Here is a 142,747-nt window from a genome sequence, read left to right on the forward strand (position 1 = left end):
CTGGATGAAATGCAGCACAGGGTTTTTTTCTTTATTGGTTGCTCAAAATGTATATCTTGCCTGGACCGTGAATAGGATTAAAGAACCACCAGTGTTCTGTTTACTTCCAGCTCAGGGAGCTGAGCTGGTTTATTTATTTATTTAGCATCTTTTAGGTTTGCCACATCTTGAATGGAGGACATCAGTGGGTTTCCCTTTTTTTGGGGGGGGGGGGAGAAGGGATTGACATAACTGGTGATTTTTCAGGCTGTTTGAAGTTTACAAAACCAGTTTGGGAAGCAACTCCTTCTCTCCCCTCACCCACCCCAGCTCTCTCATCTGCCTTGGATTAAAACAGCTGCGCAGGCAGACTGAAGCCAAATGTATTAAATGCATCTTTCAATAATATTTTTAACATATCACCATCAATGTGTGCAAACAAAAGAGATGGGTTTCAGTTGCATTTCTGGAATTGTGGAGTTGGAAGGGACCCCAGTGGCCATCTAGTCCAACGCCCCGTCATACAGGAATCACAACTAAACAATCCCTGACAGATGGCCATCTAAGGCCTGTTGAAATTTATGATCCAAAATTGGTCATGTTTAGCAACTTCAGTGGGTCTGTTCTGAATAGGACTGGCATTGAATAAGCACTCTTTGTTGTTGTTTAGTCATGTCTGACTCTTCATGACCCCATGGACCAGAGCACGCCAGGCACTCTTGTCTTCCACTGCCTCCCGCAGTTTGGTCTAACTCATGCTGGTAGCTTTGGGAACACTGTCCAACCATCTCGTCCTCTATCGTCCCCTTCTCCTTGTGCCCTCCATCTTTCCCAACATCAGGGTCTTTTCCAGGGAGTCTTCTCTTCTCATGAGGTGGCCAAAAGTAGTGGAGCCGCAGCTTCAGGATATGTCCTTCCAGGGCTGATTTCCTACTCAGGGCTGATTTCCTTAAGAATGGATAGGTTTGATCTTGCAGTCCATGGGACTTAGGAGCTTGAAATCTAAAGTTTGACACCAAGGAGAAGCCAAGCCATCGCAGCTGCCTGTGGGAGGGAGTTCCACGGTTTAACTATGTGAAGAAAGACTTTCTTTTATCTGTCCTGAATCTTCAAGTGTTCAGCTTCAATTGGCTGTCCACAACTTCTAGGAGAGAGGGAGAAAAACCTTTCCGTTTCTCCATGCCACGTATAGTTTTATTCTCGTGTCGCCTCTCACTCGCCTTTGCTCTAAAAAGTCTTGAACGATGCAACTTTCTGCCTTCCAAAGACCGGGGGACACTGTGCACACAGATCGTTGTTCTAAGTTAAGCACCTGTCTTCAAAACATAAGTGATGCACTTTCAGCTTATGCTTGGGGGCCTAATAGAGACAAACTGCCCAAACAGACGGTCTGGCCCTAAATGTCGGGTTCCATGCCCTTTCCCTGCAGATGCCACAGGGCAGAACTCTCTGAGCTAGCAGACCTGGAAGCCATCCAAGGAAAACTGGAGCACGGGGATATCATTGCTGCTCAACCCTTCAAGTCAGGAATGGGTGTGGTCAGCATGCCTTTAAAAAAAAAGTTGTGGTTATTAAGTTTTAAAAAAACAACATGCAAACAAGACAAACAGTAACAAGACAACTTAGCTGGGATTCCTTCATTGCAGGGGGTTGGACTGGATGAACCTTTGGGTCCCATTCCAATGATATTATGACCTGATGCAGCGTATTACTGCAGTTGGGATAAAACAAGCAGAAGCTGCAGCACACTCTTGCAGGCATCATAATAGAATAGATTCAGGGCGGGGGCATCGCTAAGGTTGCTTCGCCATGCAGAGACATGTGTCAGGGGCCATGCAGCATCCAATTTATATACAGTGGTCCCTCGGGTTAAATACGCTTCAGGTTACAGATGCTTCAGGTTACAGACTCCGCTAACCCAGAAATAGTACCTCGGGTTAAGAACTGTACCTCAGGATGAGAACAGAAATCATGCAGCGGCAGCAGGAGGCCCCATTCGCTAAAGTGGTACCTCAGGTTAAGAACAGTTTCAGGTTAAGAATGGACCTCCAGAACAAATTAAGTTCTTAACCCGAGGTACCACTGTATATATAATTCATATAAATGGAGGTCATACAACACCAAAATGGTCTCATTTGGTAACCCGTCTTAGAATCCTGGGAGAAAACCCTGTTTCAGTAGTTGAGGCAAACGAAAGGATCTATTTTTAAAAGGCCCCTGATTTTTTTGCGGGGGGGGGGTAGCCTCAGAGGTTTTTGACTCCTATACTTGGCATGCCCAGTCTTTTAGGCTCAGTGCTTCCTGCCTTTTGCCCCCACCCACCCCAGCCAAAAAATAAAATCCAAGCTCCTGACTGGGTGGGGACACAGTGCATTTGACAAATCTCCACCCTCCCATAGTTCTGTCCTCCATCTTTGACACCTCCCCTTCCCACCAAACCTGTCCTCAGCTTTTTATCTCTGGCAAACTCTGAGCGTGACAAAGAGTTTGTTGGCAAACGGCAATTGGGGGTATTTATAGGCACTTGTTGGTTGCTTGTCTCCCCCTTTTTTTTAAGGAATGTTAAGAGCCAAACCAATCTGGGGGCTTTGTTGCCCACAAGGAGGAGGATTCATGCAACACGTTGGCGATTAATATGCACAGAACAATAATTATACATACTTTATCAACCTTCTGAGAAAACGACAAAACATTAAACAAAGCCACAAAGTCTTGCGAACCAGACATTATAAGTTTATTTTAGGCTGGGTAGTTCGCAAGTCTTTGTGGCTTTGTTTAATGTTTTGTCGTTTTCTCGGAAGGTTGATAAAGTATGTATAATTATTGTTCTGTGCATATTAATCGCCAACGTGTTGCATGAGTCACACTACTATCAGCAGCACAGGTTGCATTTTTCTAGCACCAGGAGGAAGATGGCTGACTCATTTTCACCAAATTCAGGGGAACCTTCTTGCTGGAAGATTCCAGACGCAGAGAAAGGAAAGTGCTTCTTTACACAGCTGATAGTTGAACTGTGGAACTCCCTCCCACAGAAGGCAGTGATGACCAGCAACCTGGGTGGCTTTAGAAGAGAAGTTGACAAATTCCTGGAGGAGAAGGCTAGCCCATGACAGCTGTGCTCGGCCTCCACAGCTGGAGGCAGCAATGTTCCAAATCCCAGTTGCTGGAAACCACAGGAGGGGAAAGGGGTCTTGTGCTCGAATCCTGCATGCGAGCTTCCCATGGGGGCATCTGGTTGGCCACTGTGAGAACAGGATGCTGGGCTCATTGGGCCACTGGCCTGATCCAGCAGGGCTCTTCTTCTTTTTTAATAATAATATTCTTTTTTCCATATAGGAAGTCGCATTTGCTACTCAACAATTATATTCCAGTTCAACAAAACTAATGGCTTCCCATTCACCTGACGTCAATGTTTATAACTCAGGTCACATACAATTGCTTTTTAAGGTTCCATCTTATCTAATTTCACCCTCTCTAGCGTGCCTCTTAATACATTCTGCTATTTTCTTATACTTCAAACCCCGCTGCGATCTTCGCATATGGGAAATAACTTTCTTTCACAGCCTAGAAAGGGTTTCCAGTCTTCTTTAAAAGATTCGGAGTTTGTGTCTTTTATCAGTGCTGTCAATTTTTGCCATCGCTGCATATTCCAAGATCCTCCTTGCCGGGGATACTAGACAGCAAAATCCCAAAGGAAGCTTCAGCAGTATTTATGTAGGGGACTACAGCGGCCAGGATTCTCTGTGCACAGAAATGGAAGAAAGACTGGCTGATGAAAATCTAGGAATATGCAGCAGGAGTCTTCTTACGTTGTCCTAAGGATGCAGGAGATTTTTTAAATAATAATAATAATAATAATAATAATAATAATAATAATAATAATAATTTATTATTTATACCCCGCCCATCTGGCTGGGCCTCCCCAGCCACTCTGGGCGGCTTCCATAGAAACCAAAAATACAGTAAAATATCACACGTTAAAAACTTCCCTGAACAGGGCTGCCTTAAGATGTCTTCTGAATGTCAGGTAGTTGTTTATCGCTTTGACATCTGCTGGAAGGGCGTTCCACAGGGAGGGTGCCACTACCGAGAAGGCCCTCTGTCTGGTTCCCTGTAGCTTTGCTTCTCGCAATGAGGGAACCGCCAGAAGGCCCTCGGCGCTGGACCTCAGCGTCCGGGCAGAATGATGGGGGTGGAGACGCTCCTTCAGGTATACTGGACCGAGGCCGTTTAGGGCTTTAAAGGTCAGCACCAACACTTTGAATTGGCTCGGAAACGTACTGGGAGCCAATGTAGGTCTTTCAAGACCGGTGTTATATGGTGAAATGTTTCTGCTTTTTCAAGAGGTGAGCTGGCCTGGACCTGCATAAACCTCCAGCTGTGTTTGGGGTCGGCTTGTCACTCTTCCTGGGTGACTGGCTTGCTGTTGGTGAGCAAAGGCCACCTTTGGGCTCCCTGTTTGTGTCTATCCCAATCAAAGCACCAGGCAGGCGTGCTAATCTTCCGCCTTTGCCTCTGCACCGCTGTTGCTGAGGGACCTTCTGCATCGCCTGCCGGGCGCTTAAGCAAGAGATGAGCTGCTTAGAGCAAATTAAACATTAATGCTGTGTCTCTGACTCCCTTGTGCACCAAACCCCATTGATGTCGCGCAAAGTGCCAAGCAGATGCGTTCCAACCCCCTCCTGGGGAATGCTCTGCATCAGCCACATAGGGTTGGGAGGGGGGCTTTTCCAGGAGACAAAGGGGTCAAAGTTGAGAACACCCCAAAGGGTCTGGGGAGGGAGGACCTGGCAAGAAGTTCTTCTCCACAAGCTCCAAGGACACTAAGAGCGCCTGTTGCTCTAGAGGGGAAGGAGAAAGTTCATTCATTTCACATTTTAATGCAAGCCTACCTCATTTGCACATCCAGGAAAACAGGCATGGCAAGCCAAAACGCAGGTATCCTTTGAAATTCTAACTTCTCTGAATTTTGCAACGCGGTTCTCCAAGCAAAAAAAGTGTGCACCAACTGCATATATTAGGGGGCAATGTGCATAAATGCAAATGTATATTATAATAGGGGGAAATGCTTGTGAAAAAAATATATATCAAAAGCACTAGCTAAAATGCTAGTGAAACAGACAGAGGTGACATGATGGAAGTGAATAAAATTATTAAATGGTATGGAGAAAATACGACAGTGGAAAGCTTTTCTTTCTTTCTCATAGCGCTAGAATGAGGATGTTGAATGAAGCTGAACGTTGAAGGATTCAAGGCAGACTAAAGCAAGGACTACTACTCACAGCACTGTTAAACTGTGGAACTCACTCCCACAGGATGTCCACCAATTTGGCTTTTTTTTTCATACAATTTTTTATTAGCAATTTCAACATAACAAAGTATCAAAACATACCATGTTCCTTATTTTCCCCCCTTTTCCCACCCCCCATCAAACCCTCCCCCCTCCCCCAGAGACTTCCCTCAGCTCCTCTCTCTGATTTCTCAGCACATATTATTATAAAATTATACATTATCTATCTACCATGTTATCAACCAACAAATTTGTGTATGTATATTCAAAACCTGCCAAGGAGTTCAGTTCATTCTGTTGTCTTTTTAGATAATTTGTTAAAAGCTCCCATTCTTCCTTAAAGTCACAGTTGCCCTTGTCCTGCAGTTTGTATGTCAATTTAGCCAACTCTGCGTAGCTCATCAATTTTTCTTGCCACTCTCCTTTCGCTGGGATTTCCTCGTTCTTCCATCCTTGTGCTATCAAGACTCCTGCTGCTGTTGTAGCATACCACCAACTTAGACAAGTTCATGGAGGATCAAGTTATGAATGGCTACCAGCTACAACTGCTATGTTCTACTTCCACTGCGGGACATAGTAAGCGTTGGAAACACCAGCTGATGGGATTTCTGAGTGAGGAATGTCTTTTTCAAACTGCTCTTACGCTTGAGTCCTGCTTGCGGGCTTCTTCCCTTTGGGGCATGTGGTTGGCCCCTGTGAGAACAGGGTACATGGGCCACTGGCCTGATCCAGCAGCCTCTTCTCTATGCCCATAGGCTTCATGTTCCATTTTGTTCACTAGAATGTTTCTGCTTTTACTCATGGACACGAATTCAAAGTGGCTTGCAGTTCGCACTACAGAGGAGCAGGGCCTTGCAGAGCCAGGCAGAGGCCCGGGCCAGGTAGATAATGTAGCCCCCCCTTTTTTTTTACCCTGGGGATAACTGAAGTCTTATAAATAGGTAAGCATAGAAATAATTTTCACAAAAGTTATGCTGACAAATAATTTTATTTCAAGGCTTGAACTATATCTGCATATAAAGACAAAATGGAAAATATAGATACACGATTGTGAATATGCTGACCGAGGCCCCCTTTGGAATCGGAGGCCCTGGCCAAGTGGCCCATATGCCCCCCCCCCCGGTCTGGGCCTGCAGAGGAGAAGCCCTCCGAACAACCAAAATCAATTCTGTACTTTAATCACCTACAAAGGAAAGCGAATTGAGCGTAAAAACGGGAATCTGAAGCCCCACAATAAAGAGCTTTTGCTGGGCATAAAGTGTCTCAGCAGCTGCCCTGAGGGGCTTCAAGGTTCCTTGCTTTGGTGGTGGTCCATGGCCTGGCAAAGGGCCATAGCTCAGTGGCAGAGCATCTGCCTTGCAAGCAGAAGGTTGCAGGTTCAATCCCAACGGCGTCTCTAACAGAGACGGATTTAGGGCATCTCTACTGGTTCCCCTGCACAGCATGCAGAAGCTGTGCCTTCCTACCTCCTTCCCAAACAAAGCCTAGATAGTGCTTGCCCAGCTTTGGAAAGCAAGAAGGGGAACTCCAGGACCTTTCCAGAGGTTTTGGCATGAAGGGGCTTTGGGTTGGGGCCGCATCCGATTTTGGATTTGCACAGGGCGCCATATTGCCATGGTCCTCTGCTGTCTCCAGGTCAGGTTGGGAAAGATTCCCTGAATTTAAAACCCTGGAGAGCTGTTGCCAGTCAGTATGGAGAATACTGAGCTAGATGGACCGAGGGTCTGGCTCTGTATAAGGCAGCTTCCTAGGTTCCTAATCACCAGGACTAAAATCTTAACTTTCTTTTGGGAGAAAGGGCCATAGCTCAGGAACAGGGCCTTGCAAGCGGAAGGCAACAGGTTCAATTCCCCGGCAGCATCTCCAGGTAGGGTTGGGAGAGACTGCTGCCTGGAATCCTGGAGAGCTGCTGCTGCCAGTCAGTGTAGACAATACTGGGCTAGATGGACCAACAGTTTGACTTGGTATAAGGCAGCTTTCTCTGGTCCTAGGAAGGAGATTCCCCTCCAGCTCGGGTGCCTGCTGAATATCAGGCCAGGACAAAACAAAACGCCTCTGCCGATCCCCCCACCCATGGAGGAATGACAAGAGGGAGAAGTGGGGAGGGGGAGAGGCTATTTCAGGGTCGCTCTGCATCCAAACTGCTGGCCTGTGCCATTTTTGGAAGCTGAATCAAACTGCTGACTGGGCAGGAGCCGGCAGCCCTCGCCTCAGCAACCAGGCAGCCATGCAGCAGCAGCTCTCAGAGAGGAGAAGAGGGCCAGCAGGCAGGTCTGCAAAGCATCTGGGCATCTGGGACACGACAGGAAGGGGCTGCTCCGGAGGATGGGAGGTAAGGGGGCACCGGGGGCCTGGGGGTTGGAGAAGCACCACAGGCCTCTCCCAGGACTCATATGGAGGGGATGGGGGAAACCCAGCCAGAGTCCGTGTCACCAGTGCATGAGAGACAGTGTGGTGCAGTGGTTAGAGTGTCAGGCTAGAACCTGGGAGGGACCAAGGTTTGAATCCCCACTCAGCCATGAAGCTCACTGGGTGTGATCTGGGCAGGCCAGCCACGGCCTCGCTCAGCCTAACCTACCTCGCAGGGCTGTTGTTGTGGGGATTAAATAATGAGGGAGAGAGAAACATGTACATCCCCTTGAGCTCCTTGGAGAATAAGGAGGGATATAAATGCAGGGGGGGGGGGGAATAACTAGCTGTCCAGGGCAGCTGTTTACCAGCTCCATCTGGTACACAGGCTGAGACCCTACCTGCCCGCAGACTGTCTCGCCAGAGTGGTGCATGCTCTGGTTATCTCCCGCTTGGACTACTGCAATGCGCTCTACATGGGGCTACCTTTGAAGGTGACCCGGAAACTACAACTAATCCAAAATGTGGCAGCTAGACTGGTGACAGGGAGCGGCCACCGAGACCATATAACACCGGTCTTAAAAGACCTACACTGGCTCCCAGTATGTTTCCGAGCACAATTCAAAGTGTTGGTGCTGACTTTTAAAGCCCTAAATGGCCTCAGCTCAGTATACCTGAAGGAGCGTCTCCACCCCCATCGTTCAGCCCAAACACTGAGGTCCAGCGCCGAGGGCCTTCTGGCGGTTCCCTCAAAGCAAGAAGTGAGGTAACCAGGGAACCAGACAGAGGGCCTTCTTGGTAGTGGTGCCCGCCCTGTGGAATGCCCTCCCACCAGATGTCAAAGAGAAGAACAACTACCAAACTTTTAGAAGACATCTAAAGGCAGCCCTGTTTAGGGAAGCTTTTAAGGTTTAATAGGTTATTGTAATTTAGTGTTTTGTTGGAAGCCGCCCAGAGTGGCTGGGGAAACCCAGCCAGATGGGCGGGGTATAAATAATAAATTATTATTATATTATTATTATAACTCGGAAAAAGCCTCCACCTGGAGAGAGAGCTGAGACCCTCCCTCAGCATGATGTTCCCCTGCTTCTTTGATCCTTCCCTCTGCATAGGTAGCAAACCTCCTTAGAGTTATTTATTAAATTTATATGCATCCCCTCATCAAGAGACCACAGGAAGAAGGCAGAAATTCTGGAAGGGAGGTGTGCAAAAAGGTTCACCCCACCCTCGCATATCTGGGGGATGAGATATGGATCTTCAACCTGTCAGCTGGTTTGAAACCAGGGCCCTGCGCTGTCATTTAGGGCTGTTGCTAGGGATTTGCAAGACTCAGGCCTGGCGGGGGGTGGGACATGCCCACCAGGCCTGTTTACATAACATATGCCTATGCTGATTTCTATGTACAGATGCAAATTTCAGCCAACTTCCAGAAGAGGTGGGGAGACCCCAAACTGTGGCTCTTAGTGCTGGGGATTATTCAGAGAAGCATATTTTTGAGCTATGAGGTGTCAGCCAGGTTCTCTGGGGCCAACACCCTGTATGCGGATTGGACAGCCACAAATTAAGATGTGGGGTGGGTCGCTAGGGGGTCTTACCAGCCCTGCACTTCATAGCATCTACAGCTTCCTTGACAGCATTTTTTTCCTCAAAAAAAAAAAAAAGATGATTTAAAATTCAGGGAAGAAAGGAGCAAGTGATGGGGCGGCGGCAGAGACACCTGCTGGGGGTGTTTGGGCCTGCTGAACCCCTCCCCAGCCATGCACCCCTGTTGGCACAATGGCACAAACGGGAGAGTGGACAGGGGTGCAAATGGAGCTCGGCACCAGCTCAGAATTGTTGTACACAACACCTGAGTTGTGCAAGTGGTTGCTTTAGAACCACAGAATGGCCGAGTTGCAAGGGTCAGCTGGTCCAACCCCTGCACCCACCCACCCGCAAAAGTGGTTGCACCACGGGGGGGGGGGGATGAAGCAATGGGCAGCTGCACTTCCTGCTTGAAAGAGCCAGACCAGCGTTTGAAGTTAATGCAGTCCTGCAAAGCCCCCAAGACTCCACTCTCTTTGGGGTGGGAAGGGAATGTGCTGCGCAACGGCGCCACCTGGAGGGCGCCTGGGTGGCGACACGGTCCCAGAGCTAGGATTGCAAACAGGGAAAGAGCCGGAGTCTATGGCAATGCGCGGGGCATTTTTAACAGAAAGGTGGCATAATAATTTAAGAAAGAATAATGAATGGCAAGGGCACAGGGGAGATTTGTTAGGCTTTGAAGCGGGCACCCCCTTGCCATTACTGCCCATGGGTCAGCCCCAGGCTCTCTCTCTCCATCACCTCGAGGACCAAACTAGGAACACAGGAAGCTGCCTTATTCCTGTTGGTCCACCTATTTGTCCTTGCCAAGTTTGTTTGTTATTTATTACATTCAGGGCCGGCCCACCCATGAGGCAAGCTGCAGGATTCACCAGGGTAGCAGATTCTGATGTCAATCGATCTTCCCTCCTTGTTCCACATGCAGATCTTCCCTCACCCCTTCCTCCCTGCCAGGGAGGGTGTGTGTGTGCCATTTTGGGATCCGCCTCAGGTGCCAAAATGTCTTGGGCTGCCCCTGATTACATTTATATTCCACCTGTTATTCCAAGGAGCTCAAGGTGGTGCATATGTTTCTCCAACTCCCCATTTTATCCCCATAACAACCCTGTGAGGTAGGTTAGGCTGAGTGTGAGTGACTGACCCAAGGGTCACCCAGGGAGCTTCCTGGCTGAATGGGCATTCAAATCCTGGTCGCCCAGGTCCTAGTTCAACACTCTAACCATTACACTACACTGGTGAAATGTTGGTGGTGTACATTTGACAGCAAGAAGAAACCGAGCCTTTGGTGTCATCGGCCTGGCCCTGTGGAACTCTCTGCCACTGGAGATTCAGCAGGTGCACTTTCTGCGTCTACTTTTAGGCACCTGCTGAAATGTTTTCTATTCCATCAGGCTTAGGCAAGCAGGCAATGGAGAATACATCTCTCCATAAGCGTTAGCCGGTTTCTGATTTAAACTTTGTTATATCTAAATTGAAAATCCTGCACGGATCTCCTTGGGAAACCAGTTTCAAGCAGCTTCTGAGAGGCCCCCCATGGCTGTTACGGGGCAGGATCGGTCCAGGCCAGCCTGGTCTGGCACAACCGAGTCTAGCTGACGTGCAATGAACTCAGCTGGTGACTGTGATGCTTTGCCTCGGGGTAAATGATTGATCTGGCCTCCCGCTTATGACTTTTCTCCCAGGCACAGGACAGGTAGAGTCTGTTTCTGGGTGAACTTGGAGGGGGTCACTCTAGGGACACACACAAAAAACCACAAGATCACTGAATATGGATTAGAAGCTCCTCAGGCCCTTACCCTGGGCACATACAGAGTAGGGGCTTCAGTACCTTGCAGAATTCCTTATTCTTCCCCACAAAGGAGAAGGTTGTGTGCAAGAGCCTGTTTGCTAGCCTATATTTCTTATTCGGATTGCAGAATTTGAATTTTTCCTGACATAATCTTGGTATGTAATGTAATGGAGACCACAAGCTGTCCACCCCCCAAGAGTAAAGTTGAGCCCTGTAGGGTGACCCCAAATTCTCAGCAGCTGAGATTGAAACAGCAAAGATGTCAAGTCATTAATCCCTCCTAAAGAGAAAGATTTTATTTATTTATTTATTTGGCTATGAGAAAATCAACTCACAACCGAACTGGGTGCTGGGGTTCCAGTCTCACATTTGCAAAAGCATCTTGTTTATTGATTTCAAAACATTTGCCTATCATGGGATTGTAATAAAACCTCTAAGTGCTTTACAAAACAAAAAACACCCCAGACTTTAAAAGTGTCAAGGAAAGACAGTTCAAAACAAGCATTTATAAAGTTTCAAAAGATCATTAAAATCAACGGCAAACAGAAAGATCGAAATGCATGCCTGCATTCTCCATGTATAAACAGGGTTTGCTAAATGAAAATGTTTTTAGCAGGCACTGAAAAGAGTACAGTAAAAGCACCTGCCTGGTGTCAAGAGGCAGGGAGTTCCAAAGGCTAGGTGCTGCTACACTAAAAGAACAATTCCTTGCAGGTGTGCTATATGCCTGAGAGCATCTCCCTCTTGAAGAGTGAGCATACTCAGCATGCTGGCTGACGGGTGGTGCGGCTGGCAGATATAACAACAACAGCCTACCCTGCGATGTTTTCATTTCCCCTCATGACTAGCTGCACAAAGCAGTCCAGAACCAAGGTTCAAATAATCCTGAGCATTGTCACCATCAGTGCAGGGGTCCATTGCTCTGACTGTTGCAGGGCATGTGGGGAGGGAGAAGTGGCCCCCACCTGAGCTGGGCCTAATAAGACGCCACCACCACCCGGCTTTGTTTTGTGACGTATGATGCCCCCCGCTGTGGCTGCCTCTAATTGCTTCCTGTGGATTTGTCTTGAGTCCTGCTGATCCAAACAGCCTCAGGTGTTTTGCTTTAATTGAACCATCCTGAAATCCTGCACAGGTTGCAGAAGTCTACGAGCCACCCTTTGCACCCCACATGGGCTTAGACGAACAAAGTGGCTGGCTTGCCAGGAGACGGACCAGGAAGACAGCCTGTAATTGGCAGCACCTGATCTCTTGCTTTGGTGAAGGAGGAGGGATCTGAAGGGAGATGCAGAGGGGAGAGAAATATCTACCCCTGGATTTCTCCAAAGTAGATGGCTGGGATCTCAAATGGACTGAGACTTCTACCCACCCACCACAGCTGATGCCTCCCTAGCCATGCTTCCACAGAAGCAATTACCACTCTCAAGTGCATTCCCTAATAGAATCATGGAATTGTAGAGTTGGAAGGGATATCAAGGGTCATCTAGCACAGCCCCCTTGGCAAAGCAGGAATCTCAGCTCAAGAATCCCTGACAGATGGCCACCCGACATCTGCTTTAAAAAGTGCTGCACCAACAAGCACAAAACAACCCCTCTGCAGCACCACAAATCCAGCTTAACGGTGTATCGTTGGAAAATGTTGATCACTTCTATCTGGGCAGCTATCTTTCCACAAGGGCTGACGTTGATGCCGAAATCCACTGGTCGCGCTCCCCTAAATCTGCCTATGGTGGGGCAGGACGAGGGGGGGTCTGTCCACATTCTCTTTTCTACACCACTCTTTGGGGTGCAGCAACAGTAGCAGCCACAGCAAAGGACTCCCTTTGCAGCTGGATACTGTTGTGAGGTGAGCAGTGATTTCTGGCATCATATGGGGGGAGATATTTTCCAGCCCGAGCTGCCTACTGAGGGCCGCACTCCAGTGATGTCTGGAGCCAGAAGCAAGAGGTGCGACTCATAACTTTGTTCAACTAAAAAGTCAGAGGTTTCCAGTGCATACACAACTCTCCATCTTCTTCTTTTTTATTGTAATTAATAAATATTTATTAATTTCATTAAATAATACAAGAATGTCAAAAAAAGAAATAAAACACAAATTTCAAATATATGCATATTAACATAATTATTTACATATTGCAAAACAATGTTTAGAAAAAAAGAAAAGAAGAGAAGAAAAAAAGAAAAGTTAGAAAACAGAAAAATATTTACCATAAACAATAATTTCAAATTTGTACTTACACACAAGTATGTATTACCATGTTACAAAATACAAATCTTGATTTAAATATTTTAAAAGACTTCCACCACCTACACCACACGTCTTTTATACCTAGTTCGCCTTAACCTCTGTTCTTCATATCCTTCCTATAAGTTTTTCCCTAATCTATTACTTTATATTCTTTAAATTCTTCACAAAGTTAGTCTAAACACAACCAAATTTTTGTAGTTGAGCCCTGGTTATGCAAATATTCATTTAAACATTCCCTCCATCTTCAGTTCAGGCAGGGCAGAGGCATGAGTACAAAAAGGCCTGGGTGTACCCTGGGAAGAGTCCTGGGGGCCAGGTAAAGAGGTTTGGAGGGCCACAGTCAGCTCCCATTCCTGAGCTTTCCCACCTCAGTTGTAAAGGGTTCTGCTGCTATCTTAAGCCCGGTTACTTGGGAGTAAGCCTCATTCAGTTCAATCAGACTTGCATCTGAGAAGACATGGTTGGATTAATGCCCCCGTTTCTGTTTGCGACGAGTGAGGTGGGAGGATCCTTGAAATACTTTTAGGTAGCTCTGACTTTTAAAAAAAAAAACAACCATAACCAGGAGCAAGCCCTCTGCTTTTTTAGCTTAGCATGAGACATGCCATCTCCCCACTTCTTGTGAGGCCAAACCAACTAGTTTTCAGCTCTGAACTGGAAAGACTTGCTTTCGCTTGTTTACGCCCTGAATGCAAGTCCTACCGCTGCAAGCTTTGGCTAATTTGCTGGCCTGGGGACTCTTTAACTGAAGGAGCATTTGGGGTGGGGAAACCCCAGCACGCTTAAAAAAAAAAACAACCAACCCAAAAGGCTGTCTCTTTCCTTTAATTGCAAATGCAACCAGAGGAAAGGAGTGGCTTCTGGAAAGAGCTGGTCACATTCTTCAACCTGTGGAGATGGCCTAGCCGCTGTCAAGCCTCCCTCCTCTGTCTAAGCTAAGAGGTGGGGACTGACTTTCCTTTCCATCCCACAAGAGCATCCCTGTGAAGCTGGAAACCAGAGAAGGAGCAGCAGTAGCAGCAGCAACAACAGAAGCAGCATTGCCTCTCTCTCTCCATGCCTTTGACGGAGCTTGGCTGGCAGAGGTAAGTACTGGACTCTTAAATTTCTAAACTGGGATTATGACCTCCCAAGCACACGAAAGCTCATACCAATAACAAACTTAGTTGGTCTCTAAGGTGCTACTGGAAGGAATTTTTTTTATTTTGTTCCGACTATGGCAGACCAACATGGCTACCTACCTGTAACTAGAACTAGGACTCACAGACATCTCAGTAAGCTGAGTGTTGGAAGATTCAGGGCAGATAAAAGGAAGGACTTCTTCACGCAGCGGATAGTTAAACTATGGAACTCTCTCCCACTGGAGGCAGTGATGGTTACCAGCCTAGATGGCTTTACAAGAGGACTGGACAAATTCATAGAGCCAAAGGGCTATTGATGGCTTCTAGCCATGATGGCTGTGCTCTGCGTTCACCACCAAGCCAGATTTGAGATTGTAAGCTCCTTGGGAGCAGAGACCTGTGCTCCGGTATCGTTTAAAGTGGCAGGCATGTTGTTGGTCCTCTATAAACAATCAAGGATAAGGGAGGCGAAACAGGAAAGAGCTTGTGACAGACTGTTTGGGGGGAGAGAAGAAAGAGGCTCAGCAACAGCAGACAAGAAAAAGAGACAGAGGAGAATAAAAAGGAGAAGAGCCTCAGCATCAGTACCGCTGTCCCTCACCTGGTGCCCTGTTTTTTGGGGGGCTGATGGGAATTGTAGTCCTAAACATCCACAGGGTACCAGGTTGTTGAAGGCAGCTCCAGAGTCTCTCAAAACCCTGCTGCGAGTCATCTTAGAATCATCGAATTGTGGAGGTGGAAGGGGCCCAAGGGTCATCTAGTCCAACCCCCTGCAGTGGTGATAAGGGCAGGTTCAGACATGCAGGCCGCCGTTTGATGATGGCTCGACCCTAAGTATGTGAACTGACTCCACTGAATGGCTCTATTGAGCCTGAGAATGTTCTTGGCGGTGGTGGATTCTTAAATCACGTAAGTCGCCCTAAGCGGACAGTCCTCAGGGGACAAGCGTGAAGGTGTGAACCAACCCTGAGTCCCTTGGGTGTCCAGAACAGAGGCTGAGGGTCCAGCCTGTGGCTCGCTTTTTCTGGCTAGTGGAAATACAGTTCCTCATTCTCATGCTAATCATTGGTGTTGCCTGGACAAAGAGGACAGGAACAAAAGTAACTTTTTATTTTATTTTTGGAAAAAGTTTCAGTCTGCTGTGCTTTAATTGGGCTGTCCGTCTTGTTTTCACTGCATGTTAATTTCGTGCTGTTCTTGTTTTGCAACTTGCGGAATGGTTAAAAAATAAATATTGAGCTGCCTTTTTGCAGCTTCTGTAAATTTCCACTTGCTTAGACTAGCCTGGCCAGTTGCTGCAGTATCTGAAGGCTGGTCAGGGAGTTCTGTTCTGTTGAGCCATGCCCCTTCCCCCCAAATCATGTAAAAGGGGTCAGGGGCAAAGCCATCCTTCTGCCACAATACATAGGCATTTGCTCTTAGGTTCCAGTTGGAAGACTAGGGTAAAATAGCTCCCTCTCCAAAGAGAGCTGCTGGTGGTGTAGTGGTTAGAGCACCAGACTAGGACCTGGGAGACTCAGGTTCAAATCCCCACCCGGCCATGATTCTCACTAGGTGATCTTGGGGCAGTCACCTACTTTCAGGCAAACCTACCTCAGAGGGTTGTTGTGGGGGTTAAATGGAGACTAGGAGCTTGGAGACCTGGGTTCAAATCCCCCACTTGGCCATGAAGTTCCCTGGGTGACCTTTGCAGCTGGTCACTACATCTCAGCCTCGCCTACCTCACAGGGCTGTTGTGAGGATTAAATGGGGAGGAAGAGACCTATGTATATCACCTTGGAGGTAAGATGCAATACAGTGGTACCTCATGTTAAGTACTTAATTCGTTCTTGAGGTCCATACTTAACCTGAAACTGTTCTTAACCTGAAGCACCACTTTAGCTAATTGGGCCTCCTGCTGCCACCGCGCTGCTGGAGCACAATTTCTGTTCTCATCCTGAAGCAAAGTTCTTAACCTGAAGCACTATTTCTGGGTTAGCGGAGGCTGTAACCTGAAGCGTATGTAACCTGAAGCGTATGTAACCTGAGGTACCACTGTATACAAAAAGTGCATTCCTTTTTCCCAAGAAGAGATACCCATGTTTTTACTACATGTTTTTAGGATGCCATTCTTGATAGAACTGATCTGTTGTTCTGTAATCCTTGCAATTCCTGGGGGTCTGGATGATGACCCTTTGGGTCCCTCTCAGCTCTACAGTTCTATGATACTATGATTGACAGTTTCTTGGGGAAATCACTTAAGGTCAAACCTAGGCAAGGACCTTTTTTAAGGTTTTGCAAACTCTTGCAGTTGACTGGCAGAAAGTTCTGATGCAACCAGAATCCTCTGAGTCTACTAAGACTTGGTTAATCCAGGAAGGAACAAACTGTTTATGGGGCAGCCGAGAGCAACTCATCTCTGGCCTGTTGTTTTCCTGGCTCCTTCTGCCTGTTGAATAATATACCCGAGAGAGAGGATGTTGCTAAATAACCTGCATTATGAAAATGGGGTTTGACTGTATAACTTGGCAGAAGAGACAGCAGTTTCGAGCAACGCAAGCTGGCTAGGAAAGTATGTCTCCATAAAGCAGCCTTCCCCAAACAGGTGCCCTCCAGATGTTTTGGATTTGCAACGCCATCAGTCCCAGTCAGCTGATGGAGCTGCAGTTCAAAACATCTGGAAGGCACCAGGTTTGTTTGTTGCTTCCGAGCATGGATGGAGGAAGAAATTCACAACAGTTTTCCTTGTACAGCAACCTTTCTGAAACAATGCGTGGACCAAAACACAGCCATCCTTGGAAAGTCACACTTCTCCGAATTTTGCAATGTGGTTTTCCAGCCAAGCCATGTGAGCAGAAGAGTACATCTCCAAGGATAATGTGTGCATAAAAATGCATGTATTCTACGTGGGCAGCATCATTGGGAAATGGTGATAGGCCTCCAAGAATACATAGCAGATTATGGGATGATATCTTCGTACAAAACCCGAAATGGCATAAAAGTGAAATGTCATTCAACAGACATTTGGTGCTTCCGCTGGGGGGGGGGCGGGCAGGATTGTTGAATATTGATCTTTGCTTCTCGTATAAATAAGTGAAAACAATAAAATATTTGAGGGGGGGATGCATATATCTCATAAAGATAGCATACCTGAATGCAATATATGTAGGGAAATTGCTTTGCCAAAATGTGGAGATTAGGAGACAGTCATAGGGAAATTCTGGTGCATTTACAAGAGGGCTTAAGAAAAATTCGCAGACTGGTGTGGAAAGAAGAGAACTCAGCTTGAGATTGCAAAAACTGAGAAACTGGAGTGGACAGCTTTACCTGGAGGGGCTTAACCATAGCAATGCCAGCGGCAGGCCGCGAGGTATACATAATTCTGTCCTTGAACCACCTCGAAGCAGCCGCACCCTGGGAAGTTGCCCCAGAGCTCTTCCTGGTTTCTTTCTTTCCTCCCTGCCCTTCCTCTCTCCTGCCACTCAGCGAGGCATTTGCAACCATCAATGTTTAAACTCCTTAACCAGACTCTCTGCACACTGCTGCTGGAGGGGGACCATCTCAGGGAGTCTTGCCAGGAGCGACTCAGATCGCCTAGGAGTACAGTGTTTTCAGCGGCGTTTGGGAGCCCATCTGGTGACTTGCAGCATAACTCAAGAGAAGATCTAAGGGGCTGCTGGATTTGCAGAGCTGGATTTGCACAGCATCGTCAAGTAAGACATTAACCTGGTGGATTTGGGCAGGTGCCTGTCAGTGGCCGCGATCGGCTGCTCCTTGCTACCTTTCAGGCAGGCCTCAGAAACATTCCTGTTTCCGACTGTGTTTAATTGAGGGGGGTAGACTAAGGCTGTGTACGCGTTGCCAGCTTAAAATGCCACGAGGTTGTTCTTTTTCCTAATAAAATTGTGAAACTGGAAGGGACTCAAAGGTGCATCTAGTCCAACCCTGCCCCTGTGAGGGTGGTAAGGATGTTACCTATTATTGTCAGCCTTATTGATATATCCCATAAAATCACAGACTGTAGAAATGTAGAGTTGGGATAATAATGATAACAATAATTTATTATTTATACTCCACCCATCTGGCTGGGTTTCCCCAGCCACTCTGGGTGGCTCCCAGCAGAATATTATTATTAATAATAAGAAAGTGATGAAACATCAAACATTAAAAACTGCCTTCAGATGTCTTCTAAAAATCAGACAGTTGTTTATTTCCTTGACATCTGATGGGAGGGTGCTCCACAGGGCGGGCGCCACTACCAAGAAGGCCCTCTGCCTGGTTCCCTGCAATCTCACTTCTCACAGTGAGGGAACCACCAGAAGGCCCTTGGATCTGGACCTCAGTGTCCAGACTGAATGATGAGGGTGAAGACACTTCTTCAGGTATACTGGGACCCCGAGGGTCATTTAGCCCAACACCCTGAAAAGCACATTTTTGCAAATAAATTCCACCTCAATATAATGCATTCCTCTGTTCCCCTCCCCCATTATATGCATTTTTCTGCACGCTTTACCCAAGCAAGTATATGGTTGCATATATAGGGAGAACTATGCTACAAAATCTGGAGAGCCGTAAATTTTGAAGGAGTGCGGGGTTTCTATTCTGATATCATTTTGCAAATCAGGGAACTTTGCCTTTAAGTGCAAACTGAATCAAATCCCTACCGGCAGTCAACCTAAATGATGTTCTTCTGCACCAGCCTCTTTGGAATCACAGGGAGTTGTGTGAGATTGCGGCTGTTTTTTCCCTGCTTTGCAAACCATTTTGAGCAGCCTCCCCCACCTTGGCACAGCTGTTTGGCGTTGGTGGGAGTGCAGCTGCCCTTGCTGGAGCTGATGGGGGTCCAGAACATCTGGAAGGGCACCAGGTTGGGGAAGGCTGCCTTTGAGGGTGTGCACAGCAGGGTTTGGTCTGAGGCTGGTTCTCTGCTTGAACAATCTCATCTTTGGTGCCACATGGGGGAAGTCGTAAAAAGTTACTCATTAACATCTCCATTATTTACCCAGAATGCTGAACCTCCTTGCAGGTGCATAACATTCTCCTTTGGGTGGGTGGGGAGGATGGATGCCTGAACCCTTGCTTTATCCTTGCGGGGAAGGCAGGCAGGCAGGCAGGCAAGCGATCCTGTGTCCTGAATGACCTGGCGGAAATATTTAGCATCAGAAAGGGTGGGGAAGGCAGTGTGCTTCAGCCGTCGGGTGGGGCTTTGTGTTGCTGTGTGTTTTGTAAGATTCACACACTCTCTTGGATACAGGGCGTACGCTGGCATGTTGAGATAAGCCGGGAGGGGGGACCTGCACGGTCACCAAGCCAAACATGAACACAGTGGCCTGCAGGGATGTCTCTTGCCAGACGCAGCAGGGAAGGTATGTAGCTGTGCCAGACAGGAGCTCCTGCAATTTAGCAGGGAAGGGGACAGGAGCCCATCACGGTGCAAAGAGCCAGACTTTTGCCAGAGTCGGGGTGGGGCAGTAAATTTAAGGAACGGTGGTGGCTTTGCTCCAGACCTCGGTTGCCTGGCCAGGAAAGGAGTTAAGCCAAGAAAGGAGTTAATTTATTTCATGAAATTTTTACATCGCTGGATTGTTAAAAAAAAAAAAGCAAACTAAAATAGAAAAAAAAGATAAAGCAAGACAGTATCCACAAGAAAAATTAACATTAAGGGTTTAAAACTTTCAGAAAGTTAAAATAACAATAGGCTGAAAACGTTGTATGAGCTAAACAAGAACGTTTTTAGCAGGTATTGAAGAGAGGACTGATATCAATAGGCAGGGAGTTCTGAAGTCTAGGTGACGCCACATTTCAGTTGCAGTCTCCTGTTGGTGTGATGGGGGGTTGTCTCACTCCTTATACAGGTGTCCCACCCCCTTACGTGCGATTGATTCATGTGCGACTGTGTATATGCAGGGTGCCGGGAAATAGATAGATAATTTAATTCAAACCTGGGAATGGCCGGAGAGAGCTGGAGAGTCCTCATGGCTTGCAAGGAGACCCTTCCTAGAGCCTGAAGAGGACATCAGTGAGGGCGGAGGAAGCCCCGAAGTGACCTGAGGTGCAGCAGAGCTTTGTTTAGGCTGCTCAGCTTCCCCGCCTAATAGCTGATATCTGGGGTAGCACAGCAGCATTGGCTGCTTTCCCACGCATCCTCCAGCCTCCTGCCGGCACCAGAGCTCTAATTCTAGTTATGGATATTTTTGGATACAGTATTTTTGCTTACGGATTGGAGAGAGATCGGCAGAGAGGGTGTTCTCCATTTCCGCGATTTCTGCTTATGTGCGTGGGGGTCCAGAATGCAATCCCCACATAAGTGGGGGGATGCTTGTATTATCCATCTGATCGCTTCGCTCTGCGGAAGAGAGTCTCTTAAAAGGGACTATCTCACCGGGAAACCGTGTCTGTGGTGGCTCCTCACAGAGCTCTAGCCCAATGGTTGCCATTAATTTGATTTGAACTGATTTTATAATGAACTGATTTTAGAATGCTGTATTATTTTACTTTTGTTAGCCGCTCTGAGGAGCCCTCTGGGGAGGGCGATATATAAATAAATTATTATTATTATTATTATTATTATTATTATTATTATTATTATGGGACTCCCTCTTGGTGTATATTCAACAGAGTCCATTTTTAATGTCCTTTTTGCACCTGGTAAAGATGTTCCCCTTTCAATGAACCATTTAAGTGCATTTTTTAAATAAAGAAAACCCTCTCTCTGTATCTGTATTGGTCTTAAAATTGTTATATATAAAATCATTTCAACAGTCCAAGTTCACAGTGTTGCTATTAGTATATCAGCCCTGAGCAACTTTGGACCAGTTTACCTATGAAATCACCTTACACCCACTTGACCACTAGTGGAACTAGCTCTGTTACACGTGCTATATAATACCTGTTCCGCATTTGTAAGAACTTAGTATTTGCTGCAGCACCTCCCTGCCTGTTGATATCAGGTTAGTCATCACTGTCCTGCTAAAATCGCTTTTGTTCAGACAAGCTGACCCAGATGCTTAGAAAGTCAATGTGAGTTTTAATCTGTTTTTAGTCTAACTTATTGAAACTCTTCAGTTTCTTAGAGATAATTTTATTGTGTCTTTTTCACAAACCGCTTTTAGGATTTATTTCTCTTTTCTTTATTTTACAATCAAGCAGTGTATAACTTGTACGAAATACAATCATACCTTGGAAGTCGAATGGAATCTGTTCCAGAAGTCCGTTCGACTTCCAAAATGTTCGGAAGCCGAAGTGCAGCTTCTGATTGGCTGCAGGAATCTCCTGCAGCCAATCGGAAGCTGACAAAGCTTCCGGCGGACGTTCGGCTTTCAAAAATAGTTTGCAAACTGGAACAGACACTTCCAGGTTTGCGGCATTCGGGAGCCGAAACGTTCAAGAACTAAGCTTTTTGAAATCCAAGGTACGACTGTAATAAAATGAAGAGAACATGTTCTTATCATGCAATTGCTTTGAGGTGGGTGTTTTTTTTAGGAAGCAATTGTTATATTAAATTAATATTAATGCTGACCTACTTTCCTGGCTTGAAGTGGGATTGAGATGCACCTTGAACTTGGCTGCCAAAATACTGGCATCTGCTCAGGCTACTCAGGAAATTCTTGACTGGCCACACTTACAAGAAGAGAGGTAGGGTAAATGGGTGCAGGCAGCCATTATAGAAAATGGGGGTGGGAGGAAGTGGGTTAAAAGAAATAAAAGAGGTGAAGGATAATAGCAGGCTGAGAAAAGGTGTGGCCAAGTTATGCATTTTGTGGATTCTTTCTGCAGTGAATCAACACCTCCCTTTTTAAATAGTCCGCTTCTGCAAGGAATTTCTCATTGCCTAGGGAGAGTTCAATGCAGACTTCAAGGCCTCATCCTGGCTGCGTTTTGGTCACTGCATGTGAGAGAGAAGAGCGACTTGTATTGCCTCTTAGCATCCTGGGGTAGTAGCTTGCCAGGCAGTGAGCTAGAACAAGAGGAATCTATTTCTACAGCAAATCGCAGCTCATGTGCTACAGAAATTCAGGGTAGGTAAGAAGGCTGAGCTAGGTTTCCACTTATGGAAATTTTGGGCAGGCAAGAAGAAGAGACGGGGGGGGGTATTTTCCACATGCTTTTTACAGCTAGTTCTTGGGAGTCACCATCCAGCCCTCAACATACAGCTTTGATGCCATCTTCTTCTTTAAAAATGGGCTTCCTCTTGAGTTGATCCCAGCCAATCAGGAATCCTGTTGGGAATGGAATGCTACAAAGCCAGCACAGAGCAAGAGCAGTTCTTCCTGCCCTTATTCTGAACAGCCTTTTTTACCCAGTTTTTCTGGCTCTTCTCTAAAAATCAATCTAAGGAGAGGTGGGTGGGAAACACATTTTTCACCGGCTGTTTTGATTTGATTGTTTCTACATCTTGTGCACCCGGCAGTGCTTCCATTCTGCCGCAGTTCATCTTCTACCAAAAAGACTACATTAATCTGTCTGCTGCGGCGAAATTATGTAACTTCAGCTCCCTTTTCTATTTTTGTCGGAATTCTCTGACATCTGCGCTGTGACTGAGGGCACGTATTTGTATCTCTAAAGAGGCATGGCTCAGTAATGTCAGGATATATAGCCCCATCTGAACGCCTCCCACAACATGGTGTGAGGTGAGAAGTGAAAAAAGATTGGTTTGAGAAAGGGTGTTTTATTGTTTTCCTTTGTAAATAAGGACTCGGGATTTCCAGGCTCTCACAATCCTGATCGCCTCATTTTGGAGAGGTTATACAGTGAAGGCTTGACATCAATAGGCAGGGAGTTCCAAAGTGTAGGTGACGCCACACTACAAGTTTAAGTTCTTACAGCTGTGGGAATGGGTATTAGGTGGCACCCATAAAAGTGCCAGTTGCACAGATTGAATCGGCAACCAGTGCAGTTCTCTAAGAACCACATAGAACTGGCAATGCCTCTTCTGAGATAATATAAAAATTTGCTGTGATCTGACCTTACTCTGCACTTGGTACGCTATAGCCTGTGTCTGTAACTGGATTCTGTTAAGTAGGTTGACTTGAAGTTCATAAAAAAAATATTGTACAGTGGTACCTCGGGTTAAGTACTTAATTCGTTCTGGAGGTTCGTACTTAACCTGAAACTGTTCTTAACCTGAAGCACCACTTTAGCTAATGGAGCCTCCTGCTGCCACCGCGCCGCCGGAGCACAATTTCTGTTCTCATCCTGAAGCAAAGTTCTTAACCTGAAGCATTATTTCTGGGCTAGCAGAGTCTGTAACCTGAAGCGTATGTAACCTGAAGCGTATGTAACCCGAGGTACCACTGTACATACAAATGGAATTCTGTGACATGAGAGCATGTGTTTGCATCTTCTGTGTAAAGCCATGCCTTCAGATTGTGAGTGTTCATGGAGCTCCACTCCCTGAATCTAAGCCTGAGGAGAAGCTGCCATGTTTGTAAAGGGTCAAAATATTGAATCCAGAAATTCTCTGGGAGCCTCTGGGGCTGCGTGCAGATCGTGTTTGGTATACATGGCAATGTGATGGTTGGGGAGAGCTACCCAGTAGCTTGAACCCCCTCCTTAAGTAGTGGGGCTGCTGCCACTTGAGTTTTCTGCCTGGGGCAATGACTTCTTGGGGGGCACCAATCCTAACCCTCATGGGTTCCTGTACACTTGCTGAGGCCCATCTCTCGATCATTTTCATTCCTATATCAACCCTCGTGTGCTGTCTCTTTCCTTAAAAAACGCCCCCAGGTATTCGTGGCAAGTCTGAACGGAGGCGCCGATGAAGACTTAATCCAACCTGCCTGTCTCTCAGGCGGGAAAGTTCTTCCCAGAGGAAAACTCTTCGCCCAGATCAGCTCGTGACCATGAACACCATCCTGAGTTTGAAGCTTCCCCGGCTGCTCAACACTGACCAGGTTCCCAAAGTGAGTAAAGGGGGTCGTTGCAACATGGGTCTTGTGCAAGGCGAATGCCACCCTGGGTAAGGCAGTGTGGCATAATAGTATGACTAAGGAATGCAGGTGGCACTGTGGGTTAAACCACAGAGCCTAGGGATTGCCGATCAGAAGGTCGGCGGTTCAAATCCCCGCGACGGGGTGAGCTCCCGTTGCTCGGTCCCTGCTCCTGCCAACCTAGCAGTTCGAAAGCACGTCAAAGTGCAAGTAGATAAATAGGAACCCTTCAGTGGTAAATAGGAACCCTTCAGAAGGTAAACGGCGCTTCCGTGCGCTGCTCTGGTTCGCCAGAAGCAGCTTAGTCATGCTGGCTACATGACCCGGAAGCTGTACACTGGCTCCCTCGGCCAATAAAGCGAGATGAGTGCCACAACCCCAGAGTTGGCCACAACTGGACCTAATGGTCAGGGGTCCATTTACCTTTAGGACCTGGGTGACCAGGGTTCGAAACCCCTCGCTCGGCCCTGAAGTTTGCTGGGTGTGACCTCGGGCCAATCACTGCCAGTCTAACTATTATTATGATAGTTTTTTATTAGCATTGACTGTGGTAAGTAATAATTATAATGTTATTATTTGTACACTGCCCATCTGACCGTGTTGCCCAAGCCGCCTACATCACAGGGTTGTTGTGGAGATTAAATGACAAGGGGAAGAACGATGTGTGCCGCTTCAAGCTGCTTGGAGGAAAGGCGGGATGCAAATGAAACAACAACGAAACAACAACAACAACTTTATTTATATGCCATCCACCTGACTGGGTTGCCCCAGCCACTCTGGGTGGCTTCCAGCAAAGTATAAAACTGCAGTAAAACTTCAAACATTAAAAACTTTCCTATAGAGGGCTGCCTTCAGATGTCTTCTAAAAGTCAGAGAGTTGTCTATATTATTGGTTTTATTTAGAGCATATTCTTCCCACCCTTCCAGGAATTCTGGGAACTGTAGTCTGTTTGGAGTGCTGGGGATTGAAGCTTTGTGAGGGGTGAACTACAGTTCCCACAATACTTGGAGGTGGGAATATGCTCTAAATGTAGGATGGGGTGTAGCTATAATTTTCATGTTGACTGGCCGCATGGTATGAAACCAGGATGGTCTCAATTATCTTCCCTCTTGCATCATCTTCTTTAAAGAGGGCAAAGCTCCCAGATGGGGCTTGGAGGAGGCGACCAGCACACCACTAGCAGAGGCAGAGGTGCCCCAACCATGGGGCAAAGCAAAGCAACTGCTACTGGTGCTGGAGAGGAGTGGTGGCAGGCCCCAACACCAGACTGTCCTTTCTAAGCCCCCTGGCCACCCCCCTCTGAAATATACTCAGAGTCGAGAGTGGATTTCATGCTCTTTATTCAGCTCATAATGGTGAGAAGGAATGGAAGTTCCCTCAGAATGTCTGCTTTATATACATTATTTACACAATGGGCCCCATGTGATTGGCTAATTCTGCGATTCACTTGTAGGCCAATCAGGTTGCGGATTCACTTCCACCTGGAGCTGGATTGAGTGGCTCCTGTGGACCAATCACACTGCTGCATTCTGGACCCTATTGTTCTAGGACCAATCAGACTGCTCCATTCTGAATCCTATTGTTCTAGGACCAATCAGACTTCTGCCTTTTGGATCCTATTCAACTCAGTACATAACACCCTCTGAGGGCAGGTGTATGTTTGCTCCCTGCATCCCTCCACCTCCCCAACCGGTCTGCTGCCCCCAGGTGTGCTGGAGGATGCTCTTAGCATCTCTAGTATTTGAGTGAGCTTCATCTGACAGTCTGCTTGGCTTCTGTGTGTGGAATGGTGGGGGGCGGGAAGGTTTGCACCATTTTGTCCTTCAAACCAGGCTGCAAAATATTTGCCCATTTATTTCATCGAATTTATACACCGCTTGATTCTTAAAAAAACAACAACCAACAACCTCAAAGCTGTTTACAAAAAAAAGATAAAGCAATACAATTGTCACCAGGAAGAATTAATGACAAGAATTTAAAACTTTCAAACAGTTAAAATAACAATATGCTAAAAACAGATTTTAAAAGTGCATCAACTTCCTCAAAACCCGGACAGACATGTCTAAACAATAATGTTTTTAGCAGGTGGTGAAAAGAATACAATGGTGTCAGTAGTCAAGGGAGTTTCAAAGTGTGGGTGCTGCCTCACTGAAATAACTCGTTCTTACAAATGTGGAACGGGTATGATGTAGCACCTGTGAAATGCCAATTCTGTCACCCCAAGTGGTTCTGTGGGCTCCTATGGGGCAAGGCAACCTCAACAGTCTTGTGCCAGTCGTGAGAGGAGGGGCACCCTCTGACCATGTTTGAACACATGCTATGCCCACTGAAGTTCACAGCCCTCACTTGAAGGAAGTGGGACGGCAGGAAGACTGGGCTGGACCTCTGCCCAAGAACCTGCCCCAAATACTGCCAGAGCAGACCTCTAAGTGTCCCTTTTTCCAGGGGCAGCCCCAGATTTACAGAAGCCATCCCAGTTTCTGTTTTGATCCCTGCATGTCCTGCTTTTTCCTTAGGCTGCCCCTATTTTCATCGGAAAAACATTGGAGGGTATGGAGTTATGCGACCCCTGAGCCAAGGAGATAAGTAACTATACAGTGGTGCCTTGGTTCTCAAACTCAATCCATGCCACGAATCTGTTTGACTCAAAAGCCAAGGTGCGGCTTCTGATTGGCTGCAGGTGCTTCCTGTGCTCAAGCGGAAGCTGCGGAAGCCATGTTGGACGTTCGGCTTCCTAAAAGCGTTCGCAAACCAGAACACTTACTTCTGGGTTTGCAGTGTTTGGGAGCCAATCTGTTCAACAACTAAGCCGTTCAGGAACCAAGGTACCACTGTACAACCTTTAGAAGACATCCGAAGGCAGCCCTGTATAGGGAAGATTTTTTAAAATGTTTAATGTTTTATTGTGTTTTTATATATGTTGGAAGTCACCCAGAGTGTCTGGGGCAGCCCAGTCAGATGGGTGCAGTATAAATAATACATTTATTTCTTTATTTATTTAGGGTGTCCCTTGTTTCATCAGAGAAATGTTGGCACATATGCCAGAGCAGGCTGTTCCAGGGCAGAAGGAAACCCTGGTTTGGACATAGGAAGCTGCTTTACATGGAATCAGATCATTGGGTCTATTTGGCTCAACATTGTCTGCACTGACTGGCAGCAGCTCTCCAGTGTTCCAGGCAGGAGTCTCCCCCAGCCCTACCTGGAGCTGCTGAGGATTGGGGCCCTTCTGCACGTGAGGCAGATGCTCCATGACTGAGATACAGCTCTTCCCGTGACTCTGCGTGAACATTAAGTTCCATGAGCCAGTAACTCTTGGAAGAATTTCAACCTCCCAGGATATTTGGAGGCAAACATGAAAGTCACCGCAGTCTACCCAAGCAAGTTTCAGCATGAAGCGAAGTTGGCACTGTAGGCCTTAGGTCCCAGCTAATCCCGGGAGTGGCTTGCTTGTGACAGAAAAGATATCTTGAGGTGTTGGTCTAGCTAGCCTATTGAACTTGCTTTGCTTATTCATTGGTGGCTGCTAGGCAGGAGAGGGTCACACCCATACAGACTAAATTCAGCATTCTCCATTTCTGTTCTGCAGAGTACTAGCTGCCACTCAGATTTGCATTTGGCGTGGCTTTCTGAACAACGCCTTTCTTTTTCTGAGGGTCTCATGAGGGCATATAGCATGCCTACAGACCTGGGTGGCTCCTTCGTAACTGAACGTAGGGTCTGGAGAGGAATGGACACATCTGTCCTTTTCAATTTTAAGTTGATATTATCCCATTTTTGAATGATGATGATGATGATACTATAATTCATTTATACCCCGCCCATCTGACTGAGTTGCTTCCAAAACATAAAAACATGATAAAACATCAAACATTACTAGCAACAATCTGATCCAACATAAAAGTCACTATAGCTTTAAAATAAACAACTTATATCAATCAAAGCAACATTCAACAATCCATCAGAATCTAATAGTAAACAGTAAAATTAAACGTCAGCAAATAATAATTAAACAGTTCAACCACAGTAAAGAATTACCAAGCTATAATCAATAAAAGTAACAGCAAATCACAATGCATAAAATACCACAAAACATACAAAACCATGTAAAAGGATCAAACTGAGAAACAAAAAGGCACAACTTATAAAACTATTTTTTTAAATATCCCTGAACTCTCTTCCCAGCTGCTGCTGCTGCTGCTGCTCTTAAAGTCATAGTCTGGGTGTTATGTACTGAAGTTCTCACCCTGGGCCAGCAGGGGGATACTGTAGATAGTTATGCAAATGAAGGATCAAAAGTGACATTCAGTGATTGGATAGTTTGTATGCAAATGAAGGATCGAAAGTGACGTTCAGTGATTGGATAGTTTTAGAAAATGGCAACAGTTACATTGTTCTGGAGCTCTATATAAGCAGGCTGACTGAGCTCCTCAGTTCAGTTCTGTTCCACCTTACAATAAAGAGCTGCTTTGGAAGAATCGCTGTGTCGTCTGCTATGTCTACCCACAACTTAACACTGGGAAAGGCTAGATGGGGCAAGGCAGAGGGAATGCCATTGCCTGATGAGGAACAGAAAGTCTCTCTCCCCTCACAAGTTGACAAACTTGTGGAAAATAGTGCAGATTTTTGCATGTATTTCCCCTGATCCAATGCATTTTTTTCAAAGTCATTTTCACTAATGTACACATTTTTGGTAAGCACTTTTCCTCTAATACTTGCTGTTTAAAATATTTTAATGGCTTGTGGACTACATTGCCACATCTGGATAGCTTGAGACTTTGGAGGAAAGCTACATTTTGGTTCAGGAAGTACAGATGAGTAGATTGCGATTAAAAATGTGAGCCCAGCAAATGCCACCCAACTGCATGTGACCCACAAAATGTTATGCTGCGAACAAAGTGCCAGCCTTTTCATGTGCCAGGAGACTCTTTGCTGTGTTTTCTTCAACAGAACTAAAGGAATCCCTCTCAGGGATTAAGTGCCCCCCCTCCCGAAATCTACAACACTTACCTGTGAATACAACTACAGTCTTAATGAGCCTTCACTGAGTCCAGCAAAAAAGAAAGAACTTTTATTATAAGTTGTGTTCATAATTGTGGTGGTGGAGACATCTGGTGGACATTTCCAAAGCAAAAACACAGCAGCCAGCGTGAAACATCTGGCTCTTTACATCAGTGGTTTCCAAAGAGGGTGGTACCCCCCCAGCAGATGCTAGAATTCCCCTGGGGGGGGGGTTGTGCTAAGAGGCAAGGGGGCAACAGGGAGGCACTGGAGGTGTAAATGACAATCAGATTTCAAAAAGCTGGTATGACTGGATCAAGTTTATTTTGTTGAAATTAAACTAGTTTTAACTGAGTTTTGAAAAAAATGTGCAATGAATTGTTACTGTTTTGACTTTTATTGTGTTATTATCTGCCTTGAAGGGTTATGCAAACCACTATACTGAAGAGTGGTTTTTGTGGAGAAGGGTAGGAGTACAGTTTATGGAACCGGGGGTGGGGGGTGGCGGCCCTCAAAAAGTTTGGGAGCCACAGATCAACACTGCTCTGTTCACTCTGCATCTAGGGCACTGGTTACACATAGTAAGCAGCAATCTGGATCTATTCTGTTGTTTCTTACGAAATACTGCATTTTCATGTGTTTCTACCCAAACCAGCTATGATCCAAATTGAGACAAAGGATTCCCTGGCTGCGTCTTAAGTTGGGAATGGGTGCACAGTCCTAGTTTATATTCTTTAAAAGCTTTTAACCAGCATTCAAGAACCCATGAAAGTTTCAAAATTACGATAATCTCCAGAGGTCCTGTTTGCAAAGCAGGCATCACAGTGCCTTTGTCGTTGTTGCTGGAGCTCCCTAGCCTTCTTCTCCAGCTTAGGACTATCGAGGCTGGCTGTGAACTATGCAAGTTGTAGCAAATTTGGTTCATCTCCAGTTTGTTGGCTGTCCTCCTGCAGGTTTTCCGAGAGAAGGGCATTCTTTTTGGGTACCGTCACCCGAGAAGTTCCGCAACAGATTGCATTGTCAGCCTTTTCCAAATGACAAATGAAACTGTGAATATTTGGACACATTTTCTGCCTGCCTGGTATGTGATGATCTGTCTGTGCATTTGAAATATATAAAAGAAGGAGCTGTGTTCCTTGACAATGGCCTCAAAGGAGCTGTGGGCTTTTGATTTAAGGGGTGGGACGCGGGTGGTGCTGTGGGTTAAACCACAGAGCCTAGGACTTGCCGATCAGAAGGTTGGCGGTTTGAATCCCCGTGACGGGGTGAGCTCCCATTGCTTGGTCCCTGCTCCTACCAACATAGCAGTTCGAAAGCACGTCAAATCTTCTTAAGGTAAACTACAAGACTGTTGCCACTAACTGATTGGCTTTTCTGCTTTCTAGGTACTTCCTATGGAAGCTTTTGGCCTTAGTCTACGCCTTGGATGTCTGGAGGGACTCATACACCTGGCCTTTTCTGGCTTACATGGTCACCTGCTGCATCTACCCGCTGACGTCCAGCATCGCTCACACGTTCAGCACCATGTCCAGCCGGGCCAGGCACATCTGCTACTTCTTTGATTACGGTGCCCTCGCCCTGTACAGCTTAGGTGAGGGTGCAAGCCAATGTATCGGAGCCTTGACTTGAGGTGTGTTCCTTTTGCAGCAGGAAGATTATTGCATTTTTCCTAACGCGCAAACCGCAGCGTTTTGCTGCCAAGAAAATGTGTCGTTCCCCGCAGAGGGCACCACAGCTCTGGCTCCGAGTGCTGTGGGGAATGTGGTTGCCTGAGCATCATAGGAACAGAGGAAGCGACCTTGTAAGGAATGAAAGCAATTTGGGCTTGTCCACACTTGGAAAGCACAGGGCCGAATGGTTTTCTTTTCGCCCCGCTCCTTCCTCAGGGAAAAGCCATTCTTTGGTGCTAAGTCAGAGCAAACATCAATCTGGACAAAACCCAAATTGCTGTTTGCTTCAATTGAGCTCCAAAGAGTGGTTTTTCCTGGAGGAAAGCAGCAGGACAAGAGGAAGTGAGGGCAAGCCCTTAGCCCATCTAGCTAAGGACTGTACACTGACTGGCAGCAGCTCTCTAAGGTTTCAAGCTGGGGTCTCTCCTAGAAATGCTGGCAGGAATTGAGCCTGGGACTTTTTAGGTTGTGAGTGGTCCCATTTTGGTTAGAAAATGATTGTCATGCGCCACACAAGTTTAGCATTGGGGGGAAGCGGTGTGGTGTCCGTGGAAATGCAGGTTGTCTGATAGAGTTGTGGGGTCTGCTTTATCCCTTTAGGTTCTGCCATTGCATATTCTGCCTACGTTTTCCCCGAAGAATGGATCGGCAGCACATTCCACCATTACTACGTCTCCACTGCTGTGCTCAACACAGTCGTGGGCACAAGCCTGTCCTGCTATTCCAGGTATTGACGGCTTCCTCTCTGCAATGGGAATGCAGCTCGGAATGTGCCATCCTGGGTTGGGGAGAATAATATTTATTCTGGAACTGAGTCAATTACACTAGAAAGCAGCCCCCCCAATGAAAATATATTTATTTTCTATTTCAATAGCACTATAAATATCAGACCACAATTCCGATCAGCCCCCGCCAGCAACCTTTGCCAACCTGGTGCCCTCCAGATGGCATTGGCCTCCCATCATCCCTGACCGGCTGGAGCTGAAGGGAGCTGGAGACCAACATCTGGAGGTGTCATGTTAGCTAACCCTTACCTAGATGGTGATTTCCTGAGTAACACATGGAAATAAATATAGGGCCCCCACCTCAAGGGATTTTATGATATGTGAGTAGTGAGGGAGGATGGTACCTGAATAAATTCAACACTCTGGGCTGGACTTGATGCTGCCTCTCCTTGGATCCACCTCAGGGGAATGACAATAAGCCTCTCGCCACATCGTCTAGTGTGCCCACCACATCTCTGATGTGCCTGGTTGAGGGTGATGAAGTAGCATTCAAACACAGGGAGGGAGGGAGATCTTGGCCTGTCAGAGGTGGTGAGCATACTGAGTCGGGTGATGCTTTGTTAAGATCGGATCAGGGAGAAGCACTGATATATACTCATTTTCAAAGCGATGAGGCTGATTTGCAGGTGGTTGGAATAGATCAGCCTTTCTCAACCTTGGGTCCCCAGATGTTTTTGGCCTACAACTCCCACCATCCCTGACCACTGGTCCTGTGAGCTAGGGATCATGGGAGTTGTAGGCCAAAAGCATCGGGGGACCCAAGGTTGAGAACCACTGGAATAGATGATGCGTTGGGTCCCTTGCAACTCTCCAATTCTATTATTTTAATTAGGGGGAATGTACCTTTTCTTAAAGAAAAAAGTCAATACTTGTGGACATTGTCTGCATAATCAGAACATTAAAGCCAACTAGATGGCTTTAAAAGGGGATTAGACCCATTCATGCATGGGGTGCCAATTTGGATAAAATATTGGGGGGGGGGAGGAGAGAGGTAAGCCCCACCCTGCATAATTGATCACATTACATGGTGTACACACCCCATTTGAATGGCAATGTTAATCAACTTTTTGAGGGCCTGGTCCTTTCAAATATTTTATTTGGGGTGGGGCACGAAGGGACCTGAGCCTGTAGAAGTTGGCTCCTATGTTCATGGAGGAGAAAGCTGTTGATGGCTATTAGCTGCAATAACTATGCCTCCACAGTTGGAGGCAGCAATGCTTCTGAATACCAGTTGCTGGAAACCGCAGGAGGGGAGAGAGCTATTGTGCTCAGATCCTGCCACTGGGCTTCCCACTACAGCATCTGGTTGGCCACTGTGAGAACAGGATGCTGGACAAGGTGGGTCATTGGCCGGATCTGGCAGACTCTCCTTATATTCTTATTCAAAGCACTGAGTTAGGCTAGACTGGCAATAAGATACATGCCATTTATACAAGCATGTCCAAGTATTTATTTCTGCATCCAAGCATTTTTCTCATGCGAACTTACTGTGTGTAACCAACAGGCTCGGCCTTCCCTATTTCCATTATAAGAGTGGCGGCATAGAAAGGTAACATGGGCCCCTCTCAATTGAGGTGTGGATTGGAAAGCAGGCAGGAGACACTAACAACCAAAACAGTGATTCCACCTAATTGACGACACTTGGTGGCTAATAGTCAATATGTCACCCATGTCAATATGGACTCTGAATTGGGAACAAATCAGTCTTCTTCCAATACTAACCCAGGTGCCTAATCAGTGATCACAGCGGTGGTGGTGATAGCTAATATCAGCAGCTGGTTAAAGGTGCAAAGGGATAATAAGACATTGATAATGATACATTTCTGAAGGCTTCCTTTTAGTCCAAGGGTCAGCTGGCTTTGCTACATCCTCTTGGCATGTACTTTTCATTTCAATTTTCACTTTCTTTGCCCACATCCTGCTGGTGACGCTCTGTCCCGTGTTTTCCATGCATTCTGCCAAACAGATGACCTAAATCAGGATGAAGAAGCCTTGGACTGATGGTTCAAAATTCAGGCTTCATAAAGCAAGTTCCAAGCTTCCATTATAGAGAACAGTGAAGTGAGAATTTTTCTTAGGCTACATGACTTTTGGCCCACCCTCAGTGAGGGGTGGTTTGGATACATCCTGTAATGTAACATGTTTGGGCAATTCATCAGTTGGGAAACTGCTCACAGGTTCTGTGAGTGGATGAAGTGGATGTAGGGTTCTTGCGCAATAAACCCACATTTTCTTTTTTTAAAAAACAACCATAATTTTTTTTGGCTAAGAAAAGTGACAGGAGATCACACTAGAAAGTGTGGTATAACGGCAACATCATATAACTTCCGTGCAATCAGATCAGAATTAACGTTAGATTAACAGTGTTGTTGTATAACCTCCACAGAAATTTTATACAAAAGAAATCTGGGCGGCGGCTCAACAAACAGGTCATCTGTAAGAGCTCAGTGTAAAATGAAAACAACCAACCGCGCCCACCAATAATTAAAATTATTTATTTGAGTTCCAAGTATTTTCTTTGGCCTCTTGTGCTTTGATTCTTCCCTTTTTTATAAGCTTGAATCAGTTGAGTTGAACTAAGGTTTCCTAACCACCTGAGCAGAAAAAGTCATTGGGGCTGTGCACAGTATGGATTGGTCTCTGCCTAGGCAATGTGGGCATAGCTTTAGCATTTTGGTGCCAAGGCAATGCCATTCTGGCCCCAAAGCATGCAGGTCTTGATGGGATACACATCTAAGTATAAGTAAATTGCAGAAATTCCCTCTGTGTCATGTGAGGATGTGGAAAGCTTTGATAAGAATGGGAGACAAAGCCAAGACCCATGCCTTATACACTCTGTGTTCTGCAAACCAGACCTATGCACTGTGCTCGTTCATATATATGTTTTCAAAATGTATTCAGGTTCAATGAAATGGAGCAGCCAAAGTTCAGCAAATCAATTCGCACATTCGCCTTTGCTCATCCTTACGTGTTCGACAGCATCCCTCTCTTCTACAGGGTATGTATGGCTTTAAGAATACTTTCCCTCAGTCTGCTGTGTTTTTATACATAACATAATGCATGGCTGCTGAAGGGTGGTTCTAGGCTCCCACCCTTTCCTGCGAATAAGGGGGCTTCCTCATTATTTCCCATTTAATCTGAATTTGTCCTTTCCATGGAGAATCTGATCAGAAAACAAGTTAAGAAGCACACATACAGAAACAGTAAATCCAGATTAAAAGAATAAAAATATGGGGTGACCTTTCAGAGAGAACGATATTATGTGGGTGCTGAGAACGACTTCCATGCATTAACAGTCAGCACTAAATCCACAATAAGCTGCTGTGCCCCAATCCCTATTAAATTCAGTGGGGTTTACATTGTGAGTAGACAAATATAGATTTCTGATTATGCTGGAACTTCTAGACTTTCCTAAAGTGTCTGGAGGGAGGGCACCATGCTGGTCCAAACATAATTGGGCTAAACAAGGAGCTTATATTGACCTTCCACAACTTTGTGTTCACCGGATATTTTGCACTAGAATTCCCATCAGCCCCTGCACCTTATGGCTCTAATGGCAGGGACTGAAGAGAGCTGTAGTCCAAAGAGCCTGGAGGAAATCAGGTTGAGGAAGATTATCTTATGCTTTCCTTTCTATGCCACAGCTGTACTTATGTGCTGCAAGAAGTTGCACGGAGAGCGTAATTCCAATCCACCTCAAGCACACTGTCTTTGCCTGCCTCACCTGTTTCCTTTTTGCGACACACCTGCCGGAGCGGCTGGCCCCTGGAGTCTTTGACTACATAGGTGAGGACAACAAGGGGCTGCTCTCCCCCTTGCAGGCCCTGCTGAAATGAATGGGGTGGGTGGATTCCAGCAGATATTGGCAACTGATAACATAAAGGTGGCTGTTTTAATCAGCTGTTGTGGCCACAACTGAGAAAGGGAATAACAGCTGCAAGGTATTGAGAGCTGCCCTGTTGGAGGAGGGCAACTTGTTCTGTATTCAGAGAAACAAAGGAACCACTTCAAAGTCATTAGGATGCTTGGTTTATAATCTCCCATCCATGGGCAAGTGCAAAACCCCAGAGTTGGGCAGCAAGACACTTTGTATAATAATCCTAATTATTACAGAACAACCACCAGCAGCAGCACATTGCATTATTAAATCTATTACTTGCCCTTCGGCAGTAGGGCATGTTGCAACAATTTAAAATTCATTAATAACAACTGTTAAAACAAATTGCAGTCACAGAAATGAGTCATACCCTCCAACATTTCTCTGATGAAAATAGGGATGTCACATTCCATAATGATAATTTTACCATTTATACCCCACACATCTTTTTGGGTTGCCCCAGCCACTCTGGGTGGCTTCCAACATATATAACAACATAATAAAACATTAAACATGTAAACAACTCCCCTATACAAGGCTGCCTTCAGATGGTTTGGGGATTGGACAACTCCATACCCTCCAACATTTCTCCACTGAAAATAGGGACATCCTAAGGAAAAGCAGGACATTCAGGCATCAAATCAGAAACCAGGACGATGTCGGTAAATTGGGTATATCCCTGGAAAATAGGGATACTTGGAGGATCTGCTGCAATTCACAATAACACTGCATGCATCTGATGAAGTAGCCTGTAGTAGCTCACAAAAGCTTATTCCATAATAAACTTCGAGGGACCATAAGACTCCTTGTTGATTTTACTGCAAGGGAGGGATTGTGCCCCCCCATGGAAATACTGAGTGTTGTGTTCTTTTGATCTCTCACAGGGCACAGTCACCAGCTCTTCCACATCTGTGGGATCATTGGGACCCACTTCCAAATGGAAGCCCTTCTGGTTGACATGGCCAACCGCCGTGAGTGGCTACTGGCTCCATCCTTCTCTCAAACCTTTGGGTCCCTTGCAGCTGCCATCATTGTCAATCTTATCATCATTGCTGCTTTCTCAACGACACTCTATTCCATGCCAAAATTCTGCAGGAAAGGAAGCAAGCACAAGGACTAACGCCTGTTGAAATCAAAATGAAATGAAATGAAATTGCAGTTAACAGTAGCAGTACAACACAAATTAGAAACTACTTCAAATGAGGCTTGGTGAATATTATTTGAGAAGTGACTTAAATGATTCTTTTTTTATTATGAATATGATTTTGTATTGTGGTTTTTCTACAACTTGAGCTGGAAGACTTAACCAATTTGGGATGTAGCTTTTCATTTGTTGATCCTGATTGACCAATTAGAATACCAAGCTGCAATTCTGAGGACTCTGTGAGAACTCTAAATAACTTCAGCCTTCGGTTTGTGTCAGATTATTATTTTTAAAATAGTGATTGCAATTTAACTTGATGTGCCAGTTTGCACTGATAACATAGAAATGTTGGCCACCATTCATGCCAAAGCAACCACAGTGGCCTTTTAACATAATTCCATGCGTTTTTATGCTTTATTTGAAATGACAAGCACATGTAACATTTCTATCACAAAATACTAATGTACATACCTTTCTAATTCAGAAACTTGCAATGAAATAATATGAGGTTTCTTTGAAATTATATATATTAAGAAGTTTATATTTTTGTAAATAGCCTCTGCTGGGGTATCACACAAGCACTTTTTGGTAACAGTAAATGAAGCTATTGTGGAATAAATGCCCTTTTGAAAGGTACATTCAACTTGCACCCAAAGATTTTGCTCTTTATTTTAAAGCATCCTTTACCAAGCTAGTACAGACGAAACGTTTAGAGGGTTCCAGATCAGCAAAGTTGAGAGCTCACTTTAAGCTCCCGATTGTACCTGTGCAGCTGTTTCTGTACCTGTGTCACATCTGATGTTACATATGATGTCAGGTATGAGACTGGTGGATTTGTGGCAATGACCTCACAGGCAGAATTGGGACTCATGCCAGGCCTAATTAGTCAGTGGGCCAGAGGTTCCCCACACTTGCTGATCCTTCAGCCTCTGAGGTGTTTGGAACAGAGTCCTCCAACCCATTTATTCATGATTTGCCACTTGCTCTTCACCTTGACAGTTAGTGTGGGTTGATTGACCAAGGAGTAGAGAGGTAAACACTGCCCAAACCAATCTTCTCCCAAACCACAGTCACATCTTGCTTGGTTCAGACCTCAACCATGGTTTAGTGCTCAACAGTGGTTTAGCATTGACTTACCCATTGTGGTGCCCTCCAGCTTCCATCATCTCTGACCATTGGCCTCCAGCTCCCATTATCCCTGACCATTGGCTAAGGCTGATGGGAGTTGCGATCCAACAGCATTTGGCAGCCATGATGTTGGCTACTCCTGATTTTAGCATTATGAGAACAAACCACTGCAAGTATCAGGCTTGTGCTCTTTTTCTTCTCTTGTTCATGTGCGTGGGAAGCTCGAAAGCTGCCGTTTCCAGTTTCTAATAAACTGCAGTTTCCCATTCCTTCCAAACATAGGAAACTCTGGGGAAGCCCAGTCAGATGGGCGGGGTATAAATAATTCTTCTTCTTCTTCTTCTTCTTCTTCTTCTTCTTCTTCTTCTTCTTCTTCTTCTTCTTCCTGTGCTTAGTTATCAAGGACCCGAAACCACACTTTGATCTGAGTTTGTTTCAAGCTGGCACCTATGGTCACCTCCAGGCCTCCTAACCTTGTAAAAGCTCTGACATGGTGGGATAGAGAAATGTGTGCTCATGTTAAAAGGTTTATTCACTATCTGCTATGGCCAAAGCTAACATAATTAATTGTGTAATAACTGTACTTGCCAATGCATTTAGGTAGGAAAACTACTATCATGACTTCCACACACAAAAAAACCTTTTGCACCCCTAACAATCTACCATTCCCAGGATTCTTGGGGGAAGCCTTGACTGTTAAAGTAGCATAGGTAAAGGGACCCCTGACCATTAGGTCCAGACGTGACCGACTCTGGGGTTGCGGCACTCATGTCGCTTTATTGGCCGAGGGAGCCGGCGTACAGGTCATGTGGCCAGCCTGACTAAGCCGCTTCTGGCGAACCAGAGCAGCGCACAGAAACGCCGTTTACCTTTCCGCCAGAGCGGTACCTATTTATCTACTAGCACTTTGATGTCCTTTCGAACTGCTAGGTTGGCAGGAGCAGAGACCGAGCAACAGGAGCTCACCCGTCGCAGGGATTCGAACCGCTGACCTTCTGATCGGCAAGTCCTAGGCTCTGTGGTTTAACCCACAGCGCCACCTGTGTCCCGTGTGTTGATGTTACTTTACAACAAAAACAACAAAGATTCTTGTGAAGCATTATCATAGTATATGTGTGTGTGTGTGTGTGTGTGTGTGGGTGAGAGAGAGAGAGAGAGAGAGAGAGAGAGAGAAAGCAGACCCTCCAAGTTTCCCTCTTTTCCAGGGACATCCCTGATTGACGGATGTCCCAGTTTCTGATTTGATCCTGGAATGTCCCGCTTTTCCTTAGGATGCCCCTATTTTCATTGGAGAAATGTTGGAGGGCATGGCCTTATCTGACCCCCAAGCCGTCTGAAGGCAATCCTGTATAGGGAAGTTTGTTTTATGTTTTTATATATGCTGGAAGCTGCCCAGAGTGGCCGAGACAAGCCAGTAGGAATGTGTGAGTTTAAAAAGTAAAATTATCATTATGAAATGGGACGTCCCTCTTTTCATCGGGAGAAATGTTGTGTATATGAGAGGGAGGGAGTTCACTTTTTAATCGTCGCAGCAGTCCCTCTCGAGTCTTTTTTACGTTCATAACCAGATTTGCACATCTGGGGCCTAGCCCGCTTCGTTAAGGCCTGAGCTCGCTTGGCTTCCCGTTTCCATGGAGACGGGGCGGTTGGTCTCCCTCCCTTCCCGCGCGCTGCTTTGTGAGGTAAAAAACTCGCGCCACGACGCCACACAAAGAAACAAGGGCCAATAAGCAAGGAGGCGGTGACAGCAGAGAAGGAGTGAAGGCTGAAGGTGGTGAAGGGCCGCCGTCCTGTCCCCGCCCCTTCCCTCCCTGGCTCCATCCTGATTGGTTGGATTTGAATAACAGCGGGCCGCGCAATGGATGCTGGGAAGCGGGAGGGAACGTTCAAACCGAACCTTCGCCAAGAGGGCTGCGAGAGGGAGAAAAAGGACGAGCGGGGCGGCCTCGGCGAGATGAAGGCGGCCGCGTGAGTGACCCGGGGCGGGGTGGAGTGGCGCCTAGTTAGAGCCCCCCCAGCCTTCCCTTTAAAGTTCTCCCCCCCTTCCTCTTTCCCTTACTATTTCCTCGAACAAAAGCGCCCTTATATCGTGCAGATTCATGTCTGAGATACTGTACTTATCTGCATTTATTATCTCTCTATCTCTCTCTGTATCTATATGTCATAAAATGTATATGCTGCTTGATTGCAAACTTTGTTAAACGATCTGCAAAAAGTATAAAACAAAAAATGGGTATAAATAGTTAAACAACAATTTAAAATGTTGAAAAAAAATACAAAGCAGCGACAAACAGATTAGAATACAGACCACTGTTTTATGTATCTGGTAGACTAGTCTAAATTAAGATGTTTTAACATATACACGCATATGTTTATATAGTTGCCTATTATTATTGTACAGTAATTAATTGCCTTCTAAAGCACTGTCTCAGTGAGATTTACAGATATGGCTAGCAGCAATTTGAAACACAAAATAATGAACACATTTAAAAGACTAAAAATTACTTGTGTGTATATAAAATCGTGTGTGTGTGAGAGAGAGAGAGATACCCAGTTGATATCTGTTTTAGATTTGAATTGATTTATATATGCAATGGTTTTAGCACTATTACCTATGTAACTGTTATGCTTAAGTAATTATATTGAAAATTGCTTTGGGATGCCTTGTGAGAAGTGATTCATAAATGAAATAACATTGAAAAAATTCTCAGATGCGTATGCATATAATCTCTCTCTCTCTTTATAACCTGTATATCAATTTATATAAATAGCATAGATTATATATGAGAGATTCTCTCTCTTGTATTTGTATTGCTTGGTAGCAGGCTGTCTTAACAGGAGAGATTGGAAGCTGGGCTGTATCTGGCCCTGAACTGTTTCTGTTCTAGCTAGCCATAGTAAGAGCTGCTAATAGACTTATAAGAATTGGTGCCTGAGTTTGTTTTATTTTCTCTCCTGTCTGTGTTCCTCAATTCCTTTTGTGACATGTATTTAATACTGTAAGCTTGTAGGCAAAGACTGTGTTTTTAGTAAGCTGCTGTAGGAGTCTTTTTGGCTGAAGAGCAGGGTACAAATGCTCTAAACAAGCAACTACATAATCTATGCATGCTACTTACCGGTAACTAAATCAGGGACATATCTCTAAACTGTGTTACAAAAAAGTGTTACTAGCTTTTTCCAGAGTGACAAATGGCAAAGGAAAAAATGTTAGATTCTTATACAGTAATGACCTTCAACTTTATGCACTTCTATCATTTATAAGCACTGTGATACTACGATCATACAATAGTTAAAAGCAACAGGTTCCTGCCATGAAATGCTAGTTTAAAACAAATGATGCTCCTCTCCAGGCATCAGCTGTGTCATATGAAGGCAGAAACATTCCAGAGTCTGATTTCTTTCCTCTGTGCAACAAAACTGGGAGCTGGGGAGGAACAAAGCAGTTATGTTTGTGAAGCCATCCTTTACACAGGTTAATGTTAACTTGTGAACCAGCTCACTATCTAATTTTTAAGAGCACAGATGATGCTGGCAGAGGCCAGAAGGGATGAATGTGTCTGATAGCCAGCCACCTTGACTACCTTTTCTTTTAACAGAGTAGAGGGATATAAACAAAAGAAAGATGTGTGCTCTTCTGTTCCTCCTGTCTCTAGTCTCCTCTGTGTTTGAGATTCTTTTTTTACATGGACTTCAACTCTAGCAGAGCATTTAAGACTGGCCTGAAGTCCATTCTAGATTGCCTTTAGCTGAAAGCCACAATATTGGAGAAGGAGGGGTATGTGGGATTGCATATCTTCTAAACTGAAATGCTCTGCATGTGATATTTTGTTTAAGTAGCATTAGTAGTGCAGTGCCTTTCTGCCTTAGCTGTTCTTATGAATGAAAACTATTTCACATGGCTTGTGGTTGACAAGGTGACTTGAAGCGCGCTCCTGCATTGTTGTCACACTGATCCCAGAGCAGTCAGGTTATTTGTCTCCTGTGTGCCTTAGTTCTTGATTGACTTGCCTGATGATTTTTCTTTCTTTTTTTCGTTTCCAGGAAAAGCAAAACTCCAAGGAAGCCTGGGCAGAAAAATGGATCTAGCAACAATTTGAAGGACCCTGTTGGGGTAAGTGCCTGATATAGGGGATGGGCAAGGGATGTAAATGCAAACTTCATATGATGTGTGTTTTTATAGATGAATAGGTGAGATGCTCTGACAGCAGACTAACATAGGCAGAGTCTGTAAGCAAATAAGGGCACAACTTCATGTTTCCCATGAATATTCTCTCTTCCACCCCTTATCTTCTATGACAGTTAATTGGGGTCTCAGTCAGAGGTTCCCTTCACAGCTTTGCTACTTTTATTTACTTTTATTTCTATCCCACATTTTCTCCAAGATACTCAAGGTGGCATTCATGGCTCTCCCACTCTTGCCCACACATCTACCATATGGGGTAGGGTAGGCTGAGAGGCAGTGGCTGGCCTAAGGTCACCCATTGCATTTCCCAATCAGGTGGGAATTTGAACTTTGTTCTCCTAGGTCAGGGAGATCATTGGATCCTTTCACATAAATACATCAATGGTTACACTGGTTTAGGTATATAAACATGTACTTAAAAGAATAATGGCCTGTGATGACAGCTGACCTTTAACTTGGCTGATCTTTCTGATGCTACAAGATGCTCGTTAGTTTTGTGAGAGCAATAAGTGGAAATACGTTTTAGGTTTTTTGTCTGATTCCCAGGTACATTAAAAATCTTGGATTTCTGTCTCTGTGGGAAGTCTTCACTTCCAGCCCTGAGGGCAAATTTCTTGGTTCACAGAAAGAAATTATTTTAATGATAGATCCAAGGAAATTGATTTTGTTGTTGCCTCTTCTCTTTCCAGCATTTTCTTAATTCTTGCATTTGGTTGTCAGTTCGATGTCTGTCAGTCAACATTACATGCTATTCAAGCTGTTGGAAGCTATTTTTGTGTGGTCCTCTTTAGGGTTCTTTCAGAAACACCTTTTATATTTCTGCAAACCTTGGGTCCCTCCCCCCCAACCTGCTGTTTTGGTGCTTTTGTTTTGGCTACCTAGTGGTGGGCTCTTTTCCTCCTAAAATGGGGGCTAGTGGTGGAAGTTTCATTTATCTCACCTGCTAGGCTTATTAAGACTTGGAATCTGCAAGCTGTGATATTTCTAAGCACTTTTTCCTCAGGTGTACTGCCGGCTGCGCCCACTCAGTGTGCCAGACCAAGAATGCTGCGTAAAAGTGATCAATACCACAACAGTCCAGGTTCACCCACCAGATGGATACCGAATTTTCCGCAATGGGGAGTATAAGGAGGTAAAGCCTGCTGGAAAGTGGCCAGCAACCAGAAGCTGAAAACTGAGGTTCTGTTGGGTTTAGATTTGGATCTTTAACATTTGCAGGGAACTTTCTTCCCTGGGGGACAAATTAAAGCTTTGTAAAAGGCAAAACTTGTAATGAGATGACAAGTGCCCCTCTTATGGGACATAACAAAGAAATCCTCTGGATAAGACCAAAGGATGGCCTAGTCCAGTAGCCCACAGTGTACAACCAGATGCCCCTGGGAAGCCCACAAGCCATGCATGAGAACAATAGTAGTCTACTGCTTCTCCCCAGCAGCTGGTAGCCAGAGGCTTGCTGCTTCCCTTGATTATGCTCCACTACTGCTTGAGATGGGGAGTTAATAGGATCTTGGGGGAAATTAGAGTAAAATGTGTTTATTAGGAATTAATATGGTGAAGCAATTCTAGACATCCTCTATCAGACATTGGGCAGGAGTCCCAGTATCTATTTTTAGATGTCTATTGAAAACCGTTTTTTTAGTTCAGCAAGCCTATCTAGATATAAATTATGTGTATTTTTAAACATTTTACTGCTTTTATCTCTGTGTTATTGATGATTGTTTTAGATTTGCTTGTTTTTCAGAGAGTTTTGCTGATTTTATCTGCATTTTAGTGATATTTTTATTACATACCGTGCTTAGAGTTTTCTGAGTAAGCAATCAATATTTTTTTTCTAAATTAATAGAAGCAAGACATAATTTGAGGTCTAGAAACAGCAGCAAAGTGCTTGCTTGTTGCTTCATAACAGCTTGTTGTCTTCCTCTTCAGGTTCAATATTCATTCAAAGAGGTTTTTAATGTCGGTGGGACTCAGAAACATGTGTTTGATGTTGTTGCCAAACCTCTAGTGGATGATCTGATTCATGGGAAAAATGGTACGAGAGGATAGAACATTTCATGCTCTAGCTGATATCTAACCACTGATCTCTCTTTTTCTAAACTTGCTAAACTTTCTAAATGCTCCTCCTGCATGTTCTGCTCTAACTGCCTAAATATTGATTAGGAACTACTTTATTTTGTACTGATTAAAAGCATAGATGGTTTGGAGTATCTTCAGCCCAAATACACCTATAATAGATCATCCAATCTTAATTGAATAAAATACTTCATTTTCTGGAGTTCGGTTAAGTTTTAAATTCCTTCTTCATAGCTGCACCTAGGCTGAAGAAATCTTTATTTGAAACTGACATCTGTTTTGACCCTGCTGGGCAGAGAAAGCTTTTTAAAGTTTGTGTTTCTCTGTTCCTGCCTCTGTTGTATTGTTTGGATAGTATGCACTTATGGTACAGTTTGATTCATTGTCAGCCAAAGTGTTTTTTTGTGAAACAGAAGGATGAAGTAGACATTTGCCTATAAAATATGTTCTCTTTGACTCCTAGGCCTCCTTTTTACATACGGTGTCACTGGGAGTGGGAAAACTTACACCATGACTGGTTCTCCTGGTGACGGTGGCCTGCTTCCTCGCTGCTTAGACATGATCTTCAACAGCATAGGATCTCTGCAGGCCAAACGATATGTAAGTCTCTTCCTACCAAGTCTTGGTGTGTAAACGGTTTTGTTGCCATTGCCAAATGCTTAACTTATAAATTATTGAATGAACAGGTTGGGATGCATTGCATTTAAAGACACACAATGTAGGTAGAGTCCTGAAAGGCAGGATAGCCCCCTGCAAACCACTTGGGTGGAGTTCAGAGGGTCTCTTTTGCACTTACAGTGGTGCCCCGCAAGATGAATGCCTCGCAAGACGGAAAACTCGCTAGACGAAAGAGTTTTCCCTTTTGGAGGTGCTTTGCAAAACGAATCTCCTGTGGGCTTGCTTTGCAAGACGAAAATGTCTTGCGAGTTCCTGCGGGGTTTTTTCCCTCCCCCCCCCCTTTCTAAGCCGATAAGCCGCTAATAGCGCTAATCCGCTAATCCGTCAATGGGCTTGCTTCGCAAGACGAAAAAACCGCTAGACGAAGAGACTCGCAGAACGGATTCTTTTCGTCTTGCGAGGCACCACTGTACTGCTTACTCTGTAGCTAACAGAGTTTGTGCTTCTTTTTGTAAAAGGCAAACTGAGATGAAGGGGAAACAATCAACAGCAAAAGTTCAATGTGTAGATCTCATATTTTGTGACGAGTTCTGAATTAGTGCTCCCTATCATGAATGTTAGAAACTTTTGTTGTTGGTTGGACAGGCTTGATTATAAAATTTCTTTCCTGTCCTTCATCATAAATGTGAAGATGACAGCCAGCACAGGGTAAGCCCAGGGTTCAAGTCCCTCAGCTACTTGAAGCTCACTGGGGAACCCTGGGCAGTTGCTATCTCTCAGCCTAACCTTCCTCACAAGGTTTTTGTGAGGGTAACATAGGATAGGGAGGAGTCAATGTACGCTGCCTTGAGCTCTTTGAAGGAAAAGTGGGACCTAAATGTAACAGATAAACATCAAATCAATGAGCTTGGGGTCTGTAACAACAATTTAAATAAAATACAGTGAGATCAACTCTTCCCATTCCCAACTTTTCCCACTTTTAACCCATAATTAAAATATAAAACTACCAATATCTCACATACCTGTCTCTGCGCAGACCCAACAGAATGACAAAATATGACAGAAGAGGGAGGTGTTCCTAAGGTGTGGGGCAGGGCTATCAGTAATAAGGTCCTGTGGTGGCTCATAGCCCCCTGGCATCCTTCAAAGACTGAGTCAGCATTGCCCCTCCCACCCCAGCTGATCTTAAGGTCCAGGCACGTGAATTTTGAAGGATGTGAGTTTGAGTAGAAATCTTCAGCTGGTGTTGGCTGTCCTTCCTGCTTCTCAGGTCGAGAAGGTCTGGTCTGAGATAGCAGAGACCACTGGCCAATAGCCTAATTGTGACACTATTAGTAAAATAAAATTGCTACTTTCCTCTTGGAAAGACTTACCTTATTTCTGAAAACCTTTTACCTCAGGTGTTCAAGCTGGATGATAAGAATGGGGTTGAGGTGCAGTGTGATGTTGATGCTTTACTTGAACGTCAGAAACGAGAAGCTTTTCAGACCCCGAAAGCTCCATCTAGCAAGTAAGTAGCAATGGTGGCTGGGACACCCTCATCCCATCAAGGACTGCCATAGATCCGTTGTTAAATATATCAAAATTTTAACTTGTTGTGCTATTTTTTATTTTAAAAGCAGGCGGCAAATTGATCCTGAAATAGCTGATATGATCAATGTCCAAAACAACTGCAAAGCGGAAGAAGTTGATGAAGACAATGTTTACAGTGTGTTTGTCTCTTACATCGAGATCTATAACAACTACATCTATGACCTTTTGGAAGAAGGCCCCTTTGACCCCATCAAACCAAAGTGAGTAAACTTCCTTCAGCCTGGCTCTCTGAATCTGTCAGCTAACCAGATTATAGCTACATGGAATGTAAGTGACAGAATTGTGGTCTGGTGTTTCGGATTCCAAAAAGTAAAGTTGGAAATAGATTCCAGATCTGGTGGTTTATGCCTTGGGGAACAAATGGATTGTGTCTGTTTCCAGAACATTGGGCTGAGGTAGTATTGAGGAAATGTTTCTGTAATAGTGAACATTACTGTGAAGCAGTGTCATGCTTACAGATGCATTTCAGAAGTCAGCTTTGGTACCAAGATGGGTCTTACCTAGCCTTGGTTTAGGCACTATTCTCTTTGTCAACATTTCTTCGACATCTTTGGTCAAGGGTTATGCAGAAGCATCACTGAGCACACTCCTTTTTTCTGAGGCTGGCACTGCCCACAAACAAAAGTCTTCCAAACTCTGGTGTTTGCTGGCTGCCTACATAGGAAGTAACCCCAAAACAGACTTTTAGGAATGTTCCAAAGACATACAAATTCTGCCACAACTCCACCTAAAAGTCACAGGCATACATTCCAAAAGCAGAAAATGTCTTGGGAAAATGCTCTGAAAAGGTTTGTGTAGTGGGAGAAAGGCAGTGTGGGCCTGTAACACTTGTAATTTCTTTGCTAGGTGGAGCAGCTGTGGCACTCCAGTGCGAAGTGCTGACTTTATGTATGTGCACAGGTTATATTTTCCTCTTGTTAATGTGCAGTTGGCTGTTTTGCACTTAGTGAAACTGGTGTGTTGTCTCCCATTGGCTTTTCTTCCCTGCAGCTTGTTGTTGATAGCTGACATGTACCTGAGTGTTTCCCTCCCTATATGAAGTCTGAATGGCTTGACCTTCCCTCTCTTTCCCTTCTTGCCCGAATAAGCTAATCCTGCATGGCAGCTTGTGCTGTAGCTGACCTTGGCGTGGTTAGTTTTTGTCTTCCCCTTGCTAGCAATAAGTATGTTGGTGCTGGCCAACTCTCATTGACACCCTCACTCTTACAGACTTCCCCAGTCCAAAATTCTCCGTGAGGATCAGAACCACAACATGTATGTTGCAGGATGCACGGAGGTGGAAGTCAAATCCACAGAGGAAGCTTTTGAAGTCTTCTGGAGAGGTAGGAAACTCCCTGGACTCCTCCAAAGTGCTGCCCTTGTGGCAGAGGACTGCCACAGAGGAAAACATCTGGCACAGAGCTTCCTGTTCCTGTCCATTTGAGCCCTGATAGAAGGTTCATAATATCCAGCTCTTTGTCTTCTAACAGCAGCCAGGCAGGTGCCCATAGGAAGCCCAAGCAGCAGGGCACAATTCAACAGGACTAGCCCCACCCTGAAAATCAGTTGCTGAGGGTGGGGGACAATACCCAGTCCTTGTGAAAGCACAGTTGGCATAACTAATTGCCATTGATTGCATTATCCCATGAATTTGTCTTACACCTTTTAAAAACCACTTGAGCTAATTGACCTGTTTTGTGTTCATGCATATTCCATAAGTCACACATTGTGTCTAGCACTTCCTTTTTTCTGTTCTGTATTGACTGCCATTGAAATTCATTGATTAACCCCAACTTCCAGATACAGGAGAGGGAGAAAATTGTTTCCGTGTCATTTGCAACTTGATAAATCCCCCACATCCTCCTTAAGCTGTCACTCACACAAACAAAACATCCCTCCCCAAATATATTGACTTCTGGGGGGAAATGGTGCTCCAAGCCTTGTCCCTTTTGGCTTCCTTTTCCTGTATGTTTTTCTAGCTTGGACCACCTTCAGCTATGGCTCCTAGAACTGTGTGCACACCACGATGCACCAACAACTAGAATGCTATTGATTGCTATGTATTCATTCTCTGCTAGATTAAAGGACTTTTTCCTGCTTTCTATCAAACAGGCCAAAAGAAGAGGCGCATTGCAAACACTCAGCTCAATCGTGAATCCAGCCGTTCCCATAGTGTGTTCCTGATCAAACTGGCCCAGGCGCCACTTGATGCCAGTGGGGATAATGTTCTACAGGTAAAATCGAGAGGGGCTAAGGAGAGCACAGCTTCTCTTTTCTCTCCCCCAACCCATTCCCAAAAAGTAGATCCATTAAATGACTCCCATCTGATAGCCAAGGTATGGGATGTGGAGCTGGTTACAGGTCTCCCAACCAAGTCCTTGAAAGAGCTACTGCTCTTTCCAACTTGTGGAGGAAGATTCTTTTCTCGCATTGTGGTTGTTTCTTTATTAAAACTATGACTCCTTCCCTTCTCTTGCAGGACAGAGAGCTGATAACCTTCAGCCAGTTATCTTTGGTTGACTTAGCAGGGAGTGAGAGAACAAACAGAACCAAAGCAGAAGGGAACAGACTACGGGAAGCAGGTAGGCGTTGTGACTTCCTTGTCCAAGCTTTGCCACCCTTTTCGGGCATGAAAACGAAATCTAGCCCCATTCATGAAAGCTTTGCATTGAAGCCCGGTGGGAAACTGTATTCTCTTGATAGAGCGAGGAGGGCATCTCAGTTCCTTTGGGGTTGCCCCTCCCACCAGGAGTAGGCAGGGCTAACTTGGCCCAGACTGTGCCCTGCCTTGTGACTACAAAGGAGGGTCTCTGTCCCCCCCGCCCCACCTTTTCTCTCTAGATCCCCTCCCTTACTTAGCAGGGACTTGGGTCATTTTCACACTCAGAGGATGGGGATTGTTTCCCACCCTCTAGCTTATCAAGAAGAGAAACGGCAACCTCTGCTGCAATGGATTTAAGCCATGAGCACTGTCAGCCTGTCTCTAGTGCTGGTGGGCTGGCTCTCTTCAGCTGTCCCAAGCAACAACTAGAGTGCAGCTTGTGTGTGCCAACCCCACTGACAGCACTTCTAAATCCCCAATAAATGTCCTTACTCTGCCAGAGAAAACAGGCTTTTCTTACTGTACATAGGAGAGTGAGCAGAGCATTTGACTCACCCTGCTAACCTCTGATTCTGCTTTTTCCTCTTGGATGATTGGCAGGTGGCAATGATGGGCAGGTTAAGGCCATCAGGGACGTTTTTCCTTATGCCTTTCTTAAATGGAGTTTAACCAGAATAATGGCTTGTCACAATAGCAGCCTGTGATAGATTTTCTGTCTTGGAGAAGGAGCTGATAAAAGGTTTTCCAGTGAACTTGAGATCCCCCAGCCTCTGAGGGGAAACCCTTGGACAATAACATTGGACTGAAAGAAATGAAACTGGGCTTTGATATATTGGCTGATTAATGCTGTACAAAAGGTTCTCTTCTGAGTTTCAGGAAGAGGAGGCTGACAGTTCAATCCCCTGGACTGGATGTATTTAAGAAGACAGTGGGGGCTGGTTGAGGGCAGACAGATTGTGGGGCAGTGCCACATTTGCCCAAACTGGCTAGCCTCCACTACAGTCCAGTCTGAGAGGGCCTCCTGGTGGGCAAAATACATAGAAAGTGCCCTTTACTCTCCCGAGAGCAGGAAATTTACAGTACAAAAATGTCCCTGTTTTTTCAAACCATGTCTTGTGACCATGGCATGGTTTGGGGTGAATAATGGGCTACACCTTTCCCTCTCCTCTCCAGGTAATATTAACCAGTCCCTAATGACGCTGAGGACCTGTATTGAAGCTCTGCGGGAGAACCAAACTTATGGGACCAACAAGGTGTGTGGTTGCTCCCCATTTCTGTGGGTCTCCCTCTCCCCCTGGCAGTCTTTCTTCCTGATAACTTTTTTCTTCTTTAGAACTTAAGGACTCTTTTCTTCTTTAGATGGTCCCTTACCGAGACTCTAAACTAACCCATCTCTTCAAGAACTACTTTGATGGAGAAGGCAAAGTGCGCATGATAGTCTGTGTGAACCCAAAGGCTGAAGACTACGATGAGAGTTTGGTAATCTAAATCTTCTTTGAGCTTCCTTGCTCTCATCTTGCTGGAACTGGGATGGAGGGCTACCTTTATTTATAAGAGCTTTACATCTGAGGAGGCTGATGGACCCAAACAATGAAGCACAAACCTGCTCTGTAGTGGAACTACCTTTTAGAGCAGAATTAAGTTGTGCTGCGTGTTATAGGATGGGTGGGAGGGAGAGAAAATAATGTGAAATCCTTAGATCTTGCATACACAAATCTGTTGGTGTGCAATTAGGCTTGACTAATGTCTCCATTTCCTGTTTAATTGTGTTGTAAAGTACCAGATCCTACATACTCCCATATATCATTATTTTGTAGCAAGTCCTGCGATTTGCAGAGCTCACCCAAGAAGTAGAGGTTGCGAGGCCTGCTGAGAAGCCAGTCTGCGGCTTAATCCCTGGTCGACGGTTTAAGAACCAGGCCTTTCGGGAGGAGCTCTCACGGCAGCTGGAAATCCGAGGTGGACCGATTGATGGAGGTAAATCACAAGAGACTACTTAGAGTGACCAAAGCGGCATTTATCAAGCAACCAGCAACATAGACCTCTCATTCTAGTTTATTCACCTGTCTTAGCCCTTCCTGCTTTGTACACACATACACTGAACTGCCTGAACATGGTGTTCTGGACCTGTGTTCTCACATTCAATGTTAGCTGGGTAAGAGCAGCAGGAGGTGTGTTGGAAGGAAAAGGGTTAAACCACCACCGTTTTCTCCCCCTCCTTTGCTGCAGAGCCAGTCCCTTCTCACAGAAGGCATCAGGGTATTGTTGCACTTCAGCCACTGTATAATATGAGGTTTGGCCTAGAGTGTGTGTGTGTGTGTGTGTGTGTGTGTGTGTGTGTGTGTGTTAACCCTTAAGGTCTTTTTTGTGGTTATCTTGATAGGCGTGCATTTGAATTAACAGTGTGCCCTGTTCTAGCAACCCTCCATGCACCTGGGATCCAGGCTCTGTACAGAGCATCCTGGCAGCTGTCCCTCCTGTTGGGAGCTTGCCAGAGCCCTGGCCAAGACATGTTCTTGAAACAGCTGCTTCATTGTCTCTTGCAGATCGGGAGCGGTCTATCACAGAGGTGCTGCTGCAGAATTTCCCCCCAATGTCTTCCTGCGAGCTTCTGGACATCCATGATGACCAGACTCTTCCTCGACTGATCGAAGTGCTTGAGAAACGGCATCGCATCCGGCAGATGCTGTCGGAAGAGTTCACCAAAAATGGTGAGCTGTATGACTCTCCTGGCCAAAAGTAGTTATGCAGGCAGCTTGGGCTGCTTCTGCCTTGGAGGTAACTGACCTGGTGCCCTCCTGTTGCTGCTGAAGTCCACTTCTTATCCTCCCTGGCCGCTGGCTGGGATTGAAGGGAGTTGGAGTCCAATAATAGCTGGGGGGCACCATGCCTCAGCTATTCCATTTTTTTAAAAATTCATCTTACAAACACAAGAAAGGGCCTGCTGGATCAGGCCAATTGCTCACCAAGTCCAGTATCCTTTTCTCACAGTGGCCCAACCAGATGAGTGTGGAAAACACTCAGAAAGATCTGAGCCCAACAGCACTCTCCCCTTCTCTAGTTTCCAACAACTAGTATTCAGAAGCATTGCTGCTTCCAACTGTGGCAGCAGAGCATAGCCATCGTGGCTTATTCCCATTCATAGCCTCCTCCATGAATTTGTCTAATCTTCTTTTAATAATAATAATAATAATAATAATAATTTTTATTTATATCCCGCCTTCCCCGGCCAAATGCCAGGTCATATAGGTTGGTTGGCATCACTGCCTCCTGTCTGAGTGAGTTCCGTAGTTTAACTGTGTGTTGAAACACTTTATTTTATCTTTCCTGAATCATCCAACACTCAGCTTCATTGGATATCTAGGCATTGTAGTCTTCTTGCTTCTACAGTCTTACCTTGGTTCTTGAATTTAATTAGTTCTGGGAGGTGTTCGACTCCCAAAAAGGTTCGAAAACCAAGGCATGGCTTCCTGCAGCCAATTGGAAGCCGTATTGGACGTTTGGCTTCCAAAAAAAGTTTGCAAACCGGAACACTCACTTCCAGGTTTGCGACATTCAGGAACCGATTTGTTCGACAACCAAGACATTTGACTACCAAGGTATGACTGTAGTTTTAATGCATCAGATTCTAAGCAGGAATGCCTTATTTTCTGATCAGAAGATGCAACTGGTAGTGAATTATCCTAGTATCTACCACATGAAGCACTTTGATATTTTCTTCTCCTCTGGTTTCTGTCACATGAGGGTTTCCACATAATTCCCATTTTACAAATGTGCTTCCACATCCTTGGAGAGATTCCTTCATTTTATTAGCATGTCGCTTTTCCACAAAGAAATCATTCTCAAAGCAGTTTACAACAAAGAAAACAGGAGGGCATTTTGAAGCAAACACTGCATTTCATAATAACATGGCAAAATATGACAGTAGCATATATAACATACAAAAAAAATATAAATATAACAAGATTATATAAACAACACCCATCCTCTAAGGGCAAGAATGGTATGGGAGCCTTATGCTTTTACTCTGGTCTTAGAAACACACCTCCCATGATGTTGCTCCCATGGGATGACCCAGGCTTCCCTGGCGAGTTGGCCTAATCCAGTCAGTAACGCAGATTGCTTTTTCTTTTGTTGCAGTGCATTCTGTCAAGGGGATGCTTCAGGAGCTTGACTCCAGTATCGTCTCCAAGGAGAACTATGCACAACTTAAAATGGCCGAGAGAGACAAATTTATAGCAGCCCAGAAAACTGAGATTGAACGCCTAGAAAAGAAAGCAAAAACTCTGGAATACAAGGTTTGGGTGCCTTTATGTTCTTTAAGCATGTGGCCTATTTCGCATAAGTCTAGGAGTGCAGCATCTCAGGCCAAGGAGCCAAATGCAGCCCTCCAGCATTCTCCATCTGGCCCCTAGGATGCTACCCAGGATACACACCTGTTAACTCTGCTCCTTGAGGGTGTTTGCCTGGCTGGAACTGTCCTTAAAACTTGAGAATGCCGTATGTGTGGAGAGAGAACTCTCTGGTTTTTGTATGGCTGGAGTGTGGCCTGTGCATAAGAGTCTCTATGGTTCTGCCCACCACTGACTGCTGCCCTGCTGCCCACAGGATGGAGTGGCTCTCAGCCTGCAAAAGGATCCCTGTTCTCCTCTCTCCACCCCAGTGCAAATGAAACTCTTGTAACTTGCTGAGCACTATGCTAACCTAGAAGTTGCAAGTATGATAGCTTTTTTGACTTGCTGCCCAGTGGCGATCATTTTTGAGGCTGTCGTCTTGAAACAGGGGTGTCCTCTTAGCACCTGCCTGACAGCTTCAAATCATGCGTGTTTTGACATTCATTTGCAGTGCAGGTTCTTTCTTTGCCCCAAAACCTCCCCTCTATTTTGGATGTAAGGGTGGGTGTGGATATGGAAGCATGGGGGTGTGAAAATGAAGTTTTCGGAACAGAAAGTGGACTTTGTCTTACCAGATCGAGATCTTGGAGAAAACGACAACAATTTACGAAGAGGAGAAGCGCAACTTGCAGCAGGAGCTGGAAAGCAAGAGCCAGAAGCTGCAGAGACAAGTTTCTGACAAGCGCCGCCTTGAAGCACGGTTGCAAGGCATGGTGACGGAGACAACAATGAAGTGGGAGAAGGAATGCGTAAGTGTTGTGTGTGCCCACACACTGGGGTAGATACTGTTTTGGAGGCAAGCTGCTTGAGGCACAATCCGAATGTTTACAGGCAGAAGTTCCTAGGACACTTCATATAGAGTCAGACCATCGGTTCATCTAAGTAAGTACTGTCTACATTGACTGCCAGCAGCTCTCCAGGGTTTCAGTCTTTCCCAGCCCTACCTGGACATGCCGGGGTGGAAGCCATGACCTTTTGTATGCAAGGCAGATGCTATGCTACTTCCTGCTCCCTGTCGTTTTACCATGAGGCAGTGCTGGAGATCATTTGAGCCGTTCCCTGCTACTCATGCAGTTGTATGAGAGCTGGCAGGAAAGGGTTAATGCAGTCTTCCTAGTTCCCTGCTCTGTCTCCTATACAGAAGGAATTGAGCTGTTGGACTCCTGGCTAATTCAGGAAGCCCCTGCTGATCTATGTGGTCCTCTGCTTATTTGTGTGCATGAGATATATTGAATTTTGTTACTGGTTTTTGTGTTTGTGTATGTTTTCCCCCTCAAGCCTGACCAGGAGAAAGGTACTTCTTTGAGTGCCCATGGCATGTTGAGGACTTTTGTTGGTTCATTCTCTTCCTCCCTACCATGGCTGCAAAGGCATCCTTGAGTGCCTGTACCATGCCCAGCAGCCCACAGTCTCTTCTCTGGGACAATATGAAAGGGATAAGAGGAAGTCTGCATGTCTGTATGTCCCAAAAGCTTTGATGACTTGAACTCTCTTGTCCAAGCAAAAGGGGGTCCTATCTATCTCCACCAAGGGCCCAGGGAATCATTCGTCTGTGTGATCGTGCTGTCCATCCCACAGGAAAGACAGTCTTTGTGCTGCTGCTCAATACTTGCAAGGCTCTTGGAGGGGGTGTAACATGTCCTCTTCCATGGGCCCATAGCACCTTCTCTTCCTGTGGTCCTGTCTGGAGCCCTTCTTAGCACCACTTGGCTCTCTCTTGCAGGAGCGGCGAGTGGCAGCCAAGCAGCTGGAGATGCAGAACAAGCTCTGGGTGAAAGATGAAAAACTGAAGCAGCTGAAAGCCATCGTCACGGAACCCAAGGGCAGCAAACCGGAGCGGCCTTCTCGGGAGAAGGATCGGGAGAAGCCCCTGCAGAGGTCCCTGTCGCCTCCCCCAGTCCCTGTAAGTTGTCTAAGAGACACTTAAAGTGTGTTTGTCTGTGCGTCAGGCAGAAGCATCAGAGAAGCTGAACTGTTCAGCCTGGGTGGCTTTCTGGGGCTAGGGGGTTTTGTAGTCCAGTAAGGGAATTTGGCTGCAAGTGCGCCGAGTCCCTGCCTCTGTTCCCTGCTTTTGTTCTTTCCCCCAGACCCTCTGTAAATCTGCTTAATCCAGACCAGTAGATCTGGGGGCCACGGTGGGTGTCTGCCTGTGCCGGAATCTGGGGGCTGACTGACTCTTCCCTCTCCTTGTTTGCTAACTGCACCTCTCTTCAGTTTTCTAGTCCCTGTGTCACTCAGCTCCCTAACACCACCAACTTGCCTGCCGCAAGCCAGCCACAGCTGCACAGGCGTTCTAACTCCTGCAGCAGCATTTCGGTGGCCTCCTGCATCTCGGAATGGGAGCAGAGGACGCCTACTCAGAGCAGCAAGCACCCCGGCGGTGGTGGCAGTGGCGTGCCCAAAGGCAGGAGTAGACCTCAGGAGCTCCAGCAAGCTAGGCACTGTGCCATGTCAGACAGAAGGCGAGGCATGTGCTGGACCGGCGCCCTCGAGGTCCCCAGCGCTAGAGAGGCTCTAGAGGTAGAAGAGGACCTGTGCTGCAGGGTTAGTGCTGCTCCTCCTAGCTGGGGCTTGACGCTGGGGTGAGCCTGGCATAGTGGCTCAAAGGTTGCCTTTCTCCATCCCCCGAAAGCCATGGAGAGCGCAGCAGAAGCAAAACCATGAGAATACAATATATAAGAATTAAAAGAAGCAGTAAAAATAAAAATTTAAAAATCAACATGCATAGTTAATTTGCTGTCTCCCACCTTCAGCTGCACCACAGATACACTGTGGACCACCTGAATTAAGCTCGCGGACCGGTTTGGGACTTAATTTTGGAGCCCAAACAAAACCTTTCTAGGAGATGGATTCTAGCCAGACTCTGCTTGTTGCATGGCTTTCCCGCATCTGGGGCTGGGTAGCTACTTTTAATTGACTCTCCATTATAAAGATCTGAAATGTGTTTTATGCTAGACTTCTCAACATGTAAAACCTGCATCTTTTTTGCTTTAAATTGCTATGAGGTAGCTTCCCAAATAGTTGAAATCTCTTTCAGTTGGAATTGTTTAAAGCACACACTTAAATCTGTTGCCAGCCAGTCCCAAACACATGTCAGCTTGCTTAAACTTCTTCAAATAGTGAGATCAGCCTGTCGATGCAAATTAGCTGTAAATCAGAAAACTTATACTGTACATGCCTCCAATCAAGAGTTCTTGATTTTCTTTCTCTGCGTCAATCAAGGGCAATCAAAACTTTGGAAAGTGCCTCTGACAGGCTGCAGTGGTGTTTGTGTCACACTGTGTGAATCTGCACCCGTCTTTCCCATTAGCCGTGCTGATGAGAGTTGTAGTCCAGAAGGCAAGGGGGCACCAAGTTGGGAAAGGTTCTTCTAGAGCCCTGGGGTGCTGTGTGGACCAGTATAACTAACAGGCCAGTTCTATGAAATGGGACAGTGGCCACTGTGGGCAACAAGGCTGCTACAATGCATTGTTGTAGGCTAAGCATAGGTGACTATGGAAGGCAAAGTTCATGGGCTGCAGGTGATGCTACTCCAACTCAGAGTAGCCCATTGGCATTAATGAGCTTCAGTGAGTCATGCCCAATAACTTTAATGAGTCTACTCTGAGTAGGACAAGCATTGGATACACCCCTATGAAATCTTATTACTTAGGTTTTCCGGGATGTGAGGAATGTGGGGTTGTCCCATGGTTGAGCCACCTGCTCCCATCAGTCCTCACCATTGGCTATGTAGGTTGGAGTTGATGGGACTTGTAGTCCAACAATGTGGAAGGCCAGAGGTCCCCCCCCCTTGCCTTCCTCTCTGCCCCTGCATCAAGGGCTTCATGAGAAAGGAATTATAAGTGCATGGAGCTGCCCAGGCTATTTGTCCCTCTAGCCCAGAATGTGCTCTGGTATGAGAGGGGCCTTTCTTGTCGCTTCTAGTTTGACCCACCCAACAACCAATACCATAGATGTAGTCCTGGGCCTTCTGCATCCAAAGCTCTTGAACTACATGGTCCCTCCCCAAGCTGGTCTTCTGGGTTCCTGTTGCTCTATAGCCACATTACACAGCTGCTTATGGTGGCTCCCACTGAGCACATGTCCAGCAGTCATGCTAATGGGAGCTGTGGTCCAAAGCATTGGAAGATTCACAAGCGGGTGAGGACTGTCCTGGGAAAACCTGGTGGCCAGGGCAGCTTGTTGGACCTTATAATGGTTACCTTGTCCCAACATTTCTCCTCCCCACTCCCTGTGTGGCTGTGAAACAGCATTTTACCTCCGTCAGCAGGGCAAAAGGCAAAGAGGCAGGAACGTTTGATGCTCAGCCAACTTAGGAAATCTTTGCAGGTGGGGGTGTTGCATTTGTCTTGTCTTTTGTGTGCATACTTGATTTGGCCTATTGGATTTGCAGAGTTTTGCTCATGGACTGACTCCACCCTCCTTGCCCCCAGCCTGGTAATGTGCCTGCGTTCAACACTGTTGCTCTAAAATCAAGACTACTTGTTATCCATTGCTCTTCCTTTTCCATCTCTTCCACCCTCCCCAAAATACTACGATTGCACCTATAAGATATATGCATGACACTGAAGGGAAATCTTAAATGTTGGGGATGAAAATAAAGTGACTAAAGATTTTGAATTGCTTTGTTGACTTGGCTCTCCAAAGATAAGCTTGGGTGAAATTTGCTGCTCATCCCCTTTGCATCTCTCTCTTCCTTTTGGGACCACTTAGAATGCTCCGCCAGTTCGCATCCGGCACAGGCGTTCTCGTTCAGCCGGGGAGAGATGGGTGGACCACAAGCCTCCCTCCAATGTCCAGACTGAGACAGTCATGCAGCCCCACGTCCCCCACTCCATCACAGTGGCGGCTGCCAACGAGAAGGCCCTAGCCAAGTGCGACAAGTACATGCTGACCCACCAGGAGCTGGCTTCCGATGGGGAGATTGAGACAAAGCTCATCAAGGTAAAGGGGGCCAGCAGGCAGGCAAGGGAGCTTTCCCAAATGTGTGCCTGCTTTCTAACAAAGTCCTCCAAGCAAACTTTGAGGCTTGTTGGGCTGCAAAGCAGCTGAACTCTCGTGGGGCCATTAGAATTTTACACATTTAGAGCAGAGGGGCGTGTGGAGAGAAGCATACAAATGGCAGTCGCATATTGCGCACCATTAACCTGCATGATTTCAACCTTGGGCGGTTGAAAGCTGGCCGGTTGAAATCCCAGAAATTAATTGCATGCAGGATAGAGAGCTCCAAAGCTCCTTTTGCGCTGAGTTTTCCTGGCATGGAAAGTGCTTTTTAATCTCTCAGACTTGCTTACTGGGCTCAGAGATGCTCTTGTGAGATCTCACGGGAACTCGGATGGCCCTGTGAGATTTTGTGAGAGCATTCCAGAGCTTGGCAAGAAAGGCAGGGATAGTTGCCTGGGGGTAGTTTAGGGGTATGTCTTTAGCATATACATGCCCTTTCTGGAATGCAAGATTCTAGATGTGATTCTACTGCATCAATTTACATTTTCACTGCCTTCAAACCCAGGCTAGGCTTCCTAGGCTGGTGTGGCCTGATCTATATATCTGAAAAAAATGGAGCACAGTTAAAACAATGCAAGAGTAGGAACCTCAGCTGCCCCCCTCACCATGCAAAGAGCTTCTTCACTGTTCCTGTCTTATAGGGTGATGTTTACAAGACCAGAGGAGGTGGCCAGGCAGTCCAGTTCACAGAGATAGAGACCCTGAAGCAAGAGTCTCCAACAGGGTGAGTTTTCTAGCCCAGTTTTCTTGCCCTCTTAAAACGCACAGAACCAAGATGTCCATTCATGGGGCTTCTCTTGCTCCTGGGAGTAGGGGGAGGGCCCAGTGAGACTGCTGTAACTTAGCATCATGACATAAAGTATTTATGTTTACGTTTTTAAATACGTTGTAAGCCACTTGGAGAACTCTGTGTACCCAAGGCTAGTAAATAATATGAGGCAGGTTCCTGCTGGAAGGCCAAAAAGTGCATCTCCCAGTGGATTTGATCAGACTTGAAGTTTTCAGGGCAGGATCAGGTTTGATGAGCAATCCTTTAAACTAACTATTTGCTTTTTCCAGATGAGTAGCCATAAAATTCAGTACAAACATAGAACTATCCTTAAAACAAGCTCCATTTGAGATCAAGGTATAAAAATACTCAGTAAACAGACAAAAAAATGGTTTTCAGAAAATGATGGCAGTCTTGATGTGGGGGGCAGGTATTGCTAGTTCACCTAACCTCTGGACAGGGTGTTGGACCTTGAAGGCCTTGGCTTGTGAACCTGCCAGGCGCCCTATTGTGGCTTGCTTCTATCAGCTGGACACAGCTTCCCCTCAACTGATGTTCCTTTGCTTCTTCCAGCCGCAAGCGAAGATCGTCTCCCTCTAGCCGTTCACCTGCAGAGGAGGGTACAGAGTCCGAGTGGACAGATGTAGAAACAAGAGTAAGTTCCAGGGAGGCCCTTCTTCGTGTGCCTCCTCCACGAGAGATCCAGAGTGTGGCCATACGAGAATGGGCCTTTTCTGCAGTGGCTCCCTGTTGTGGAATGCTCTCCCCGGGGAGGTTCGGCTGGCACCTTCATTATACACCTTTAGGTGCCAGGCAAAAAATTTCCTCTTTAACCAGGTCTTTGGCTGATTGCCATCTCGTGCCCTTTTAAAATGTGCTGTGGAAGGGGGGATTATTGGGTTGTCGTTTTTATTATGTATTTTGTGATTTTATGTTGTAAATTGCCCTGACAGGTATAGAGCAATATACAAGTATATATTTTTTGTTACTGTTGGTGTTATTATTATTATTACAGTGGTACCTCGGGTTACATACACATTAGGTTACAGACTCCGCTAACCCAGAAATATTACCTTGGGTTAAGAACTTTGTTTCAGGATGAGAACAGAAATTGTGTGCTGGCGGCACAGCGGCAGCAGGAGGCCCCATTAGCTAAAGTGCTGCTTCAGGTTAAGAGCGGACCTCCGGAACGAATTAAGTACTTAACCTGAGGTACCACTGTATTAGGCCTGGTGTAACCCAGGGTGAGGGGTGAGCAGCAAAGACTGCTGCTGAGTTGCCTCTTGATCCCATGTGGTCTCTCTGTGTTTCTCTGTCCAGTGTTCTGTCGCAGTGGAGATGAAGGCAGGCTCTCACCTGGGGCCTGGATACCAGCACCACGCTCAGCCCAAGTATGTTTCTCTCTCCTTCTCACCCCTCATTCCTAAATACTGAACAAGGCTTTCTGCTTCCCTAAGCTTGTAGCTTTGTGTTCTTGAGAAAGCTGGGTTTGGAACCAGAACCAGGCTTTCTGCTTAGGGCCTGAAGACGAACAGGAGCTGTGCCTGGGAGATGCTGGCTTTGGGGTGGGGGGGCAGAGGGGGCAGAGTTTATTATTGAGGTTTGGCCTCTTGCAGATAGGTGCCGACCAAGCTGTGAAAGTGATCTCTTCAGCTCAGGGGACGAAAGCATGGCAGTTTTACAAGACATGTTAACAGGCAGGAAAGAGGGCATCAGAGGTAAAAAAAGAAAAGAAAAAGTTACTGAAAGTTCTGAGTGGGGAAAAGCTATCATCAGGACCTGGAGAAACCTCTAAGGTAGTGCTGTGTTTGAGTTACAGAGAAGGCAGGATGTTCCATAGGACAAGGAAGCCTGCACCCCCTCCCCTCAGTGGCTTCTGGATTTCCTTGCTGGGTGTTGCTCACATATATTTTACAGCCGCACAGGCTAGAATCCTTTTTTGTCCTCTGTGGGGTGCCAAATCCTGCCCTGCCTTGGGCAGTTGCTGCTCCCTACGTCGGCCCCTCCTGACCAATTGGCTCAACTGCAGAAAGCTTTTCTTGAAGGTTTTGTCTGCTGGGGTTGGGGAGATGTTGTTGGGGGCTGACGGCAGCTCCCGGGCGCCAAAGGGCCGGAAATAGCCTCTTGCAGGAGTCTCTGCGGGGGCACCAGGAGGTTTTGGGGGCTGCCTCATCGCAAGGGGCTCTGCTTGTGCACTGAGAATTTTATATTGATCATGACTTGGTGTGTGTGAGGGATGATCACAAACCTTTCTTTCCTTTGCAGGCGCAGAAAACCATGAACTATTGGAGATTCCTCCTAGGACTTCTTTGGCAAAGGGATTATTTGCAGGCCTACATATGTTAAGCAAGGAAAGAGCCAAATATATAATAAAAGTACATTTTTTTTTCCTTTGGCTCTCTTCTGTTGTGGCATTGAAGAAGACAACCTTGTTTTGTTCTGTTACCTCTTGACTGGATATAAGACTCCCTTGCACAGGGCTCAGCTGTGTTCCTTGCCACCTTTTTTTGTCTTCTTATGGGTATTTTTATGAGACTGTATTAAAAATGTGCTGCTATTTATTTAGCTGTCCTGATGCACTTTAGAATGATCTTGACGCCTGTTTAGAATGGCAGTCCTGGCAGTCCTGCCCAAGCTTTCAGCTGGGAATGGCTTTGTCCTTAGACTGGGAGCATCTGTGCCCCTGCAAACCGGTGGAGAAGGCCTTCTCCTGCCAATGTATTCTGAGCAGTGGGAAGGACGGGGCTCTCGGCGCTGGCTACCTTCTCTCTTTGTTTTGTTTGCTATGCATGATTGTAATGGGGCACGATGACTAGACATCTGTGTAGGAAGGTGACTATATTCACGTGTGATATATATGTATATTTTAAAGGGCTGAATTTGCCAATAAATTTTCACAGCATCTTGCATTCTGTGGTCTTCCTCGTCTACTTCTAACATATCTGGCAGTACTTTTAAAAAAGCTTTCTCCCCTCCCATTGACGTCATCGAGACGGAAATGGCCACAGCCTGTCATCTGGGGTGAAGTTTGTTGATAAAACGAAGGGGCATTTGATGTGGCATGACTTTGTTCTCCCTGTAACATAGCCAGGATTAGCCCCAGCTGCCGGAGGAACTTGTAGAGATGGAATGGAAACGGTTCAGAAAAGCACAACCAATACATTCAAGGGAATGAACATTCCCTGATGAGGAATAATTAAAATACTTGGGGCGTTTTAGTTTAAAAAGGCGAGTACATGCTAGAGGTGTATAAAAATTACTGGTGGTGTGGAGCAGATAGAGATTTTGTTCTCCCTTTTTCATAATGCTTGGACTCCCAATGGGCTCATTCCGCGAAGATGAATGTTGGGAGATTGGGGACAGACACACATCATGTATTGCATTACAATTTGCTCTTGTGCTGGAGTTCTGTTCCAGGTATGGTGTGTAACTGCCACCGTGCCAGCATGCTCCTGGGGCTAGTGCACCGAGTGGTACTTGCCTCCCCAAGTAAGGCAGAGGGCTACCTTGCTTCCTGGGTAAGTCCTGCTCAGTTCGTGGCCTCTGGGATGCTCTTGAGGCCACCCAAGTTCCTGCAAGATCTTGTGAGAGCACCCTAGAGCCTGTGTGCTGAGCAGGACTTGCCTGGTAAGCAAGGCAGACAGCTTAAAAGTGCTTTCCACATAGGGAAAACCCAGCACAAAAAGAGCTTTTAAGCTCTTTTCCTTGCATGCATTTTATTTACACAATTTTAGCTGTTTGGTTTTCAATTGTGCATAAGATGCAACTGTGCTGTATTTACTCATTGAATTCATATCCCACCCTTCCTCTGGAAAGGAGCCTACGGTAGCAAACAGATACACAGTTTGAAAAGGAAAATAAAAACAGTTATGACATTCTAAAAGAACATTCTTCCACTCAGTGATCTTGGGTTTGCCAGGAGCAGTCTTCTTCAGCCACCCAAATCCTGGGTGAACAGGAATGCTTCCAAACTCCTCCTGAAAGTGAATAATGATGGAGACAGGTGCACCTCACCGGGGAGGGCATTCCACAACTGGGAAGCCACCACTGAAAAGGCCCTGTCATAAGTCAGCACTAACCAGGCATTCCTGCCCCTTACGTAAAATGAATTTGCTACCATAAAATATGGTGCTAGTCACTAACCCTGAAGGCTTTAAAAGGGCATTAAATTCATGGAGCATAATACTATCAGTGTTGTTTGCGGTTATTCTTCCTATGGTGTTGGAGGCAGTAAGCTGAATATATGCAAGAGCGTGCTGTTGTGCTCAGGTCCAGCTTTGGGGCTTCCCAGGGGCATCAGGATGCTGGGCTTTGGTTTGATCCAGCAAGAGCTGCTCTTGGGATTTACCCAATGACCAAGGCAAGGGAAGAAATTAAGAGATTTTCCTTTCCTGCTTCCTCTAACCTCTCAACCCTTGCTGGTGCTATTTGCATTTTTTAAAAAATTGCAAAAACATATTTCACTTCATGCCTAGTTTAGGTTCCTCTGCCGCCTTCTGAATAATAATATCCTAAAGTAGGTTGGAGATGCTACCTAATGACTTGAGCAGAAGAGGCCGTATGAGCTTGCCTAGTAGATTCCACTAGAGGACAGCATCCACCAAAAAATGAATTGAATAAAGCTGGGTTGGTTTCCTGCTTTGGGTAGTGTATGTCACATGTATGTTTAGGTAAGGTGCTGTTCAGGTCTCGGCATCTGAAGGCTCTCTTAACTCTTAACTGTGTTATTAACACAGACTAGACCAACCTGGTGCCCTCCAGATGTTTTGGATTAAACCCATTAGTCCAAATAAGCTGGCTTGGGCTGATGGAAAGTGTACACCAAAACATCTGTAATTTTTTGGTTTTTGGAAAATAAAATAATTTAAGACAAAACATCTGGAGGGTGTCAGCTGGCGAAGGCTGAATTGGCATATGCAGATTGGTGTCTGTTTCTTCACCTGAAAAAGGATATTGCGGAGTTTCAGAAAAGGGCAACCAAGATGATTAAGGGGAGGGATCAAGTCCCCTTTGAAGAAAGGTTGCAGTGTTTGGGGCTTGTTAGTTTAGTGAAAAGATGAGTAAGAGGCAACATGATAGAAGTTTATAAAATAAGGCATTGCATGGAGAAAATGGATTGAGAAAGGCGTTTCTACCTCTCTCCTAACACTAGAACTTGCAGGTTGCATTTTCTTTAAAAATGCTTAAAGGTACTCTCATTTTCCTACTCATTGAAATAATGCCCCTCAATGAGGCCAACCTTAGATTCACAAAATGTTTAGGGGTATGTGTACTCCTAAGTCGCCCCCCCAAAGGAAAAAAGCACTGCTTACATACATCCAGGGAAGCTGAATGTTAGAAGATTCAGGCCAGATAAAAAAAGTCCTTCATGTAGCACATAAAACCATGGAGCTCACTCCCACAGGAGGCATTGATGACCACCAGCTTGGATGGCTTTAAAAGAGGATCAGGTAAATTTATGGAGGAGGGGTGCTGTTGATGGCTACTAGCAACGTTGGCTGTGCTCTGCCTCCAGAAGTGGAGGCAGCAATGCTTCTGAATATCAGCTGCTAGGAACCACAGGAAGGGAGAGTGCTCTTGTGCTCGAGTCCTCCTTGAAGTTTTCCCACAGGCATCTGGGTGGTCTCTGAGAACAGGATGCTCAACTGGATGGGTCATTGGCCTGATCCAGCAGGCTCTTTTCATTTGTCTTGGCCCTCCCTGTGCCCTTGTCAGTACAGTGGTATCTCGGGTTAAGTACTTAATTCGTTCCGGAGGTCTGTTCTTAACCTGAAATTGTACTTAACCTGAAGCACCACTTTAGCTAATGGGGCCTCCTGCTGCTGCCGCGCCGCTGGAGCACGATTTCTGTTCTCATCCTGAAGCAAAGTTCTTCACCTGAGGTACTATTTCTGGGTTAGCGGAGTCTGTAACCTGAAGCATATGTAACCTGAAGTGTATGTAACCCGAGGTACCACTGTACTTAGCAACTCTCCTGCCCCCACTCTCCACATGTCCTGTCTTCCTCTTCGTTTTGAGGAATGCCGGCCAGGGTGCCTTCCACTCAATTAGAAAACAGCAAATAAAGTAAGAGCCGTTCTCTCAGCGTCCTACCTGAAAAGGCCAGAGTGCAGCCTCTGCCCCTATTGGTTGCATCACACAGCAGCCTCCTGGGCGCCTGTTCCTTTGCCTGTCTTGTCCATCCTTGCAAACAGCAGGAGCAAAAGTGTTTACCCAACAAAGATTCCGCTTAAGACACACAATTTACTCTGCTAACAATGCTGCACATTGGTTATGGGAACAGATGTTGTTGTCTCTGCTGACACTGGAGGGTGGGGAAAATGAAAGCTAACACCTGTGTGTGTGTGTTTTCTGCACGTAGTGTATTTCAGGGGTGATGCTAAGCGGCTGCATGTCTTGACCTCCCTTGGCTAGAGGGGAGCTGGGTGGAAGTCTGCACTGTTCCATAATTTGCTTCCTTTTCAAAAGAGGCTTCCAGTTTTTCTGTCTGATTCTCAGGGACCTTAATGTCTTTTTAATTTTGCTGATACCACCTGTATTTGCAGTAGCTGATATATGGGAACCAGACCTTGTCGAAATGATGGTGATTCAGCCTGATCTGTAACAATCCTGTGTTGCATTAGATGCCCAGAAGAGCCAGATGGGTCTTTTCAATGGGAGACAGTCTCTAAGTGATAAGCAACCTGTCAGGTGGGTTCTTATGTGTAAAGGAAGGCATCTAGTGACAGAAGGGCCAGATCAGGGTTTGGGTTCAGTGCCTGACCATATAATACTAGAAGCAGCAGCAAAAATCCTTTGCCAAACCCCCATGGACTCGCCACACTCCCTTTGATTACATTGCTTTAACATGCTGCAGCCTTCCTGCCTGCTGGCACTTCCTCATCCTGGTCTGAGCTAGTGCATGGTGTCTCCCCCACCCCCACCCCTTGGAAAGTGGGCACCTGGGCAGGCTGCAGCGTTTGGGAACTCCTTGGGTATTCTTGTAACCAATGGAAAAGTAGGGGGAATTTTTTATTAATAGTTGAGAGCATAAATGGCCTAAAGCAGCTGTGTAAGAGGTACTATTCATTGTTTTGTCCATGTGGTCAAAGCCAGCAAGCTGTTTCAAGGTGGTGGTGTGATTTTTCTTCAAGAGGTACCCAGACTATGGATTCACACATGATGCTTTTCCTCCACGGAAGTCGTTGCTCTGGGTGTCTTCCATATGGGGGCTGCAGAGAGGACCACCCTGCCCTAAACCCCTTAAAGCTACAAGTGCATGGACTGCTCCCCCCCTTTGCTGCACTGAATATTTTTTTGCATAATATTCCGTACACCCCCACACCCCAGGCAGTTAAAAAGCTTCTGCTTTTAAAACCCCAGCACGCCATTGAAGGCGAGGCAATCTCTGCTTATTAATCATTTCAACCTCCAAAGCAAACGGGATCCCAAATAATATAAGTAATTAACTTTATCTTGTTGACATGGCTGTTTATAACACAATGTCAACACTGGCTCTGCCAACATGGCGGAGTTGCTATTTACATAAACGGAGGGCTGGAGACAAGAGCCAGGCGGGGCTGGGGCAGAAGGAGACAACGGTCTGGTTTATGGATCAGGCAGACAGTGCGACTTACCTGGTGCCTTGCAGAGTCACTGAGTTTTCCTGGTGGGCAGATTCCTTCAAAATGTCATTTTTTTGATGCTGCTGATCTGATGGATCTCATGTATTTTTGCATGTTGGGTTGCTTTTTCTGTCTAACTGCCTCAGTTGGGGATTCCCCTGCTTGCCTGGGGGGGGGGGGGAGAGAACATACCGTATTTTTTGCTCTATAAGACTCACTTTTTCCCTCCTAAAAAGTAAGGGGAAATGTGTGTGCGTCTTATGGAGCGAATGCAGGCTGCACAGCTATCCCAGAAGCCAGAACAGCAAGAGGGATTGCTGCTTTCACTGCGCAGTGATCCCTCTTGCTGTTCTGGCTTCTGAGATTCAGAATATTTTTTTTCTTGTTTTCCTCCTCCAAAAACTAGGTGCGTCTTGTGGTCTGGTGCGTCTTATAGAGCGAAAAATACTGTAATTAATATTTGTGTGGTCCCTGAGGAGGGAGTTTGACAGCCACCAACAATGACAAAGAAAGAAGATTCCACCTAAACATTAGGAAGAACTTTCTGACAGTAAGAGCTGTTCGACAGTGGAATTTGCTGCCAAGGAGTGTGGTGGAGTCTCCTTCTTTGGAGGTCTTTAAGCAGAGGCTTGACAACCATATGTCAGGAGTGCTCTGATGGTGTTTCCTGCTTGGCAGGGGGTTGGACTCGATGGCCCTTGTGGTCTCTTCCAACTCTATGATTCTATGATTCTATGACTCTTCAGGGGACTGAACCTGGAAGTTTCTGCATGCGGTACATTTCTGAGCACAATTCAAAGTGTTGCTGCTGGCTGTTAAAGCCCTAAATGGCCTCGGCCCTGCATACCTGACATAGCTTCTCCACCCCCATTGTTCAGCCCAGACACTGAAATCCAGTATTGAGGGCCTTCTGGTGGCTCCCTCACTGCGAGATATGAAGCTACAGGGAACCAGACAGAGGGCCTTCTCGGTAGTGGTGCCCGCCCTGTGGAACACCATCCCTTCAGATGTGAAGGAGATAAGTAACTACAACTTTTAAAGACATATAAAGGCAGCCCTGTATAGGGAAGTTTTTAATGTTTGATGTTTTATTATGCTTTTATATATGTTGGAAGCTGCCCAGAGTGGCTGGGGCAGTAGGGTACATTTATTTATTTATTTATTTATTTATTTATTTATTTATTTATTTATTTATTTATTGTTTCATAGTGGAATAGGAAGGACACTCTGTTTATGTACCAAGACCATATTTTCTTTTCTTTTTGCTTTCTGTGCTTGAGGCCTGTGTCCTTCAATTTTTTAAAAGCCTTATTTACATTACGATGAGCAAATATTCCAAAGTGGACCCCGCTAATCCCGAGAACATTCTCTTGTATACTGAGGCCTTTAGTCCTCAAGATGGCACAAGACTTTGTTGTTGTTGCTGCTGCTACAAAGGACAAACCCTTCTGGAAATCATGGACTGTATCTATTCCCCCCTCCCTCAATTTATCCATTGCATTTATATCCCACCCTTTTCTCCATGGAGCTCAACTTGTCTTACATGGTTCTTCCCCTCCTTATTTAATCCCCATAGCAACCCTGTGAGATAGATTAGGAAGTGAGTGGCCCAAGATCACCCAGTGAGCTTCAGGGCCAAGTGAGAATTTGAACCCTGGTCTCCCACACCCTAGTCTGCCACTCTAATCACTACATCACACTGGCAAGGGTTCTTGTGCTAGCGGTTGTGAGATTGAATGTTGAAATTGAAATACTTTATTGTCACTTGTACAGCTTGTATACAGTGAGATTACACAAGCATCCCCCACTCAGCAATCTTAGTCTTAATTCCCCTCGTTTACTGATGCACACCCACCAAACCCGAAAGTCAGTTGTGCAAGAAAGGAATCTAGTGCAACAACCATGCTAGTGGAGGCTCCTTGCACAAATGATTGAGCCATCTATCACACTACAGACTTACCAGCAACCTGCTTGTGCATTCTCTTGTGTAACAACACCTTGCTTGTGCAAAACCTTTCACCAGTGGAAGATGGATACCGCTAAGCGGCTTTAACTTAGAACAACATTACACACAACCTAGTATCCCCCCACCCTTGCTTAGCAAGGAAAGGCTTCCCAGGAACATCGTGGTGAGAGTGGAGCTTTCCAATCAATTCTGCTTTTATTGGTGAGTGAAGGGCTCAAACCAAGCATCATCTCCTTAAGTGATGAGGGTGTCTTCACTAAGGCCATTGCTGGAAGTCATCATCATGGTCCTCTTTCAATGGGCAGCTCCCATTACCATGGACCATTCGTCATGCTGCTGGAGCAGCTGATTGCAGTTGGGAGTCAAGCAACATGCTGCCTTTGCTCCTTTGGGAGGAAGGGCAGGATATAAATTAATGGAGGGCCACCCCCCACCTACCCACCCTTGCTTTTATGCCTGGGTGCACCCAAAAAGCTGGGTGTCATTTCCCAGAAAACAACAACTCTAAACTTGGCCTGAGTTCTGTAAACTGATGCTTGAAGAGGCTTTACATTCACCAGAGCTCCCTGGACTTTTGTCCCTGCCTGTGAAAATATTGACTCTGCTAACACCTCCGTTTTGTTCTCTTGTTCATGCAGACAGCAGCTAAGTGCTTTGAAAACAAAGATTGCATGTTTCGGGGAGGCGGTAGGGAGAATTGGACAAGGCCTGAAATCAAACACTTTCCAATAACAGAGTAACTCTCCTCCACTTTGTCCTTCATGTTTGCCCTGCCAGGGGTGTGTTTGTTGGCTGCCTTGGAATTTATTAGGTTCTCGCAAGTGAGGAAGTGGTAGCAAGTCACGGAGATTGGAACACCATATTTCCTGTTAAAAGCCTTCTTTGCTTCCTTGCCTGTCTTCCAAGGCTCTTTCTGCACCGGTGTTTTTTGGGGGGGCAAATTCACTCCTGGTTAAATTATTGCAGGTAATTTGTCATGGCTCCGGACCAGGACTCCTTGGAAGTGGGGTCCTCTGGAACCTGCAGCTCATAGAATTATGGAAATATAGAATTGTTAAACCAAAGGGTCAACTGGTCCAAGCCCCTGCAGTGCTAAAGAATCCCAGACAGATGGCTATCCAACCACTGTTTCAAGACCTCCAGTGGAGAAAGTCTGTTCTACTGCTCTTACTGTCAGAGAGTTATTCCTTTTTTATTGTTAATATTTTATTGAAAATATTTCAGTTAAACAAAATAAAGTGGGAAACAAATCAAAAGGAACAAATAGTGCATTGGAAACAAACAAACAACTGTAATTCTATAAGTATCTAATACAATGGTATATATATGAAATTATTGTTCTAATACATATGCAATTATTTATAGTTTACAGTGCATTTTATAAATGTTTTCCAAATATATTTGTCCATACGCAGTCTATAAGCTATCCATTCATAAATTGCAAGAGTTGCCATGTCCTCTATCCATTGATTAAAGGGGGCCATATATTTATCTTTCCAGTGGATCAATATCGGTCTTTTAGCTGTAGTGAGGATGCAAATAATACATTTATGCTTACCAGTTGTCAAATGCCATGTTGTAGGTAGATAATTTAAAATAATATTATCCTCTGACAATATTAGCTTTCCCCCAAAGTAATATTTATACAATCTAGTACTTTCCCCCAAAGCTTCATAAGTGTTGGACACTGCATAAACATATGTTGCAAAGAAGTATCCAATAACATGTTGTCATAGATAGTCCCTTTCTATACAAAGTTCAATAAATTATAAATATTATTTTGTTGTTGTTTAAGATGCCATTTAAAATCCATTAACACCTTTCTTACAGAAGCGAAAACATACTCACATTGTCTAGGTAATATGGGAACCTCCAATTCATTATATTGTGATAATAATAATAATATTAATAATAATAATAATAATTTATTAATTAATTATTACCCTTCCCATCTGACTGGGTTGCCCCAGCCACTCTGGGCAACTTCCAGCATATATAAAAACATTGTAAAACATTAAGCCTTAAAGAACTTCCCTATCTTCAGATGTTTCCTAAATGTTATATTTCCACAGGGTGGACGCCACTCCTGATAAGGTCCTGTGCCTGGTTATTCCTCTTGTTTAGTTGGGATCTCCTTCTTTGTCACTTGGTCAAGTCCTCCCCACGGGAGCAGCAAAACACAAGCTTACTGCATCTCCAGATGATAGCCCTTCAGATATCTGAAGATGGCTTCCATATATCCTCTCAACTCTTCTCTTCTGCAGGCTCAACATGCCCAACTCCCTCAACTCTTCCTCATAAGGCTTGGTTTCCAGACCCTGTATCATTCTGTGTGGGTCTGTTAGCACTACGAGTCTGCCTTATGTCCCCTGAGCCCCAAGGAGACACCTCTGCCACCAGACTCTGATGGATGATCCATGGATTCTTCAAAAGAGCCCTGAGGAGGGGTCCACACACCAACAACCCTACTACACTGAACACAAGAACAGCCTGCTGGATCAAGCTAATGGCCCATCTAAACCAGCATCCAGGACCATGGATAGCACTCCTGCAGCAGAAGCCAAACATCCAAGTTGTCTCAGCAGAGTCTTGAGATATTAATTGATTGAGTTGTATCGGAGGGCTATAAAACCAGGTGTTCATGAGAAACCCTCAAGCAAAGTCAGAGCAGAAGAGCCTTTTCCCCTCCCACAATTTCAGAAGAAGGCACTGGCCCTTTCACTGGTCAGGAGGCAGCACTCAGGGATGGGGTCTCCATGCCACCCACCTAGCCTTACATTTATTGGTTGGTTGGTTGATTTCCCACCCTTCACTCTAAGATCCCAGGGCAGGTCACAGCATTAAAAATAATATTAAAAATAATGTAAAACAACATATAAATCTCAGCCCGTTTCTCCAAGCAACTTGGACGCTTGGTCTACAGCTGCAGGAGTGCTACCCATGGTCTTGAACCTCAACCTTCTTCCCCAAAGCTATCCTTTGCCTTGCCTTCCTCCTTGCCAGGGGGACCAGGAATTACCTGGGGACACTGGTCCATCTAGCTCATTATTGTCTACACTGACTGGCAGAAGCTCTCCAGCATTTCAGATTGGGTTCCCTCCCAACCCTACCTGGAAATACCAGGAACTGAACCTGGGCTCTTCTGCTTGCAAGGTAGATGCTTTTCCACTGAGCTATGGCTGTTGCCCACTACTAACTCCCCCTTGCACAGGCCATTGGCTCTCCTCTGTGGTGGCCATCCCTGTACACCACAACACAACTTTGGTAGCCCACATGTCATCCCTAGCCTGCCATCCACCAATGTGCTTCTGGCTCAGTGCAGATGCAGAGACTCTTCTGAACCATTGCTCTTATTTGATGGAGGCTATGGGGGTGGTGCTGTGGGTTAAACCACAGAGCCTAGGACTTGCCGATCAGAAGGTCGGCGGTTCGAATCCCTGCGACGGGGTGAGCTCCCGTTGCTTGGTCCCTGCTCCTGCCAACCTAGCAGTTTGAAAGTACATCAAAGTGCAAGTAGATAAATAGGTACCGCTCTGGCAGGAAGGTAAACGGTGTTTCCGTGCGCTGCTCAGAAGCGGCGTAGTCATGCTGGCCTCATGACCCAGAAGCTGTACGCCGGCTCCCTCGGCCAATAAAGCGAGATGAGCACCGCAACCCCAGAGTTGGCCACGACTGGACCTCTTCCCATGCTCAAAATGGCTCAGCCACCCCCACCTTCCCTCTCCTGCAGCAGTGCCAAAAGGACGCAGGGTGGCCGCTTGGCTGTGCTTGGGGTTTCCTCCGCCACCTCGGTCTCCCCGCAATCGGAGCCGTTTATAGCAAATGTGTTTGCTTTGTTGCCGAGTTGCTTGTGACGCCTGCCAGCAACCGACACACCAGCTGTTAATTAGAGCTTAGCTTTTATTGCCCGAGTCTGCTGTGTTGATACGGAAAATGGGAATAAAAAAGTCATTTTGCTCATTGTGATGTGAAAATAAACGATGCCTCGTTGGTTTGATTAAATAATCTACTTATCCGGCCTGTCAAATAGCCTGAGTGTAGGCAAGAGCATTGGCTTTGTTTCCTGGCATGAAGGGTCAGAGAGAAGAAGAAGGACTCTGGGGCGGCAACATAGGGGACTCCTAAACCCACATCCAGAAGTACTTTTTGCCTAAAGCCCCTTGTCGGGCAGGATATGTCCAGTTTACAGCAACTCAACTGGATCAGAGAGAACAAGGGCATCAGAAGACACTGGCTTCTGGATCAGACCATAGGGGGCCCATCTAGTCCAGTACTTTATTTTCACCATGGCCAACCAGCAGGACATTATGGTGGCATCACCCTCCCTATCTATGGGACTGCCTCTGCTGGTATGCCCCGCAGAGGACCTTAAGGTCCATGAATAACCAGAGTTTAGAGGTCCCAGGCCCTAAGGAAGTCAGGCTATCCTCCACCAGGACCAGGGCCTTTTCAGTGATGGCTCCGACCTGGTGGAATGCTCTGTCCCATGAGACTAGGGCCCTTCAGGATTTAACCTCCTCCTGTCTGGCCTGTAAGACAGAGCTATTCCGCCTGGCCTTTAATTTGAATTCAGCCTGATCTTTTATTTCCCTTCTCTTCCCTCCCCTTTTATGAAGATCACCCGCTCTGAGACCCCACAGCTAATTCTCCCCTGGCCTCCTCACTGGCCCAAGTAGGACCAATTCAGCCAGCTAGCCCTGGGGATTATCTAATTGATTTTTGAATTTTATTGTTATTCATGTTTTTATACTGTATTTTATGCTGCTTTTATAATTAAGTGTTTTAAAGTGTTGTTAGCTGCCCTGAGCCCGGTTTTTGAACTGGGAAGGGCGGGGTATAAATAAAATTTATTATTATTATTAGCAATTCCAAACAACTGCACTTCTATTGCAAGCAATGCTTAGTTTGGGGAAGCTTTCAATGTTTGATGTTTTGCTGAGTTCCTTTATAGTCTGTGGGAAGCCGCCCCAGAGTGGCTAGGGCAATCCAGTCTGATTGGCGGGGTACAAGAAAATTATTATTATTAACATATGGAACTATGGAACTCACTTCCACATGAGGCAGTGATGACGGCTTTACAAGAGGATTAGACGAATCCATGGAGGAGAGGACTATCAAAGGCTGCTAGCCATGATGGCTGTGCTCTGCCTCCACAGTCAAAGCCAGCAATGCTTCTGAATACAGTTGCTGGAAACCAGAGAGAGGAAGATTGTTCTTGTGCTTGAATCCTGCTTGCAAGTTTCCCACAGGCCTCTGGTTAGCCACTGTGAGAACAGGATGCTGGACTAGATGGGCCTTGGGCTTGATCCAGCAGGTTCTCCTATGTTCTTACATGTACCAGCAGTAGCACTCTCCCCACTTGCAATTTTAGCTGCCTCCACCACCACCATGGCTTAGTAGTCACTGACAACCTTGTCCTTGGTGAATTGGTACAATTTTTCTAAGTCATCCAAGCTGGTTGCCATCAGATATCCTTCAGGAGGGGGTCAATCCATTGAAAGGACAAGCAAACCCTGAAGCCTTGGAGAACATCTTCCAGTGCACACTAGCTCCAGATTAATCAGAGTCAACCTCAACCATGGCTCTGGTGGGACATCATCTGAAGGGGAGGTAGATGGATCCTGCAGAGCTACGCCAGACCCTGTTGAAGAGACCCCCTTGCTTGCCTCCCCCCCGCCCAGCAACCCCATAGCCAGCAGCTGGATCTCACCCCAATTCCACAATCTTCCCCTTCCCCCTGGAGGACCCTGAATGTTGTCTGTGCCAGCAGGTGAGGAGAAGAGAGGCTTTCATGAGGACATTCTGGGGAGGAGGAAAGCGAACTGAATGTGCCAACCTGAATTTAAAATTGGAAAATGGGGAATAGAATTAACAGATCCATCCACACCTGGTATCCCCTCTGTGATGATGATAAATAATAATAATTAATAATAATCAATAATAATAGTTAATAATTTATTATTCCTTATTTATACCCCGCCCATCTGGCTGGGTTTCCCCAGCCACTCTGGGTGGCTCCCAGCAGAATATTAAAAACACGATAAAACATCAAACTTTAAAAAACTTCCCTAAACAGGGCTGCCTTCAGATGTCTTCTAAAAGTCTGGTAGTTGTTCTTCTCTTTGACATCTGATGGGAGGGCGTTCCACAGGGCGGGCGGCACTACCGAGAAGGCCCTCTGCCTAGTTCCCTGTAACCTCACTTCTTGCAGTGAGGGAACCACCAGAAGGCCCTCGGAGCTGGACCTCAGTGTCTGGGCTGAACGATGGGGGTGGATACGCTCCTTCAGGTCTGCTGGGGTCGAGGCTGTTTAGGGCTTTACACATCTTGCCTCTTTAGCTCCCTTCATGCAGTTCATACACTTCTGCACCAGAAGATGTCAGTGTGGTTTTTCAAATGTGTATTTGCGAATAGTTCTCACAGTGGTTTCTTTTGGCCCTACTTCCTTGAAGGTGAGGAGCAAATGAGGGCATTGATGCCTCCAGATCAGAGTTCACCAAGGGAGCGTCTGTGATCTGGCCAAGCACAAAAGTTGGCATGTCTTTGCAAGGATCCTGGCAATGTGCTGATATTTATTGTTTATTTATTTCATTGTGTGTCTATTCCACCTTTTCCTCCAAGGAGCCCAAGCTGGTATATGTGGTTCGCCTCTCCTCATTTAATCCTCACAGCAGCCCTGTGAGGTAGGTGAGGCTGAGCGGCAGTGACTGGCCCAAGGTCAGCCAGTGAGCTTCATGACTGAGTGGGGATTTGAACCCTGGTCTCTCAGGACCTAGCGCACACTGTTTCGGTTTGTTGTGGGTTTTTTTTTTTTTTAATGTACTTTAGGTTAATTGCAAGCCACATTGGAAGGATTCATATCTTGGAAGGCAGGCGAGAATTAATTGTAATAGACAACAATAATAATTACTCAGTTTCCCCTTTTCCTTCCTTGTCCCTTGTTCTCATCTCACTGAGATCTTCTCCAGCTTTATTTGCATGATCACCTCCTGATGTGGAAATGTCATTTCTTTTATCATCCATCCATTAACTAATTTTTATATTGTACATTCCTGCACAATATCTGATACAAGGAAATTTTGTATTTTCAGCTCCAACATGGTTTGAGTGTTACACAGCCAGGAAAATCTTTTAAGAAAACCAAATGTGTTCTGGAGCTTGGATATATTTCTCTTCCTTGCTTTCTCTCAGGCATACGTGCCGGGCAAAACCTCTAATGAAGATCTCCTTACGGTGACTTTTCCATTATTTACAGTCCTGCAAGTTGGACTTGTTTAGCTGTGATTCCTGCATTGCAGGGGGTTGGACTGGATGACCCTGTGGGTCCCTTCCATCTCTACAATTCTATCATTCTGTGATTGTAAAAAAAGGTAAAGGTCCCCTGACAGTTAAGTCCAGTCGCAGATAACTCTGGGGTTGTGGTGCTCATCTCGCTTTACAGGCCAAGGAAGCCGGCGTTTGTCTGCAGACAGCTTCCGGGTCACATGACCAGCATGACTAAGCCGCTTCTGGCGCAACGGAATGCCAAAACCAGAGCAGCACATGGAAACGCCCTTTACCTTCCCACTGGAGCGGTACCTAGTTATCTACTTGCACTTTTTGATGTGCTTTCAAACTGCTAGGTTGGCAGGAGCAGGGACCGAGCAACGGGAGCTCACCCTGTCATGGGGATTCGAACTGCCAACCTTCTGATCGGCAAGCCCAAGAGGCTCAGTGGTTTAGACCACAGCGCTACCCGCGTCCCTCTGTGATTGTAGGGACCAGCTAAAGGGCAGAGGCCTGGAGCCTGAGGTTTCACGGGTCCTGAGTCCTTTACAGAACTAGGATTTCTGAGGCCAGGCCAACCAGCACCAAGATTGCCCATTTTAAAAACAATACAGTGGTACCTCGGGTTAAGAACTTAATTCGTTCCGGAGGTCCGTTCTTAACCTGAAACTGTTCTTAACCTGAAGCACCACTTTAGCAAATGGGGCCTCCCGCTGCTGCCACGCCGCTGCTGCGTGATTTCTGTTCTCATCCTGAAGCAACGTTCTTAACCTGAGGTACTATTTCTGGGTTAGCAGAGTCTGTAACCGGAAGCATATGTAACCCGAGGTACCACTGTATTGAGGCTTTCTTCTCAGTTTGGGGCATCTGTGAGCTCACATTGGATCCCTTGTCCTCTTGGCAAGCATTCTTCCTTGACATATCCTAGCGCTGCTCATTCGGCACTCAATTTAAGTGAAAATTATTGTTTCCCCAAACTTGCTGCAAGGTGGGGCACCGACACCCAGTTAGACTTTTTTGCCTTCTGCTCTTGCTGATGAGAGTTTTATCTCACTGGAGATTTGAGACTTTGGCAGTTTATTATCAGGTGAAACATGCTTGATGCAACTAACAGATTAATAGAGAGGAGTTGGGGAGTGCATGGGGGGGATGTTTAGCAACTGACTGTGCATGTCAAATATTAATTATGTTTCATTTCATATGTAGATGAAGCAATCAGCTGTATAGCGCCGAGATAATGCTTGCGTCTGGACTTGTTTTTTGACCTTGAAAAGGCTGCATGGCTCAGAAATCAGAATTCATATCTTAATTATACTATGTGCCCGGAGTTAACACGAACCCTTCCAGGAGATAACAGGGTCCGTGGTACTGTACAGACTTTGCCTTCAGATCATAGCTTTGCGCTGAGCACCCTGTAATCTGTTTGACCTCGGTGCTGACAACAGCAATGTTTTTCTCAGCCTCGTTTTTTGAATAATGGGCGGGAGGAGAGCCAGGGCAACTTCATTAAAGTTGCAATTTGTGTGCGGAAGGTCCCTGACTCCATCCCTGGCATTTCCAAGTGGGGGCTAGGAATGCCCCTTGCCTGGAACCCGGGAGAGCTAGAGCTGCTGCCAGTCAGTGTTGGAACACAGAAAGGAGATGTAGACCAAAACATCTGGAGAGCATCAGGTTAAGGAAAGATAGCCTATGCAGTAGCAAGGCGGACCCAATGAAAAGTTTAATTATAGCTGATGCCCGCCCACTAGGTAATCCCACCACCCCTTTTGGGAACCACTGGTGGTAGAGAGTAGGGGCAGGGAATCTTTTTCCGGCCCAAGGACTGCATTCCAGAGCTAGGCGAGGCCAGAGGCAAAAAGGAGGTGGACATACCTTCCAACATTTCACAGACGAAAATAGGGACATTTCTCACTCCCCACAACTGACCCCCCCTTGACCCCCCATCTTTGGTCCCTCCCACCCGTAGAGCATTTCCTATCAGAAGAAGGGCAAGCGGTGCCACAACCACAACACCATTTTACAGTATTACGTTCTGGTTGCCACATTTGCTCATTAGTTTGCTTTTTTCAAAACGTCCCCATGATTTTGTTTAATTTTAATTTTCTCATTTTGCAAATATTTTAACAAAAAAGCAAAGTCATAACCAATCTGCATTTCCCTCGACTTCCCTCCCCTCCTTTCTGGGGTTACTTAGTTTATAGCTTTTTGTTACTGCATATCCAGTTCAAGCCTATTTACTAATTTCCTCTTTGTAGTCCCTTCTAATTATTTCTTTCTGCATGTGTTTATGTCAACCCGCTAATGTTTTAAGTTGTTTACAGTACATCTTCAAATAGTCAATAAATTTTCCCCATTCTGTTTTAAAAAGTATCTCTTCTTGGAGTGGATCTACAAACAGGGAAAAAATGCTATAAATAAGTCAGAAATAAAATCGTTGTAACACAAGAAAAAAATGCTATGTAAAATTGCATGTAACACATTTAAAACACTGGTGTTTTTCTTACTAATGTATATGAGTCCTTGGTTTCTTATTCTTCCAGTAAGCTTCGCCATTTCTGCATACTCCATCAGTTTTAATTGCCACTCCTCCTTCGTTGGAACTGTTTCTTCTTTCCATCTCTCGGCATAAATCATTCGAGCAGCTGTAGTAGCGTACACAAATTATTATTTTCTTTTCTTTGGGTATCTTTCCACCGATTATACCTAAAAGAAAAGCTTCTTGGGGTTTTTTTTTAAACAAAAGTTATCTTCAACATTTTTTCCCCAGAAAGCTTTTGCTATCTTACATGGCCATCAAAATGTCCTCATGAAAGCCTCTCTTCTTTTTATAGGGTAGGTAGAACTGGAGATAAGCTTATGGAACCCATGCAGAAGGCAGGGCTCAAATAAGTTTGCAAACCACAGATCTAGTCCAACGCTCTAACCATGACACCGCACTGGCTTAAAAGGGCAATGCTGTATGAGGCATGGTAAGAGTCTGGCAGTCCTCCTTGCAGTTTAAAATATGAGGCCGAGGGTTTGTGCATCTGCTTCCATCCTCACTGATAACATGGTGTGACCAGGTAATGCTTGCAAGAAGTCTGGGAGGTAACTTTACCCAGCAGGTCACGGGGATGGCTGGAATTCCAAGGCATAAGCTAAGCCTGCCTTTAATTACCTTGGAGAAAGCATCTTGATCCACGCACGATTAAATATTCATTCTGTATAACTAGACGGTTTCGTTGGATGCAAAGCCATATGAAATTTAGCTGGCACAAAGCCCTACCACCCAACACATCTAATAAATTCTTTGCGAGGCCTTGTGGCTTCGAACCAATCTTTTTTCCCTCCCCCCCCCCCCCCCCCGCTTCCAACCTACTTTCTCAATCTTATTTAATTTTGATAAATTTCTCTCTCTCTCTCTCTCTCTCTCTCTCTCTCTCTCTCTCTCTCTGCCTCCTTCACCTTTATGTCTGAACAATCAGGGCACATATGGGATTTTTTAGACAGGAGGAAATGACGGAATCTGGGCTAGGCCTGGGAAAAATAAACAACCAAATTGTTCAGCGAGGAATAGAGGCAAGAGGAAAATGTGATTCTCTCTCTTTCTCTCGTTTTCACAAGCGTTGCCAGCTAACTACTTTGGCAGCCAGAGCCACGGATAATAATAATCAAACCTCTTTTTAAAGTCAAGGCAGAGCTGAGGTAAATATTTGTATAATATTTTATTACAATCTGAATTTGTTCCTTGATTGAGAACAATTCCTATGGACTGGAAAATCAAATTGATATGTAATTGAAGTTGCTGGGATTTGTATTTGTTTTTAAACAAGGGATTCTAGCTGGGCTGCCTACAGAATACCGGCCGAGCCTCTGTGAGAATCAGGACAGATTTCAAATTGCACTGCTCTTGGAATGAGAGGCAAAGAGGTGGGGGGAAGCCCAGGTAGCTCAGCAGATGAAAATCTCATTTTATACTGTTGTGGGTTTGAGAGCTCAGTCTGGATGATGCCCCAAGCCCCCTTCCAATTCTTGGGGTCCTGTACCCAGTGAGGGTTAGGATTTAACTGAGGATTCTACTGTTGTTTGAACTAGTCAGATTCTTTGTAAGGCAGTGACCTGAGCTGGCCACATAAGTGTCCTCATCAACATCCCAAAAGAATTAGCTAGGCTGTGAGAGCTGTAACTGAGTGATGATGCCCTTCAGGCAAAAGGGTGGGCTTTCCTCTACCCCTCTCACCTAGCTTCTAGGTAGAAGAACAAGAGCCAGAGTAGATGCGTATGAGCTGGAAGACGGCTTGGAAGCTGGAGCTGTAGAGACCTGCTTGCTCTGTGCTCCTACGCCACAACTAATAGAGAAGCAAGTTCTGCTGGGGGGGGGGTTAGTGCTATGAGCCCTTCCAGCTTCTTCTCAAGTTGTATATATGAGTAAGTAAAATCATATATCCTAAAGACACCACAGTCTCTGTTAAGTTGTGGGTGAACATATCAGACGACACAGCGATTCTTCAAACAGCTCTTGTTTATTCACAGGCCAGAACTGAACTGAACTGAAGGGTTTAGCCAGCCTGCTTATATAGAGCTCCACTAGAATGCAACAGTAACCACTTTCTGTAACTATCCAATCACTGAACATCACTTTCAATCCCTTATTTGTATATGTCGACCTGAGTGAAAACTATCTACAGTATCCCCCTGCTGGCTCAGGGTGGGAACTTCAGTACATAACAGTCACCTCATTCCAAGGAAACTGAACCAGGGTAAGTGCCTGGAACCCCTGGGTTCTCTCACCACTCAGAGATTGGGATGGCATGTACCAGTATAAGAAGGTCCCCGGGTGAATCTCTGATGGCATCACCAGGTAGGACTGGGGAGGACCCACTGGAGAGCTAATGCCCAGTCAGTGTGGAACAGTACTGACCAATGGTCTGGCTCGGTATACGGCAGCTTGTTCCTGAAGAGCCAGTGAGGAAAGACTGTGACAACCCACTTGTTTTTTCTTCTCCGTAGGAAACTATGTTCATGTAGGCTTTTCCTGACGTGACCTGGGTTTTGGGTGTAAAAATGGCGTCGGGAATTTTGCTGAATCAGCAAAATGTCAGGGGAAACCCGGATGTATGGCGAAGTGATGGAAAAAGCAGTGGAAACAGCTCAAAAAGCTTTGAATCACTATTTTTGGAATAGGTTTCCCCAAGGAAGTGCAACAAATTTGGGGGCTTCTTAAAAAAAAAGTTCAGGAATTTTACTTTTTGAAATATGGCAACCCTAGTTCATGGCAAAGCAAACCTCTCTCTTTTTGAAAAATTCTGCACAGGCAGAGACCCTGGGAGATGAAAGCTCAGTGGAATATCTCCATGTGACCTTGATCCTCTATGCAATGAAGACACTTTCTTCTTCTTCTTCTTCTTCTTCTTCTTCTTCTTCTTCTTCTTCTTCTTCTTCTTCTTCTTCTTCACATTTCTATCCCACCTTTGGTTCTTCCCCTCCTCATTTAATCCTCACAGCAACCCTGTGAGGTAGATTAGGCTGAGAGGCAGTGACTGGCCCAAGGGTCACCCAATGAGCTTCAGGGCCAAGTGGGGATTTGAACCCTGGTCTCCGAGGTCCCCGTTCGACTCTCTAACCACTACGCCACACTGGCTCTCATCAATTCTGCCAGGAGGCTGCAGCGAGAATGATGGGCAGATTTCGGAGACCTGACCCACAGAGCCTAGGCAGAATTCAGTCTTGGCAGATTAACTGTTGGGCCTGGGCTCTAGGCGTTATATGTAGGGCTGCCTTTGAAGATGGTTCTGAAACTGCAGAGGACCCAGGTGTTGTGACACCACCTCTAATGGTCTGCCTCTCCCCCATTTCATACTAACCAATCTAACCACTACACCACCACTGGCTCTCCTATGGCCTGTGGTTGGGTTTCTAGTGTGTGTTAATGAGTCTGCTTCACTTACATCTTCTGGTTGGCAGTGAGAGGTTCCTGTGAGCTCCTTCAAAAATAATTTGCTTTTCAGAGGGGTGGGAAGTGCTTGGGAAGCATTATATTTTTACTGGTGTGTGTGTGTGTGTGTGTGTCCGTCCCTTGGAAGTGAGCACACACACATCCACCTGAAGCAAAGAAGCTTCCTTTTGAATTTGCTTACGTGCAAATTGAGGCGCCCTTAATGAGGCAGCCAAGGCTGGCGGATAAAGCACAAAGCCAATTAGCTGTCTTGGGGGAAAAAAAGAAAAAGAAGAAAACCCGACGTGTTCATTAGCATGAAAATAAAGCTAAACTTTTAGAAGATAATTGCATCTCCCTTAAAAAAAAAAAAGTATTCTTGATCTATGACAGTCTCATAAATATGCATTCTTATATAAATACTCTTCCTGAAGGCAGGAATATGCGCCCCAGAAATATTTGAACCATTTCAGACAGTGACAAAACCAAACCAAAAGGAATTCTTCTTCCTTTCCTAAGCCTCCCTCCCAATATGACAAAATCATTGGCAAGACCTTGAGTACCAAGCACAGGGAAGGGCTGCAGTTTGGTGGGAGAGCATTTGCTTGGTATGCAGAAGGTTCAATCCCTGATGCCATTTCTAGGTGGGGTTGGCAGAGATCCCTCGTCTGAAACCCTGGAGAGCCTCTGCCAGTCAGTGCAGGCAAGACTGAGCTAGATAGGCCTGACTCTGGAGGACTCAGCAGCTTCCTATATACAGTGGTACCTCGGGTTACATACGCTTCAGGTTACATACGCTTCAGGTTACAGCCTCCGCTAACTCAGAAATATTACCTCAGGTGAAGAACTTTGCTTCAGGATGAGAACAGAAATCGTGCTCCAGCGGCGCGGCAGCAGCAGGAGGCCCCATTAGCTAAAGTGGTGCTTCAGGTTAAGAACAGTTTCAGGTTAAGAACAGACCTCCGGAACGAATTAAGTACTTAACCTGAGGTACCACTGTATGCCCATTTTAGACTTCATACAGCACCCTCCAGGCTCTGCAGGAGAACCTGTGTGGTGGGCCTGGGAGACCTGGGTTCAAATTCCCCTCGCAGCCACAAAGTCCACCCTGGGCTTCATGCTATTACTAGCCCAGTCAGTAGAGTATGAGACTTTTAATCCCAGGTGTCATGAGTTTGAGCCACACATTGGGTGAAACATTCCTGCATTGCAGAGGGTTGGACTAGATGGACCCTCAAGGCCGCTTACAAATCTACGGTTCTATGATTCTATTCTGTGCCTAATTTACCTCACAAAGTTGTTGTGCAGATAAATGGTTGAAGTGTGTACACGCTGCCTTGAGCTCCTTGGAGAAACGGTGGGATATAAATATAATACAGTGGTACCTCAGGTTACATACGCTTCAGGTTACATACGCTTCAGGTTACATACGCTTCAGGTTACAGACTCCACTAACCCAGAAATAGTACCTCGGGTTAAGAACTTTGCTTCAGGATGAGAACAGAAATCGTGCGGCGGCGGCGTGGCAGCAGCGGGAGGCCCCATTAGCTAAAGTGGTACCTCAGGTGAAGAACAGTTTCAGGTTAAGAACAGACCTCCAGAACGAATTAAGTACTTAACCCGAGGTACCACTGTAATAAATAAAACAAACCTTGTGCCTTCTATAGAGTGCCGTGGGCGGGCTGGCGTCTCATCCTGAGCTGAATTGGGCCGACTGTTTCCTCAACTCCCTCACGAAACTGTGCTGCATCAGGATGGTCTTGAAAAAGAGAGGCAGTGTGTCTAGAATGTTGGAGACCAGGGTTCAAATCTTCCCACTGGCCCATGTAGCTCTCTGGGTGAGCTTGGGCCTCTCAGCCTGACCTACTTCACAGGGTTGTTGTGGGGATTAAATGAGGAGAGTTGAACTGTGGAGGCCACCTTGAGGTCCTTGGAGGAGAAGTTGGGATATAAATGCTAAAAATGATTATGACGGTGATGTCAACAGAAGGGGGCTGATGTGAAATGAAGTCCAAAACATCTGTAAGATGCCAGGTGGGCAAAGCCACTTCCGGCCTGCCCAGAAGGTGGGGTTGCGGGCTTCACGCCCACCCCCACGTGAGCGGGGGATGGTTTCAGCCCCCGCGAGAACACCCGGGCATACGTTTCAGCTGTGAGGCCCTCTACCGGTTTGATGGCGTGCATCTGTCGGATGCTGGAAATGACGTTTGGCTGATGGATATAGCAAAGGGGATAAGGGATTGGTTTCAGGCATGAGAGGATTGGCGGCGAGCGGTTGCTCGTGTGGCGGTTAGGCATTGGTAAGAAGGGGTTAAGAGGATGTGGGGGGGGAGGAACGCCATCACCTCCCCCCAGTGAATGAAGGGTGGTCCGATAAAGGACTCCGGGGGCGTGGCCCTGTCCGAAGCCTATGGAGGTGTGGGCCAAAGGCACGCCCCCGAGCGGTGACCAGGGGAGCTCCTAGTTGACGTGCCTCAGCAGGAGACTCCCCCTCTATGGTGTTAACCCTTCCCCGTGTCTCCAGCAAATGGGCTGGAGCTGGATAGTCGATAGGACCAATGCCTAAGCCAATGCCTCTCATTCCGGAATTCAATAAAGTTGTGGCCTAATTCGCCCATTTAACCTTAAATTATGGTGTCTCGTGTCTTTATTTATCCTGGTGGGGGGCGGGAACTCGCCACGCAAATGTTTTCTTAGAGAGTAGCTGTTAAGATGTATGGCTTGGTAGCCCATAATAAGAGCCCCTCTCCCAGCTTGTTTCCATTTCCCAGCCTCAATCTCATCTTTCAGCTGTGGGTGTCAACACCGACACAGATGCTAAACCAGAAGTGCTTAAATAGACTTTCCAATGGAGGGGGCGGAAAGCCATCCTGCAGTTCTCTTTCCTCTTAAGGTGTTAAGTGCTGAATTCTCCGACTCCTTTGCAGAACCCAAACACTTAAAAGATTAAGCCGGGAGAAGATCTGGGCATGAGCAATTGACGGCTTCTGTTGTGAGTAGCACCACCAAGAAAAGAAAAAAATAACTTAGCTTTCCCCTGGGGCTTTGGGCATGATGTGTGAGAGAATTGGCCTGTCAGGCACAGAGTGGGAGTGGGGTGAATATACCAAAAGCAGGAAGAACCCTAAATGGATATTGGAATGGCTGCTTAGGAAATGCTAGAAGATGGGCATTTGCTTGCTGGAAACTGTGGCATAGGGCAGGATGGGAAGGGCAGAAATCATGGACTTGTAAAAAGGTAGGGTTGGGAGAGATCTGAGGGGTCATCTAGCCTGACCCCCTGCAATGCAGGAAGTCCCTTGTCTTAGACTTCATTGAAGGGCATCTTTTCACCCCTTCGCTGGTGGCTTGCTCGCTGGCACTCTCCCCCCAAGTATTGTAGGGGGCAAGGTAGATGACCCTTTGAGCCCCCTTCAGCTCTACAATTCTATGATGCTAAGTAGCGATGAGGACTGAGTCACAACATGTACATGTCTGCGGACAGGCGGGGCCTTCTTTGCTCAGGCCCCTTGCCACTTGGAAAGCATATGCCAACATTATCTCAGAAGCAGAGGTGAGAATACGCTGCCTGGCACTCAAAACACAGCTGATCAACAGCCATATGTATGAACTGAGTAACCGTTTCTTGCAAGGATCCCAGGCTGTGCACACACCATATGTCTAAAGTCCACACACCCAAGGATCCTGGGGACTGTAGTTTACCCCTCAAAGAGCTACAATTCCCAGCACCCTTAAACTACAGTTTCCATGATTCTCTGCAGGGCAGTGGGAGTCTTTATTCCCTGCCTCTTTGGTGTTCAGGGTGCTGCCACTCTCTTCACAGACATAATTGGGTTTGGCAGCTAAATATAATAGCCAAGCACCTGTTCCCCGCAGCTGTCATGAAAGCCGCTGCTAATGGCACCAGAGAGAGGCCTGAGGGATTGGTTGCAAATACTCTTTGGGCAGCAGGTGCCGGGAGCAATGGCCGGCCTGCTTGAGCACTCTGAAATACAAGCAGCTAATGGGTAACCCAGGACGAGGGAGATTGGAGGACCTAATGGAGGGGATTAGCAAGGACCCGGGCTGGGAAAGGCCACAGTCAGGCCTTCTTCTGAGGCTGTGACGGCCATTTTGGAAAGTGATCAAAGGCCGGTTTCTCTCTGACAAGGGTCTGTCATCAGGAAATCACTGTCCACAGCCAGCCAGCTGGGTGTTAGGGACTGTTCTGTATGGGTTAGGGATGGCAAGAGCTACTCAGAGCTCCACTCTCTCTCTCTCATGCACACAAACAAACAAACAAACAAACACATGTCTCATGAATACATTATCTTCAAGCAGATTTATAGCAGAATTCCTTGAGTTTATGCATTTGAGCAGAGAATGAACCTTTAACTGACAGAGCTCTAGCACTCTCCCACTCTGGCCCTGCTATCACGGTGGAGACTACCTTCGTATTGTTATTGGGCATTTGGAAAATGGTAAATATCAAAGCCTATGCCTGGTGCTTCCCCATCATAATAACATAAGCATAGCCTGCTGGACCAGGCCAGTGGCCCACCTAGTCCAGCATCCTGTTCCCATTGAGATGCCTGTGGGAAATGAGCAATGGTGGAAGCAGAGGATAGCATAGCAAATAGCCCTCTCCTCCATGAATTTCTCTCATCCTCTTTTGAAGCTGCCCAGATTGGTGGCCAGCACTGCTTCCTGGGGCAGTGAGTTCCATAGTTCAATTTTGCACTGTGTGAAGAAGATTTTTTTTAAAAAAAATCTGTACTGAATCTTCCAAAGGTCATCTTCACGAGATGCCTACAATCCTGGTGATATGAGAGATGAAAACTTTTCTCCATCTGCTTTCCCCATGCCATGCATAATTTTTTTAAACTTCTATCATGTTGTCTTCTTCTCACCTTTTCTCTAAACTGAAAAGACCCAATTGCTGAAACCTTTAGTCATAGGGGAGTTATTCCACCCCCTTGAGAAGCCAATTTTGCCTGACTCACTGGCTATTCAGGGCTCCACCACAACATGGAGGATGTGCCATAGGGAGGGCAGTGTGGGGAGGAGTCCCAAGTGCTGTTTAGAATAATATAATTCTAGAGTTGGAAGGTCAGCGAATCCACCCCACCCCACCGGCCTCTCCCTTCACCCCATCTTCCCTGCCTTGAAAAAACAACTTGGCAGAGGAGTTGGGATATGTCAATTTTGATTTCTCTCTGTTTTCTCTTTCTCCTATTTCTAGTCTTAGGTTCTACACGTCAGCTTGTGATTTATTTATTTTTTAAATAAGTTCTCGTGGAAGTTATTCATCATTTTAGCACGAATTTCTCCTGATTTGTATGCAATTTTGTTTACTGCGTGCATTGTTGCAAAACAATTTCTCCTGGTATAGTGCATGTTGATATTTTCACTAATATGTATATGCATTTTATTCTGGTAGATAGATACATTTTTCCTATGCATTGTTTGGCTGAAGAACTGCATTGCAAAATTCAAAGAATTGTGACTTTGAAAGGAAGGTGTTTTGATTTGCATAATTAGGCAGATTAGATCACCTCTCATTTAAACGCAGACTTCCTCGTACTTTTGTCCCACCCACCCTCACAACTCCCTCCTTGGCCACCTCAAAAGCAAGGTAAGCGTGAGGTACCCCACCGGTGAGAATTTCACTGAAATGTTTTTTCCCTTTTGATCATTTTGGAAGGCAGTTTCTATTCCCATTAATTGATGGAAAACAGTTTTTTTTAAAAAACCAACAAGAGGGATTTTTCAGAATGTGGTGCTTCTAAAGACAATTTTCATAACAATATGTTAATGATAAAATGCAAAAATTTATGTATTGGCAACTCCTGGAAGATTAATATGAAACTCCGAGGTAATCTTGCAGGTATTTCTGTAACGAATTTCTCAAGCGTCGTCCTCTTTTGCGTGAATACTCCCAGTCCCTGTTGCATCCTGCATTTATCTCTGTGCCTTTGAAAAGGAGATGGGCGGCTGGGAAACTGAGCTCGGGGAACACAGGGTGAACTCTGTTGCTCTGATATAAAGTGCCCTGTAATTCTATATGTGGACAGGATGTTGGCTTAACATCGTATCGGCAAGACCGGCCTTCCGGGGGGGCCGTGCTTTTTAACATGCTGCTGACAGAGAGCAAACAGGCTGCCCTCTTGATCCAGGAGGGCTTGGGTTTCTCCCCCATCCATCACTCCCATAATAGCCCCGAGGACAAAAAGGGTTCAAAGACATCCAATCCCCAAATCTTGGGATAAACTGCAGGCACAGGGGGATGAATTCCAAGATTTAAATGTTCCTTAAAAATGAGTGAAAGTGATCTCAAATCTGGAATTATAATGAATTCTGGTGACATTTAAGGGCCGGGGAATGAGTATTTACACCATTGTTCCCTGAGGGTCTTCATCAGTTACCACAGCCTTAAAAAGATTCATAGGATATATTGTGTAGCTTATTAAGAATCAGTGCCTGAATTTGTTTGTTTTTCTGTTCTTGGCATCTGTGAATTTCAGTTTCAACCAGTTTCCCATTTTTCCCCCACTGGGAAAAAAAAGGAATATCGTGCAGATAAACAAACAAACCAAAGAGCGTTGCAGGAGGGGGGAGGGAGTCTTTGCCAGCCATATCAGCAAAATCCAAAGGCTCCTTTCCACAGTAGCTGTAGTCAAGAGCTAAAGTGCCCAAGGCTGGACACAATGTGCTTAAAATGTCATTATCCCTCTTAACAGGAGTAACGGTGTTCTGTTGAGTAAACCGTCTGTTTGCTTTGGAGTCAATACAATGGCTGGCCGGCGGGTTTGATGAATGGTTCAACGTACATATAAGTCACTTATTAATCCACTGTGACAATGCAGGTCGTGCTTTTCCCATGTTCATTGTCTAGGGGGCATCATGCTACCATGGAGCCTCTGTTTCCACAGATTGCACTTACACACACACACACACACACCTCCCACGGCATGTTTCATAAACAGATCCCTCGGATTACGATCAGATAAATTCCATTTGAATGGTGTTTGGACAATGGGGCCATGTGATGATATTGTATGCCCTCATCCACCTCGACTGGCTGCGACGGCACCTGAACCTGTCTGGCTTGTGCCTCCTAAGTAGGAGGAGCTTCAGGGCAGCGTGGGAGGGGCTGGTTAAGGAAGATCTCGCCCCACCCCCCAAAAATACTCTGGAGTGGCTGCTGGCACATGAGACCACAAGGCAGAATACATTTGTCAGTCTTTAAGATCCAAGAACCGTAGTTGAGTTGGAAGGAACCTCAAGGCTCATCCAGTCCAATCTCCTCTACAATGCAATGAATTGCAGCTAAAGAATCCTTGACAGATAACTGTCCAACATTTGTTTAAAATCCTCCAATGCCATCATCGCATTCTTGGTTCTTCAAACATTATCTTGACCCGTTGTAATCTGTCCTTGTTTTAGCACCAAAACAAGAGCAATCTACCTGTGTTCTCATGAACCAGACCTTTGGATTTAGTAAGTTAAGCATTTAAAGCTTACTTAACAGTGTGTGGTCTGGTCATTACGAGAGGGGTAAAGGGAGGGAGACAAGAGCTTCAAAGCAGACTAAGTGGGATATGCAAACCTATTTTCCACTCTGAAAGTGATTTTTTACTCTGCTGGAGGCTCTCTCACCCTAGAGAGTGTGCAGAGCCCTGCCTTTTGAATCCAGGCACCCACATTTTCTTATGTTAATTACACACATGTGGGTCAGATCTGTTTTCCACCTCCAGGGACCCCGCACCACTTTCCTAACAACACTCCTGCAAGCTATTGAGTTTGTGTACTGTTGTTGTTGTTCTTGTTGTTGTTTGAAGGGTGGGATTTGGCTGAAATTGGAAATTAGTTTAGTAGATTTCAATAAGGTACCACCTACCTTCCTCCCCTCCTCATTTCAGTAACGCTTTAAGAGGTGAAGAGCCCATAATTAAACTATGGAACTCGCAGTGATGGCCACCAAATTAGATGGCTTTAAAAGAGGATTAGACAAATTCATGGAAGAGAGGGCTATTGATGCCTACTAACCACAATGCTGAGGGATGCAGGTGGCGCTGTGGGTTAAACCACAGAGTCTAGGACTTGCCGATCAGAAGGTCGGTGGTTCGAATCCCCGCAATGGGGTGCGCTCCGGTTGCTCGGTCCCTGCTCCTGCCAGCCTAGCAGTTTGAAAGCATGTCAAAGTGCACGTAGATAAATAGGTACTGCTCTGGCGGGAAGGTAAACGGCGTTTCCGTGCACTGCTCTGGTTCGCCAGAAGCGGCTTAGTCATGCTGGCCACATGACCCGGAAGCTGTACACCAGCTCCCTCGGCCAATAAAGCGAGATGAGAGCCGCAATCCCAGAGTCGGCCATGACTGGACCTAATGGTCAGGGGCCCCTTTACCTTTTAACCACAATGGCTATGCTCAGCCTCTACCCTAGGAGGCAGCAATGCTCCTGAATCACAGGAGGGGAGAGGGTTCTTGTGCACAGATCCTGCTTGCAGGCTTCCCACAGGCATCTGGTCATGCCCCCCCTCGGACTAGATGGGCCATTGGCCTGATCCAGCAGGCTCTTTCTGTACTAGCTCCTAGCCCTGAAAAAAAGGAGACCTATCCACTATCTCAACGATTATTCATTTAAATGTTAACCTCTTGACTAATCTGCCTCATTCTCACTGGAGACCTCTTTCGCTATCTGCATTGCAATGTTTATCCCCTGCAATTTCTGAAAGGATAAGAGGACCATCAAGCTTTTCCTAGTTAAACGCAACCCTGACATTTCAGGTAATCCAGGCGCTGGCCTCAAGCTGCTCTTTGCCCGCTCTCCTCTCTTCCTCCCTCACAATGATTAACTTTGCTATCCACACAAGGCCCGGCTAATCTCTGCACTGCAAATACGGCTGTTATCAAAAGCAAGCTATAATGAGCGCAAAATGCAACCCTTCCATTTAAAATGCAGCCTATCTGTAAGCTCAGGATGAAGACCAAGAATGTACGATGCCTTAGGAGGTCTTCTGAGAATGGAGATGCCAGCGATTGAAACTGCAGCCTTCCGCATGCAGGGCAGATAGATGCTCTACCCCTGAGCCATTCTCTTCCCAGAAAATGGGACTTTAAGCTTACAGCCCCTGGCAATTTTCCTGCACGCGCGAGCTAATCCTAATGTCTGTAGTGCATCCCCTGCTCACTGTCACCACTGGTGTGCTGCATCCCCTGCTGGACTCGCTTCCCTTGGGTTGGGACCGCTGGGGCAGGTCTCCAGGGTCTGCTCAAATTTGGGTGGGTGGCATTTGGAAAGTAGCTTTTCTTAAGGACGTAAGAAGAACCTGATGTTTGTGGGGTGGTCTTGGGCTACAGGGCGGGCAATTTAAAATGTCTATATAAGGGCAGGCATACCTTTGTTCTGGGTCCTCCTTTCTCCTGCGTGTTGCAACAGTTCAATAAAGATCAGGCTTACTAGCTGCTTTGCTTCTCAATATTCTCTGGTTGGCCTCTGTTATTTTCTCCTGCCGATGGAGAACCTACAAAGGACCCTATAAGGGCTCTTGTGTCCCCGAGAAGGGAATAAGGGTAGATTTTGTTTACAACAGACACCTGGTTGGCCAACGTGAGAACATGATGCTGGACTAGATGGGGCACTGGCCTGATCCAGCAGGCTCTTCTCATGTGGCTATGTTAACACCGAGGTGACTCAGGGCGGTCGGGAGCCTCTCAGGAAGCCTCAGTTAATTTTTATTGCTTCATGGATTTAAGGATTTGGAGGAAGATAAATTCCACGGAGCCCTCCACTGCCAGCTCACCCGGATAACATTTGCATGCTCTGGGTGTTTGCTGCCTTGCTGATCCCTCTCAAATTCCGCTCCCTGTTCAAACTTTTTCCCCCTCCACCTTGCGAAGGATCAGTGGCTACATCAAAGGTTACGTGAAGGTTGTCCACATTCCTTCCGAGCTGTTTGCACAGCCCTCCAGTTTGCTCTGCTAACACCCCAGGCAGCTCTCCTCGCAATCGCTCTGTTTGCCCAGCATTAGGCCCCTGTTTGCCCAAACACCTCAGAGAATCCGAGTGGGGCGGGGCGGCCGGCTTTCTAAACATTGGGTCCCATCTGTCAATCAATAACACCAATCAGTTTCCTGATACAAACAGCAAACTCTGCCAAAGCCAATATTTGCCCAACTTTTACTAACTCTTTGTGTGTCATTGGGTTTGGTGGGGTTTTTTTAAAGCGTAAAATGCATCTGAGCAGACGTTTTGTACACAGAATTGTCCTCGCTTAATGGTTAACTCTGGGCAAACAGAATGTATGATTTCAGTTAACGGAAGGGGCAAAAAAAAAGAAGGGGAAAAAACAACCCGCATTTTTATTGCCACCTTTTAAAGAGGAGAAGAAAGGACTGGGGGAGGCAATTTGAATAAATGCAGGGGTTGTTATCTGTTACCATAGGCAATAATGAAAAAGGGCAAGAAAAAGGACTCCATTGAGTCAGCCGTGTACACACCCAGCCCCACAGGCTCACCTTTGACTGGTGTGTGTTTCAGGTGATGTTTATGCAGGCTACAGACCCATAAACTCACTGATGTCATTACTGTGGAATGGGAACAGCACCACACTACAAGACCCATGCACACATCCTGCAAGGGACAAAGTGCTCCACGGTCTGCCTTGGGAGTCCAGGGGTGCCAACTTGAATAAAATATTGGGGGGGGGGAGTTCCAGGTAAGCCTTGCCCCGCATAATCAATCACAAGACGATTCATTGGAGGTTTTAAGCTGAGGTTTGGTGGCCACCTGTCAGGAATTCTTGAGCTGTGATTCCTCCATTGCAGGGGGTTGGACTAGATGACTCCAGGGTGTCCCTTTCAACTCCACAGTTCTATGATTCCATGACTTGTTTACAGGCTGTGCTTCAGTCTTTGGCTTTCTTCCTCCTTGCCCCCTTTTAAGTTCTTAACATTTCTTCCGTGCCTTTTCAATATCCCTCCTGGAGCTCGGCTTGCGTCAAAGCGATTAGATCTCACAGCCCCCCTAAGGATGACAATACCGCTTGTCTTGTAAAGGTATTTCTTTATTATATCTTTTTTTTATTTTTGCTGGAGGTTTGTTCAGAGAGAGAGAGAGAGAGAGCGTGCTTCTAGCAGCTCAGTTCATGTTTAATTCATTATGTTTTGCCAAGAAAAGGAAAACCCAGGAAGAACTGGGCCAGATAATGATCTGCCAAGAGGTGTGTGTATGTGTGTGTGTTTAATATATCACATTTTGGTAATCAAATAAATCTCCTTTTGAGATAAATGTCAGGAGTATTTTAAAAGCTTTTCTTCACAGGGAAGGAGCCTTTCGCTGAAAGGGGCATCAAACAGTCATTTTCACAAGGAAAAGATCCCTTAATTGGGTCTGACAAGGATGGAGAGAGGAAAGAAGAGATACCTGAACAGCAGCCTCCCCCAAGCTGGTGCTCGCCAGATGTTTTGGGCTGTGGCTTCCATCAGTCCCAGCCAGCTGTTTTCTTCCCCTCGTGTCTAAATGCCAGAACTTGAACTGCTCTGTGATCACCCTCTTAAATTTTGTAGGGAAGGTAAAATCAGCAGGAGGCAAACAGGTTGAATCATAGAGCTGCAGAGACACCAGGGGTTGTTTAGTCTAACGCCCCACAATGCAGGGGTTTTAACTAAAGCATCCATGACAGAACAGCCATCCAACCTCCAGCTTAAAAACCTCCAATGAAGGAGAGTCCGCCACCTTCTGAGGGAGTCTGCTCCACTGTCAAACAGCTCTTACCATCATAAAGTTATTTAGTCCAGTGTTTCCTAAACTTAGGTCTCCAGCTACTTTTGGACTACAACTCCCATCATCCCTAGCTAACAGGGCCAGTGGTCAGGGATGATGGGAACTGTAGTCCAAAATAGCTATATTATACAGTGGTACCTGTTTATTGGGACGCTAGTGGTGCTGTGGTCTAAACCACAGAGCCTAGGACTTGCCGATCAGAAGGTCAGCGGTTCAAATCCCCGTGACAGGGTGAGCTCCCGTTGCTCGGTCCCTGCTCCTGCCAACCTAGCAGTTTGAAAGCACGTGCAAGTAGATAAATAGGTACCACGCTGGCGGGAAGGAAAACGGCGTTTCTGTGCGCTGCTCTGGTTTGCCAGAAGCTGTTTAGTCATGCTGGCCACATGACCCGGAAGCTGTACGCTGGCTCCCTCGGCCAGTAAAGTGAGATGAGCGCCGCAACCCCAGTGTCGGCCATGACTGGACCTAATGGTCAGGGGTCCCTTTACCTTTTACCTCGGGTTACAGACGCTTCAGGTTACAGACGCTTCAGATTAGTGACTCTGCTAACCCAGAAATAGTACCTCGGGTTAAGAACTTTGCTTCAGGATGAGAACAGAAATTGCGCAGCAGTGGCACGACGGCAGCGGGAGGCCCTATTAGCTAAAGTGGTGCTTCAGGTTAAGAACAGTTTCAGGTTAAGAATGGAACTCCAGAACGAATTAAGTTCTTAACCCAAGGTACCACTGTATTACATTTATATTCAACCTTCTCCTCAAAGAGCCCAAGGTGGCAAACATAACTTCCCCTTCCTCCTCATTTTATCCTTACAACAGCCATGTGAGGTAGGTTAGACTAAGAGACAGCAGCTGGCCCAAGCTCACACAATGAGTTTCACAGCTCATTCAATGGTCCCAGGGTGGGGGTTATAGCCATTTTAGAACACAATGGGCAGAATCCAGCTAATGTATCCCATCATCTCAAAGATTTCCGCTTGTGCAATGGAACTTCCCCCTCTCCTCCCCCTGTGCCCTCCCCAGATTTGCTCTGGAGGTTTGGGGGAACCCCTAGAATAAATTTAGTCGGTGCATGGGAGGAGGGGCAGGAAGAATATGTGCAAATTCTTGTGTTGAGGAGACATGATAGTTGTTCAATATTCTATTAGAATGGGACTCAGTGCTGCCGCTGCGACCAAAAATTGGCCAGGAGGGGACCAGCAGGCGCTCACACCTCACTGGTAAAACTGTGGAGATTCTCCTGGTCCCCCCAAAAGCCAATACTTAAATTCAAACAGAAGGTGGCGCTAGATGAAAAATGATGGCTTTTTGCCCTCCCCACCCCCAGCTTCATGTTCCTTCTTTATTGGAAGAAAAGATTGTTGTACTTCTGATAGCATCAGAATGGTTCGCGTGGAGGGGGTTGGGGATCTGCAGTGATAGGAAGAAGAATATGTGTACAGTGAACATCTCCCCGTCCACCAACTTAGAGTGGTGGGCCATTATTTATTCCAGCCATGCCCTTTCCAAACGCTGGCAAGCACATTTATTTATTAGAATCGTAGAGTTGAGAGGTGCCCCAAGGGCCATTTAGTCCAGCCCCCTGCAACACAGGAATCCCGGCTATCTGTTTACTCGACCTATTTATTAGCAATGCCCCTCATTCCCCCTGAAGCCAGGAACTGTTGCCACTGCTGGCGATCAAAATAAATAAGGAAGCCCAGAGGCTCCCAAAATCTTACTAGGTTTTATGGCAGTCCAAATGTATTGCTTATTTATTCAGAAGTGAACCCTGTTTAAATCAGTGGGGCTTTCAGCCATGAAATATTGAAATGCACAAACATTATTGACAGGCCCAGTGCCATCAAATGAATCCAAACAGAGTAATGCAGTGATTGCCACTTTGCCGCTAAATAACCTACAAATATGTGGTCTCTAATCTACAGTGCTTGGGAAGGGAGATTCTCTTCTCTCCGTCCATGGAGCCTCTGCTTTGCATGGAGAATGTCCCAGATTTGGTTCCTGGCATCTCCAGGAAAAGTGGCTGGGAAAAGCTTCCCCTGGAAATCCTGGAAAGCCACTCCCAGCTGGTGTCAACATTGTTGGTTGACATCCATCTGTCTCGGGAGACAGCGGAGGAGCGAGCCTTTGGAACTGTATATATTTTGTTAAGAATTACATAACATACCCTCCAACATTTCTCTGATGAAAATAGAGATGATGATGATACTATTTATACCCCCCATGTGACTGGATTGGCCCAGCCACTCTGGGTGGCTTCCAACATGTACAAAAACATAATAAAACATTAAATGTTAAAAGAAGCTTCGCTATACAGTGGTACCTTGTGTTACATACGCTTCAGGTTATAGACGCTTCTGGTTACAGACTCCGCTAACCCAGAAATAGTACCTTGGGTTAAGAACTTTGCTTCAGGATGAGAACAGAAATTGTGCAGCGGCGGCAGCAGGAGGCCCCATTAGCTAAAGTGGTGCTTCAGGTTAAGAAGAGTTTCAGGTTAAGAATGGACCTCCGGAACGAATTAAGTTCTTAACACGCGGTACCACTGTATAGGGCTGCCTTCAGATGGCTCAGGAGTCAGATAACTCTATACCCTCCAACATTTCTCCGATGAAAATAGGACGCGGTAAGGTAATGTGGGACATTCCTAGATCAAATCAGAAACTGGGATGGCTTCTGTAAATCTGGGGCTGTCCCTGGAAAATAGGGACACTTGGAAGGTCTGAAAACATATAGAAGGTCTTGGGGTTCAAAGCCTCCTTCTGGACTGCTTGTTCCCAGTAATCTGTACTGTCTGTCTCCTCACCCACACCCTCCCTGTCATCAGCCCTGAGGATAGATATTGGTTGTGGCTAATATTGTGCGTCGATTTCTGGCTGTTTGTGTTGCATGGGTACGCAGGGTGCCACTACAACCTGTGGTTGTTTGAACTAGCGGGGAGCGTCGATGCCAGCATGAAACCCAACAGCTGTACTTGGGCATGCCCCACCCCCATGCTGCAACGCTCTCACCCCCCTCCCCATCCTAAGGACCATTATGGCACCATATCCTACATGGGCCTGATGGATTGGTTTCCCTGTTGTGCTCTGTGTTATCGCAGCCCTGTTCTAATGCTAGTCAAACATCATGGTGAATAGCCCAACTCAATGGCAGCCGTGTGGGGCTGGAGAGTCAATATTAGCTGAGCAAACAGCGCAAACAAAGAGTTGCTATTTGCGTAGCTATGAGGAGCTGTGTGCTTTTGTCACCAAACAGGCCACTTGGAAATTTCGTGAAAAGGAAAGCTCAGAATTCTCCTGCTCAGCAAATGCTCTCTGTCAGGGTTAAAAACAGGCTGTGTTTTTTGTTGTTGTTAAGCAAGTATATTTAAGATCAAGACTGGTTCCCATGCTTTCATAAGAGCCTGCAGGATCAGGCCAATGGGCATCTTGTCCAGCATCCTGTTCTCACAATGGCCAACCACACGCCTGTGGAAAACCCGCAAACAGGATTCGAACACAAGAACCCTCTCCCCTGCTGCGGTTTCCAGCAACTGTTAATCAGGAGCATTGCTTGCTTGGTAGAACATGAGACTCTGAATCTCAGGGTTGTGGGTTCGAGCCCCACATCAGGCAAAAGATTCCTGCATTGCAGGGGGTTGGACTAGATGACCCTCATGGTCCCTTCCAACTCGAAAAATCTATGATTCCTTGATTCCAACTGTGGAGGAAGAGCCTAGGCATCTTGGCCAGTACCAACAGAAACAAATGACAAGCATTAGGAAGAGCTGTTTGACATTGGAGTCACCTCTTTGCTGGAAGTTTTTAAACAGAGTTTAGATGGGGATTCTTGAGCTGTGATTCCTTCATTGCAGGGGGTTAGACTAGATGTCCTTTGGGGGTCCCTTCCAACTCCACATTTCTATGATTCTATGCCCATCTGGGTCCCCATAAGGGCTGTCGGGCTTCCTGATATTCAGTCTTACACACATGTGTGTGAATCAGCAGCTCTACAAATGTGCACATTTCAGCTTCAGAATTCCAGCGTGGTGGCCTTGTCACCGAGGAAGCTCATTTACGGTGCAATTATGGCAGGAGTCGGAGGCTGTTTGGAATAACGAAGCCCCCGTGGCAGACGCCGTTGCATTAATTTTATTTATCTCGAGTGGGTGAGTGGGAACGAGTGGCAGAGGCAGAAAAATAATTGTTTTGCTTCTAGGTCACTGGGATTGCTTATCGGGAGGGATCTCGGAGGCACTGCTTTCCCCGGCAGAGAGGAGCGCGATATGAAATGCAGGAGGCACAGCCGCGGTGCATAAATAGGAACATAATTTCTGAAAAATGGAATTAATGAGGCAATGAGGTTGTCTTAATGAGTGCAAGGTCTGCTGTAAATGTCACTGCGCCAATGTCTTCATTGTAAATTACCGTATGAATTTCTGAACACCATTTTGAGAGGCAGAAATGAGTCGTGGGGTGGGGAAGAGGAAGGAGAGGCTGCGAGCGCATTGGGGGGTCAGTTTCCAGGAGAGGGACAGGCAAATGTGCTGTGAAATTGGGCTCACTCACCAGCCCAGCAGGATGGCAGGTACAGGGCGGCTGTGTGTAGTTAAAGGTAAAGGGACCCCTGACCATTAGGTCCAGTCGCGGCCGACTCTGGGGTTGCGGCGCTCATCTCGCTTTATTAGCCGAGGGAGCCGGCGTACAGCTTTCGGGTCATGTGGCCAGCATGACTAAGCCGCTTCTGGCGAACCAGAGCAGCACACGGAAACGCCATTTACCTTCCCGCTGGAGCAGTACCTATTTATCTACTTGCACTTTGACATGCTTTCGAACTGCTAGGCTGGCAGAAGCAGGGACCAAGCAACGGGAGCTCACCCCATCGCGGGGATTCGAACCGCCGACCTTCTGATCTGCAAGTCCTAGGCTCTGTGGTTTAACCCACAGTGCCCCAAACAGACACGACACATAAGGAAAAAGTGATGGGGAGGGAGAAGGGGGGAAATGCAAGCTTAGGCACTGGTTCTTAAAAGTTACAGTTCTTCTTAGAAGCAGCTGGGATGGAAATGGTTTGTGTAACCTATGTTTCTACTGCTTTTCATTCCGAATTTTAAATTTTAATCTGTCCTGGGACCTGCTGGTGAATGGCGAGTAATAAATTTAAGGATGATGACAATGCTGCCAGATGGGGTGAGAGCCAGTCAGGAGATGCTTGCAGAACTGCGGTGTGCTTGCGCTTTCCATCCAAATGTCGGGGATGGAGGATGCAGGATCAAAGCGAGGCAAGGCAGAGTCTATGGCTAGGAAGTGCACACCTTCCACTTGTTCAGTGGTAGCTCATTTCCTTGCATGGGAGCTGTTGGATAGGGGCCAAGGCGTATCACCTGGTTTGCTGTGACCTACTGGGATAAAGAGGAATGCCTAGGTGCATAGCCTACATTGGACCAGAACCATGGGGTGCCAGATCGAGAGCAGTTGCAGGCATTTTTTTCCATTTCATTTATTTCATTTGCTATACAGTGGTACCTTGGGTTAAGAACTTAATTTGTTCTGGAGGTCCATTCTTAACCTGAAACTGTTCTTAACCTGAAGCATCACTTTAGCTAATGGGGCCTCCTGCTGCTGCCGCGCCGCCGGAGCACAATTTCTGTTCTCATCCTGAAGCAAAGTTCTTAACCCAAGGTACTATTTCTGGGTTAGCGGAGTCTGTAACCTGAAGTGTCTGTAACCTGAAGCGTATGTAACCTGAGGTACCACTGTATTAATATCCCACCTTTCCTTCAAGTAGCTCAAGGTGGTTGCATGGTTCTCCCTTGCCCCATTTTATCATCACAACAACCTTGCTAGGTAGGCTAGGCTGAGGCTAGGCTGAGAGTGACTGGCCATTTATCTCATTGTTCACTGCAGCAAAATCAGACCACTACTTGTGGATTGGAAGCAACAACCATCCAGTCTTTACTGGGCTGATTTCCGTTCTGGATGGGGGATGAATAAGCAAATATTGACAATTTCTGCTCCCATTTCTGTTTTCACTGAATTCTCCGGCACTTCTCCTTGAGGAGTCTCAATGGGAGAGAGGGCATTCTGCAGAGCAGCGTACATTAAGTTTGCTCGCCCTATTGATCTGAACTGAAACTCCCATTTTCCAAAGCCAGTCCCATGCCTATTCAAGGACCCGATACAACTTGACTTGGAGGAGGACAGCGCCAGTTGCTGCGTCTGGATTCGCACTCGCCTCTTCAGTTAGCATTTCAAAGGAGCGTGTGCTCATTTGACTGATGCTCTCTATCTCTGGAGCTGCTCCTGTGAAAAGTGGCTGTGCTTCTAAGGAACTCAAAATCTTCCTTTGGGTGCCAAAACCTTCTTTGATGCAGCTATAAAACAAACAAGGCACCTTGGGCTCTCTCCGCCTCTTACCCATTCAACAAACAGCCTGAGTCAATGTTGGCGCTTTTGCCACCTTCAGATGCATAAGATGGCTGTAGCTTCCTCTTCGGATAGAAAGGGCACCGTCAACGCCCTGAAAACAAGCCAGGAAGATGACGATTCTTTTCTTTTTTCCAGGCAGGTGTGGTCTAATCAAAACATGTAACTGTTTAATTCCTCTCATTCAGTTGAAGAAGGCAAATGGCAGGCCTGGCACACTGCTCCTCCTCTGCTCCGACAAGCCCAGTGAATTCCCCCTGTGCTTCCAGTGAGTGACTGGCCATTTCTGGGTTTCCTAAGCAGAAGGAGGGGCTGATGGCTCTGGGCAGCTAAAGCACTGCCCTGCATTCAATTGACGCGCTTCTATTATTATTATTATTATTATTATTATTATTATTATTATTTACACTGCCCATCTGGCTCGGTTTCTCCAGCCACTCTGGGCGGCTCACAGAATATATAGATGTTACATACTAAAACATCAAACATTAAAAACTTCCCGATACAGGGCTGCCTTCAAATGTCTGATCCCTATGGATTAGGGATGCCTGAATTTGTCCAATTTGAGTTTTCTCCATTTCTCATTTTTCTGACTTCAAATTCAGGTCCTCACATTGTCAAATGGTTAATTTTTTTAAAAAAAGATCCCCATTAAAAACCAGTGTTTTAGTGCAAATTTCATAAAATCATAAAGTTGTAGAGTTGGAAGGGACCTCAGGGGTAATCTAGACCAACCCCTGCAATATTTGAAGTACATGCTATTCTGCCTAATAGATACATTTTTCATTTTTTATTTTGCAAAGCATGTTGGGTGAAATTCAACTCAGTTTTACTCAGAGCAGACTCGTTGAAATTAATGGACCTAACTTATTTAAGACCTTAATTAAGTCTATGCTAAGTAAAGCTTAGTTGAATATCACCCAATTTCTCCTAAAATAATGCATTTTTGTAGATTCACAATTATATGTATTTTTATGCACACTTTAAGTAAGAGTATGCATTTTTGCACACATTACTTGACTAGAGAAATGCATTGCAAAACACAGAGCACTGGGGCTGTTAAAGGATAGCTGTGTTTCAATTTTCATATTGCATGCATGCAAATTAGATAGTTTCCTCTTCACAAGCAAACTTGTGAATTTCTCCCCCATCAAGGTGTTGCTGGACTACAACTCCCATCATCCATGGAGACTGGCCATGCTGGCTGAGACTGATGGGAATTGGAGTCCAACAACATGGGAGCTCACTAGAAGCCTGAAATAGCATCATGGTGGTGGGGATTTCCTTCACCACATTCATCGTCATAAAAAGAAATGCTTCTTTCACATTTATTCATTCATTTTATCTAACAGAATTTGCATGCTGCTTAATTGTAAAAACCTCTGAGCAGTTGACATAAAAAACACCCGAAACCTATAGATAAAAGTCAGAAATTAAAAACAAGATACAATCAGCCTTGAGGTTTTTAAACTGCTTTGAGATTGAAGTTATCGTTGTTATTTAATAAACAAATCATGCATATGAGGTTTCACTTTTCCTGAAGATGCTTTTTAAAAAAAAACCAACTACCAGCAAGGAACTTCTGTTGCTTGCAAACAAAGGTTTTGCAACTTCCAGACATCCCTCTGTGGCCTCCCTTCTCTTAGGCCAATTAGGAGGTGCCATCTGCCCAGCGTCTGTTTGCTTTCTGAAGAAGGAAATGGGGTAAAAAATCGACAAAGGGCTCTCTCTCCCCCATCAAGAAGTGTCAGCCTTTTGTGAAGATGTTTGCACTCAGCTTACATGTCAACAAACTCTTAATCTGCCTGGTCTGGCAGAAGGAAAGACAAATATTGATTCTCCAGGCTCACAAGATGGCCTCGCCATTGTTTTCATGTCAGTGTGATCTCAGGAGGTTAAGGAATGATTTTGGAGGTTCTCTGGTTTGGGCTTGTAGCCAACCAACCAAGTTCTACTTAGAGAAGACCCATAGGGTAGAATCATAAAATCACTAGGGTCCACTAGGGTCATCTTGTCCTGTCTCATGCAATGCAGGAATCTTTTGCAAAGTTCCATCCAGAGAGGAATGGCTGATGAAGATGATGGACTATGCCGAAATGGCGAAACTGAGTTGGAAAATCAGAAACCAGGAAGAGAAGAATTTTAAGAAGGACATTGTGCATCTCTATGCATCTTCCAGCGCCTGAACTCCAGGGATGGTGGCTGCAAGCGCAGCTCACCCTGGCATCATCTCGCCTCGCAGAACTGGCTTGGCAATGATGCCAACCCCACAGCTGCCAAGTTGGGACTTGATGGGCAGGAGCAGCACGAGTGCCTGCTGAGAGAGAAACTTGGCAGCGGGCGAGAGGCCTTCTGAGTGGCGTCTCTCGGGTATGTTTAGCCTCCCTGCCTGAGAAAGTGAAGAAGCCCCAAGTCGGCAAATGTGCAATCTTTCCTGGAGCTATTTATAGAAGGAGATGATGAGAGACAAGCATCATTCAAGGAGTGAGGGTGCCGGGAGGCGGGGGGGGGCGGAGAGAGAAAGAGAAACAGAAGGGGAGGGAGGAGTGTGAAAGGCTGGCGGCTTCCTTATGGCTCAGCCCAAGTTGCCATCAGCCATCGAGGCACCTCAGCTGTCAATCTGCATCTGCAATCTGGCTGCATGTGGGCCCCATCCACAGGAAGCAGGGTGGGGCTTCTGAGATTGGCATGGAATGAATTTAAATATAAGTATGAATATGAATTTAAATTTAAATAAATATTTATTTATTTATTTATTTTAGAAAGGGAATGTGCTTCAATGACACACATGAAAAAAGAAAGAAAGAAAGAAAGAAAGAAAGAAAGAAAGAAAGAAAGAAAGAAAGAAAGAAAAAAAGAAAATGCAGATTTGGGTTGTTTTGGTCACAATTCCTGAAAGAATTATGATTATTGGTTTTGGGGGCAGGGGTAGCATACCCTCCAAGTGTCCCAATTTTCCAGGGACAATACCGGAATTATGAAAGCCGTTCCAACTTCTGATTTGATCCTGGGATGTCCCTGTTTCCTCTGCCAGCGCCATAAGTGCTGAGCTCAGGGAAGAGGATGAGCCAGCGCTTGTCCCAAGCGACGATGACAGCAGTGGCACAGGCTGCCAGGAAGCATCCCGTTGTCTCTTTCAAATGACAAGTAAGGAGATCCCGGCAAAATCTTAGGAGGAACTTTCTGGAGGCAAGAGCCATTCGACAGCGGAATGGACTACATCAGAAGGTGGTGGACTTTGTCACCTTGAAGGTTTTCCAACAGAGGTTGGGTGCCCATCTGTCAGGGATTCTTTAGATGTGATCCCTGTGTTGTTGGGGTGTTGGACTAGACTGGGGTCCCTTCAAAATCTATGATTCTATGAAAGCTGGCTTTTGCTTATGAAATGCCCTCTCTGACGTCACAGCCTGGCTTGCAAGACAAACAACTCACACTCCATGGTGGGAAAAGACTTCAGATGCAATAATTGTGGCCTAGAGTTGGCTGTTGAGATGTGGAGTTTGGGAGGGGAAGATAGGCAGAACATGTGAAAGCTATTGATCTCAGAGCATCCGTGAACACGCTCTTATTAACCAACAGTAAATCTCAGCTGCTTTATAATTAGGTTGCTTCCTTCCCTTTGAACTCTCATTGCAAAGAGCCATTACTTAATTTGGCTGCCGTGATTTATATCTGAGAGGAAATACTAGGTTTGCTGGCATCACCGCTTACGCTTGAAAGGGTGTTCACGATTGTTGGGGTTTTCTTCCCCAGGGAATTGTGTTTCTCTCTGAAGCTTTTGTTGTGTAACCTGTGTGGGATCACACAAACATACCCATCGCTGCCCCGGGGGCTATATATTGTCAGTAATGGTTGCCTTTGGTGGAACAGAACACTGTCTCCCAGGATCAGAGCTGTGATCCAGGGCACGTCTACTCTGCAAATAAGAACCGGTTTCAGATGTGTATCGCTATCATGTCAGTGCCATCGGAACAAACTGCAATCATGTTAATGTTTGAATTGCAGTAAGATACAGATCGCTCCTTTCTGCCTATGTTGGATTTCTGGAAATATGGCTGAAATCAGGGGTTGCCAGAATTGGATGTGGTGGTGAGGAAGCTGAGGCTCATTTGGGTAAAAGGGTTGCAAAGGTATATGAGGGTAGGACGGAAAGGCAGTGTGGTGTAGTGGTTAGAGTCTTGGCGTCGGACGTGGGAGAGCCAGGTTCAAATCCCCACTTGGACATGAAGCTCACTGGGTGACTTTGGTCCAGATACTCCCTCTCTCAGCCTAACTTACTTCACAGGGCCATTGTGGAGATTAACTGAGGAGGAGGAGAATCAGGTGTGATACCTTGAGCTCCTTGGAGGAAAAGGTGGGATATGAATACATAAATAAGGTGGGGAAAGAAGCCTTCTTCTTCACACCAGAATGGTCAAAGGGCTGAAGCAAGTCCCCCATGAGGAAAAAGCACAACCTTTGGGCCTTTGTAGCTTGGGTAGGGGAAGTCAGCAGCAGCAGCAGCAGCAACAACAACAACAACAACAACAACATTAATAATAATTTCTATGTTGGCCATCTGACTGGGTTGCCCCAGCCTGTCTAGGCAGCTTCCAGTCAAGTAAGGAGGGGACATGATAAAGATGTCTAAAATTATGTGGAGACTTCCTGTGGGCATCTGGCTGGCCACTGTGGCTACATTCACACTACACACTTAAAGCATCACTTTGAACTGTCATGGCTTCCAACCAAGGAATTCTGGGAACTGCAGTTCTTTAAGTTGTCAGGAGGCCCCCTATTCTTCCTCCCAGTGCTACATTTCCCAGAGTTCCCAGTGAAGAGGAATCAAATGTTGAACCACTCTGTGGAATTGGGGTTCCTGACAACTCTCAGCACTCTTATTTGTTATTTGTTTATTATTTATTTATTTAACACCACACTTCTCCCCCCCCCCCAACACACCCCAAGGAGCTCAAGGTGATGTACATGAATCTTTCCCTCATTTAATCCCCTCAACAACCCTGTGAGGTAGGCTAGGCTGAGAGTAAATGACTGGCCCAAGGGGAGCTCCATGCTTGAGTGGGGTTTGAATCCTCGACTGTCCCAGGTCCTAGTCTGAAAGTCAGGAGGCATTTCTTTCGGTGCCATACTCTCACAGGAGGCCGTTGACTCGCGTGAGAGCATGGCACCACAGCAAACTCCAGTGCCAGCTGCTCCTCTTCCCCAAGTTTGGCAGTGAAGGCGGTGCTGGGGGGCGCGGAATGGGACATTCTGGGATCCAATCAGAAGCCGGAATGGCTTCTGTAATTACTGGGTGTGCCAGGGAAATCAGGATGGTTGAGGAGTATGCACCACACTAGCCCAGACAGTTCCCAGAATCCTTTGGGGGAAAGCCATGACTGTTCAAAGTGGTACCATAGTCCTTTAAATGTATCGTGCGCATTGGGGCCACTGTGAGACTAGGATGCTTGACTAAAAGGGGTTCTGTTTAGATCCTGCAGCCAGGTCTCTCTCCTCTTCTTATCCATGCACTTGCAAACAGAACTGATATGAGTTTGGGGAGGGTTTGAGATCACGGGCTTGCTGGGGAAAAGTTCAAATGGATCATCTCTCGAGCCAGGTGTGACTGGCTGGGGGCCTCCCACAGCTCTTCACACGTTGAAGAAGAGAGCCTCAGGCCTGGCTGGCTCCAGGAGTCTCTCAAATGTTTGTTTTAAAATTTCAACGCTGCCTTTTCCACTTCAGTCGAGATGCTCATGGAAACTAAGGGATAGGATTAGAACAAAATTCAGAGTAAAAAAAAAAGTAACATAAACAATAAAACAGAGCTGGTGCAGTGCAGGAGTTAAAGTGTCAAACTAGGGCCTAGGAAAGACCAGGGTTCAAATCCCCACTTGGCCAGGAAGCTCGCTGTGTGACTTTGGGCCAGTCACTGTCCCTTGCAGCCTAACCTACCTTGCAAGGCTGTTGTGGAGATAAAATAAAGCATACCCTCCAACATTTCTCCGATGAAAATAGGGACGTCCCCTTCCATCATGATAATTTTACTATTTATACCCCGCACGTATAGCACAGCCACTCTGGGCAGCTTCCAACATATATAAAAACATAATAAAACATTAAACATTTAGAAACTTCCCTATACAGGATTGCCCTCAGATGGCTCGGGGGTCAGATAACTCCATACCCTCCAACATTTCTCCAATGAAAATAGGGACATCCTGAGGAAAAGCGGGACATTCCGGAATCAAATCAGAAACCGAGACGTTCCTGGAAAATAGGGACACTGGGAGAGTCTGATAATGGAGGCAGGAGAGGACTGTGGCCGCCACTTTGAGCTCCTTGGAAGAAAGGAGGAATATACTGTAGGTGGGAAATAAATGCAATAAAATAAAATAAAATGAAAGTAAATAAATTATGACTCTAACCAGACCACCCAAGCCTTTTGACACCCCTAATCTTCCCTCCATCTTAACCAGGATTATTTTTTCTTCCTTGTGAGAATTTAATAGGGTGTGTGTGTGTGTGTGTGTGTGTGTTTGGTTGTAATAGACCTCGGTTGCCCTTGGCAACTTTGTCGGAGTTCACTTGTCTCTTCACTTCTCTCTAAATCTTCCTTTTTCTCCCCTTCGGGCTCTTTCCTGTCAGGTCGCAGCCGAGGAAAAAGTAAACAGAAAAGAGAAAGAACAACAACCCTGTAGCTGACACAAGAAGGGCTTGGTTTCCCCAGGTGCCCCTGAGGATTCTCGCATCACCTCTGCTGTTGACAGATGGCTTTTGCTTTTCGCTTTTGAATTTTGTGTCAATGACTTTCCAGTGACTGGAATACATTATGTTCTCGGGTCCCGCCCTGGCTCTCGAGATGCTTTTAATTTGTAGGTTTAAGCTTAAATTCCTCGACGGGTGCCAACTTTTCTGTTTGTTTTCCTCGGGAGCGCTTTGCACTATGGGTTTCGGTAACTGTTAACCGTTGGGGGGCATTAATTGCAGCTCCCGAGGTCATCTTTCAGAGCTGACTTATATTTCTGTCGACACCAGAGTTGCTCCTCGACGACCTGCCTTTCTGCTGTGGCGCAGCTTTTTTTGACTCCTGTAATTACCCTCTGAATTTAAGCTGATTATGTCGACTTTGGAGGCTGCGTGTTTGTTTAATTCATCCATTGCTGGGTGTTTGCACAGCAGCTCCACGAGTAAACACAAAACTGATTGTGCATCTCTCAGAAAAAAAGGGTTTGCCCGATGGCTGTTTCCCCAAAGATACAGTCAAGTAAACAAGATGAGTTTCTCCAGAGCTGGCTGGTATCTGCTCTCTTTCACAGCCGTGTGAAATGTCAAATCATGCAGGCTTTCTGCAAATGTTTCCAAATGGAATCACCTAAAAACCAGCTACTGCCTCCAATGAACCACCTCCTGCTGTTGACCAAACCGCTTTTGATGCCAAGGAATATTGTTTGATGGAGGAAGGAGCCGGCTCGGAATGTTGGCAAACAGTTCAGCTTCTGTGTGTGAAGTGAAAGGTCCATTTGGGGGGAAAATGCCTTCAAGCAGGGCTGTGCTGAAACAGGACCTCTCATTTCTCGATATTTTTGCTCCCCTGAGAAAGAAGCTTCTGCTTTTTCTCCTCATTCTCGGAGACTTTGAAAATGTCTCATACCCTTCAACATTTATCAGATGAAAATAGGGACATCATATCTGCTTAATAATAATAATAAATTTTATTATTTATACCCTACCCATCTGCCTAGGTTGCCCCAGCCACTCTGGGCAGCTTCCAACATAGATAAAACATAACAAAACATTAAACATTTAAAAACTTCCCTATACAAGACTGCCTTCAGATGTATTCTAAACTTTGTGTGGTTGCTTATCTCTTTGGCTTGGGGGTTGCATAAAAGCTTTTTACAGGCAGGGTAACCCCAAGCAGACCTGGCACAAGAAGAGCTTTTGTCTCCACCTTGCTTGGATTTAACTTACTCATTTTCAACCAGCCCGCTTTCAACCACGTATGGTTGAAATCACACAAATTAAGTCGCACATAAGCTGTAACCATACTGGATATTATTTAAGACTATCAAATACTCAAAAAGTAATCATCAGTTTGTTCCAATGATCATCAGTTGGGAAATGTCTGGGCCAAGAAGGAGATGTGTTTAGTAGGTTTCTGAAACATGCTGGAGGTAGAACCTCCTAAATGCCAGAGCAGAGACCATTCCAGAGATAGGGGCCACCACAGAGAAAGCCCTGCTTCCATATTGCCTGCAGGGAACAGCCTGCATGCCATAGCAAGTTCAGCAGAGCCTCCTCGGATTATCTCGGCGATTGCACAGGTATGTATCGGGGAAGGGAATCCGCTAGAAGGTATTCTGTGCAATTGGTATCTCTCTCTGTGCGGGGGATATGATTTTGCCCCTTCCTCTGGGTTGATGTCTGACTCCCCGGAGGGGGTTATGGCACACTGGCAGTGCATCATAAGGACGCCACAGGTTTGAAGTCCTGTAATAGCACCTCTGCAAGCAAACTCAACAAAGCTTTGATGTATTGCGATGATGCATTATTGGGACAATGGCAGTTTGATGCATTGCATTAAAGCATCATCAGAACAAAGGCACTTTGATATATTGTGGAAATGTCTTGGCGTATTATCTTCGTCTGCTGCCGATGGGATGGCCTCTTAATGTATTTTCAATAATACATCATTATAGAGACAGACAGTGCTTAATTTCTAGGAGAGAGGCTGGAATTGAGTCTCCTGGAACAGAGTCGAATAGTGTTCTTCAAAATAATGCTCCTCTGATTCATTTCAGAAACACTTGTGCAAGAGGACTTTCTGATGGTTTTGCCCCCTTAATAAAGGGGTGGGGGACCTTTTGGCTCTGGGGGCCAGTTCTTTATCTGCCCCCCCCCGTGCACCAACTTTGACCTATATTACCTATAAAGTCCTATATGGCTTGCATCCAGGCTCCCTGAAATCTCGTATCTCCCTATACAAACCTTCCCAGGTGTTAAGAGCCCCAGGTGAGCACCTTCTCTTGGTCCCATCACCATCAGAGGCATGGTTGGTGGTGACATGAGAGAGGGCCTTTTCTGTGTCTGCTCCTATGTTATGGAACTGTAGAGTTGGAAGGGACCTTGGGGGACATCTAGTCCAACCCCCCTGCAGGGTAGAAATCAAAGCTAAACAATCCAGCCTTCAGTGGAGAGTCCTTCCTAAGTCGCCCTTTCCACAGCTGAGCAGATCTTACACCAGAAAGTTCTTCCTAATGTTTAGGCTTCAGGCACACCCCTCTGGAACATGAAGCACAGATAATATGTGTCTTGTGGGTCTCTCTATGAAAAGGTCTAGCATGGCCTGGGAAGTTATCAGAACTGATGGGACCTGTCAAGGAGGTTCCAGAGAGCCCTTGCTCCTGAAAGTGGCGAAATGCAAAGTCACTGCTGAAATCCAGTTCAAACTGGACCTATCTGACTGGGATCTGCTGCTGTAGAGTGTAGACACTCCAAGCTCTTTTGGACACCCTTTGCCAGCTTGGTACCATCAAGATGACTTTGTAGGGTTTTGCCAAAAGTTGTTGAACTTTTTTGGGCAAAATCACAAGAAATTGAAGTTTTGGGGTTCAATTAAAAGTGTTGGTGCTGACCTTTAAAGCCCTAAATGGCCTCGGTCCAGTATACCTGAAGGAGCATCTCCACCCCCATTGTTCAGCCCAGACACTGAGGTCCGGTGCCGAGGGCCTTCTGGCGGTTCCCTCACTGCGAGAAGCCAAGTTATAGGCAGAGGGCCTTCTTGGTAGTGGCGCCTGCCCTGTGGAATGCCCTCCCATCAGATGTCAAGACAATAAACAACTACGGTATTTTTCGCTCTATAAGACACACTTTTTCCCTCCTAAAAAGTAAGGAGAAGTGTGTGTGTGTCTTATGGAGCGAATGCAGGCTGCACAGCTATCCCAGAAGCCAGAACAGCAAGAGGGATTGTTGCTTTCACTACACAACGATCCTTCTTGCTGTTCTGGCTTCTGGGATTCAGAATATTTTTTTTCTTGTTTTCTTCCTCCAAAAACTAGGAGTGTCTTATGGTCTGGTGCGAAAAATACGGTATCTGACTTTTAGAAGACATCTGAAGGCAGCCCTGTTTAGGGAAGTTGTTAATGTTTGATGTTTTATCCTGTCTTTAATATTCTGTTGGTAGCCGCCCAGAGTGGCTGGGCAAACCCAGCCAGATGGGCGGGGAATGAATGAATGAATGAATATTATTAAATCACCAAAAATGGCACTGCTGACATGGGTTTTCCTGGACGTATTTTTTGGGAGGCCGATTTGCACCCGGACACAGCTTCCAACAGCAGTATACTGGGTATACCCAGTATACCCGGGAAAATCCGGGCCTTTGGCAACCTTAGTTTTTGACTACAATTCCCATCAGCCCCTATCTCCAAAAACACTGGAGGGCACCAGGCTGGCGACTTCTGCTTCTGCAGAGCTCATGCCAAGCCCATAAATTTATGCCTGATTTTCTCCAAACAAATTCAGAGACCGAGAGTGAGGCAAAGCTGCTATGGAGGGCTGCCAAGAGGAATCTATCTCAGAAGAGGTGCTGTGGGAGCGGCGCTAATACTTTTGGAGATTGAAATGCCGCCCATGAAATTACAGATCATTTATCATCGCCAAGCGCTTTATGGAGAAAAATGGTTATTGCTTTTTAAACACTGGTGATTGCAGAGAAATTCTATCTAATCTTGCCTCTTTAATATGCATCTTATGAAAATGTCCGCAAGAGTGAGAGTGGGGTAGCAGCAGCAGAGAGGTTTTCAATGCGTGTTTAAATGCAAATATTTGCCTTATACAGTTTATTCCACTGAAACCTTGAAACCGTCCGGTGTCAGAATTTAATCCAAACTCCATTCTTGCCGCTGAAATAGTTTTCTGTTGTTCTGTTGGGAGGGAGATGTGATGTGCTTAGAGTGCCAAAACTTGCACTCGAAACGTTCGTGGTATTTTTTTCAGGTCAGCGGCCACACTGCCTTGTGGCCAAGCTTCTGGCATCCATGGAATCATGGAGATGGAAGGGACCCTAAGGGTCATCTAGTCCAACCCCCTGTAATGCAGGAATTTATTGCCCAACAGGGGCTCAAACCCATGAACCTGAGATTAAGTCTCACGTTTTGCCTACTGAGCCATCTCAGCCAGCCATGTGCCAGCAGTGGGTGGAGCCAGAGCCTAAAGTAGGTGGAGCAAGATATGAATTTCTCCACCTCCAATGCAAAGAAGCAAGTCCAGGGACTTATTCAAGCAAAGACAAAAGGCCTTGTTGATGGGTGGAGCAGTGCTGGTGAGGGGTGTGGCCATGGAAGGGTTCATGGCCAAGGGAGAGTCCTGAGGGCCAGATTGAGATCTGGAGAGACATTTGTCTCCCAGGCCTAGAGTTTCCTACCCTGGTGCAAAAGACTCGTGGGGAAAAAATATGTATTGAACATGTGCAGAGTTCTTTTCTCTCATCACTTCCTGTCCCAGGGTCTGCACATCTAGGAGTTCAGGAGGTTGGGGCCTTCCAAAGTACAAAAGGGGGGCATATAATAGACTTCTATCTAGAAACTGATCATTTTCTTATGTCAAACTGAGCTAATTCCCACCTTGTCGGGGGAAAAACACAACCATCCATCGGATTTCAATCTTCGCTGAAATTTGCAATATACTTTTTGACTCAAAAATGAACCTAAAGTGTGTGTTTCAGGATAAAATAAATTTAGAAATACATACGTTGAGATAAAATATGTATTTGTCAGCTGTCCTGACCCGTCCTAACAGACCCATGGAACTCCAGAACATCAGGAAATCTTCAGAGCCCCTCCCTCTCTCCCTCCCACTGAGTTTGGGACTCTGGTGGGCTCCAGTTTGGGGAAGCGGGGGCTTAGATTAATCTGGGGGCAAATGGGCTGGAGAGAGGAGCACCTGGATTTCTCACCTGATGCCCAAAGTGCCTTCGGCTGGTGCTAAAGTGTGTTTCTCTGGGCTGCAAAAAGAAACATGAGAAATTCCTTTCACTGCAGAGTTCTCCCCATCAGTTTATTTCCTGCATTCAGTAAACAAGGATCTCCCACAAGCTAAAGTTTGGAGGTGTCATCATCCATCAGAGGCATTGAGCTTGGAAGAAAATGCATTAGGCTTTTCCTTTTTAAAGAACAACAACAGCAAAAAGGTCTTGCTGTTTTGTGGGGTTGGTTTTTCTCTCTCTTTTTTTGGCTTGGATGGAGGAAGAAATCAACTCTGGAAAAATGCTTCTCAAAATGACAGCAGCCCCATGCGCCCCTTGATGGGATGGATGGCAAATGTGCATAGTTAAAACTATGGAACTCCCTGCCACAGGAGGCAGTGATGAACACCAAGTTAGGTGGCTTTCAAAGAGATTGACCAATTTATGGAGAAAAGGGCTTTTGATGGCTGCTAGCCATGATGGCTGTTGTTGTAAACAAACAATCTGCCCTTTTACCCTTATGGGGTATCCAAGAGCCCATATAGAGTCCTTACATAGGTTCCTTATTGGTAGGAGAAAATAACAGAGGCCAACCAGAGAATATTGAGAAGCAAAGCAGCTAGTAAGCCTGATCGTTATTGATCTGTTGCAACAGGGTCCTCACTCACCACATGCAGGAGGGAGGAGGAACCCAGAACAATGGCGCACAAGGCCTTATATATGCATTTTAAATTCCCTGCCCTGGAGCTCAAGACCACCCCTCCATACATCATACATACATCACAGAAGGGGTGTAACCTAAGACCACCCCCCAGATACATCATACCTACATCACAGAAAAGGCGGTTTATAGCAGAAATCTGAGTGACTTGTTTATCTAGTCTGACAGGTTACTTGTTTAATGGTCACTTGATTGGATTGCCTGGGGAGCCTGGCCAGTCTTTTGTAATAATAAGTACTTAGTTCCTGAGCCTGGTCACAGGCTCACACCCTATTCATATATTAGGGTAAAGGGACCCCTGACCATTAGGTCCAGTCGTGGCCGACTCTGGGGTTGCGGCGCTCATCTCGCTTTATTGGCCGAGGGAGCTGGCGTACAGCTTCTGGGTCATGTGGCCAGCATGACTAAACCGCTTTTGGCAAGCCAGAGCAGCGCACAGAAACGCCGTTTTCTGTGGGGTTTTCAGACATGTGGTTTATATATTTATGTACGTGTTTGCTTGGTATATTTATGAACATTTATTACCTATCTAAGACCTTAAAATTATTATCACACTATTCTCTACCTCCACAGTTGGGGGCAGCAATGCTTCTGAATACTAGCGGCTGGAAACCCAGGAGGGGGGAGGGCTCTAGCGCTTGAATCCTGCTTGCAGCTTTCCCAGAGGCACCTGTTCAGTCAGTGTGAGGAACAGGGTGCTGGACGAGATGGGCGACTGGCCTTATTCAGCAGCCGCTGATGATGCTCTTATAGTCTTGGCAAGACCTAGAGAGCATCTTAAAAAGCAGAGACATCACCTTGCCAACAAAGGTCCGTATAGTTAAAGCTATGGTTTTCCCAGTAGTGATGTATGGAAGTGAGAGCTGGACCATCAAGAAGGCTGATTGCCGAAGAATTGATGCTTTTGAATTATGGTGCTGGAGGAGACTCTTGAGAGTCCCATGGACTGCAAGAAGATCAAACTTCTCCATTCTTAAGGAAATCAGCCCTGAGTGCTCACTGGAAGGACAGATCGTGAAGCTGAGGCTCCAATACTTTGGCCACCTCACGAGAAGAGAAGACTCCCTGGAAAAGACCCTGATGCTGGGAAAGATGGAGGGCACAAGGAGAAGGGGACGACAGAGGACGAGATGGTTGGACAGTGTTCTCGAAGCTACCAGCATGAGTTTGACCAAACTGCGAGAGGCAGTGGAAGACAGGAGTGCCTGGTGTGCTCTGGTCCATGGGGTCACGAAGAGTCGGACACACTAAACGACTAAACAACAACAGTCTTGGCAAATCCTGCCACAGGTGTTAGAGGCCAACTGCTGGCTGGGAAGGATCCCTACCGCCCCCTCCCATCGACTGCCACCCCAAAGAAACAACATTTGTTGCTCTCTTCTCTCCACAGCGCCACCCCCACCCCTCCCCGTGTTCCCTGGCACATCATGCAATGCGACAATGAATATATATTGACCTTATTATAGCAGCCGGCTGCTGGTGCCAGAAGCAGGCAGGCATACTTTGCTCAAATTAAAGCTGTCAGCCTGTAATTTATGGTTCGTTGCAGGAGAGGAGCTCTGAGGGGAGAGCTGTGGAGCTGGGGGAACAGGCAGGCAGGTAGGAAGATGAACCCTGGGGGGAGGTGGGGGAAAGATCTCGCTAATGATGCCATGCTGGCGTTCAAGTGTCATCTCTCTCCTGCTTTTGCACATCTTTCAAAGCGGCTCCGTTTGCCTGAGGTGATGTCTTGCTCCCCTCTTGCCCGCCTCTCCTTGTCTTGGGATTGTTTCTCCCTCCAGAGTTAAATTACTGGTTATACCTGAAAAGGATGAAGTAGGTGTGATAACAGAGGGCTAGACAGAAGTTGTCTGAAGACAATGGGGTAGCTTTGTGTCTTCCAGCCTCATAATATGGTATCGTTTTCCTAACAGAGCTAACAGGCTTGTCAGATTAAGAATCTGTGGGTGGAGAGAGAGAGAGAGAGAGAGAGAGAGAGAGAGAGAGAGAGAGAGAGAGAGAGAGCAGTCTTGCTCAACCTGTACAAAAGGAAAAGTCAAATCTGTTCCTCCACCTACTTTTGCATGTGGCCCTGTCAACCCTCGCACACAGCTCCTGACAGGGGGAACATGGCCCCATGGCTGACAATGTTCCCCCTGTGGGGCGGGAAAAATAAACATAGTTCACCCGTGTGGGGGAATTAATAAAAGACTTGGCTGGATCTCTAGATCCAAAGCTCAGGGCTAAACACACTCTCCAGCAAGACAGAGCCCCCAGCTGAGTATTAAAATCCTAGAATCATGCAGCACAGTGATGCAAAAAGGAATATAGGCTGTTAGACCTTTTAAATATCCCATTTAGTCTGCTTACAGAGCTTCCCCTCTCCACCTTTCTCGCAATGAACAGACCACACTGTTAGTAAGTTTAAATGCTTTACTTACAAACTCCAAAGGTCAGATTCGTGCATTATTCCATGCAGCAGCAAGAAGAACACAAGTAGAAATATTGGGTTTACAAAATACAGAAAAATATTTCTGAGTGCGTGGTCTGAGCTTGAAGGAGTCAAACCCAGACGTGTTGCCCAGTCAGCATCACATGGTGGAAGGGAACGAAGAAGCTTCACTTCCTTCTTGCCTGGAGGTGATGGGCATGAACTGCCTGAGTCCAGGAATGCAGATCTGTGGTCCTAACCCCTTCATGCATTAACTAGCCCTAAGCTAGTGGGTGGGGGGAATTTGACTGCAATTTCCCCACCCCCACCCTTCCTCTACTGGCAGATAAGGGCCCGCAATGAGAATTTCAGGGATTCCTTGGGAATGATATGTTAAACTTTTCTGATCATTTTGAATGTTGATATTCCAGTTGTTCTCTTATGATGAGCCCAGCTGTGCACTGACGGTCAGATCTGCTGGCAAAGGGCCTTTCTGAAGGGTATCTCCATGGCTACCTATGAAAGGATTACAAGAAACATTAGCATTATTTATTTTTAGGTCACCCTTCCCCCAACTTAGTGCCCTCCAGCTGTGCTGGCTAGAGTTCATTGGCATAGCCAGGGAGGGCAGGGAGGGGCAGCTGCCCCCTAAATCAGTAAAAATCAATAAAAATACCGTATTTTTTGCTCTATAAGACTTACTTTTTCCCTCCTAAAAAGTAATGGGAAATGTGTGTGTGTCTTATGGAGCGAATGCAAGGCTGCGCAGCTATCCCAGAAGCCAGAACAGCAAGAGGGATCGCTGCTTTCACTGCGCAGCAATCCCTCTTGCTGTTCTGGCTTCTGAGATTCAGAATATTTTTTTTCTTGTTTTCCTCCTCCAAAAACTAGGTGCGTCTTGTGGTCTGCTGCGTCTTATAGAGCGAAAAATACGGTACATAGCAAACTGAAGTTCTACCCCCCCACACAAAAGACCTGCCCCTCTCAACAAACCCCCCGGCTACGCCTATGCTGTGGTTAATGGGAGGTATAGTGCACAACATCTGGAGGCCACCAGGTTGAGGAAGGGCATTCCTTGATGGGTAAGGTAAAGGAAAAGGACTCCTGGATGGTTAAGTCCAGTCAAAGGTGACTATGTGATGCAGCATTCATCTTGCTTCAGGCCGAGGGAGCCAGTGTTTGTCCTCAGAGTACATTCTAAAGCACAGCTGAATACAACTGGGATGGCACAGACATTCTATGCTTGAGCCAGACCCCCAAATTCTTATGCAATGGACAATAAAAAGGTAAAGGTACCCCTGCCCGTATGGGCCAGTCGTGTCCGACTCTAGGGTTGTGCGCTCATCTCACTTAAGAGGCCGGGAGCCAGCGCTGTCCACAGACACTTCCAGGTCACGTGGCCAGCGTGACGAAGCTGCTCTGGCGAGCCAGCACCAGCGCAGCACACGGAAATGCTGTTTACCTTCCCGCTATAAAGTGGTACCTATTTATCTACTTGCACTTAGGGGTGCTTTCGAACTGCAAGGTGGGCAGGCGCTGGGACCGAGAGACGGGAGCTCACCCCGCCGCGAGGATTCGAACCGCCGACCATACAATCGGCAAGTCCTAGGCACTGAGGTTTTACCCACAGCGCCACTGAGCACGATTTCTGAAAAGGATGAAGGTTGGCTTGGGTTCCACTGCAGCACCCCTGCAACAAAACTGCTAGCACGGTGGGCCGACTCCTGTGGATTGACCTCAAAGGGATGCCATCAAAGTGTTTTTAGCCTTTGGGAAGCATAACTTTGGGAGTCACCTCAAGGATGAGGATGCTACCTTCATAGACCTTGTTTATAAACCCCCCCCCCCCAGCTTGGGTGAATATGATGCTTGGTGGAAGGAAAGCTTCTCGGCGCGAGAACTGTACTGCCAAATCTACTTGGGTTTTGAAGGATGCCGGTGTTTCGGTTTGTGGATTCCTTCAACAGTTATGAATGAGGTAAGGTAAAGGTAAAGGGACCCCTGACCGTTAGGTCCAGTCGTGGACGACTCTGGGGTTGCGGTGCTCATCTCGCTTTATTGGCTCTGGGAGCCGGCATACAGCTTCCGGGTCATGTGGCCAGCATGAATAAGCTGCTTCTGGTGAACCAGAGCAGCGCACGGAAACGCCGTTTACCTTCCTGCCAGAGTGGTACCTATTTATCTACTTGCACTTTGACGTGCTTTTGAACTGCTAGGTTGGCAGGAGCAGGGACCAAGCAATGGGAGCTCACCCCGTCGTGGGGATTCGAACCGCTAACCTTCTGATCGGCAAGCCCTGGGCTCTGTGCCTATAAATGTGGAACGAATCAGGTTTCTCTCTCAACCCTACAACACGCCAAGCATCTACAGTAGGCGTAACAAGATGGAGATGGCTTTCTAGAGGAGGAGAAGTCAGCCTGGACTCCAGCAGAGTCAAGCAGGGCTGCTTTCCTTCCCCTGATTTATTAATAGGCTGAAACAAGCATTTGTTTTGCTCATTGAGGGATAGCGTGAGATGGCGCGGACAGTGGCGGCAGCGGCAGCAAGGAGCTGAATGACCTCAGCATGGAAGCATTTTTATTTTCTCCTTCCCCTAGATTTAGGACAGCGTTCTTTTTTTGCGATTAGCACCTCTGAGCAGGAAGGAGGCTGGACCAGCTGATGGTGGCTGAGTGGAACAAAAGAGATCCGGGAAGCAAATTGAGGCCACGCAGTCTTCTTGACAGCCCTATTTGGACGCCCAGGAATCGGTGGCCCAAATACCTGTGACTGGAGGCCTGGAATAGCGTGAAGGACAGAGTGGAAGCAGACATCCTCAGCACATTGCAGGCTGGAGAAGCAGAGGAGTCAATGATGGGGAAGGGCAGGCTCTGGCATTCTTGTCCATTTCTACAGCATCGAGCACATTTGGATGGTGGGGTATCACCTTGATCCCTGCAAGAGCAGCATAAGATGGCTGTTTCGCACGTTACACAGAGGCTAGGGTGGGTTGACTGCAAGAGTGCATGCCACAAGTGCCTGCAGCCCATCCTGGCTGTGTGTTGTTGACGGAGTTTGGGGGAAGGGTTGTAGCTCAGCGGGAGAGCATCTGCTTTCTGTGCAGGAGGTCGCAGGTTCAATCCCTAGCATCTCAAGGTAAGGTGGGGAATGTTCTGTTATAAGAAAAAACTGCTCCTTTCCCCTTATGGGGTATCCAAGAGCCTGTATAGAGTCCTTAAGTGGCTTCCCTATCGGTAGGAGAAACTGACCAGAGAATATTGAGAAGCAAAGCAGCTAGTAAGCCTGATTTTTATTAAACTGTTGCAACAGGGTCCTCACTCATCACATGCAGGAGGGAGGAGGAACACAGAACAATGTTGCGCAAACCCTTATATAGACTTTTGAAATTGCTCGCCCTGTAGCCCAAGACCACCCCACAAAACATCATACATACATCACAGAAGGAGGCGGTCTACAGCAGAAATCCTGTTTTGCCAGGATACCTGACAATGGTCACTGATTGCTTTACCTGGGCAGTCTGGCCATTCTTTTGTGATGGTTAATAGTTTAGTTCCTGAAACCAGGTCACAGGCTCACCCTATTCATACACAAATAGGGATTTGTAAGCAAAAGACAATGGGGGAAGGCTTTCCCATTTCCTTTCTCCTTGCAGAGAAATATTTGAGGTCAATTTGGGAGAGTCAAAATGGTTTGGGAGAGTCAAAATGGCTTCAGGATTGCTCTCCTGTACTATTTCAGACACATGGTTTATATACTTACGTATGTGTTTGCCTTGTAAATTTATGGACATTTAATTTATATATTTGAGACCTTAAATTCTTATAACAGTTCCTTTCCTGACACCCCAGGGAGTCACTGCTATGTAGACCAGTGGTTCCCAAACCGTTTTGGGTCTCTGCCCCCCTGGTTCCATAAACTCATCCCCCATGCCCTCTGCCCTATAAAAGGCATTATTCAGAATAGCAATTTGCACGACCCACTAAGGAAGGTAATAGCGCAATAAAATTCAAAACAGCAACAATGCATTGCACATTTATTCAAAATCCAATTTAATTCAACAAAATGGACAAACCTGATCCAGCGATAGCAGCTTTTCAAAGTCCGATACACCTCCAGCAAGCTTCCTTAACTTGCAAAATGCTGCAAGGTTGCCACAGGTTTGGAGGGGATTCCAGATTTCGGGGCTTGCAGTTAACGAAGCTCTTCCAGCACCCCTGCTGCCTCTTAGCACCCCCTAGGTGATCCCACTGCCCCCATGGGGTTTCCCCATGCATTTTGGGGACTCGCTAGCATAGACAATTCTGGGCTAGATGTTCTCTGTATAAGGCAAACTACCTTTGTTCCCTCTGCTGCTCCCTACTAAACAGCCTTCCCCAGCCTGGTGCTTTCCAGATGTTTTGGACCACAAAGCCAAAGGCAACATCTGGAAAGCACCAGGTTGGGGAAGGCTGTTGAGGAAGACGTTGGCTTGCGAGCTCTGGTTTGATAAGTTTGGTTACATTTTTAGGTGAGCACTGAAAACAGGCCTACCTGATGGAACTCAGGCAGCCGTCTTACCCAGAGTCAGATCATGGGTCCATTTAGCTCAGCATTGTCTGCACTGGTTGGCAGCAGCTGTCCGGGGTTTGGGGCAAGAGTCTCTTCCACTGGAGAGCCAGTGTGGTGTAGTGGTTAAGAGCGGTGGACTTATAATCTGGTGAACCAGGTTCGATTCCCCGCTCCTCCACATGCAGCTGCTGGGTGACCTTGGGCCAGTCACACTTCTCTGAAGTCTCTCAGCCCCACTCACCTCACAGAGTGTTTGTTGTGGGGGAGGAAGGGAAAGGAGAATGTTAGCCGCTTTGAGACTCCTTTGATAAAGCGGGACATCAAATCCAAACCCTTCTTCCCAGCCCTGCCTGGAATGCTGTTGGGGATGGATCCTGGGATCTTATGCATGAAGGCCAAGGCCTTACCACTCAGCAATGGCCAGACCCTAATGGTGGGGTCAGCTCTGCAAGCCATCAAGGGGGGAGCATTTCTGCACGCATAATCCGCCACCCCCTTTATTTTGGGAGGAAGGCATATAGATTTTTATCTCTGTGCTTTATTTCCCTTAAAAACAGCCCAAGCCTTGATGCTCCTTCCTTGGCTCCTCAGTGGCCCGATTCCCTCCCCAGCATCGTAAGGCAATTTGACAGATTTGGCAGGGTGGGGTCAGCAGCTAAATAAAGCTGCCATTCTAGCTGCATTGGATAAATGCACCCTTTGCTCTCCCCAGGAAGCTATTTGCAAGTCAAAATGTGGCACAGGGTGATCTTGAGCTGTCAGCAGCAGGGGTTTTTTTGTTTTGTTTTTTGAGACTGCGGCTCATGGCCAGCTCAGCAACATGCTCAAGCCCTGAACCTAAAAATAAGGAGGCAGCAGGGCCAGGCTGTGGTTTGTGGCAATGGGGGCGGGACAAAGAGCAAGCTGCGAATGACAGGTGCCTGAGCAAAGCTGCCTTCAGGTCCTTCTTCAGAAGCACAACAACGGAGTGTCTTCCTTCTGGGCTGCAATTATTGCTTCCATTACCTTCGTTTTAAAAATATCCTTGGTGTTTGCAGATGTTCACACACTTTCACATCATACGCCTGCGGTGTGGTGAGTAACAGATGGGCACACAGAAAAGTGGGTCTGGCAAACACTTTTGGTTGCAAAGAGATTTAGCCATCACTGCTGCTTGCCCCATGAGTAGAACCTGTTGCTCTGGAGACATCTTCAGAAATATGAATAGGCACCTCCTTGAGTTCAGGTGGGCTGTGCTAGTGCGGGATTTACACAATAAGCTAAACAAGCTATAGCTTAGGGCCCCACTCTCTTGGGGGCCCCCAAAAAAAATTGAAGGAAAAAAAACCTGGATGTACATTTCCAAAATATAAGATAAAAAACAAATAAAACCTACATACAGCAACAGTGTTTTGTGTTGTGTAGGCTCCTATGATGTAAGTAAGGGGCCCCGCCTGCTAGCCTGCTCCCTAAAATATCACTGGTTTGCTCATTAATTGATAAAATACATATTTTGTTATCTGCAAATGGCTTTAGATACTTATTAGGTCCATACATTACCATATAGCATATATTCAACGCAAAAAACAGTGACAATTTGTTGATGACAAAGGACAGCTGGACATACAAAGGGCCCCATTACCTTCAGTAGCATAGGGCCTCATCAAACCTAAATCTGGCCCTGGGCTGTGCATTTACTTGTGGCAGGGCACCCCTACAGACGCATGGATTTGCATGCTCTTACCATGTGCAGGGAAGTGGTGAGCTGGTTTTCTTTTCTTTTTCTTTTAAACTACAAGCCTCAAGTGACATCGTCCCTGCTTGGCATCTAATCATGCAAGCCCACTTTTCCGCTTGGGGGTGCATTACAGACATTCAAGTCTCCTCTCTACCATGCAAGAAAAATCAGCTAAAAATATGCCCAGGGAGGCAAGCTGCATGAAACCGCCTTTGCTCTTCGATTAGGGGCCTGTTGTCTGTGTCATTATTACCTGCTCCAAAGGCTGCTCTTGCACACTGTGGTGTCTTTCTCATTCCAGAGAAAGCTTTACCATTCCCTGTCTTCTCCCTCTTTCTGCACAGGCTACCAAGGCCTTAACAGGGTGGCCTCGATGCTCTGCAGTGATTTACAGGGGAGCAATTCCATAAATGGTTTCAAACTCCCACCGCCCCCAAGATTTATTTGCTTTCCAGCTAAAAGCCATCCAAGCTGGTCCACCACGTATGCTGCTTAGGTTAACGATGCTATTTATACGTAAGATAAATTGTTTAATGGGCAGGATGCCAGGGTTGCTGTTTAGTTTGACGCTAATGTCTCCTAGCAGATTTTGCTATATATGTTATAGATATATAATCCTGCTGAAAGTTTGCTCTCCCTGCACAGAATATCAAGAGTGGGGAAGGTTTCCCCGAGCTAGACGGTGCCCTACTTCAGAGTACTTTGCACTACCAGGAGATGCCTCTAATTCCTTATTAATAATTCCCTTTGCTTCTTCTCCAGCCCGGTTCTCAAAGGGAGGAAGAGGCGAGTGAGGCACAAAACAGAATGTTCATGTCCGTTTTCCAAAGCGTGTTTCCTCACAAACACTTCCTTTTCAACCTGCTTCCTTCTAGGATTTCAGCCCATTTTCTCAGTCCTTCAATTCTCTTGGTGCCTTTTTGATATCCCCACCACCACCAACCCCCCTTCCACAGAGAATTTTGCACTGGTTTTTGTTTTTGTTGCATTGGCATTTTGCCAACGCAGTATTATTCATCTCCCAGCACCTGGTATTTCCTCCTTTGACCAATGGATGCAGAGCGAACCTATCATGGCTAGTAGCCATGGCTAGCCCCCTCTCCCATGAATTTGCCCAATTCTTTTTCAAAGCCATCCAAGTTGGTGGTGACGCTGCCTCCATGTCATGAACTGGCTGCATGCAGAAGGGGGTGGGGTGGGAGGCACCAGCTGGGGAACCCCCAAGGGAAGAAGACTCAGAGCTGGGCGATTGGTGTAGGATGACAATGAGTGGTAAGAGGCGTTCTGGGCTGCAGTCGCATAGCTGGGGGTGGGTGGGGATGCGTCCGGGGAGACGGGGGCAATTGGCAGGCCCCCAGCTGGCTCCAGCCCACTGGCTGGCATCCAGGCAAACTCCGGTTCTCAGAACAGCATCAAAAACTGCGACTCAAGCCTCAGAAACCTTTAGAGACTGAGCATGCAAGCCAGCAGAGATAAGAACTCTTTGCAACGGAAGTAGCGGACAGAAGCATATGTAAGCATATTTACAAGCATTTATTCAGCATCAGGACAAAGGAAAAAACATGTCTGCTTCCCTTTGTGTCCAAGCAAAAACAGCATAGGCAAAAGCTAGATACAACGGAAGTTCCCAGCAGACTGTGCTGGAAGTAAACAGACGTGTGACATACAACAACTCCACATGCCTGTTCTAAAGGTGGAAGGGAACTATATCCTAACAGGGGGCACACTAGGTATCTTGTGTCAGGCGGCAGAGGAACCAACCCCCACGGCAGGTTGCCAGGAATGGATAAGACAAGGAAAAGTCCTTACCACCTGCTTCTAAGGCTCGCCGGGTTCTGGGAGATGGTGGGTCTGGAATGTTTTCTAGTGATAACGTGTCAGCCACCTGCTCCTGCTCTGCCTCCTTCTCCTCTCCCATTATTTCCCACCTTTCCCCCTCATCTTCCTCTGAGCTGTGATCTCCCTCAAACCCCTGTTGTAATTCTGAACTGTCTTCTTCTTCTCTGGAAGGGTCAGGCTAGGGAAGCGGTCTCTGCCATTCCTCCTCTGCCCAGTCCCTGGCATCTTGGGGGCAACACGCTGTGCCCAAGGTGACGCCCAAGTCCAGGAGCCCCCGAGCACGGCGTGCCACTCCTAAAAGCAGCACGGCCCAGGGCAGCTGAGAAAGACTCTTCTGGGAGTGATGCGGTGGGCTCTAGCGCCTGCAGGCACCACTCTGCCCGATAAAGGAGCCTGGGGTGCCACCACCCATCACCTCCCCCTCAGCCACCCTCCAGCTAAGGGGGTGGCGGGTGGGCAGGCTCTCTGCAGCCTCCGTGCTCTCAAAAAAGCAACATGGGCCTGCAGGGCATCCAAGATGAACGCGGCAGCTCAGACGATGGGATTCCATTAGCATGCCCTCCTGATGGGATTCTGTGCACCACCCCGGGCACCCAAGCAGCTAGCTACGCCACTGCTGGGTTGGAGGGTTCCTTTAATGCAACTTTCGTTCATTTCATTTATGCACTGCTTAATATGCTTAATATGTACTGCTTAATATACCTGAAGGAGCGTCTCCACCCCCATCGTTCAGCCCGGATATTGAGGTCCAGCTCTAAGGGCCTTCTGGCAGTTCCCTCCCTGCAAGAAGTGAGGTTACAGGGAACTGGGCAGAGGGCCTTCTTGGTAGTGGTGCCCACCCTGTGGAACGCTCTCCCATCATAGGTCAAGGAGATAAACAAGTATCTTACTTTTAGGAGGCAGCCCTGTTTAGGGAAGTTTTTGATGTTTGATCTTTTATCATTTTTAATATTCTGTTGGGAGCTGCCCAGAGTGGCTGGGGAAACCCAGCCAGATGGGTGGGGTATAAATAATAAATTATTATGCAAAATCCCTAAGTGGTTTACATAAAACACAATAAGATCATTTTTAAAAAAGGAAAGAAAAATCTGCATTGTATCCAAAGCCACTCATCAGTAAAAACAGAGAAACCCTATCAATAAAACATTTGGTTAAATATCCATAAATAATAAAACACAGCAGTGTGATGAATCTTATGACTAAACATTCAGAGGAAGTTTCTGACAAGAAGAGCTGTTCAAGAGTGGAACGGGCTCCCTCAGAAGGCGGGTGGACTCTCTTTCGCTGGAGGTTTTTAAACAGAAGTTGGATGGCCGCCTGTCATGGATGCCATAGTTGAGATTCCTGCATTGCAGGGGGTTGGACTAGATGACCCTTGGGGTTCCCTTCCAACTCTACAATTCTATGATTCCCCAAGGAAGTGGGGGGGGGATTTGATTCGGTCTGCACAGAAAGGTGAACCCACTTAGCTGACACTTCCCCCCCCAAAAAAATACACAAACCGAAACAAAACCATCCTTTGAAATTTTTGTAAACTACTTTGAGGTTTTATTACAACAAAGTGGTACAGAAATGGTGTGAAATAAATAAAAAAGTCACGCTGCATTCTCCCTCTTCTTATATTCATTTTAAATTCCATTGTTAAGTGACTTCCTCAAATCCCCCCTTACTGAATTTCGCTATATCACCTTGTAACAGTTCTCCCAAACATCTTTCTAAATAATTAGTTCCTTCAGTTAACTATATTCAACTCTTTTCTTATTGTCTTAAATCCATATTTCTATACCACATTCTTATTGTTGTCCTAGGCCTGCTTAGTACTTTCAAGAACCTTCTCAATTATCTTATATTACAATATTTAGCTAAATAGTCTTTAAATTTCATCCAGTCTTCTTGGTATTCCTCCTCTTTCTGTAATTCCCTATCAAACTCTTAATTCAGCACCATGTGGGCTGGAATATTTGCACAGCTCTAGATAAGAGTTTCTGCTAGGCATGCAGAAGTCCCTGGTTCAATCCGCCCCCCCATCAGCATCTCCAGGTCATAGCTGTCAAGTGTCCCTTATTTGAAGGGACAGTCCCTTATTCCAGCGCCATGTCCCGCTGCTGTCCCTTATTGATGGATGTCCCTTAAATGTCCTTTAAATGATGTCCCTTAAATTTCAAAGGAAGCAGCTCCTCTCCCTCCCTCCCTGCTGGCCAGGGAGGAGGAAGGCTCCAACTGTGTTGCTTGGCTGTGTTGCTCACCCAATAAGAAGTCTAAGAACGACTGGGGAGTGGAGCTTGCATGCCTTGTGTGTGGCTAGTTAATGCAAGCTGAGGGGTTTTTTGAATGCTGGACGCCATTTTGTTGCACGTGCTGCTGCAAACTTTGCAGTGCAAAGCCAGGCCGGGGAGCCATCTTAAGTTGAGGCTGCATAGGCCTTGTGGTGCATGTGATTCAGATTCTATTCAGTTGAACCTCTGGTTACAAAGTTGGTTGGACGGTGTTCTCGAAGCTACCCAGCATGAGTTTGACCAGACTGCAGAAGGACAGGAAGACTGGAGTGCCTGGAACAGGTGAGGCTGCAGGTCCCTTATTTTCAAATCTGTAAGTTGACAGCTATGCTCCAGCTAGGGCTGAAGACCCCAGAGGGGTGCTGCCAGTCATGTAGACAACACTGAGTTAGTTGGACCTGGCATAAGGCACTCTCCCCTCTGTTCTGACACCGGCCCATTTTAAACTTGAATTCCTTATTGCCCCAAAGCCAGCTCTCTCCAGGACCCTTCAGGCTGTGAACATTCGCTACGAGCTGGCTGGCATCTCGCCCTGAGCCAAATTCAGCAGGCTGATTCCTTGACTCTCTCACAAAAACGGCATTTCATCCGGCAGGTCTTGAAAAAAAATCTTCTGAAGGCCTGGGAGGAAGTGGGCTTGTGTGAGTACATTCCAGGCCTTGAGCTCTTCCCAAGCTGTGGTTTCCAAGGCTGCACCAGAAAGGATGACTAGGCTGGCTCCGAATCCCTCGGCTCAGACCACAGAAACCCAAATCTCAGTGTTGTTTTAATGCAAGGTTCAATTTGATACTAATTAAGCCAAGATCAAAATATTATCTTAAGGGTTACCACCGCATAAAGCTTGCAGAGGTGGAAACACTCAGCAATGGAGCATTTTTGTACCAACTTTTTATTGCATCTTTGAGAAGCAGGCCAGAAACAAGCCTGTTGCAAAGATTTATTTGTGGGTAAAGAGGCTGGATTTTTAAATATGACATCTTTGGTATGCTAGCTGCTTGTTTCCTATAAATCTTAGCTAGTATTTCTTAGAAAGCTTTTCATGCCAACAACTTTTTGGCATCCTAAAGCTTTCCTTAGCAGCTGTCTTTCAAGAGATTGAAGTGTTTCAAGGTTTGAGGTGGAAGATGATGAGGCAAACTTTTAAGATGTTTCATAATGATGGGTGGTTTAAAAAAACCCCAACAACTGCCAAATCATACACTTTTCTAGTGTATTAAGGAAGAGCTTCTAGCCATCTGTTTGCTGTCAACCAATGTTTGTCTGGCACAGGATTTTACGGCATTTCCCCCATCTAACACTCCCATTTTTACAAGTCGTTGACTGAACTTCATAAATGTCAACTTTCTCTGTAAAATGGCAAGGAAATTCTGATTTAGGAGATTTCCTCAACAGTGAGTCGCCCTTTTTCTTTAATCAACTGGAAATGGAGATCCAAAAAAACAAACAAACACAAATAAACTTTAACTGAAAAGCCGTTATTTGAAATATCCTAGGAGGAACCGGAGCGTGTTTTCCTAACATAATTATTCCCAGGCACGATCAAACTTCTTCGAGCCCGAGTCAAGCCCCAGCTCAAATTAAGACCAGCTAAATTGGAAAAAGATGGATTATGGAATGGTTATTTATCCAGGGCAGAAATAGTGTTGCAAAGTCAAGGTGTCCATAATTCCTCCTGGCAGCTGAGGCTGGAGAAACATTCCACTTGTTTCCTGTCCCCCCCCCCCAAAACATCCTTTGAACTGAAATGCCTGGTTTGTTTGATTTGATTAGGAATAGTGGACATTTTGATTCCAGAGCGTGAGCTAGCCTGTGCAGGAGATTCAAAATGGCGCCGGTGTGTGTGTGTGATGCTCATGGGGAAATGGCTGTGTGTTGAGGCTAGGTCCATGGGTTGCTGAACTCAAATCTGGGCAAGGGCCTCCAGCTCCAGGTCTGTGATGGGGTGGAGAGACACAGACCCAGGGCCCAAAATGGCTCTTCATGCATCTCTAACCAGCCCTTGCGAGTCTCCCCAGACCATTGCTGCTGGCTTCCTCAAGTGCTTTTGCCCTTGAAATGGGATGCTGCTTCTTGCTTGCCAAGATGAAGGTGTGTGTGTGTAGAGAGAAACCTTTCACTTTTGCCTGTCTGGTATCTCGCCTACGGTATAAAGGTGAAAACTGTGGGATAACCAGCTTCATGTAACCAACATGCTTAAGTTTAATTAATGCATGAAGGGGTTAATACCATAGAGTAAGCTGTTCTGCAAGGCTTGGTGTGGTCACTTCCCCTTACCTTCTGAGGAAATGGACAATCAAGCCTATTGTTCACCCTCTGGCCTACCAGAAAAGCTCAATATATGAGGTCTGAGTTGGTTCTGCAGCTCAGATGGCATGACTCTTACAAGCCACTCTTGAGTTCCCATACCAATAACTGGGGAACAATTTAGGGCAAATATCTGCATGCCCTTCTGTGGTAAGAGGCTGTAAGGTCTGGGCTCCTAAGGTCTTTTGAGACATTGGAGGATCCCATCAGGAATGCAAACGGGAGCAGACATTGCCACAATTTGCGTGTTTGCCCAAGGTCAGGAACAGAACTCAAGCGAATTCAAGCAGTATTCACTATCATTGGTTTTTTAACCCGCAAATATCATGTAAATAATCACATTCTTTTCTGCATTGTTTTTGATATTTCTCTTCCACTGGAATTAGCCATGTTATGTATATAGTTACGTTATCTTATGTACCGTATATAGTTATGTTATGTATATGAATTAGTTATTGTGTTAGCTTTGGCCATTGTGGATGACAAGACAAATGTCATCCACTGGTGCAGTCAAATGCAACAGGCAGGGGGACATCCAGTCAGTGTAACTTCCTGTTCCACTGGTCTGGAGCTCCTCCCCCTGCATGTGACCTGGGAGATGGGCGTGGCCCTGGCTCACGCCATAAAAGAGTTGAGTCATGCAGCCATTTTCTCAGTATGTCTTGATCATGGATAGGCAAACTAAGGCCTGGGGGCTGGACGGTCTGGGAATCAGCGTGTTTTTACATGAGTAGAATGTGTGCTTTTATTTAAAATGCATCTCTGGGTTGTTTGTGGGGCATAGGAATTTGTTCATATATTTTTTCTTCAAAATATAGTCTGGCCCCCCACAAGGTCTGAGGGACAGTGGACCAGCCCCCTGCTGGAAAAGTCTGCTGACCCCTGGTCTTGATCTCTCTCTTGTCTTGTTCTTTTGCTGCCATGCTGCTCCCCTGCCGCCATTTTGTTATCTTAATGTAATTTTGCTGTCTGCTGGCTCTCAGCCAGCAGCACATGAGTTCAGTCTCCCTATGAGATGAACTCACAGTTTCTTTACCAAGTAAAGTCTGCCTTTCAGGGATCATATTGTGAACTGAAATGTGAGTAAATGCTTTGTTACTTTACTCAGAAAGACTGTTGTGTCTTTATTCTTTTAGGAGTGATCAAAGGGGACACCAGGAAATAATCTTAAGTAAGAGATTCAAATGAATCTGCAAACTGCTTCCAGCTATATTGAGGGGAATTTGCTCTGCTAAATCACTTCACTAGTGTGAGTGAAGGAAGGATAATACTTATTCAATATATCCTTTCCTACTATCCTTAACATTCACACAAGTAAGAGCTGTTCAAGCGTGGAACAGACTCCCTTTGAAGGTAGCAGTCTCTCCTTCCTTGGAGATTTTTAAGCAGAGGTTGGGTGGCCATCTGCCAGAGATTCTTTAGCTATGATTATTTCACTACAGGGAGTTGTACTAGGTGACCCTTGTGGTCTCTTCTAACCATACGGTTCTATGATTGGTTTGAGTCCTGGAGTCCCTGTCAGGTTGGAGGAAAGGGTCAAGTGCTAGGGGGGCAGATCATAGAAGCTGCACCCCATTACTGGGTAGCAAGAAGGTCATGAGACACACATTCATGGTTCCGGACCCAAATTCCCCAGAGCTGAACCCAACCCATCTCCACTGTTCATGGCCCACTTGTGATTCGGTTCCTGTCTAAGCATTCCAGATCACAGCCTGCTCATTCCTCAAGGCCTAATTATCTATCATTTCATGTCTAGGCCTAGAAGGCTTTTTAAGCTGTGTGGAAAATGTCAGTCATCCTGGTGGAAACGTAACGATCCCAGTATCCGTTTCATTTTGGCAAGGCTTGGCGACGGCGGACACGACTGGAATGGCGCGTCAATGATCCGAGCCGTGCGGCGCAGCTAGTGCGGGGCCCTGAAAACCAAATTAATTGGGGTTACAGCTGGAGCAATACCCTTCGGAATAATTAAGAAGTCAAACCAAACTTGGAGCGAGTTGGGCGGCTGCACACAGGTGCCTAATTGCACTCTGGAGTGTGCTTGCACACCATCTCAAAAGGTAGCAAGCGGAAGAAAGGAGGAGAGAGAGAGAGAGAAGAGAGAACATAGATGTCTGTACATACGTTTAATAAAGGGATCGGAGGAACCAATGCAGAGATTGCTGGCTCATTTCTATAGATCACTAGGGATGAACATAGACCACTGACCTGTTTCCAGTGTGGGATTCTGGCCTGAAGCAGCAAGCGACAGAGGGTGTGTCATAAGGAAAACAAATGGATATTGATTTATATATATTTGTAATTTTTCTATATTTTAGTAATTTTGTATTACTGTGACATTTTTTATATGCAACTGTATGTAAGACTTTGTTTAAATTGTCTCATGTTTCATTTTTCTGTACACCACTTAAAGACATTTTAAATATAGAAATTAAATAATCAATCAACATAAGATGCAGGTAGAGCAAGAAATGTTGGTTTACTCAACGCACCCCTTTCTGACTTCCATCCAGATGAGGAAAAAGCACCATCAGAGTTCAAGGGCTACTCCTAGCCAGTTAAAAAGCGCGTCAGGAACAAGCATAATTTTGTTCCAAGGGAGTGGAGGGGGAAATGTCAGCGGGTTCTTCCACTGCTTTGGCACTCCCAGCATGCCTGTGATGGGCACCATTATTTATTTACTCTCCAGGAAGCCAGAAGCTGGCAAACATTTCCTGTTTGGAGAGTCTTTCTCCTGCCCTGAGCCCAGTCTTTGTGGCACCAGAGCTTGCAACATGCACTCCACATTTTGCTTGTTCTACTCTATAAAAACGCTTTCTGAATCCAAAGAAATGGATTTTTAAGAAGAAAAGGAAAAAGCCTCCAGGACGTGTGTGTGTTTTCACAGGTTCCCTTCTTTATTTGTCCCTAATCCATCCCACTTACGATGCCTCATGTATCCTAAGCTCAACATCTGGCTCCCATCACACCTTCTGTCGACTCAAAAGGGAATAAAAGGCCCAAGATGGCTCCCAGATGCGGAAGGCTTTCAGCATCCCGTAAGGGTCCAGGTTGATGGCAGGAGGGAGGGAGGCCAAAGAGAGACTGCCTGTCCCAAACTAAGAGGGCTCTGTGGGCTTCACATCTCCGTTAAGGCTTATGTATCAGGGTGTTCCCAATGGGCTCCTGGGGAACTGTCTTTTTCTTATTGGCTGTAACCTCACATGGAGCAAACAAACTCTTCTCCAAGGGCAACGATAAATAAGCAAACTTTTTTCACAGGCTGTACATGCCCATATGTCACATCTCAAGATAAAACTGCTCTCTGAACGCTCCGATTTTTTGAAAGTCAATATTTAGAGTCTACAAATGGATAGAGTCTACTGTGGAAACGATCAGAGAGTTGGTGGCCTACAAAAAACAACAATACAGAGCTGATAATTCTGCTCCAGGCTAGAAACAATCATTGGTAGTGAAGCAGGAGAGTCCAGGCTTGGTTGGGGAGTGAGCACTTATCCTTACACCATCTTTCCAGGTTTTAAAAATGTGAAGGACCTATTTGACCACTAATGCAGAGAGTGGACAGGAAGAGGTTTTCTTCCCCTTCTCACAATGTTAGAACTTGGAGACATCAAATGAGTGAAGCTGAACATCTTAAAATTTGGGACGCATGAAAGAACTTCTTCACGTAGCAGCACAAAATGAAACGGTGGCTTTTGATCTCAAAGGAGGTAGTGAACAATATATTATTTTTCATAATAGTTTTATTATTTACACCCTGCCCATCTGACTGGGTTGCCCCAGCCACTCTGGGCAGCTTCCAACACATATAGAAACAGAATAAAACATAAAAAACTTCCTGATACAGGTGATGGCCAGCAACTCAGATGGTCTGAAAAGAGGATTGGACAAATTCGTGGAGGAGAAGGCTACCAATGGCTATGATATTGGAGACAGTATGCCTCTGAATTCCTGTTGCTGGAAACTACAGGGGAGGAGGAGATAGCTGTTGTGCTCAGAACTTTCCTGCGAGCATCCCATTAAGGCACCTGGTTGGCCACTTTGAGAAAAAGATGTTGGACCTTTGGTGTGATCCATTAGGGATCTTCTTTTGTACTTTTGTTCCTGTAGTGAGATACGGGTCTAGACTAGAAGACCCTTCAAGATCCTTTCCAACTCTACAATTCTATGGTTCTACCAGAAGTAAGCTCCTGTGCTGTGAGAGAGGAAGCTGCCTTTACCAAACCGTCTTCTGAACTACTGCTTTCCAACAACCATTTTGCTCAGGGCTGCCACTGAGAAGGTTTTCCTTGCATCAGTTCTAGATGTAACCTCCAAACTGCTATTTGACTCAGGCAGATTCCTGGGGATGTCTGAGCTGATATTTCCACTCGTAACGCCATTCCATTGTGTTGAGGGGATCGTGAGCATCATGTCACTGTCACACTGGCAAAACCTCCAGTTTCGAAGTCCTTCGATATTTCCACTTGTACCTCTCCCCCCCCCCCGCCGCCCTGTTCATCTCTTTGGCATTGATATAAATGCATTTATCAGAAAGGAGAATCTGATTTCCATGGTTGCGTGCGAGATGTTCATTGTCTCCTGACAATGAGATAAAAATCCACCGATTATGGGCTGTTGTAAAGTTCTTCTTTGACAGAGAAAGAGAGAGAGCTTTCTCTTCAGATGCCCGCTGCCATATGTGTGTGTGTGTGTGTGTTTGTGTGTGTGTGTGTGTCAGATGAAACAGTTCTGTTTGCCTCGGGCCACTTCAGTCCACAGCAGGCAGACTCAGAGAGCGAAATGGAAATATCACAGAGTGCAGAGATCCTCTCCGAGGCAAATGAATCTGTTTTCATCTCAAGTCTTCCTTTGATGTGTCAAGATGTTAAAGGCCTCCAGTCTTCTTTTCATACCTCTGTCCTTGTCAAGGAGCTCCTTTTGGTCTCTGGATCTTTCCAACGCAGCCGCTGGAGAGATCTTGATGAAAGTGTACAAGCTCCCCCTCCCTGCCTCCCGCCCGGCCTTAGTGCTCCTCAAACCTGGGCAAGCGGTTATGAAAGAGGAAGAGACTTTCCAGGAAGGATGTTTTCCCCTTCTTAAAAAGAGAGAGAGAGAAAGAAATGCATCCTGTCAGGTGATTTACATAGTGACTTGAGGCATTTGGAGGCACAAACAGGACTTGCAAAGAGATGGCAGGCGGCTGAGATTTATCAACCGGGGCCATCAAGTGGCTGGGACATTTGCCTAGAGCTTTATTTCCCAGCCAGGGGGAAGGTCCCACGGATATTCCAAGGGCAGCACAGGTGAAAATCACATAAATGGGGGAGCCAGGATGCTGGCCTGGCCAGGGCAGCTTTCCTTTTATACCTTCTGGGCTCGATGAAGCATGTCACCCTCACCTGCCCCGAGTCTACTCCAGCTGAGGAATCACACCTCCTCCCCGAACTAGCGAGCCCCACCTGGGCTGTGGGTCCTTGCCTGCCTTCCCTCGGAACTGACAGCTGTAAGTTCTGGAATCCTGAGGTCAGGGGTGGTAGGTCCCGTTTTGCCACTTGAGACAAAACAGGAAGTGCCACCCAGCTCTGCCACCCACCCACCCACACCCCAGCGTGGCTATGTCCTAGCCAGGCCGGCGTCATCTAGCACAAGGGTCACATGGATCGAGAAATACTTACAATGTCATTTTTTAAAAATGTGATTGTATTTTTTATAAATAATTATAAATGAAACGTTCTGTTTACGAACAGAACATTTAAATAGCTGCCTTTCTATCAGTAGGACAGGGCGGGTCACAGGAAGGAAGGAAGGTCGGAAAAAGGTTGAAAAACCCTGGTCTAGACCAGGCAAGTCCAACAGGTAGATCATGATCTACCTGTAGATCACTGAACGTCTGTGGTAGATCACTGGCTCCCCCCACCAAGAAGCTCAACATCTTTGGCTCCTCCTAAGAAGAACTCAACAACTTTGACCTGAACCCCCAAAAACGGGGCGTTCCTCCTTCCTCCTCCCCCAAAAAAGCCCAACAACTCAAGTTTTTAACTCTGCAAGTAGATCGCAGTCTGTTGGGATTTGGCCACCCCTGGTCTAAACCAGCCATCGCTGACCTATTGCCCTCTGCCCTCGGCTGCTTTGGTCTACAACTGGGTGCTGGCTGGGGCTGATGGGAGTTGTAGTCCAAAGCAGCTGTGCGGGGGAGGGGGAGGGACACATCAACCTGGCAAAGAGGTGGTGGTAGAGGGTCTTTCCCCATGGGCGTAGCCAGGATTTTTTAAGGGGGGCAGGCTTTTGTTAGGGGAGCAGGCTTTTGTTATGGGGGGCAGAACCCCAGATTTGTATTGATTTGGGGGGACAGCTGCCCCCAACCCCCCTTGGCTACGCCCAGGTCCTCCCCCCCCAAAAAAATCCTGGAGAGGTTCTGCCACTCAGTGTAGACAATACTAAGCAGCATGAGCCAAGGGTATAAGGCATGAGACTTGGCATAAGGCAGCTTCTTATGTTCCAGTGGCAGCTCGCATCCTGCCCAGGACCTTTAATGAACGATCCTGCTTCCAGGAGGACTTACTTCTGAACAGACATAGTTAGAACTGCGCTTAACTTTTCTCCTCCCTCCCCATCCCTTTTTCCTTCTCTGCTCTGTAAGCATGAAAGCAAAGATTATCATTTTAAATAAATACAAATTAAAAATAAATGATGCTTTAGCCACTCTGGCTGGCAGCCTTTCGTACTGAAGAGCAGGGTGATTTTCCTTTCTTTCCTTTGATACAGGAATAAATGATGGGTCAGCCAGGCCGTGTGGCAAACCAGTAAGATCAGAGTGGTAACCTATGTTATTGGGCTAACGGTTTATTTTATTTGATGTAATTTCCTAAAGATATTACAAGCCAAAGAGCTCCAAAGGAAAACGAGCCTTTGAGGCCAAGCCTTCCATCCCAGCTGCTTTTCATTATTCCGGGGTGACCACATTTTCCTACTTTATATTACCCATGTACGGCACATTCTGCCGCCTCTAGGATTTGCTGCCTTTTGTAAACACTGACTCCCCCCCCAAAACCCCCCCCCCCTTTTTTGTGGCTGCCTCATTAAAAAACAACAACACAAAACTTTAGATCTTGGAGGCAGGCAGTGCCTATTTGCATATGTATAAACTTTAATTTCCCCAAAACATGCTGGCTACCAGATGGGGAAGCAGAGAGGCCTCTGACGTTTATCTGAAAGCGGAGACATTTTCCTGTGTTCTTAACCTCAAAGGAAACTTGGTGGTTTCTAACCAGGCTGCCAGATCCTAACCTTAGCAGGGTTTTTTTTAAAAAAAGGTTTTTTTGGGTTTTTTTTGACAGACAAATGTGGAGGGGGTGGGGATGTAGACGAAAGCTTTCCTCTCTTTTCCTTCAAACCAGATGGTAGAATGGAGTCATGAAAAGGCAGCCCTCCACATCTGTTTGCGTTGAATAAAAGGGGCAAGATTACCTACCAAATGCAAATAGCACTGTGGGAGGGGGGAGGGGCTTGTAATGACAAGGATCACAGGGAAGGGGTGGAATTTAACACTTTCCTCCACACTGCAGATCTGAGATCTGTTCTGCACCATCTTGCAAGTGGGCCTTTAGTGCAGCAGCAAGCTCCCAGTCTTTGGAACTCCCTCCCACTGCATAGTAGGCACGTGCCTTCTCTGCTGCCTGCTAAAGATGTTCCTCTTTCAACAAACCTTCAAAAATATTTACCCTGCCTTGGATTTGAAGTGATTGGACAAGAACGTAAGAAGACCCATGTCCCATCTAGTCCAGCATCTGGTTCCCACAGTATCTGAACAGATGTGAATGGTAAGAAACCAGGGAGCAAGATTTGACCACAAAAGCCCTCTCCTCTCCTGTGGTCTCCACCATCTGGAATTCAGAAGCATTGCTTCCTCTAACTGTGGAGCTAGAACATAGCCATTCTGGCTAGTAGCCATCGGTAGCCCTCTCCTCCATGAATTTGTCTAATCCTCTTTTAATGCCACCCAACTTGGTGGCCGTCATTGCCTCCTGAGGGAGGGAGTTCCATAGGTTAACTATGTGCTGCATGAATTGCTTTCTTCTATCTGTCCTGAATCTTCCAATGTTCAACTTCATTGGATGCCCGTGAGTTCTTCTACTATTACGTGCTGCTGTTGTTTTTGAACTGCTTTTGTACTTGTAATTATTATTTTGTAAATTGCTTTGGGAAGCGATTCATAAATAACAACAAGCACAGCTCCTACTAGATCCTATTGCAAGTGGCTGTCAGCTTGATTGAAAGTAGGCATGGGCTGAGCAGGATAATTCCGTCCAGTTTTTGCATCTCAGTAGATCTGCCCCCATTTCCATAAGGAGGATTGTCTAAAAGACAATCCCCAAAGTCCGCATTTAAATTGAATGCACCACGTACACAGTTGGTGTAGTGGTTAAGAGCAGTAGTCTCGTAATCTGGTGAACCAGGTTCACTTCCCCGCTTCTCCACATGCAGCTGCTAGGTGACCTTGGGCTAGTCACACTTATCTGAAGTCTCTCAGCCTCACTCACTTCACAGAGTGTTTGTTTTGGGGGAGGAAGGGAAAGGAGATTGTTAGCTGCTTTGAGACTCCTTAAAAAGGTAAAGGGACTCCTGACCATTAGGTCCAGTCGTGACCAACTCTGGGGTTGCGGCACTCATCTCACTTTACTGGCCGAGGGAGCGGGCGTACAGCTTCCGGGTCATGTGGCCAGCATGACTAAGCCACTTCTGGCGAACCAGAGCACGGAAACGCCGTTTACCTTCCCGCTAGAGTGGTACCTATTTATCTACTTGCACTTTGATGTGCTTTCGAACTGTTAGGTTGGCAGGAGCAGGGACCGAGCAACGGGAGCTCACCCTGTCGGGGGGATTCGAACCGCCGACCTTCTGATCGGCAAGTCCTGGGCTCTGTGGTTTAACCCACAGCGCCACCTGCATCCCTTGAGACTCCTTAGGGTAGTGATAAAGCAGGAAATCAAATCCAAACTCTTCTTCCTCCTCCTCATAAAACATGCACTTTTCAGTGCCTCTCCCTGTGAAATATGCATTTGTAAAAGTGTAACGTAGTATTTTTGTGCTTTTTGTGGACCAGCAGCCAGAGAAGTGTGTAAAGCAACTGACAGTTGAGTTCTGACACACAGGCAGGTTCAGGAACAGGATCAGGTTAGTACATTGCAAAAAGCAGACCAGACCAGACCTTCCTCCAATCCTACTTGAAAGTTCCATCCATGTTCTTCTTTTTGTGTGATGGTGAGAGCAAAAATAGAAGAAGAAGCAGACACAGGTTTCAGTTAAAAATAAAAAAAAGGCTTCTAATCCTTCTCGTAAATTAGTCTGTTGGGTGAAAGACGCTGATTAACTGAGAATGCTTCCCCATGGGTGATTATTATGGGATAGGTGCACCTCATGCATGCACACAACATGGACAGGACATTGCTGGCACCAGTGGTCCCTGTCCCACCCATTTAATACAATATAGGGTTTTTTTAATTATTTAAAAAAAAACCTATTTGCAACATCTCAATTTTGCAAATTAAGCACCTTGAATTTCCCCCCAGAGAACACAAAAATATAATTGCCTTTTATTTGTTTCCAGTAAAGGGAAAAATATGCTTAGGATTTACAGGGGCGCCGAATGTATTGCCATCAGTTTGCAAACATGCAAGCCCAGTTCATCCCTCCCTTTCAGTACATGCAGCCAATTTCCCCCATGTAGCCTCCCTCGAAAACATGAGCTCCCATTATGAACAAAAAAATCTGTCCTCCATTAATTCATTAGAAGCTGACAAAAGGAGCTTTGATCAGGCCTGTTTAAAGGCTTCTCGATGACACATAGCAGTAAACCTCAGCTCTTGCACCGGAAATGTCGCCATAACTCTTCCTGCTAAATTTGACGATAGGCTGCCCCCCTCCTCGGATATTAATTGGCGCTTGAGTGCTCACACATGGTCTCCAGGCATGCTTTCGATCTGCTGTTTGAACTCTGGAGCTCGCAGAAGAACAGGAAATCTTGTACTTGTTCCATGAATGAGGAAAGCCAACACTGGTGTGTGTGTGTTTTTTCATCCCAGGGATCAAAGGGTTATGGAAAGCAAGGAGGTAAATTAAGACTGTTTGGGCATCTACCAGCCGATGGGCTGGCTTTACAGACAAAGCGAGTGTAGTAATGTCTCAATATATATCATTTCCCACAGATAGCCAGTGTGATGTAGTGGTTATATTGTTAGACTAGGACCTCGATAGACCAGGGTTCAAATTCTGCACTCAGCCCTGAAACTGAGTGACCTTGAGCCACTCACTGCCTCTCAAGCTAACCTACCTCACCTGGTTGTTGTGGGGATTAAAGGAGGATTAGGACCTGGGCTGCATCAACGGAAGTCTAGTGTCCAGATCAAGGGAAGTAATAGTACTACTCTATTCTGCCTTGGTCAGACCACACCTGGAATACTGTGTCCAGTTCTGGGTACCACACTTTAAGAAGGATGTTGACAAGCTGGAACGTCTGCAAGATGATCAAGGAGAGAGCTTTCCAAACTTTTCATGTTGGTGACACACTTTTTAGACATGCATCATTTTGCAACACAGAAATTCAGTTTTAATAGCACAGCAGAGGTTAAACCACGGGTCAGCAAGCTTTTTCAGCAGAGGGCTGGTCCACTGTCCCTCAGACCTTGTGGGGGGGGCGGACTATATTTTTTTGGGGGGAAATAATGAACGAATTCCTGTGCCCCACAAATAACCCAGAGATGCATTTTAAATAAAAGCACACATTCTACTCATGTAAAAACACGCTAATTCCCAGACCATCCGTGAGCTGGATTTAGAAAGCGATTGGGCCAGATCCAGCCCACAGGCCTTAGGTTGCCTACCCATGGGTTAAACTAACTCCTTTCCTGTCTAAGGAGGAGCTCAGGGAGTGTTCAGGCAACACACCTACACACTACAGCCAATACACTAACATGTCGTGACACACAGTTTTGAAAGCTAAAGAAGTGAAGAACCATGTACACAGCCTTGGGGTCCTTGGAGAAAAAGGTGTGCACTAAATGCAATAAATATTAATGTGCTGCACCCTAGAAAACCTTATTTGTTCATCTTTCGTTCTTCAAGACTTCTGACCCCCACCCCAGGACAGAAAGCTTACAAGACAGCCTTAAAATGACCAGGGGCCAGAAACAACGGGAAATGGCGACCGAAGGTAACAAGGAACTTATTAAACACTCCAAATGGAACCTGCTCGATCCCACTGTGCACAAAACGTAATGGCATTGGGTAGCTTTAAATTGGCTGGCCCGTTTAATATCACAAATATGCAGGGGAAGAACATTTCAATGCCGCCATTGTTGCTCACTCTGCCCTCTCGCCGTTTGCGTGCACGAAGTCTGCATTCCGTTTGCACCCACACACACGTCAGAGAGCCCGACAATCAGCCATTATGAGGGCAGAATACAGAATACCTCCATTGTACAAAAAGGGAAAGTGTTGGGCCTGTTTATTTTTCTGCCTTCCCATCCCGGACCAGCCGTTCTGCTGGCCTGCTGGGCTTGGCGGGGTGGGGGGCAGGGAGAGGAAGTGGGGCCAATACCTTTGAAAGAAACCCCGCCATTCCAGGCAGTGTGCATGCTTTGCACGCAGTGTCAGATCTCAGGATCCATCCCTGGGATCCCTACCGAGGGAATGTGATTGTTTTAATTGTTTCTAGAAGGTTTCTGTTTATATTGTGATTGAAGCTGGAAGTTTGCGTACAGCTCGGCTTGCCTGAGAGGATTTTTTATGGGGTTACGACAGAGGGAGGGACCTCTGCATTCCCAGACGATCCTTGTACCTTTAACCTCTCAGCTTACTTCTCTATCTGCTAATTTATTTAGAGGGAAATATCCTAGGTTGTGACCCATTTACAGCCTCCTCCATCTCCTCCTCACACCTCTCCTGCACCCCAAGATGAGGTAGTCTTTAACTATTCTCTGGGAGAACGAAGGATTCAAGCATGGCTGCCTTGCTCTTCTCTAGACTAATTATTTACATGAGAACTAGAAACCTTTTCTATCCAGGCTATGTATTTCCTGCAATAAACAGCTGCACTTTGGAACTCTCTGCCTATTGACCTAAGCAGACACCTTTAGTGTACTGCCGCCCAGAGTAGCTGAGGCAACCCAGCCAGATGTGTGGGGTACAAATAAAAGCAGCACCTTAAATTGGGCTTGCACCACCACTAAGCCACGGCACAATGTTTTCCCAGAGAAGTGTAGTCTTAGGATGCTGCCCAGAGCAGTGGAAAACCAGAACTGGGGAGGGGGTGGAGTTCTATAATTATTTATTACTTGTGCATCCCACATTTTTTCTCCAGCGAGCTCAACATGCAAAAATGCACTCCTATAAATATTTTGAACCTGCTCCTCCGTTGCGATTTGGGAGCGTTCCAGGCAGATGAGGCTGGGCTCTCCACCCCCATGGCAAACCCACCGCAGCAACGCAGAACAACAAAGCCAGAACGCAACAGGAGACCCCGCGCAGAAATCGGAAGAATGTGGCTAGCTGCAGCTGACCCAGGAGAGGTCTTAAAAACTTTCCTTTCAACTGTTAAATTGTTGCGCTCAGCTGTGACCAACCCTGGCAAAGAGGCCCAAAGAGTCTGCTCCTTGTTATTCACCGTTTAAATGGAAGTGAAGGAGATTTATCTGGCTGTCTTGGGAGACAGCGGGGTGATGCTGTTCCATGCTGCTTTGATAGACTTTGGCCTACCCCAGTAGACTTCGGCCAAACCTTTTTAGGCCGCCCCCTTCCCTGGCTCCATAAACTCATCCCCAGTGCCCCCTACCCTATAAAAAGCATCATTCAGAATAGCGGCCGGCACAACCCACTAAGGAGGATAACAGCACAATAAAATTCAAACCAGGAATGATTAGTTGCACATTTATTCAAAATCCAAGTTTGGCTATGAAATGGATTAACTTGATCCAGTGATACCAGCTTTTCAAAGTCTGGTAAACTAAAGGTAAAGGTAAAGGACTCCTGGACAGTTAGGTTCAATCAAAGGTGACTGGGGTGCGGCATTCATCTCACTTCAGGCTGAGGGAGCCAGCATTTGTCCACAGACACCTTCTGGGTCATGTGGCCAGCATGACGAAACTACTTCTGGTGCAACAGGGCACCGTGACGAATGCCAGAGCGCATGGAAACACCATTTACCTTCCTGCCACAGTGATCATATTTATGTCTTCAGGGGACCCCTAGGTAACCCCCCTCCAGGGAGCGGAATCACCCACTTAAGGATTCACTGGCTTAGAATCATGCTGGGGAGTCACCCACCACTTACCACAAATGGTAGAGCATACCCTCCAGGTGTGCCAATTTTTCAAGGACAGTCCTGGAATTACAAAAGCCATCCCAGCTTCTGATATGCCCCTGAAATGTCCCTTTGGCCCTCCAGATGTTCTTAGGCTCCACTTCCCATCAGCCCCAGTGGTTAGGGAAGAGGGGATTTGTAGTCCAATGATGTCTGGAGGACCAAATGTTCCCCAACCCTGGTCTCTGCTGACTGACTGACTGACTGACTGACTGACAGCAGCTTTCCAGAGTTTCAGACCAGGCCTATTCCCATACCTGCTTGAGATGCTGAGGGACCTTTTCCATGGAAGACAGGTGATGCTCTACCACTGTGATATGCACTTTCCCAGATTATTTTGTGTTGCCTAATGAGACACATGGCCTGCCTCATTGGATCTGCCTGGGTCTGGCTAAAAAGACCCATTTTATGCCAAGGAATGGGGAGCCCAGCTCCTTAGCAGAGTACAGGGAAGGAAGCCTCGCACAACTTGGCTCAGAAGAGGCAATCCACTGGCTCTGTGCCAGGGATCATATTGCAGAGACTGCAGACAAGGATTTCAATTGCTTGCTGACACTGCTGGAAAATGTCACTGTGGAGTCAAGTGTTCTTGCTACCCCCCATTTTTTTCTTAGAAATGTTCTGATGACAAGCCAGGCTCTTTGGAAAGAACATTAACTATGATACACACTTGTGCTTGATTGTCTTTGGTGGTTCAGTCCACACAAGGCATCAAAACTGCAGTTAAAGTCTCGTGAGGATTTGTCCAGAGCAGCTTTCCCCAACCTGATTCCCTACAGATGTTTTGGACCATAACTTCCATCAGCTCCAGAAGAACAGAAGACGAGTCTGGCTGGAACAGGCCAATGACCCGTACAGTCCAGCATCCTGTCCTCACACTGGCCAACTAGATGCCTAGAGTGGGGAACTCAGAAGCAGGATTTGAGCACAAGAACATTCTCTCCTCCTGTGGTTTCCAGTTGCTGGAATTCAGATGCATTGCTGCTTCCAGTTGTGGAGACAAGAGCACAGCCATTATGGCTACGGAGCTGTTGACAGCCCTCTCCTCTGTGAATTTGTTGACTCCTCTTTTAAAGGTTGGTGGCCATCACTGCCTCCTGTGGGAGTGAGTTCCATAGTTTAACTGTGTGCTGTATGAAGACACAGTTTACCTTCCTGCCACAGCTGTACCTATTTATCTACTTGCGCTGGCGTGCTTTTGAACTGCTAGGTTGGCAGGAGCTGGGACAGAGCAATGGGAGCTCACCCTGTCACGGGATTCAAACCGCCAACCTTCCGATCGGCAAGCCCAAGAGGCTCAGTGGTTTAGACCACAGTGCAACCGTGTGCTCTGGTTTCTGTCACGGTGTTCTGTTGCGCCAGAAGCGATTTAGTCATGCTAGCCACATGACCCGGAAAGCTGTCTGCGGACAAACACCGGCTCCCTTGGCCTGAAAGCAAGATGAGCACCGTAACCCCAGAGTTGCCTTTGACTGGACTTAACCGTCCAGGGGTCCTTTACCTTTTTTATAAAAAAACCTGTATGAAGAAGAATTTCCTGAATCTTCCAACATTGAGCAATTGTTGTTGTTGTTTAAATTGCTATACCGTCCTTCATCTGAAGATCACAGGGCGGCTTACAATATAAAAATACAAAAACGAACA

The 142,747-nt window shown here is 46.2% G+C and overlaps 2 protein-coding genes and 1 long non-coding RNA gene across 17 annotated transcripts; all 3 read left to right on the top strand.

Moving 5' to 3' along the window:
* The first annotated feature begins 7,495 nt into the window (after positions 1-7,495).
* On the top strand, positions 7,496-37,392 carry PAQR5 (progestin and adipoQ receptor family member 5). 5 transcript variants are annotated; one of them, XM_053365003.1, is made up of 10 exons: positions 7,496-7,601; positions 14,084-14,324; positions 24,066-24,241; positions 30,221-30,348; positions 30,653-30,858; positions 31,538-31,664; positions 33,227-33,271; positions 34,624-34,720; positions 35,367-35,508; positions 36,484-37,392. In XM_053365003.1, exons 3-10 carry the CDS (start codon positions 24,182-24,184, stop codon positions 36,717-36,719), a joined length of 1,041 nt encoding a protein of 346 aa, XP_053220978.1. In that variant the 5' UTR covers positions 7,496-7,601; positions 14,084-14,324; positions 24,066-24,181; the 3' UTR covers positions 36,720-37,392. The 5 variants fall into 5 exon arrangements, with proteins under 5 accessions (XP_053220978.1, XP_053220983.1, XP_053220982.1 ...); XM_053365008.1 differs by lacking the exon at positions 35,367-35,508; XM_053365007.1 differs by lacking the exon at positions 33,227-33,271 and having other exon boundaries at positions 7,497-7,601.
* Positions 37,393-39,714: 2,322 nt separating this feature from the next.
* Positions 39,715-61,993, top strand: LOC128401460 (kinesin-like protein KIF23). 10 transcript variants are annotated; one of them, XR_008327475.1, is made up of 25 exons: positions 39,715-39,839; positions 41,913-41,982; positions 43,058-43,186; positions 43,981-44,086; positions 44,591-44,727; positions 46,146-46,255; positions 46,365-46,538; positions 47,185-47,226; positions 47,548-47,660; positions 48,430-48,551; positions 48,797-48,899; positions 50,093-50,172; positions 50,279-50,398; positions 50,737-50,896; positions 51,466-51,630; positions 53,060-53,217; positions 53,889-54,062; positions 55,037-55,216; positions 55,528-55,857; positions 58,027-58,257; positions 58,959-59,041; positions 59,660-59,741; positions 60,407-60,477; positions 60,703-60,804; positions 61,352-61,993. XR_008327475.1 is itself a non-coding variant. In XM_053364553.1 (25 exons), the coding sequence occupies exons 2-25, from the start codon at positions 41,061-41,063 to the stop codon at positions 61,365-61,367; spliced, it is 2,973 nt and encodes a 990-aa protein (XP_053220528.1). In that variant the 5' UTR covers positions 39,786-39,839; positions 41,053-41,060; the 3' UTR covers positions 61,368-61,993. The 10 variants fall into 10 exon arrangements, 9 of the variants coding, with proteins under 9 accessions (XP_053220522.1, XP_053220524.1, XP_053220523.1 ...); XM_053364553.1 differs by lacking the exon at positions 60,703-60,804 and adding an exon at positions 41,053-41,077 and having other exon boundaries at positions 39,786-39,839; XM_053364547.1 differs by lacking the exon at positions 60,703-60,804.
* A 30,434-nt stretch (positions 61,994-92,427) lies between these two features.
* On the top strand, positions 92,428-107,113 carry LOC128401863 (uncharacterized). 2 transcript variants are annotated; one of them, XR_008327547.1, is made up of 2 exons: positions 92,428-92,875; positions 106,630-107,113. It is a non-coding gene; the product is annotated as an uncharacterized LOC128401863 (long non-coding RNA). The 2 variants fall into 2 exon arrangements; XR_008327548.1 differs by lacking the exon at positions 92,428-92,875 and adding an exon at positions 99,690-100,270.
* The last annotated feature ends 35,634 nt before the right edge of the window (positions 107,114-142,747 follow it).

Source organism: Podarcis raffonei, chromosome 14, assembly GCF_027172205.1.
Source record: "Podarcis raffonei isolate rPodRaf1 chromosome 14, rPodRaf1.pri, whole genome shotgun sequence".
Taxonomy (NCBI): Eukaryota; Metazoa; Chordata; class Lepidosauria; order Squamata; family Lacertidae; genus Podarcis; species Podarcis raffonei.

Coding starts and splice junctions, on each gene's coding strand:
- LOC128401460 (XM_053364547.1), top strand. CDS start 39,730: ATGGATGCTGGGAAGCGGGAGGGAACGTTCAAACCGAACCTTCGCCAA. Junction 50,897..51,465: donor AGGTGGACCGATTGATGGAG/GTAAATCACAAG, acceptor TGTCTCTTGCAG/ATCGGGAGCGGTCTATCACA. Junction 54,063..55,036: donor TGAAGTGGGAGAAGGAATGC/GTAAGTGTTGTG, acceptor TCTCTCTTGCAG/GAGCGGCGAGTGGCAGCCAA.
- PAQR5 (XM_053365003.1), top strand. CDS start 24,182: ATGAACACCATCCTGAGTTTGAAGCTTCCCCGGCTGCTCAACACTGAC. Junction 30,349..30,652: donor ACACATTTTCTGCCTGCCTG/GTATGTGATGAT, acceptor TCTGCTTTCTAG/GTACTTCCTATGGAAGCTTT. Junction 35,509..36,483: donor TGGAGTCTTTGACTACATAG/GTGAGGACAACA, acceptor GATCTCTCACAG/GGCACAGTCACCAGCTCTTC.